Consider the following 144179-nt stretch of genomic DNA (forward strand, 5'->3'; position numbering starts at 1 on the left):
CTGCTGCAGATTGTGTATCTCATGATCCGAGAGGTCATACAGCTTGCCATGTCGCCGCTGCTGTACTTCAGGTCCATCACGAACCTGATGGAGGTGGCTCTCATTGTCTTGTCGATCCTAACCTGCATGGAAGCCAGCTACGACAAGGAGACGCAGCGCATACTGGCCGTCTTCACCATTCTGCTGGTGTCCGTGGAGTTCTGCCTGCTGGTTGGCTCCCTGCCAGTACTCTCAATTTCGACGCACATGCTCATGCTGCGCGCCGTCTCCAGCAGCTTCATCAAGAGCTTTGCTCTCTACTCGATCTTTGTGCTTACGTTTAGTCTGTGCTTCTACATACTGTTTGGCAAGCCCCAGGTGGATTCCTCCTCTCCGAAGGACAGCACGCCAGAGCCAGCAAAGGAGGGAGAAGATGATGGTCACTTCAACACATTCTCCGTGCCCATCGAGGCGCTCATTAAGACGATTGTGATGCTCACGGGAGAATTTGATGCCGGTCACATAAAGTTTGACAGCGTCTACACTTACCTGATCTTCCTGCTCTTTCTGTTCTTCATGACCATTGTGCTGTTCAATCTCCTGAATGGTCTGGCTGTCAGCGATACTCAGGTGGGCTTATATTTCCTTTTCTTCCTCGGCTTTATCCAACTGTTTTCTCCCCTCTCTTTTCCCACAGGCCATCAAGGCCCAGGCGGCACTGAACGGCGTCATTGTCCGCACCAATCTGCTGACCCGCTACGAGCAAGTTCTCACTGGCCGAGATGGACACGCTCAGACCTCATCGTCCCAGTTGAACAAAGGCAGTCGGTTCGCTCGAGGAAGACCATGAGCTAGTCACCGGTTCAATCGTAATTTTCTTCATGCTTTTCTTGAGTTTCACGCCCTCGTGGCTTTTTCCACACTTGGGACCCCACTAGGCAGAAAAGCGAAAAGAGAGAAAATCTTCACTGATGAATCGCCTGATCGGATCGGAGGGCTGTTATATACTCACAACACATTCTCATTGGCCGCATTTGCGAACCGCTGGGCTGTGAACAAGCTTGAATTGAAAGAGTGTCGGCACTTCGGTGTGCCAAAGACACTTATTTTACCCCTTGAATCAGCTCGTGCTGATTTTTCTGCCGTGCATTGCACTTTTGAGCTCAGGTCCTAAACGAGAGTCATTATCATCATCATTATGATAATGACTGTGAGCGAACGAATGCTGATGAAGCCTCATTGTCAATGTCGAAAGTTATGGGATTGGTTAAGGAAACCCAAGGTGGGATATGAAAAGTATTGCGTTCTGCTCTGGCATAGGATCCCAGCTTTAATATTAGGGGGATTCCCCCTCCAAGCAACGATGCGACAATCAACGGACATTGATTAACAACTGTATGTACATATGCATCTACAGTGGGTACACAGCAAGGCAGGCGCGATTAGATACAGGCCAGCGCCGAGCAGCGTAGACACCCAGTACCCTGCCACCCTCCGAGGGAAACAGAGAGCGATGAAGGGGGATCTGTGTGTGCGTATCCAATGAATTAATATTTCATTCTAGAACGCAGTTGTCTGCGTTAGTTGGGCACACACACACATAGTACATATATGCTGGCAGCGCTCCCATTCAATCTACTCGACGGCTGATGCACGCCAGTAGCCCCCGCTGGAAACTTCCGCAGATTCTGGAACGCAGAGGATGCGGGCTATCGGCGACAGGGGAAAGAGAAGCAGAAAGAGAAGGCGCGTTCATATTATTGCCAATTTAATGCAAGAAAAATAAAGAGAGTGGAGTGGGCGATGCCAAAGGCAGAAGAAAGAAAGGCCGTAAACCAAAAGAAGAAGGCCTGTCTCGCTCTCTCTCGTGGGAATTGACTTTGAATTTCCAATATTTCGGTATCTATTTTCATTGCGGCCAAAAACGGAGAGACGATTCCGTGTCTTGCGATGCCAGCATCAACGAAAATAGATGCCCAAATGGAAGTGCAAACATCTCTGAGGGGAGGGGTGGAGTGTCGGGCGTGTGGCCGTGTGAGTTAACACCCTAAGAGTTCAATACTCTTATTTCCAATTAAAACAGAAAAAAGTATAAAAATTCTTGCCCAATAGTTTATTACCCAATTGTAATAACAATGCGCAAGAATTCTGTCACAATTTACACAAAAAGTAAAAACCATTTCCTGCCTAAAACAAGAACCGAAACATTGTATTTCTTTCTGGAAGTGCTTATGCGCTCCACTTCAAGTCAGCACTTCACGAGAAACCATCGCCCCCACCCCGTCTTCGACGTCGCGACTGCGATAATGTCGACAATGCATTTTTGATGACTCCGCTGTTCTTCACCCCCAACATCGACCAGCAACATTGACTTCCTATTGCCGGTCAATAACTGCAACTCCGCTGTCGCCACCGACGCCGCCGCCTACAATAATTCTGAAGACCCCAACAATTCGGCCTCTGCCGAAGTTCCTCTGCCGCGTTCATCGATAGGTTTCTTTAAGAATTATAATTCTAGATTTAAGCAGTCACATTCTGATATTCAATAAAAGCACTTCGCTAAAGTGAACAGAATCAAAATAATCTTTTATTTTGTCCTTCGAATAAGGATAAAATTAACTGGCGCCCGAGCAGGGACATGACTAGGGAACAACACAGCAAAAAGTTTAGTACGTTCGCGAAAACTGCAAAAACTTGCAGCCGTCGGTCTCAATAATAATTACCGGTGTGACTCACAATATTTCGTAATATTGTCCGGTATAACCCATCGGTGACTCCAATTCCTGAAAGTTCCGTACTCAGGAAAATCAACCAAAAAGGAGCGAAGTCCAGGAACCTCAGTAAGGTGATACCATCATAAAAGGGACCAATTCCGGATCGCCCGTTGGAGGAGCCACATCCAACATGTTAAGGTAAGTAAAACAAAAACAAAACGACGAAAACCAAAAAACATTTTTTCCAAGTGAAAATAAAATAAAGTGAAGGAAAAAATTCACAAAAGTGAAACAATTAAAAAAAAATAAATTTTCCGCGCGATACAAAAAATTATAAAACGGGGAAAAAAAACCCCAAAAGGAAAAAGAAAATAAAAACCCAAAACCATATTCATATCTTACAAATACTTAATACTTGCACATAATGGCAAATCCTAATAACCTAATCAGACCTGCCGTTCTGGTTCAAGACCCCAATGCTGGTACAAATATGAGTAGGCAAGAAATTACATCCTTAGTAACCAATTTAGTGAACACTTTATTCGAACGAGCCTCACCTAACCCTAACACCGACTTCCTCAACGCAGTTGATCAAGAAGTAAACCCTGCACTTCCTCACCATGCGAGTGACTACGACAAAATCCCAGACTTAGTGAAAAGTATTCGGGAATTTTCGGGAAGCTTAAACGAATTTAGTTCCTGGAAGAAGGGAGTGGATAGGATTCTAGGGGACTTTGCAGACATAGTAGGAACCCGAAAGTACGTTGGGATCCTTCAAGTCATTCGAAACAAGATTGTCGGAAATGCCGATACGGCATTAGAATCATACAACATTCCTCTTAATTGGAATGTCACTACGGTGACAAGAGAGACCTGAGTACATTAGAGTACCAGATGACCATGCTAGTGCAGGGAAATCAATAGTCAGTGGAAGATTATCATCAAGTCGTTTATCACCAAATGTCACTGATTCTAAATAAAATAGGTTGCATGGAATTAGGAAGGGAAGCAGAACAATTAATGACCAAACTATACCGCGATAAAGCTTTAGATACTTTTGTCAGAGGACTACGAGGAGATCTTCCTCGACTCCTGGGTATGAAAGAACCAGCAGACCTCCCATCAGCTCTACACATTTGTTTAAAATTAGAAAACCAGAACTATCGTTCCAATTATGCTAACGCCAAAGCACCCACTATTGGATTTAGGGGATCAAAACAAAAACCAATTCCAGCACCCCGATCAAATATCAACTATAATAACTTTAGGCAACCTCTTCAGTACCACCAGTATAATCAATATAAACCTTCAGTTCCTCCCAGACAAAACTATAATTACCAAACACCTCAAGTTACACAGAGTTATCCCCGTCAACAATTCCCTCAGAATAACATTCCGAATCGTCCGATCGCACCAAAGCCAATGCCAAAACCAGAACCAATGGAGATAGATCCAAGTCTCCATACTAGAAATGTCAACTATATGAATCGTCCGCATTTTCAAGCAGGAAAACGACCCCCAACAACTCAAAATGTAATAGAAAAAAGACAAAGACAATTCAATATCCAAACTGGCGAAACCGACGAAACTCAAACGAACTCTTCGCCTGATGCAATAAATTACGCAACTTTGGTGGAATACGAACAACTGAAAGATGAGTATGAAAACGAAAATGACTTTGAGCAAACCCTTGAGGAGTATGCTCAAGAACCAGATACAGACAATAACGACTCGAATCTTGAACAACTAAGTGACTTACATTTTTTAGAATAAAAAACTCCTCACTACCCTATATAGAGTGTAGAATGAGGAGTGGACAGACCTTAAAAATCTTAGTAGATACCGGCTCTAATAAAAGCTATATTCAACCCCAACATGTTAATAACCCAATTTTAAACCAAAAACCTTTTAACGCTATCACCGTTAGTGGTAGCATAAAAATAACACACCATAAAATTGCAAACCTTTTCAATATCCCTAATATTAATGTAAAATTCTTTCTGTTACCCACCTTAAAATCATTTGACGCCATACTAGGAAATGACTACCTCAAAGAATTAGGAGCAGTCATTGACATAAAAAAACGAACACTAACAATAAACAATGGTCATGTTATTCCGATAAAGGAAAAATTCTTGGAAGCAGTGAATGTCATATTCAATAGGACAGAACATCTAACAGAAACACAAAAACTAACCCTTGAAAACCTCTTTAAAACACACTCTAATTTGTTCGCAGATCCAAACAGAAAACTTACTTACACCACAAACATTAAAGCAGATATCAGCACCACCTCTGATACTCCAGTTTATTCACGATGTTACCCCCTACCAGTGGGATCCAAAACAGAAGTAGAGAAACAAATAAAAGAACTACTAGATGACGGGATAATTAGACCATCTAGGTCCCCGTACAATTCCCCCGTATGGCTGGTTCCGAAAAAAATGGATGCCTCTCAAAAGAAAAAATTCAGAGTAGTCATCGACTACAGGAAACTAAATTTAGTTACTGTTGCCGATAAATATCCCATTCCAAATATAAATGAAGTTTTAGCACAACTAGGAAACAACAAGTTCTTTTCAGTACTAGATCTTAAAAGTGGTTTCCATCAAATTCTATTAAAAAAATCAGATATCGAAAAAACTGCATTCTCCATCAACAACGGTAAATACGAATTCACACGTCTCCCCTTTGGACTAAAAAATGCACCGGCAATATTCCAACGCACCCTTGACGATATCCTACGACCACATATTGGTGAAATCTGCTATATTTATATTGACGACATAATTATTTTTGGGAAAGATGAAAAAACACATGCTAACAATCGCGACCATATTCGATACCCTTGAACAAGCCAATATTAAATGCCAACTCGACAACTGCGAGTTCTTTAAAAATAAAGTAGAATTTTTAGGATTTATTATTTCCGATAGAGGCATAGAAACCTATCCTGCAAAGGTGGAAGCCATTTCCAAGTATCCTTGTCCGAAAACTTTAAAGGATCTCAGATCCTTCCTAGGATTGTCCGGTTACTATAGAAGATTCATAAAGGACTATGCAATGCTAGCCAAACCACTTACCTCATTATTAAGAGGGGAAGATGGCCGCGTATCTAAAAACAATTCGAGCAAAAAAATCATTCACCTTGACCCAGAGGCAATGGAAGCTTTCAAAAAACTCAAGAACACCCTCATTTCGACAGAAGTCATTTTACAATACCCAGATTTCAATAAAGAGTTTCAACTCACAACAGATGCCTCAAATTTCGCATTAGGAGCAGTTCTTGCTCAAAATGACAAACCAATATCCTTCATTTCCCGAACCCTTTCGAAAGCCGAAGAAAATTATGCAGCAAACGAAAAAGAAATGCTAGCAATAATATGGTCATTGAAGTCTTTGAGAAATTATCTCTATGGGGGAGCAAAGGTAAAAAATTTACACCGACCATCAACCCTTAACCCATTCCATGAGCGATTGGAATGGAAACGCGAGAATAAAACGATGGAGAACATTTTTGAAAGAGTACGACTATCAGCTAATCTACAAACCAGGAAAAGCCAATGTAGTAGCTGACTCTTTGTCCAGAATCAAGGAGATAAACTCCATCACGACACAACATAGTAGCCAAAGTTCCTCCGAAAGGTTAATTCATAGTATGGAAATACCAATAAATGCTTTTAAAAACCAAATCTTTATTATTCCAGGAAACGAAAATAATTACAAATTTAGTATACCATTTCCAACATTTCATCGACATGAAATTACACAAAACACATTCACCGAAGCTGATTTATTACAAATATTAAAAAAATACCTTAACCCCTCCGTTATTAATGGAATTCAAACAACCGAACATATTATGGGACAAATCCAAAAAATATACCCATCAAATTTCTTCCAATACAAAGTTAGATTCACACAAAGTAGAGTAGAAGATCTAAGTAACGAAAGCCAACAAGAAGAAGAGATCTTAAAAGTTCACAACAGGGCCCACAGGAATGCCGTAGAAAATCAAAAACAACTCATCGAAAAATTCTATTTTCCAAAAATGAAACAGAAAGTTTCCACTATAGTGTCAGATTTGTAAGGAAGTAAAATACGACAGACACCCCACTAATCCCGAAATCGTGGAAACACCAATACCACAATACCCAGGTCACACTATTCACATTGATATTTATTCCACAGAAAGAAATTTAGTTTTGACAGCAATAGACAAATTTTACAAATTAGCCTAAGGAAGAATCATCAAATCCAAATCCATCGAAGATATAAAACCATCCCTGCATGATATTCTGTTTTATTTCGGCGTACCAAAAAATGTAGTAATTGACAATGAAAAAACCTTAAATTCAGCTTCCATAACGTTTATGATGAAAGGCCAATTGGGAATTCAGATATTTACAGCTCCACCCTACAAAAGCTCAGTAAATGGACAGGTAGAAAGATTCCATTCAACCCTCTCAGAAATAATGCGGTGTTTAAAAAGTAAAGGAATCTATAGCACATTTCAAGAATTACTGAATCAGGCCATTTACGAGTACAATTTCTCGATACACTCAGTAACCAACAGAAAACCGTTAGAAGTATTCTTTGGTAGAAACGTAACAACAAATCCTGACCAATACGAAATAAGCCGACAAAATAATATTGACAAACTTAAAAACAAACAGGACTCGGATTTGAAAAATCACAACATGAAAAAAAAACCGATAATACTATACTCACCAGGTCAAGAAATATTCGTAAAAATAAACACACGGTTAGGATCAAAATTGTCTCCAAGATTTAAAAAAGAAACAGTAAAGGAAGACAATAACACTACAATTAAAACTGTGTCAGGAAAAATTGTTCACAAAAGTAACATAAAAAGTTAATAACTGTCCGATATTCATACGTCCATGTCCATGTCCGTATTAAAATGACTAAAGGTTATATTATATGAAATTACTACACCCAAAACTAAAAGATTTATCCGATTGCGGGTCCCATCCGATTATAGCACCACGAATCGGAAAATACCCGAAAATACAATTTTTTTACGATATTCTTCATTCTCCTCCAGATTGATAACATCATTACTCCTCCTACAATTAGTAGCTGGATCTATCGAAATAACCAACTATACCGATAGCCATGTTTTAACCATTCATACTAAAACAGGCAAACTAACCTCAGAACATACAAAACTAATTCATGTCATAGATTTAACACTAATAAAACAAACTCTAGACCAAACTCTTTGGTACATAGAAAAAGACCTAAAAAATAATGATTTTTATAATACCTTGGACCATGAAATAAACCAAACTTAACTTATATTAAATACACTTACACCCACTCGACACAGTAGATCTATAGATATGATCGGCACGGCATGGAAATATATAGCCGGAAGTCCCGATCATGATGACCTAAACATGATCCAAAATAATCTTAATGATATAATTTCAAATTATAATAAGCAAATAGTAACAAATACACAATTTGAGAAACGAATAAACAAAATCACAGAAATAAACAATAGACTCTTGAATACAATAAAAAAAGACAATTCATTCAGCAACGAAATAGCCATTAGTCTACAAATTCAAACCCGACTTATAAAAGAAGAACTAATCAATATAAAATATGCAATTCAATGGGCAAAAATAAATATAGTAAACACATTCCTTCTTAACGAAAACGAAATAGAGACAATTAAAGAAAACTTTAAGGAAATACTAACCCCACTCAGTTCAATAGAAAAAATGCTTGAGTTTGCAGACGTCTCAATTTTATATAATAACGAGGGGGAACGTTGTGAGTTGCTGCGGACACCGCAACTCTACGGTTATACCCGATACTAAGTCAGTATGGCTCTCCTCCGGCAGACGCCGCTAATATTAAACGACACGACAAAGAGTGCGTGCGAGAGAGACAGAAAATCAGTCTGAGCGTGACGTCGGGCGCTGCGTAGCCACTGAAAATTGATTTCTTGCTTTTGGCTACAGCAATCTGATAGATATAGTTGTTATCTATGATTCTGCGTTTTTAGTTTTCTCGAATGTGCAATATTGTGGATGCAATAGATTTTCCTCCTTTGTGTGGGCGGAAGGGGGTGGGGCGAAATTTTGAGATATAGTAAGATCTAACAGGAGTGCGGATACCAAATTTGGTTACTCTAGCCTTAATAGTCTCTGAGATTTTTGAATATCCCCAGATTTTCGTCCTTTGCGGGGGCGGAAGGGGGTGTGGCGAAATTTTGAAACAAACTCGTCTCGGTCCGATATATTAGGAGTGTGGATACCAAATTTGGTTGCTTTAGCTTTTGTAGTCTCTGAGATCTAGGCGCTAATGTTTTACTCTAGGCAAAGCCGCCTATGCTACGTGTGTGTTAGAGAGAGACAGGGCGAGAAAAAATGAAATTGTTTTCTTGATGCTTGCTATAATAATAGTACGATCGAATTCAGATTCCGCAGTCTTAAAGATATGGTCATTCTCTACAATTCTACGTTTTTGGTTTTCTTATATCTTTAAAATTGTGGATGCCACAGATTTTCGTCCTTTGTGGGGGCGGAAGTGGGCGGTGCGATGTTTTGAAATATTCTTGTAGCAGTGACATATCACAGAAGTCTGGGTCCAAAACATCGTTGCTCTAGCTCTTATAGTCTTTGAGCACTAGGCGCTGAAGGGGACGGACAGACGGACAGACGGACAGACAGACATGGCTCAATCGACTCGGCTATTGATGCTGATCAAGAAGATATATACTTTATGGGGTCGGAAACGATTCCTTCTGGACGTTACACACATCTACTTTTACCACAAATCTAATATACCCCAATACTCATTTTGAGTTTCGGGTATAAAAAGAAACCTATAAAGATATCATTATTCGACCGGTCGTCCGAAAAAACCTCATTGTTAATTTACCTTTCCAAGAAATATTTATTAATGAATTGAACACTTACGGAATTAATAAACCATGTAAAGACTACAATAACGTAAAAATTTGCAAAACAAATAATGTAATCAACTTAAACCACGATAACTGTATTAGTAGATTATTGATAGGGAAAGATTCCTCGTGTAACTACAGCAATGCAGAACACATCGAACCTATATAAGAAATAGATTCCGACTCACTCCTCCTAAATAACTTCAACGGAACAATAAAATGGCAAAACGGCTATGAAAAACTAAGGGGCACGTACCTACTAAAGTACTGGAACGATACAATAAACATTAACGAAAAGAAATTTACAAACATTCACAAAACTATAACCAAACCACAAACTCCAATGGTACAAGTAGGCCCATTGCAAGGAAAACGCATAAAAATACTTTCTCTCAAAGCACTCGATGAACTTCACATCAACAATACGAAACACTTAAACTTCCTTCAAACTCACTCCTCAATAAATAGTATGACTCTTATTACGCTATTTACAATTGCAATAATACTGATCATAATATCACATGTGTGTCGAAAACCACAAAAAGTGATACTCAACATTCCTCCAGAAATACCAGACATCAAAATCAAAACCGATACAAAGATACCAACAAACACAAAACAAAATGTTGAATTTAATAACATACCATATTTCTAAAAATTCATTTAAGGACAAATGAAATAAGAGGGAAAGAGTTAACACCCAAAGAGTTCAATACTCTTATTTCCAATTAAAACAGAAAAAAGTATAAAAATTCTTGCCCAATAGTTTATTACCCAATTGTAATAACAATGCGCAAGAATTCTGTCACAATTTACACAAAAAGTAAAAACCATTTCCTGCCTAAAACAAGAACCGAAACATTGTATTTCTGGAAGTGCTTATGCGCTCCACTCCAAGTCAGCACTTCACGAGAAACCATCGCCCCCACCCCGTCTTCGACGTCGCGACTGCGATAATGTCGACAATGCATTTCTTCACCCCCAACATCGACCAGCAACATTGACTTCCTATTGCCGGTCAATAACTGCAACTCCGCTGTCGCCACCGACGCCGCCGCCTACAATAATTCTGAAGACCCCAACAATTCGGCCTCTGCCGAAGTTCCTCTGCCGCGTTCATCGATAGGTTTCTTTAAGAATTATAATTCTAGATTTAAGCAGTCACATTCTGATATTCAATAAAAGCACTTCGCTAAAGTGAACAGAATCAAAATAATCTTTTATTTTGTCCTTCGAATAAGGATAAAATTAACTTGTGTATTCTGTCAGTGTGTGATTGGATACTGCTTGCTGCTTTCTGCTCGATGGCTGCCCCTAAAGCACGAGGTGCAGGCGTATCTGGAACACCAGCTGCTCGACGGTCTTCTTCAGGAGCGCCGCCAGGGACAGGATGAATCCCAGGAGGCTGAGGGAGAACAGCCAGGGCGTGTTCATGAGCACGGCAAAGAAGACGAGCGTCTCGTCGCCCCGGGCATTGGCCATGCGCCACAGCAACTGGCGCTGGATGGTGCGCAGCTTGAACTTGCTGTTCCACAATCGGTGGCGCTTTGAGCCGACGGTTTCGTTGAAGCCCACGGTTTCCTCGACCAGCCAGAACACCGCGCAGCACAGCAGTTGCGGCACCAGCAGCACGACCTTGACCACAGCGGTCTCCAAGACGAGGTGGTACAAGGCCACCATGCGCTGACGGTGCTCCGGCTGCATTGTGGAGAGCACGTCTGTGTCGAGGGACTCCAGCGGGGAGACCCTGGGGGAAGGGCCGTCGGAGAGCTCCTCCCACTCCGAGTCCGACTCGGTGCGCTCTATCGAGCTGAACTCGCTCTGGCTCTGACAGGTCTGGCTCTGACAGGTCTGGCTCTGACAGGAGCACGACTCCTCCTCTTGGTCCTCCTCGGTGTGCATCGAGTAGTCGCCCTCGTAGCGGCAGTCGGAGAACTCTTCGTGGGGGTCGTCTTAGTAGTCTCCGCGGCTGTCCGGAGAAGCGCCGCCTGTCCAGAGGGAGCTCAACACGGGCGGTGGTCCCATCGAAGCCATCTGTGGCACAGCATTGAATCTGCAGGGGAGCCGGGGGTAAGTTATGTCCTGGGGGGAAGGGGAGTCTGGGCTGCTGCCGCTCACCCATCTGAATCCCCCATCGGAGGGATGGTGGGGGGTGAGCGTGACCTATTGGACCCATTGGGCGGGACAGCAGAGGACTGGTGTGGATTTGGCCAAGGAAGGGCATCGCATTGAGTCCATTCTTGTCGGCGGAACCTTCGGGGGGGACCTGCAGCCCCGGCTGCTGCTGCTGCTGCTGGTCGGTAAAGACGAAGGATCCCATGGATCCGAAAATACCCCGCGAGCGGGTGAATGGGGAACGTGGATTGTTAATAGTTGGATTCATCTTATTCCAGCACATGTGAGGAAATATTCGTTCATGGGCTTTGTTTTGTATTTGTATTTTTATTTACTTTATGTTCCCTGTGCTTTCGATATTTGCTGCCGTTCTCTGTGTTGTTCCGCTCTCTCCAGATATTCGTACTGAATGATTTCCAGAGCCAGTTCTGAACGGCTCCAAGTGATAGTTCAGGGCCCACTTCGATGTTGTGTTTCGAATCACAGTTCAGGTGACGTACTTTCCCTGGGCAGAGCTACGACTTGCAATAGTTGATCGGCTTTGTTTGTTTGGGATAGGACTTGCGATAAATACCATGCCACCATACTCCTTGGTGTGGCCGAAATGTTGGCCACCATTCTGGGATTAAGGAGTTAAGGGTTAAGGGTTAAAGAGAGTGGTGGAGGGGGGGGGGGTATATTTTTGCTTGGCTTTACATCTTCCTTAAGCTGCTGTTTTGTGTCACAGCCAACCTGTCATTTGTACATTGAATTGCTGCTCGAGAGGTCTCTTTGGAGTCCTCTGTTCCCCGTGTACAAATTTACATAAAATCACAGGAAGCACTTAGGATTAATAGGGGGCACTCATCCCCCTCTACTCCCTCTCCCCCTTTTGGTGGTGTCATGAGTTAAGCATTTGCTGTGTTCGGCATTCAATTTGTGGCTTGATTTCTTACCTTTTATGATGCGCTATACGGCTGTAATCCATGTAGGACATGCACTTTGTTTATCCATTCAAAGGCGCTAAAGAGGGTAGTCCTGTAATCCAAAAGGGCATCCAGTATATCCAGAGCGAAGGTTAATCCATTCGATGGAGCGCTCAAGCAGACCAGCCAGGCGGTTGACCAGAAGCTTAACGAGGCTTAAAATTTCCAAGAGGCCGACAGCCGGCAAGTGTCATTGCAGTCCCTCCAGTCGACTCCACTCCAGTCCAGTTTTTTCCCAAACTGTGCGACGTGAATAACTTTGATGATTTCTTGGCCCAAAGGCGCCCACACAATATAAATACTCCTCCCTTTTTTGTCAATAAGTTTATTTTCAGTCGTTACATTTACGAATAACAGTCGAGTTTTTCTACTCAAATCAAATATTAAAACGAGGGGCAACGTTGTGAGTTGCTGCGGAGACCGCAACTCTACAGTTATTCCCGATACTAAGTCAGTATGGTTTTCAACCGACAGACGCCGCTAATATTAAACGACACGACAAGGAGTGCGTGCGAGAGAGACAGAAAATCAGTCTGAGCGTGACGTCGGGTGCTGCGTAGCCAGTGCAAATTGATTTGTTCCTTTTGGCTATAAAAATTATCTGATCTAAACCAGATTCAGCAATCTGATAGATATGGTTGTTATCTATGATTCTGCGTTTTTAGTTTTCTCGAATGTGCAATATTGTGGATGCAACAGATTTTCGTTCTTTGTGGGGCCGGAAGGGGGTGGGGCGAAATTCTGAGATAAACGTTTTATAGTGAGATCTAACAGAAGTGCGGATACCAAATTTGGTTACTCTAGCCTTAATAGTCTCTGAGATTTGTGGATGCCACAGATTTTCGTCCTTTGCTGGGGCGGAAGGGGGTGTGGCGAAATTTTGACACAAAACGGTCAAGGTCCGATATCACAGGAGTGTGGATACCAAATTTGGTTGCTCTAGCTCTTATGGGTTCTGAGATCCTTGAACTCATATTTTGCAATTGGCAAAACCGACCATGAAACCTGTGTGTTAGAGAGAGACAGAGCGAGAAAGAATGAAATTGTTTTCTTGATTCTGGCTATAATAATTATACGATCTGGTTCAGATTTTTCACTCTAGAACATATAGTCATCCTCTACGATTCTGCGTTTTCTGGTATTTCTGGTTTTCTCGTATCTTTAAAATTGTGGATGCCACAGATTTTCGCTCTTTGTGGGGGCGGAAGTGGGCGGGGCGAAGTTTTGAAATATTCTTGTAGCAGTGTCATATCACAGAAGTCTGGATCCAAAACATCGTTGCTATAGCTCTTATAGTCTTTGAGCACTAGGCGCTGAAGGGGACGGACAGACGGACAGACGGACGGACGGACAGACGGACAGACAGACATGGCTCAATCGACTCGGCTATTGATGCTGATCAAGAATATATATACTTTATGGGGTCGGAAACGATTCCTTTTGGACGTTACACACATCCACTTTTACCACAAATCTAATATACCCCAATACTCATTTTGAGTATCGGGTATAAAAATTAAAAAACGAAACAGTTATTGGTTGATGTCCTTCAGCTTCTCTGGATCAGTCTACTCAAGGTAAATCAAATATTAAAATTAAAGAACGAAACAGTTATTGGTTGATGTCCTTCAGCTTCTCTGCATCCGTCTTGGCGGCCCACAAGCGGCACCCAATTTTTTTATAGTCATCGCTGCACATGACTATCGCCCTCAAATACTCGGCCGGCACCCCAGTTTCCTCTGATAGTCTTAACACGGTCACTTTTTTTTTTCCTTAAAAACGGCAGAAATTTTTTGCATTGTCTTCGAATTCCTTGAAACCATACCTCTTATTGCTGTGTAATGTTGGTTCATTACGTGGTTTCCCAAGGTGCTCAACCTTCCAATCATTTTGCCGCACAGTTTGCACTTGCTGCCATGCACGGGGGGCGAAGCCTTAGGGGAAATCGGTGTTTTCAAATTGTCCTTTCCACTTTCAGTACTAAGAATGTCTTCAGTAAACATGTCTGGAGAATTAAGAAGTTATTATATGTATTTTTTTCAAATTTTACTTATTTACTTACTTAAGTCCGGATCCTCCCGAACCTCCTGCTCCTGCTTCTCCTCCACGTGGTGCACTCAGACGAATCATATATTTCAACAGAAATAGTACACTCCATATCATTGACTGTATAATCAGAAATATTGTGAATTTTGTCAGAAATGTTGTCAATATTCTCCTCAATATCCTGAGTTGTGGCCGACTCCTCCGTATCACCGTGCATATTGTCAATATCCTCAATATCGTGAGTTGTGGCCGACTCCTCCGTATGACCGTTCATATTGTTGTCAATATTGTAGTGGCCAGTTGTGACTCTAAAACTCCAGAGAACAGCTTGGGAAGTACGGCCCTCGCGTTTAACATTAACTCTGCTCTTTACAAAAACAAGATAAGAGATCAATTACAAGAGAGCAGTAGTTAAAGCTTCCATTCCTTGGATTAAGAAAAAATAAAAGGTATTTGGACCTTACAATAGTGACACAGCTTTAACAGTCTCGTATCATAGGGCTGGAAATCTTACTACGTTCGACACTGGGAAAGAAAAACCAATTGACCCCCCCTCCAAGAACGAGGTCGTCAAAGTCCATCGATTTCTTAGTAGATCTGGGAAAGACCTCGGATTTCCCAGGAACCAGCATCTACATAAACCAACGATAACTACAACCAAATAAACCAGAAAGAGCCGTCCGAAGATATACTAGAGTGAAACCCGAAGTTATGTGGAGGCATACTTGAGCTGAAGTACATTTTGGAGTAAGACGAGAAGAATAGTTTTCTTGCGAATTCGGAGAAACTAATATGCCGCACTCGTCACCCTTCTCGCTTATGAATTAAGCGCGCGGCTAAGGCTTTCGCATGTAGTTCTTCGCAATGTGTGGAGTGGCTCTCAAACTGTGAAAATAAAACATTATTCTGCGGCGATCCACACTGCCGTTTAATAGTCGTCGTGTGAAAATGTACCAAAGTATTAGTTTTGAGTCTCGTCATGAGATTTTCCATTTATTAAAGATTAGGCTACGCACTAACTATTTTTTTATTGTCTAGATTTAAAAAGAAAAAAAAAAAACCAATAATGTATATAATTACCCATAATTAGAAATTAGCGCAAATGAAAACCACATTTTTTTAAGATCCGCCGTTGAGTGGCAAATCGTCGTCGTACGGGTATGGAAATGGAAAGAAAATCGGTGTTTCATCCGAATTAGAAGTGAAGACCTGTATATTCATAATTTTTCTCCCTTCCTCAGAATATGTTCCTACGTCGCCCCTTGAGCTCAACGGACACGCCGGATAATTCGTATAAAGTATGAGTGAGTTACGAAACTTCCTTAAACGGAATTCTCGAGTATTTTCGAAATATATATCTGTCTTATAAAACTTCTATTCCGGTATATAAAACAACCATATCCGTGCCATAATTTAAAGCGGATCGGCTACTAATTTTTCTTTCACGTTTGCCTTCTAGTTATATAATTATCATATTTTTCTCTTCTTTCCCATTTAATTTCTCTTACGCCATATTCTCTACACATAAGTCCTATATACATATACACATATAACTAGGTATAACTTGCTACTATTTCCTCCTTCTTTATTTAATTACTTTATGCTAAGTTTATACTTATCTGGAAAACCATGAAGTCCAAACCCTTAAATTTTGAATTATTAAATAATAATTAGTAGATAATAATGGAACATTAAACCTTTCGTGTTTGTCCTGAGTAGAGCCTGAGGAAGTCCGATGATCAAATAGAGATGCGCTCGATTAGGGTTATGCTGTCGATTAAACGGCATACAAAGGTAGGGAGGGTAGAGAAGGGGTCAAAGTCATCTGAGTTCCCCAAGAGCGACGGAATATAGCCTGACTATTTGTCGGTAGTCGGTTAAACAGTTAGTTAAAATTCACATTCTTTTCTTTTTGATTTCTTTTGTAGAGTTCCTTTTGAACATTAAATCAAGTGTACCTAAAACATCTTTGCGAATGTGTTCGTATAGCAGATAGGAGAGTAGGAAAGATCCCACGACATTCCGGCGAGCTAGTTAGAGCATAGCTAGAGGTACACGTTCCGAAATCCTGCTATACTATTGGTGTCTGACCGTCAAAAAAAAAGTATGTACAACCTCCATCCGTACATACAATCTCACACCTCTACGAATATGAATTTCTGGCACATTACATAGATTGGCGCCCAACGTGGGGCCAGAGTACGAGTTACTACTGGTTAAAACCCCCAAAAACTTTGCTCGTTGCAATTTTAAATTCCACATTAAAATTAATACTTCCCGTCCAACTACTGTAACGGAGGATATTGATGGAATTTTGGGTTTAAGATTCTGAGTTGCGGAATACCCAACCAAATAGAATCCGCCAGGTAGCAAGGGATGGAAACTGATTTTTTTTTTTGTTACCAGAATTAATTTGCGAATATACGACAGCTATTCACAAAGGCGGATAGGTCGGCCAAATTATAATAGGATAACCCCAAAAGAGGTTATGGGGGAAGAGTATCGATGGCCTTCGGAAGTCTAATTTTCTAGATATAGATTTGGAAATTAGCCATTGCCAAGGTTACTGACCACATAAACATACCATAGACCAATTTAGATTTCATTGAGGTTATATTCCGGCGGCAAGAGAAAGCGTATATCGGACGGAGTCAAGCTCGAAAAGGACAAATATTGGGTATTTAGGAAAATTTTGTAGAATTTATTGAAGCTTTGGTCCTATAATTAGGGATTTCCACATTTAGTGATCAGAACTCGTATTACTGGGTTACCTTAACATGTCACCAGTACAACGTACCCCAGGGGGCAAGGCGTCGGGTGACGTGGACGCCCAGATCTGTGGTATATGTCAAGAAGCCATAAGAAGAAGTCAACTAATATGTACTGCGTCTTGTGGGCACCGGTATCATGATACTTGCATGAAAGAATTCGTGAAAAATAACAGAAATTGCCCCGTATGTAGGGCGGAGTTGAATCCGGAGGAACTTTCGTTTGATGAGAATACTCTAGCAGCCGAATTACCACCCGACATGGGTTCGGGTATAGTGCCGTTAGAAGGGGGATCCAACCCGGAGTCAAACGCTTCAGAGAGAGGACTTCAAAAGTCAAGAGGGGCTAGCCCTAAACAGGGCCGGGGAGCTACATCGCGCAGAGGGATGCATACTAGGTTGCAGTCTCAACAATTTCGGGATAATTCTTTGGGCAGTATCAGCCATAGGTCGGGCGAAGGAGATATGTCGGAAAGAACCATTGAGGTTATACAAGCCCTGATAAAAGGGGAGCAGAAAGATATGATGGTGGAGCTAAGTTCATTCGTTAAGAATTTGATCGAAGAAAATCTACGCGGACAATTAGGTAGGATGACTATAGCTTCAGATAGCACGCCTGTGCAAGCGACAAGGCAAAATCACGAGCCTAATATAACAGGAAACTCGTTGTCTTCAGAAAATGAAAGGGAAAGGGGATTACCACATCCAAATGTCTCTAACAGGGCAATAGCTCCTGGGAAGGCCGCTAATATCTTAGCCAGTTGGCGACTAAAGTTTGACGGATCCAAAGACGCTATGCACGTCGACGAATTCCTGTACAGGGTTCGTTCACTTACATCCTCCACTTTAAATAACGATTACGAATTACTCTGTGACAATATGCATCTGCTTTTCTCGTCTAAAGCCAGCGATTGGTTTTGGAACTTCCATAGAAAGAACCCACAGTTTTCTTGGCAAACTTTTTCTGCCTCATTTAGACAACGATTCGATGATGCTAAAGATGATTTCGACTTGTGGGAGTTGATTAGAAAACGCCGTCAGAGAGAGGGTGAATCGTTTAACGATTACCAGACGGCCGTCGAAGAATTAGTGTCCAGGCTCTCACACGAGGTTAGCGAAAATAAGTTAGTAGACATTTTAAAACGTAACGCAAAAACGGCCCTCAGATATGAACTCTTGCATCTCAAAACCAGCGATCGAACTGGCCTGAGAGAAGAAGTTCGCAAGCATGAAAACTTCTGTAAAGACAACCATAACCCTTTTCCACGAGGTAAATTCAGCAAACCGAATGTAGCAGAAATACTTACGGACAATGAAGATATTGACGAAGAAGACGTTTCGCAGATTTATCGTAAGAAACTAGTATGCTGGAACTGCGACCAGGAAGGGCATCGTTTTGATGATTGTTTAGGAGAAAGACGAATTTTCTGCTATGGGTGTGGTGCTAAGGATATTTATAAACCTCGATGCGTCAAATGTAACCCAGCGAAAAACTTGAAACGGGATGTACCGACCGGAGCCCAGTCAGTACATCCGACCAAGAGCAGCAACTAAACGAAAGTAAGCCAACTACCTTAAGAGGGCTTTCCGAAGGGGTAGTTGACGTAAAACCGGATATGATACTACACCAAATTTGTACAGGTATAGATGTAGCGACTCAAACGATGGAGAGCAAAGAGTTAGATTCAGAAAATGTGAATACGTGGTTTAAATTGATAGTTAAGCCCAAACGATCGACGGTCCGGAGACGAGCGTTCTGGAAAAAGGTCCAATCTGTTCGAAAACGTTTAGTCTCAGCAGTTATTCTGAGTTCAGATAACCGATTGTACACGGAGGTAATGATCGAAGGGCAAACTTATAAGGCTTTGCTGGATTCAGGAGCAACCATTAGTTGTTTGGGTGGGAGAGCAGCAACCTTTTTAGCACATCACCCACAGTCTCAGAAGTGTTTGGGAACCATACGCACTGCCAGCAACGAAGCTTGTACCGTAGTGTCCAAATTGGTGGTCCCGATTGAATTCCGTAAAATAATTAAGGAAGTAGAGTTCTTTATCATACCAGATTTAAAGCAAGATGTTTATTTAGGAGTTGACTTTTGGAAAGATTTCGGTCTTCTATCCCAATTATTGACCCGAGAAGGAACTGTGAGCTGTTTGGAGAATAGAGACGACACGATTATGAAGGAAACGCCTAAAATGCATTCCCTAAATGAAGAACAAAAGAACCAATTAGAGGCGGTAATAAGAACCTTCCCGTCATATGAATGCGACGGACTAGGTCGTACACACCTAATACAACATTCTATGGTAATCAATGCCGAAGTACCCGTCAAACAACGACATTGGCCCATTTCCCCCGCGAAAGAGAAAGTGATGTTCGAAGAAGTAGAGAAGATGATTAAGCTGGGCGTGATAGAACCTTCAAATAGTCCATGGAGTAGCAATTGCGTCCTAGTAAAGAAAGGGAACAAGAATAGGTTATGCCTTGATTCTCGAGAGATCAACAAATATACCCGAAAAGATGCATACCCCTTCCCCATATAGATGGGATACTCAGTCGATTGCCACCTGCCAAATACATAACGGGACTCGATATGAAGCATGCTTATTGGCAAATTCCTCTAGAGGAGTCTTCACGCCAATACACCGCGTTTACCATACCTAACCGACCGCTGTATCAATACAAAGTTATGCCTTTTGGTCTAACCAATGCCTCACAAACCCTCTGTCGTTTAATGGATAAGGTAATACCTGCTAACTTGCGTACGAGAGTGTTTGTTTACCTCGATGACTTACTAATTTTATCAGACGATTTCGAATCCCATTTAATGTTACTGAGAGAAGTTGCAGTACACCTACGAAAGGCTAATCTTACGATAAACATTGCCAAGTCGCACTTTTGCATGCGTGAGATTAAGTATCTGGGGTTCATCATTGGATACGGACAGGTAAAGACGGATCCGAGTAAAATTGAAGCTATTAAAGAATTCCCCGTTCCCAAGACGGTAAAACAATTGCGACGATTCCTTGGTCTTGCTGGGTGGTACCGTCGTTTCGTTGACAATTATGCAACGGTAAGTTGCGCCCTCACAGAACTATTAAAGAAACCGAAAGCGTATGCGTGGAACCCTTTGGCCAATCAGGCATTTGAAAAACTTAAACAGTGCCTGACGTCAGCTCCCATTTTGTCTACTCCTGATTTCTCAAAACCCTTTTTGCTGTTATGTGATGCTAGTACTGTAGGAATTGGCTGTGTGTTAGCTCAGAAAAACGAAGAAGGAGAAGAATTACCCGTAGCATTCATGTCCGAGAAGCTATCTAAAGCTCAGAAAAACTACTCAGTCACGGAATTAGAATGTTCAGCGGTGATAAAGGGAATTAAAAAGTTTCGTGCTTATGTAGAAGGTCAGGCATTCGAGGTGATAACCGATCATGCCTCATTACAATGGCTTATGCGTCAGAAGGAGTTGTCTGGTAGATTAGCTCGATGGGCCATAAAACTACAGGGATTCTCTTTTGAGATAACGCACCGGAAGGGCTCACTAAACGTGGTAGCGGATGCCCCATCGCGTAAAGAGGAAATTACTGTTTCTGAAATGGAAGAGCAGGGTCCGATAGTTGATCTGTCTGCCGCAGAATTTAAATCACCAGAATATATGACCTTAATTGATAATATTCGCGCTAAGCAAGACAAATTACCAGACTTGAAGATTCTCAATGATTTTGTCTACAAAAGAACCGAACCTGATCAGGGAAATAATGGTGTAGATAATCTATCTTGGAAATTGTGGATTCCTAGGGAACTCACCCAAGGTGTAATCTCACGAGCCCATGACCCGCCCAATGCCGCCCACAGTGGAGTAGGGAAAACCATCGAAAAGATTAAAAGATATTTGTTTTGGCCAAAAATGAACAAGCAAATACGGGAGTATGTAGCTCATTGGCAAAGACTATGAGTTGCTTCGCCACTTAAGACTCTTATCGGAGGATAGCCGCATTAGTTATCCGGAAGCACTACAAATTATTCGCGAATCGGCAAAGAAAAAGGTGAAAGAGTCACATGAACAAAATGCTAGGCGATATAATCTACGCTGTCGGAAAGTAGAGTGTAAGGTTGGAGAGCCAGTACTTGCCCGCAATTTCTGCCAAAGCAATGCTATTAAAAAGTTCAATGCAAAGTTAGCGCCGGTTTTTATTTCAGCCGTGGTATCTAGACGAGTTGGCTCATCCTATTATCAACTGAAGAACGAACAGGGTAAAAACTTAGGAATATTTCACCTCAAAGACATACAAGTGAAACACTAGGCAACTGTCCTTTTTCCGTTTAGGCTTCGCCAGTTAAAACTAGCGCTTCCTCAACTGTGGTGTAGTGGCCAGTTGTGACTCTAAAACTCCAGAGAACAGCTTGGGAAGTACGGCCCTCGCGTTTAACATTAACTCTGCTCTTTACAAGAACAAGATAAGAGATCAATTACAAGAGAGCAGTAGTTAAAGCTTCCATTGAAGAGCTTAATGTCTAATTTAGAGAAGCAGCGTGGATCTGTGGGAGTTATGTTTTAAAGCTTTACTAGAAATCATACGATTACTCCGTTAGTCGTGGAAGCTAGGTGTAAGCTTTGCTTAGCATCGTACGATTACTCCGTTATCTAGGGAAGCAAGGTGTAAGCTTTGTCTAAAATCGTACGATTACCCCGTTGGTTGTGGAAGGTAAAGTTCCGATCGTAAGGGCTAATGCAAGTAATAGAACTTCTGGCTAGATCATTGCTATAGTGAAGCTGTGCGAATTCGGATGTGTCTTTTTATACAAATATATAGATCCAAGTGAATTTGAAAACGTTGTGCAATCAAACACGCGCCAAGTAAATTGAAGTTCTGGTGGACTACATTATTCCTTTTGGATTAAGAAAAAATAAAAGGTATTTGGACCTTACAATAGTGACACAGCTTTAACAGTCTCGTATCATAGGGCTGGAAATCTTACTACGTTCGACACTGGGAAAGAAAAACCAATTGACCCCCCCTCCAAGAACGAGGTCGTCAAAGTCCATCGATTTCTTAGTAGATCTGGGAAAGACCTCGGATTTCCCAGGAACCAGCATCTACATAAACCAACGATAACTACAACCAAATAAACCAGAAAGAGCCGTCCGAAGATATACTAGAGTGAAACCCGAAGTTATGTGGAGGCATACTTGAGCTGAAGTACATTTTGGAGTAAGACGAGAAGAATAGTTTTCTTGCGAATTCGGAGAAACTAATATGCCGCACTCGTCACCCTTCTCGCTTATGAATTAAGCGCGCGGCTAAGGCTTTCGCATGTAGTTCTTCGCAATGTGTGGAGTGGCTCTCAAACTGTGAAAATAAAACATTATTCTGCGGCGATCCACACTGCCGTTTAATAGTCGTCGTGTGAAAATGTACCAAAGTATTAGTTTTGAGTCTCGTCATGAGATTTTCCATTTATTAAAGATTAGGCTACGCACTAACTATTTTTGTATTGTCTAGATTTAAAAAGAAAAAAAAAAACCAATAATGTATATAATTACCCATAATTAGAAATTAGCGCAAATGAAAACCACATTTTTTTAAGATCCGCCGTTGAGTGGCAAATCGTCGTCGTACGGGTATGGAAATGGAAAGAAAATCGGTGTTTCATCCGAATTAGAAGTGAAGACCTGTATATTCATAATTTTTCTCCCTTCCTCAGAATATGTTCCTACGTCGCCCCTTGAGCTCAACGGACACGCCGGATAATTCGTATAAAGTATGAGTGAGTTACGAAACTTCCTTAAACGGAATTCTCGAGTATTTTCGAAATATATATCTGTCTTATAAAACTTCTATTCCGGTATATAAAACAACCATATCCGTGCCATAATTTAAAGCGGATCGGCTACTAATTTTTCTTTCACGTTTGCCTTCTAGTTATATAATTATCATATTTTTCTCTTCTTTCCCATTTAATTTCTCTTACGCCATATTCTCTACACATAAGTCCTATATACATATACACATATAACTAGGTATAACTTGCTACTATTTCCTCCTTCTTTATTTAATTACTTTATGCTAAGTTTATACTTATCTGGAAAACCATGAAGTCCAAACCCTTAAATTTTGAATTATTAAATAATAATTAGTAGATAATAATGGAACATTAAACCTTTCGTGTTTGTCCTGAGTAGAGCCTGAGGAAGTCCGATGATCAAATAGAGATGCGCTCGATTAGGGTTATGCTGTCGATTAAACGGCATACAAAGGTAGGGAGGGTAGAGAAGGGGTCAAAGTCATCTGAGTTCCCCAAGAGCGACGGAATATAGCCTGACTATTTGTCGGTAGTCGGTTAAACAGTTAGTTAAAATTCACATTCTTTTCTTTGGGGTTTCTTTTGTATAGTTCATTTTGAACATTAAATCAAGTGTACCTAAAACATCTTTGCGAATGTGTTCGTATAGCAGATAGGAGAGTAGGAAAGATCCCACGACATTCCGGCGAGCTAGTTAGAGCATAGCTAGAGGTACACGTTCCGAAATCCTGCTATACTATTGGTGTCTGACCGTCAAAAAAAAAGTATGTACAACCTCCATCCGTACATACAATCTCACACCTCTACGAATATGAATTTCTGGCACATTACAATATCCTCAATATCCTGAGTTGTGGCCGACTCCTCCGTATCACCGTGCATATTGTCAATATCCTCAATATCCTGAGTTGGGGCCAACTCCTCCGTATCACCGTTCATATTGTTGTCAATATCCTCAATATCCTGAGATATCATCAGAACAGAAATATTCTGCACCGGAGTAACAGGCTCAGCATACTTCGCGTGCGTCGTCCCCGCTGAATGGAATACATTATTAGAAGAATATAATATAAATGTAACTAATTTACTTACCCTTACGTTGATGGTCCAGAAAAATTAATTAACACAAATTAATCACTCCTGCTGCACTAATGTCGCAAACTTGGGCTCCACCGAACGACAACGTCATGTTGGCAATTTCCTGTGCTTTCGGGCTTTGCACTTTCCGGCCTTGCAGATGGTCCCAGTATATCCCGCATAATACATTAACAAGGGCACTGTCCACCCCGTCAATTCTTACACCTCCCAAATTAATGTACATCTTTGTCTTATTTTGTGTTTTTTATTTATGTTTTAAATAACGGGGCATGTATGGTTTTGGTATTTACTCATCGATAGTATTATAAGAAATACAAATGTACTCGATATGCCAACACACATTTATTCAAATACGACGATCAAGAAGGAAGAACGTTTACAGATATTTTGTTGCTATACGATACGGACCGATAAATATCACATAATTCCGCGTCTAGTTTCCTGATTTCAACATGTATAAAAATAAAAATAAAATAATTGTAAGGCAACATATATTAACCCTAACCGATCGAGATATTATACAGCAATTAGTTTTATGCGATATTATACTGCGATATGATACTGCGATAGGTTTTATGCGATATTATACTGCGATAAGTCTGAGGCGAGTTATTCGACGATCGACAAAAATAGAGAAAAGAGTGAAATAAGTTAATAAGAGTAACCCAAGAACCGCGCCAAGATGAATAAAAAGATAGATTCAGAAATGCATAAATTGTCGTGTTTCGATGAGGACATAAAGGAACTCAATCTGTTCGAGCCGTATCATGACATAGAGGAAGATATGTTCGAGCCGTCGCAATTGTCGTGTTTCGATGAGGACATAAATGAACTCAATCTGTTGGAGCCGTCGCAATTGTCGTGTTTCGATGAGGTCATAAATGAACTCAATCTGTTCGAGCCGTATCAGGACAAAGAGGCAGAGGAACATCTGCCGTGTGGACCGCTGGACCGCTGGACCGGCTGGTTAGTACTGTAAGGAAGCGATCCTGGGCTGGGGTACATATCTCAGTCTACTCCAGGGTCGAAATTGCAGTAATATTTATAATTTGCCGGGACTCCGTATTTCGGACCGACGATGGGGGACGGGGTGTATTCCTCCCCGTTTTGGCGTCGGTGCCGTTAGGTTTCGGTTCTTGGTGTATTCACGCCGTTGCTGCGTCGATGCCGTTGGTTTTCGGTCCTCGGTGTATTCACGCCGTTGCTGCGTCGATGCCGTTGGTTTTCGGTCCTCGGTGTATTCCTCTCTTGTTTTGGCTGCTGCTGCGTCGTTGTTGTTGGGTTTGTGCTCTCTCGGTGTATGCACGCCGTTGCTGCGTCGATGCCGTTGGTTTTCGGTCCTCGGTGTATTCCTCTCTCGTTTTGGCTGCTGCTGCGTCGTTGTTGTTGGGTTTTGGTACTGAAAAGCCAGTGGCGTCCGCCGTGATCGCGACTTGCCCCCCCCCTTTAAAGAAGATAATAAGCTACGTGGGGCTTAGAGACCCCACGGGCCGTATAATATATAAAATTAATGTCATGTAGCCTTCGTGGCCTTCCCCCTCCTTAACCTAAAACTTAAAAGTCAATAAAGAAAAGTCAAAAAACTTAATTCTAATAACGTAATCTCGGGTCCCTCCAATGGGAAAATGACGGCGAACTGATGGGCGGAAAAAATGTGGGTGGAGCGTACGCTCCCTCACACCCCCTCCATACTTCGGGGGTGCCGAAGAGCGACGGTGACGGCCCGGCTGCGGGTAATCTTTATGCGGAAGCAAGTGCCGTCATGGACCTCCAGTCGCCGGACTCCCAGTCGGTAGGCGCGATCGCGTAAGAATACGGTGATGTTGGATATGAGGTCCCGGGGCAACTGTCGACCTGGCGCGTTGGTCCGCCATTCGGGGGGAGCCTCTGCCCATTCCGGGTCGTCCTGCACCACGGCTACCGTAGGGTGGAGTCGGAGGATCTGCAGCAGGTCGGCCATCTCGCCATACTCCAGCGGGAGGCTCTCTTCGGAGTCGAAGTCAACGACTTCCTCATGTAGTGGCCAGTTGTGACTCTAAAACTCCAGAGAACAGCTTGGGAAGTACGGTCCTCGCGTTTAACATTAACTCTGTTCTTTACAAAAACAAGATAAGAGATCAATTACAAGAGAGCAGTAGTTAAAGCTTCCATTGAAGAGCTTAATGTCTAATTTAGAGAAGCAGCGTGGATCTGTGGGAGTACAATTACTCCGTTAGTCGTGTAAGCTATGTGTAACCTTTGCTTAGCATCGTACGATTACTCCGTAATCTAGGGAAGCAAGGTGTAAGCTTTGTCTAAAATCGTACGATTACCCCGTTGGTTGTGGAAGGTAAAGTTCCGATCGTAAGGGCTAATGCAAGTAATAGAACTTCTGGCTAGATCATTGCTATAGTGAAGCTGTGCGAATTCGGAAGTGTCTTTTTATACAAATATATAGATCCAAGTGAATTTGAAAACGTTGTGCAATCAAACACGTGCCAAGTAAATTGAAGTTCTGGTGGACTACATTATTCCTTTTGGATTAAGAAAAATAAAAGGTATTTGGACCTTACAATAGTGACACAGCTTTAACAGTCTCGTATCATAGGGCTGGAAATCTTACTACGTTCGACACTGGGAAAGAAAAACCAATTGACCCCCCCCCCCCCCCCCAAGAACGAGGTCGTCAAAGTCCATCGATTTCTTAGTAGATCTGGGAAAGACCTCGGATTTCCCAGGAACCAGCATCTACATAAACCAACGATAACTACAACCAAATAAACCAGAAAGAGCCGTCCGAAGATATACTAGAGTGAAACCCGAAGTTATGTGGAGGCATACTTGAGCTGAAGTACATTTTGGAGTAAGACGAGAAGAATGGTTTTCTTGCGAATTCGGAGAAACTAATATGCCGCACTCGTCACCCTTCTCGCTTATGAATTAAGCGCGCGGCTAAGGCTTTCGCATGTAGTTCTTCGCAATGTGTGGAGTGGCTCTCAAACTGTGAAAATAAAACATTATTCTGCAGCGATCCACACTGCCGTTTAATAGTCGTCGTGTGAAAATGTACCAAAGTATTAGTTTTGAGTCTCGTCATGAGATTTTCCATTTATTAAAGATTAGGCTACGCACAAACTATTTTTTTATTGTCTAGATTTAAAAAGAAAAAAAAAAAACCAATAATGTATATAATTACCCATAATTAGAAATTAGCGCAAATGAAAACCACATTTTTTTAAGATCCGCCGTTGAGTGGCAAATCGTCGTCGTACGGGTATGGAAATGGAAAGAAAATCGGTGTTTCATCCGAATTAGAAGTGAAGACCTGTATATTCATAATTTTTCTCCCTTCCTCAGAATATGTTCCTACGTCGCCCCTTGAGCTCAACGGACACGCCGGATAATTCGTATAAAGTATGAGTGAGTTACGAAACTTCCTTAAACGGAATTCTCGAGTATTTTCGAAATATATATCTGTCTTATAAAACTTCTATTCCGGTATATAAAACAACCATATCCGTGCCATAATTTAAAGCGGATCGGCTACTAATTTTTCTTTCACGTTTGCCTTCTAGTTATATAATTATCATATTTTTCTCTTCTTTCCAATTTAATTTCTTTTACGCCATATTCTCTACACATAAGTCCTATATACATATATACATATAACTAGGTATAACTGGATACTCTTTCCTCCTTCTTTATTTAATTACTTTATGCTAAGTTTATACTTATCTGGAAAACCATGAAGTCCAAACCCTTAAATTTTGAATTATTAAATAATAATTAGTAGATAATAATGGAACATTAAACCTTTCGTGTTTGTCCTGAGTAGAGCCTGAGGAAGTCCGATGATCAAATAGAGATGCGCTCGATTAGGGTTATGCTGTCGATTAAACGGCATACAAAGGTAGGGAGGGTAGAGAAGGGGTCAAAGTCATCTGAGTTCCCCAAGAGCGACGGAATATAGCCTGACTATTTGTCGGTAGTCGGTTAAACAGTTGGTTAAAATTCACATTATTTTCTTTTTGATTTCTTTGGTAGAGTTCCTTTTGAACATTAAATCAAGTGTACCTAAAACATCTTTGCGAATGTGTTCGTATAGCAGATAGGAGAGGAGGAAAGATCCCACGACATTCCGGCGAGCTAGTTAGAGCATAGCTAGAGGTACACGTTCCGAAATCCTGCTATACTATTGGTGTCTGACCGTCAAAAAAAGTATGTACAACCTCCATCCGTACATACAATCTCACACCTCTACGAATATGAATTTCTGGCACATTACATAGATTGGCGACCAACGTGGAGCCAGAGTACGAGTTACTACTGGTTAAAAACCCCAAAAACTTTGCTCGTTGCAATTTTAAATTCCACATTAAAATTAATACTTCCCGTCCAACTACTGTAACGGAGGATATTGATGGAATTTTGGGTTTAAGATTCTGAGTTTCTGGCTTTCGGAAGCCTAATTTTCTAGATATAGATTTGGAAATTAGCCATTGCCAAGGTTACTGACCACATAAACATACCATAGACCAAATTAGATTTCATTGAGGTTATATTCCGGCGACAAGAGAAAGCGTATATCGGACGGAGTCAAGCCCGAAAAGGACAAATATTGGGTATTTAGGAAAATTTTGTAGAATTTATTGAAGCTTTGGTCCTATAATTAGGCATTTCCACATTTAGTGATCAGAACTCGTATTACTGGGTTACCTTAACATGTCACCAGTACAACGTACCCCAGGGGGCAAGGCGTCGGGTGACGTGGACGCCCAGATCTGTGGTACATGTCAAGAAGCCATAAGAAGAAGTCAACTAATATGTACTGCACCTTGTGGGCACAGGTATCATGATACTTGCATGAAAGAATTCGTGAAAAATAACAGAAATTGCCCCGTATGTAGGGCGGAGTTGAATCCGGAGGAACTTTCGTTTGATGAGAATACTCTAGCAGCCGAATTACCACCCGACATGGGTTCGGGTATAGTGCCGTTAGAAGGGGGATCCAACCCGGAGTCAAACGCTTCAGAGAGAGGACATCAAAAGTCAAGAGGGGCTAGGCCTAAACAGGGACGGGGAACTCCATCCGTACATACAATCTCACACCTCTACGAATATGAATTTCTGGCACATTACATAGATTGGCGACCAACGTGGGGCCAGAGTACGAGTTACTACTGGTTAAAAACCCCAAAAACTTTGCTCGTTGCAATTTTAAATTCCACATTAAAATTAATACTTCCCGTCCAACTACTGTAACGGAGGATATTGATGGAATTTTGGGTTTAAGATTCTGAGTTTCGGAATACGTAACCAAATAGAATCCGCCAGGTAGCAAGGGATGGAAACTGATATTTTTTTTTGTTACCAGAATTAATTTGCGAATATACGACAGCTATTCACAAAGGCGGATAGGTCGGCCAAATTATAATAGGATAACCCCAGAAGAGTTTATGAGGGAAGAGTATCGATGGCTTTCGGAAGTCTAATTTTCTAGATATAGATTTGGAAATTAGCCATTGCCAAGGTTACTGACCACATAAACATACCATAGACCAAATTAGATTTCATTGAGGTTATATTCCGGCGACAAGAGAAAGCGTATATCGGACGGAGTCAAGCCCGAAAAGGACAAATATTGGGTATTTAGGAAAATGTTGTAGAATTTATTGAAGCTTTGGTCCTATAATTAGGCATTTCCACATTTAGTGATCAGAACTCGTATTACTGGGTTACCTTAACATGTCACCAGTACAACGTACCCCCGGGGGCAAGGCGTCGGGTGACGTGGACGCCCAGATCTTTGGTATATGTCAAGAAGCCATAAGAAGAAGTCAACTAATATGTACTGCATCTTGTGGGCACAGGTATCATGATACTTGCATGAAAGAATTCGTGAAAAATAACAGAAATTGCCCCGTATGTAGGGCGGAGTTGAATCCGGAGGAACTTTCGTTTGATGAGAATACTCTAGCAGCCGAATTACCACCCGACATGGGTTCGGGTATAGTGCCGTTAGAAGGGGGATCCAACCCGGAGTCAAACGCTTCAGAGAGAGGACATCAAAAGTCAAGAGGGGCTAGGCCTAAACAGGGACGGGGAACTACATCGCGCAGAGGGATGCATACTAGGTTGCAGTCTCAACAATTTCGGGATAATTCTTTGGGCAGTATCAGCCATAGGTCGGGGGAAGGAGATATGCCGGAAAGAACCATTGAGGTTATACAAGCCCTGATAAAAGGTGAGCAGAAAGATATGATGGTGGAGCTAAGTTCATTCGTTAAGAATTTGATCGAAGAAAACCTACGCGGACAATTAGGTAGGATGACTATAGCTTCAGATAGCACGCCTGTGCAAGCGACAAGGCAAAATCACGAGCCTAATATAACAGGAAACTCATTGTCTACAGAAAATGGAAGGGAAAGGGGATTACCACATCCAAATGTCTCTAACAGGGCAATAGCTCCTGGGAAGGCCGCTAATTTCTTAGCCAGTTGGCGACTAAAGTTTGACGGATCCAAAGACGCTATGCACGTCGACGAATTCCTGTACAGGGTTCGTTCACTTACATCCTCCACTTTAAATAACGATTACGAATTACTCTGTGACAATATGCATCTGCTTTTCTCGTCTAAAGCCAGCGATTGGTTTTGGAACTTCCATAGAAAGAACCCACAGTTTTCTTGGCAAACTTTTTCTGCCTCATTTAGACAACGATTCGATGATGCTAAAGATGATTTCGACTTGTGGGAGTTGATTAGAAAACGCCGTCAGAGAGAGGGTGAATCGTTTGACGATTACCAGACGGCCGTCGAAGAATTAGTGTCCAGTCTCTCACACGAGGTCAGCGAAAATAAGTTAGTAGACATTTTAAAACGTAACGCAAAAACGGCCCTCAGATATGAACTCTTGCATCTCAAAATCAGCGATCGAACTGGCCTGAGAGAAGAAGTTCGCAAGCATGAAAACTTCTGTAAAGACAACCATAACCCTTTTTCACGAGGTAAATTCAGCAAACCGAATGTAGCAGAAATACTTACGGACAATGAAGATATGGAGGAAGAAGACGTTTCGCAGATTTATCGTAAGAAACTGGTATGCTGGAACTGCGACCAGGAAGGGCATCGTTTTGAAGATTGTTTAGGAGAAAGGCGAATTTTCTGCTATGGGTGTGGTGCTAAGGATATTTATAAACCTCGATGCGTCAAATGTAACCCAGCGAAAAACTTGAAACGGGATGTACCGACCGGAGCCCAGTCAGTACATCCGACCAAGAACAGCAACTAAACGAAAGTAAACCAACTACCTTAAGAGGGCTTTCCGAAGGGGTAGTTGACGTAAAACCGGATATGATACTACACCAAATTTGTACAGGTATAGATGTAGCGACTCAAACGATGGAGAGCAAAGAGTTAGATTCAGAAAATGTGAATACGTGGTTTAAATTGATAGTTAAGCCCAAACGATCGACGGTCCGGAGACGAGCGTTCTGGAAAAAGGTCCAATCTGTTCGAAAACGTTTAGTCTCAGCAGTTATTCTGAGTTCAGATAAACGATTGTACACGGAGGTAATGATCGAAGGGCAAACTTATTAGGCTTTGCTGGATTCAGGAGCAACCATTAGTTGTTTGGTTGGGAGAGCAGCAACCTTTTTAGCACATCACCCACAATCTCAGAAGTGTTTGGGAACCATACGCACTGCCAGCAACGAAGCTTGTACCGTAGTGTCCAAATTGGTGGTCCCGATTGAATTCTGTAAAATAGTTAAGGAAGTAGAGTTCTTTATCATACCAGATTTAAAGCAAGATGTTTATTTAGGAGTTGACTTTTGGAAAGATTTCGGTCTTCTATCCCAATTATTGACCCGAGAAGGAACTGTGAGCTGTTTGGAGAATAGAGACGACACGATTATGAAGGAAACGCCTAAAATGCATTCCCTAAATGAAGAACAAAGGAACCAATTAGAGGCGGTAATAAGAACCTTCCCGTCATATGAATGCGACGGACTAGGTCGTACACACCTAATACAACATTCTATGGTAATCAATGCCGAAGTACCCGTCAAACAACGACATTGGCCCATTTCCCCCGCGAAAGAGAAAGTGATGTTCGAAGAACCATCAAATAGTCCATGGAGTAGCAATTGCGTCCTAGTAAAGAAAGGGAACAAGAATAGGTTATGCCTTGATTCTCGAGAGATCAACAAATATACCCGAAAAGATGCATACCCCCTTCCCCATATAGATGGGATACTCAGTCGATTGCCACATGCCAAATACATAACGGGACTCGATATGAAGCATGCTTATTGGCAAATTCCCCTAGAGGAGTCTTCACGCCAATACACCGCGTTTACCATACCTAACCGACCGCTGTATCAATACAAAGTTATGCCTTTTGGTCTAACCAATGCCTCACAAACCCTCTGTCGTTTAATGGATAAGGTAATTCCTGCTAACTTGCGTACGAGAGTGTTTGTTTACCTCGATGACTTACTAATTTTATCAGACGATTTCGAATCCCATTTAATGTTACTGAGAGAAGTTGCAGTACACTTACGAAAGGCTAATCTTACGATAAACATTGCCAAGTCGCACTTTTGCATGCGTGAGATTAAGTATCTGGGCTCCATCATTGGATACGGACAGGTAAAGACGGATCCGAGTAAAATTGAAGCTATTAAAGAATTCCCCGTTCCCAAGACGGTAAAACAATTGCGACGATTCCTTGGTCTTGCTGGGTGGTACCGTCGTTTCGTTGACAATTATGCAACGGTAAGTTTCGCCCTCACAGAACTATTAAAGAAACCGAAAGCGTATGCGTGGAACCCTTTGGCCAATCAGGCATTTGAAAAACTTAAACAGTGCCTGACGTCAGCTCCCATTTTGTCTACTCCTAATTTCTCAAAACCCTTTTTTGCTGTTATGTGATGCTAGTACTGTAGGAATTGGTTGTGTGTTAGCTCAGAAAAACGAAGAAGGAGAAGAATTACCCGTAGCATTCATGTCCGAGAAGCTATCTAAAGCTCAGAAAAACTACTCAGTCGCGGAATTAGAATGTTTAGCGGTGATAAAGGGAATTAAAAAGTTTCGTGCTTATGTAGAAGGTCAGGCATTCGAGGTGATAACCGATCATGCCTCATTACAATGGTCAGAAGGAGTTGTCTGGTAGATAAGCTCGATGGGCCATAAAACTACAGGGATTCTCTTTTGAGATAACGCACCGGAAGGGCTCACTAAACGTGGTAGCGGATGCCCTATCGCGTAAAGAGGAAATTACTGTTTCTGAAATGGAAGAGCAGGGTCCGATAGTTGATCTATCTGCCGCAGAATTTAAATCACCAGAATATATGACCTTAATTGATAATATTCGCGCTAAGCAAGACAAATTACCAGACTTGAAGATTCTCAATGATTTTGTCTACAAAAGAACCGAACCTGATCAGGGAAATAATGGTGTAGATAATCTATCTTGGAAATTGTGGATTCCTAGGGAACTCACCCAAGGTGTAATCTAGCGGGCCCATGATCCGCCCAATGCCGCTCACAGTGGAGTAGGGAAAACCATCGAAAAGACTAAAAGATATTTGTTTTGGCCAAAAATGAACAAGCAAATACGTGAGTATGTAACTCATTGTGAAGTGTGTCGTCACACCAAACACCCAAACACCGTGTTGAAAACCAATGGTGTCTGATCGTCCGTTTCAAAAGCTTTATATGGATTTGCTGGGTCCATATCCCCGATCCAAGAAAGGGCATATTGGTTTACTTATTATCGTAGATAACTTCACAAAATTTCATTTCCTATGCCCCCTTAGGGTGTTTACTTCCAATCGGGTGTGCGATTACCTCGAAAATTATTTGTTCTGTACATTTGGAGTCCCCGAGGTGATATTAACAGATAACGGATCTCAATTCGTTTCTGGAGCCTTTCAGGGTTTTCTAACCCGCTTTGGGATCGTACGGCGATATATTCACCACAGGCGAATGCCAGTGAGAGACTCAATAGATCGGTGTTAGCAGCTATAAGAGCTTACATAAGCCGGGATCATTCCACTTGGGATACCGACATTCACCAAAGCACCGGGTACTCGCCCTATTTCCTAACCTTTGGACAAAATATGATTCTGAATGGCAAAGACTATGAGTTGCTTCGCCGCTTAAGACTCTTATCGGAGGATAGCCGCATTAGTTATCCGGAAGCACTACAAATTATTCGCGAATCGGCAAAGAAAAAGGTGAAAAAGTCGCATGAACAAAATTCTAGGCGATATAATCTACGCTGTCGAAAAGTAGAGTTTAAGGTTGGAGAGCCAGTACTTGCCCGCAATTTCTGCCAAAGCAATGCTATTAAAAAGTTCAATGCAAAGTTAGCGCCGGTTTTTATTTCAGCCGTGGTATCTAGACGAGTTGGCTCATCCTATTATCAACTGAAGAACGAACAGGGTAAAAACTTAGGAATATTTCACCTAAAGACATACAAGTGAAACACTAGGCAACTGTCCTTTTTCCGTTTAGGCGTCACTAGTTAAAACTAGCGCTTCCTCAACTGTGGTGTAGTGGCCAGTTGTGACTCTAAAACTCCAAAGAACAGCTTGGGAAGTACGGCCCTCGCGTTTAACATTAACTCTGCTCTTTACAAAAACAAGATAAGAGATCAATTACAAGAGAGCAGTAGTTAAAGCTTCCATTGAAGAGCTTAATGTCTAATTTAGACAAGCAGCGTGGATCTGTGGGAGTTATGTTTTAAAGCTTTACTAGAAATCATACGATTACTCCGTTAGTCGTGGAAGCTATGTGTAAGCTTTGCTTAGCATCGTACGATTACTCCGTTATCTAGGGAAGCAAGGTGTAAGCTTTGTCTAAAATCGTACGATTACCCCGTTGGTTGTGGAAGGTAAAGTTCCGATCGTAAGGGCTAATGCAAGTAATAGAACTTCTGGCTAGATCATTGCTATAGTGAAGCTGTGCGAATTCGGATGTGTCTTTTTATACAAATATATATATACAAGTGAATTTGAAAACGTTGTGCAATCAAACACGTGCCAAGTAAATTGAAGTTCTGGTGGACTACATTATTCCTTTTTGATTAAGAAAAATAAAAGGTATTTGGACCTTACAATAGTGACACAGCTTTAACAGTCTCGTATAATAGGGCTGGAAATCTTACTACGTTCGACACCTCCAAGAACGAGGTCGTCAAAGTCCATCGATTTCTTAGTAGATCTGGGAAAGACCTCGGATTTCCCAGGAACCAGCATCTACATAAACCAACGATAACTACAACCAAATAAACCAGAAAGAGCCGTCCGAAGATATACTAGAGTGAAACCCGAAGTTATGTGGAGGCATACTTGAGCTGAAGTACATTTTGGAGTAAGACGAGAAGAATGGTTTTCTTGCGAATTCGGAGAAACTAATATGCCGCACTCGTCACCCTTCTCGCTTATGAATTAAGCGCGCGGCTAAGGCTTTCGCATGTAGTTCTTCGCAATAAGTGGAGTGGCTCTCAAACTGTGAAAATAAAACATTATTCTGCGGCGATCCACACTGCCGTTTAATAGTCGTCGTGTGAAAATGTACCAAAGTATTAGTTTTGAGTCTCGTCATGAGATTTTCCATTTATTAAAGATTAGGCTACGCACTAACTATTTTTGGATTGTCTAGATTTAAAAAGAAAAAAAAAAAAAACTAATAATGTATATAATTACCCATAATTAGAAATTAGCGCAAATGAAAACCACATTTTTTTAAGATCCGCCGTTGAGTGGCAAATCGTCGTCGTACGGGTATGGAAATGGAAAGAAAATCGGTGTTTCATCCGAATTAGAAGTGAAGACCTGTATATTCATAATTTTTCTCCCTTCCTCAGAATATGTTCCTACGTCGCCCCTTGAGCTCAACGGACACGCCGGATAATTCGCATAAAGTATGAGTGAGTTACAAAACTTCCTTAAACGGAATTCTCGAGTATTTTCGAAATATATATCTGTCTTATAAAACTTCTATTCCGGTATATAAAACAACCATATCCGTGCCATAATTTAAAGCGGATCGGCTACTAATTTTTCTTTCACGTTTGCCTTCTAGTTATATAATTATCATACTTTTCTCTTCTTTCCAATTTAATTTCTTTTACGCCATATTCTCTACACATAAGTCCTATATACATATACACATATAACTAGGTATAACTGGACACTATTTCCTCCTTCTTTATTTAATTACTTTATGCTAAGTTTATACTTATCTGGAAAACCATGAAGTCCAAACCCTTAAATTTTGAATTATTAAATAATAATTAGTAGATAATAATGGAACATTAAACCTTTCGTGTTTGTCCTGAGTAGAGCCTGAGGAAGTCCGATGATCAAATAGAGATGCGCTCGATTAGGGTTATGCTGTCGATTAAACGGCATACAAAGGTAGGGAGGGTAGAGAAGGGGTCAAAGTCATCTGAGTTCCCCAAGAGCGACGGAATATAGCCTGACTATTTGTCGGTAGTCGGTTGAACAGTTAGTTAAAATTCACATTATTTTCTTTTTGATTTCTTTGGTAGAGTTCCTTTTGAACATTAAATCAAGTGTACCTAAAACATCTTTGCGAATGTGTTCGTATAGCAGATAGGAGAGTAGGAAAGATCCCACGACATTCCGGCGAGCTAGTTAGAGCATAGCTAGAGGTACACGTGTCCTGCTATACTATTGGTGTCTGACCGTCAAAAAAAGTATGTACAACCTCCATCCGTACATACAATCTCACACCTCTACGAATATGAATTTCTGGCACATTACACTCATCGGGACGTTGTGGGGGTAGTCCGGCGTGGGCGGCTACGAGGGGAGGCGGGACGTCATCTGACCCCGACGGGTTGGCTGGTGCCCACTGCTGGTTCGCCTGGGGCGCGAAGCCCAGGCTCATGAGGGACCTGGAATCGGCCCCTCCGTCGTCGCGTTGGGGTCCTACTCCTTCCCCTGCATCGCTTGCGTGGGACACGTCGGAGTAGTGTGGTCCAGCACCGTCCCCGGATTCGTCCTCGTCGTGTACTGCTAGAGGGGTGGCTGCCCGACCTTGACCGGCCAGGTTCCATTCGGCCCAAAGGGGCGAGTCCCATTCGTTCCCGCGAGCCAGTGGGTGTCTGTTCCCTTCGTCCTGCAGCGTGGACGCCAGGCTTTGAGCGGCGCGTATTATCGTCTCGTGCTCGTCGGTGTCCGTGGTCGCGTTGTCTTCGTCGATGGCAGCCCCATAACACCCGAACCAACGGCGATTCAGGGCGGCGACGTCGTGATTGGGCGCCGAGCGGACACCTGCGGTTGCGAAGCGGCCATCGGGCTCTACTTCCTCTTCGGCGTCGGTCCCCGGGCCCTGGGTTTGTTGGTCGATTCACCCCTGGATGGCTGCCGCGCGCTGGCCCCATTTCATCCTGTCCTGTTGTCGAAGTGTCGCCTCTCCGACCCGCCTCAGCTGGGCTTGACGGGAGGCGGATGGCCCATTGGGGTCGACGATCCAGCCGCGAGCCCGGTTTGTCGGCAGATGCCGGGACTTCAGGCAGCTGGTCTCCGCTAGGGTGTCCCGTCGTATCACCATTTGCCCCTAGGGGCCGAGCTTGCCTTCCGTCTCTTAGACTCTTCATGTCTTCAGTCGATTCTAGGGAGAAAATGCCTGTCGGTTAGAACCTGCCTGTCTTAACTAGAAGTAGCCACGCGCTACCGCAAGTGGCCCTTGCGAAGTCGGCAGGTCATTCGGGTCTCTCCAGCGTCGTCGGGTTCTCCTCGGGGTGGTCCAATTCGTGGAACGCCTTTAAGTCGGCTAAACTCGCTGTTTTCCTTCGTTTGCCTTGTTGATTCTGTAGTCGAACTACGTTGGGAGATAAGAATCGGGTTACCTTGTACGGCCCGTCGTACTTGGGGGCCAATTTTGCCGCGAAACCGTCGGCGGCTTTGGATAAGTGATGCTGCCGAAGGAGGACTAGGGTTCCTAGTTCGGGTCGCCACTCGCGCCGTCGGAGGCCGTATGTTCTCTTCTGCTCTTGGGATGCCCGTTGGGTGTTCTCCTGAACGACCTTGACCACTTCCTGCAGTCGTGTCGCCTTCTCGTGGGCAGGCTCTGGTTCATTTCCTAATCCTGGGGTCACTTCGTCGTACAAGGCTCCTGGTAGCCTTGGTTCTCGTCCGAGTAGCAAAAAGGCCGGTCTGAAGCCCGTGGTGTCCGACGTGCTGCTGTTTATGGCCAAGCTTAACTCGGGGAGGAGATCGTCCCAGGTCCGTTGGTCCCCGTCGACGTATTGTGCAATCATTGTCTTGATGGTCCGGTTTGCCCTCTCCGTCGGGTTTTGCTGAGGGGTATACGGCGCGGTTTGCTCGAGTTCCATTCCCGCCACCTCGCAAAATTTCCGGAAGGACCGACTGGTGAATTGTGTTCCGTTGTCGCACACAAACTTCCACGGGACCCCGAATCGGCAGAGTATCCTCTCTCGGAACGCCTTCTCCAAGTGGGCGGTTGTGGCTTTCCGGAGTGGCACAAGTTCTACCCATTTGCAGAATGAGTCGAAGAACACGAGGAGCATCGTGTTGCCGAGCGTTGAGCGGGGTAGGGGCCTACGAAGTCCGCGCAAAGGATGTCGAACGGGCCCTTCGCCTGTCGCGTATACATGTGACCTGCGGGTTTGTTCTGGCCCACCTTAAATTTTTGGCAGCTTTCGACATGTTTCACGTATCGGGCCACGTCTCTGTAGAGTCCTGGCCAGTAATATCGTTGGGTTACCCGAGTGGTAGTCTTCCGTATTCCTAGGTGTCCGGCGGTCGGGTGATCGTGGCATTCTTCTAACACTCGTCTACGATGGCCACTGGTGACGCATAACTTCCACTGGTGAGATTCTTCCTCGATTGGTCGGTGTCTAGGCTGCCGGTAGATCTGTCCGTTCTCGATTATAAATTCTCTGCATTCCTCAGGTCGTGACTGGATACGTTTGAGCAACCTTTGTATCCAGGGGCAGGTGGGCAGGTCTTCTAGGGCTCGCTGTGTGGTGTCGATAGGTTGCCGGGAAAGAGCGTCTGCTACGATGTTTTGGCTTCCGCGTCGGTAAAGCACGTCAAAGCGATACTGTTGGAGGTCCAGCGCCTAACGGGCGATGCGACCGGTTGGATTATTGATCGAGTTTAACCACTTCAAGGCGAGATGGTCGGTGATGACGTCAAAGTGGTAGCCCTCCAGGTAGCATCGTAATTTCCTGATGGCCCAGACGATGGCTAAGCACTCCTTTTCCGTGGCTGAGTAGTTCTCTTCTGCTTTCAAGAGCCTTCGACTGGCGTAGGCTATGACCCTCTCCTCTCCACTGATCTGTTGCGTCAGGACCGCCCCTAGACCGTAGTCGCTTGCGTCAGTTTGTAGAGCGAACCTCTCCGCGAAATCCGGGCAGGCTAAGACGGGTGCTTGGGTTAACTTCTCCTTCAACTCCTCGAAAGCGGCCTGCTGTTCGTCACTCCAGATCCACCTTTTCTCCTTCTTCAGGAGGCTAGTCATTGGTTGTACAATCGTCGCGAAGTTTGGGACAAACCTCCGGTACCACGATGCCATTCCTAGGCAGCGTCGAAGCTCCTTTATTGAACTGGGTGGGGCCAACTTCCGGACGGCGACGATCTTATCTGGGTTGGTGTGTATACCCTGCTCACTAATGACATGTCCCAGGTATACGATGCTTTTCTGGAAGAAGCTGCATTTCTTTTGGTTCAATCTTAGATTTGCTTCCCGTAGTCTCCGGAACACCTCTCGCAGATGGTCGACGTGTTCCTCCAACGCCGCTCCGATGACAATAATGTCATCAAGGTAAGCGAATGCGTTGGGTTCCATCTGTGGTCCGATGACGCTGTCCAAGGCTCGCTGGAACGTGGCCGATGCTGAGTGCAGTCCGAACGGCATCACCTTCCAATGGCCATCGGGATCTGCCAATACCCGTTCTTGAGGTCCAAAGTCGAGATGTAACGTGCGTTACGGAGCCTCTCGATGATGTGGTTGATCCTGGGCAGTGGGTAGGCGTCGGGTATTGATTGCGCGTTGAGTTGTCGGTAGTCTACGCACATCCGCATCTCGCCTGTCTTCTTTCCCACCAGTACGATGGGAGCGCTGTGTGGGCTTTTTAAAGCTTCGATTCGCCCGTCTTGCAGCAACTCGTCGACCTGAGCATTGATGATTTTCTGCATGGCCGGATTTTTGGGGAAGTACCTCTGCTTTATCGGCTTGTCGTCCTTCAGAGTGATGGTATGTATGCTCAGCTATGTAAGACACGCCCTTGTCGGTGGCGAGATTTCTTCGAGCAGGGCACATGTTATGATGGCGAGGTTCACGGTAATAGGGTCAGTCGAGTCTGATCTTCGAAAAGGGTTGCGTTGTCGACCGGCCGCGGCATCGGCTAAAGGGGCGAGTTGATACTCCGTTGGGGGGATAGGTGCGAGTTGGTCTACCTTGACCCGCTACCATCCTTCAGGGTCGTGGTGTGGAACGATGCTGGTTTCCCGTGGGGTCGTTCGCCCTGATCGAGCCGCACTGGGCACTTCTGATTTGGCTCGCGTCGATCGTGTTGTATTCTTAGCGCCGCCGGGTCCGTCTCGGTCGGGGCTTAGATGCGTTGTCCTTGTATTGCTGCTGAGTCTGGCGTGGTCGAAACTTAGAAACGTTGTCCTGATGTTACTGCTGGTTCTGGCGTGGTCGTGGCTTAGCTCCGTTGTCTTGGTAGGGATACTCTGGGTGGTTTTCGAGGCAGACGGACTGGCCCTGGGTGTGTCCAGCGGTGTCGCAGTCGTCTCCGTCGAATCCTCGTTGCTTTGGGTGATCTTCGAGGCGGACGGACTGGCCCTGGGTGTGTCCAGCGGTGTCGCAGTCGTCTCCGTCGAATCTTCGTTGCTTTGGGTGTTCTTCGAGGCGGACGGACTGGCCCTGGGTGTGTCCAGCGGTGTCGCAGTCGTCTCCGTCGAATCTTCGTTGCTTTGGGTGTTCTTCGAGGCGGACGGACTGGCCCTGGGTGTGTCCAGCGGTGTCGCAGTCGTCTCCGTCGAATCTTCGTTGATGGTTCTGGCGCGGTCGTATCGAATCGTGGGCTGGGTTCGGGTGGCGTTGCTGGGTCTGGCGTGTTCGAGATCCTGATGCGTTGTCGTGGGTCCATTGCCGGGTCTGGCGTGGTCGGGATTCTGGTGCGTTGTCACTGGTACGTTGATGGGTCTGGCGTGGTCGGGATTCTGGTGCGTTGTCACTGGTACGTTGATGGGTCTGGCGTGTTCGAGACTCCGGTGCGTTGTCATGGTTACGTTGCTGGGTCTGGCGTGGTCGAGATTCTGGTGCGTAGTCATGGTTACGTTGATGGGTCTGGCGTGGTTGGGATTCTGGTGCGTTGTCACTGGTACATTGCTGGGTCTGGCGTGGTCGGGATTCTGGCGCGTTGTCACTGGTACGTTGATGGGTCTGGCGTGTTCGAGACTCCGGTGCGTTGTCACTGGTACATTGCTGGGTCTGGCGTGGCCGGGATTCTGGTGCGTTGTCACTGGTACGTTGATGGGTCTGGCGTGTTTGGAATTCTGGTACGTTGTCACTGGTACATTGCTGGGTCTGGCGTGGTCGGGATTGTGGTGCGTTGTCACTGGTACGTTGATGGGTCTGGCGTGTTCCAGACTCCGGTGCGTTGTCACTGGTACATTGCTGGGTCTGGCGTGGTTGGGATTTTGGTGCGTCGGCTTCGTCCGGGGGGTCGCTGTTGGATTGGTCGAGCGGGTAGGGGCAGCGGATGCAGTCGCGGGACTTTCGTCACTAAAAGTAACCATGCGGGGCTGATTCGAGGATGATGTGGGGATCGGGTTGGTTTCCCGGATCGCCCGCTGGGTCAACAGCAAGTACGCTCGTCCGCATTGTATTATGGCCTGGACGCCGCAAAGGAAATCGAGCCCCAGTATGATGTCGTCCACTACCATGGGTAGGACTAATAGAATCACCCGCGTTTCCTGTTGATCCAGACGGACCTTGACCGAAACTGCTTGCGTCACCTCCTTTGCTGTACCGTCCGCCAGGCGGACGGTAGTCCTTATATTCCGTGCGTTTCCTCCGGTACTTACTTCATGAGCGATGCGTTGACTGACGAACGACCGCGTTGCTCCTTTGTCGAGGGTAGCTGTGAGCGGTACTCCTTCGATGGTTACTAGCGCGGCGATCCTGCCTCCTTCCAAACTTAAGGATGAGTTACTCCTGGGGGCCCTGGAGGTATGTCTCCGATCGGATCCCTGACAAGCGGAGACTCGGCCCGTTTCCTGACTCGGATAGCCTACAGCAGTCGATCGTCCGGATGCCGCGGTTGCCACACTCCCAACAGAATAGCACTCGCCGATTCCTGCATGAACTTCTGAAATGACCTTCCTCCCCGCAATTACGGCAGGCCCGGCGTGTCTTCACCGGCCGGTCTCCATCCTGGGTCACTACGCGGCTTGCCGTCTCGGCGCTCCGGGAGGGCCCGGTGTTGTCTGGAGGGGTATGCTGTGGGGTGGATAATCCTTGGTATGATGGCGTTCTGGCTTTCGTATTTGGGCGGTCGTTAGCTGGGTGGGTTTGTTCGCGGTCCCGCGTTGTCTCGTACGCTACTATCAATTGGGTCAGTTCTCGCAACGTCTCGAACTCATGTCTACGGGTGAACAGTTGGTATTCCGGCCGAAGGTTCTCGTAGATCCTGTCCAGCTCCCTGTCTGGAGTATACTGAGCTCGTTGCATCATGAGTCGGAGGTCGATCAAGTAGTCCTGAAAGGCTTCTCGGGGTCGTTGGCGACGGGAGCGGATCGTATCTTCCAAGCGCTGAAAGTATCGCGGGGTAGGAAGAACTCCAAGAACTCCTTCCGGAACTCGGTCCATGGCTTGCCTTGCATCTGGAACGTCCTAAACCATCCTTCTGCCTTGCCAGTTAGTAGCCCGGAGATGGCTCGCGGTAGTTGTGCTGGGCTTCCGCCCTTTCTTCCAACCGTTCGATGAAAGCCAGCGCATCCGAGTGTCCGTCGAACTTCAGACCCCAGTTGCGCAGTTTATCGGCCAGGGCGGCGAAGGAAATTTCTTCCCTTCCGGGTCGCGAAGTTCCGGCTTCCTCGGGGAAGCGGTGCTGGTGGTGATTGCCACCATGTCGCCGGTCAGTCGTGGTTTCAGGCCGGCCAGAGTCGCCGTGAGCTGCACGTGGGAACTCGGGAATTATGATAGATAGAGGCTGCTCCGCACAGATCCCTTCCTTCCGCTCTCGCTGACTCGGTCCCGGCGACGGGGACGTGTTCCTCGGGCTTCTCGGGCTGGGCGCGCTGTCGAAGACCATTCCGAGCTCTTTGATCGGTTTTTCGATGGCAGTCGGATGCTCACCGCGCGAAATAAAGGCCGAGATCCGGCTGCGCAGTTCGTCCACTGTCCCGGTTTCACCGAGGCCGAATTCGGCGGCGATGGCCTGCAATTCGTCCTTGCGCCGATACGAAATCCACTGTACCCCATGTCGAAGCACGGTGGTCGAACTGGCACTTCGAGGTCTTTCGCGTTTCCGACGATAGTATCACGTATTGACCCTCCGGTAGAATCTTTTCTTAGGTAACGCACTGAATACCGGAGTCCTTGGGGCTAGTCACGGAAGCGCGGCGTATGCACGGTTAACACGGTTGTCCAGTGGAGGCGTCCTTGGCGTCCTTGCTGCTTGGGGTCCTGGTCGATAGTCCTTGCTATCGTTGTCCTTGGAATTGTCCTGACTGTGGATCCTTGCTAGGCCGGTCGATAGTCCTTGCTATCGTTGTCCTTGGAATTGTCCTTGTGGTCCTGGTCGTGCTGGGTTAGTTGATTTAAGCGTTGGATCTCGTCCCGTGTAGATGGCTGAACGCTGACTGATCACTTTGAAGGCTGGGTGTTTACTCTCCGCTATCGTTTTGTAGGCCGGGCCTTGAATGATCGCGCTGAAGACCGTTTATTGAATGACTGCTCGCGCTGAGGGCCGGGCGTTGACTATCGGCTATTGTTTTGTAGGCCGTGCATTGAATGATCACGCTGAAGACCGGGCGTTGACTGCTCGCGCTAAGGGCCGGGCATTGACTATCCTCTTCTGGGTCTGAGTACGAAATATATAGCCGGGCTGGTTGGTCTTCGGGAGGATTCCGACGCTCGCTCGGCCTCTACCGCTCACGACTCGCTGCTCGCCGCGTACGTGTCGCTCTCTCTCTAGCGATTTCTGCCCAGCTTCGGCTCGGTTCTCTTTCTCTGCCGCCTCGCCGCGGCGCTCTCCTCCTCATGTGGGCGCAGCGGCCACGTGCTGACGCTATTGCTAAGGAGGTTAGGGAAGCCAGCCTCGGCTGTACGTGAATAATGGGCGACCTCACGTGCGGTTTTTTTTTTCAGAGATATACAGCTATTCTTGTCCTAATGATTCCGACTGGCCGTGCTTGCGCATGGTGCAGTCCCGATTCCCCCTGCTACTCTTTCTTCTGATCGACTGTTCCACTTAGCGCCCCAAAACATAACGGAATCCCGGAGTCCCTGCTCGGGCGCCATCTGTAAGGAAGCGATCCTGGGCTGGGGTACATATCTCAGTCTACTCCAGGGTCGAAATTACAGTAATATTTATAATTTGCCGGGACTCCGTATTTCGGACCGTCGATGGGGGGACGGGGCAGCAGTCCCGCGGACGGGAGCGATCGTAGCGTGGGACGGGGCCGTTGGTTTCACCGAGAGCACTCCGGTTATCGCCGAATAGCGCCTTCAGGACCCCACCGAACTCAGAATCAATACGGAGGTCTTTACTATGCGATAATACCGACAGGTGTCGCCGAGAGTACCTAGGCTATCGCCGGACAGTACTTACGGGACCCTGTCGGCCTAAGAATTACTACGACGTGGAAAGGGGACTTTGCTATGCGGAAATACCGGAAAGTATCGCCGAGAGTACCTAGGCTATCGCCGGATGGTACTCACGGGACCATGTCGGCCTAAGAATTACTACGACGCGGAAAGGGGAACTTTGCTATGCGGGAATACCGACAAGTATCGCCGAGAGTACCTAGGCTATCGCCGGACGGTACTTAAGGGACCCTGTCGGCCTAAGAATTACTACGAGGGTCAGGGATATCGACGAGCATCACCGAGAGTGCCTAGGCAATCGCCGGATAGCACTTACGGGACACTGTCGAACTAAGAATTACTACGGGGGTCAGGGATATCGACAGGCATCGCCGAGAGTGCCTAGGCAATCGCCGGATAGCACTTACGGGACACCGCCGAACTAAGAATTACTACGGGGGTCGGGGATATCGACAGGCATCGCCGAGAATGCCTAGGCAATCGCCGGATAGCACTTACGGGACACTGTCGAACTAAGAATTACTACGGGGGTCAGGGATATCGACAGGCATCGCCGAGAGTGCCTAGGCAATCGCCGGATTGCACTTACGGGACACCGCCGAACTAAGAATTACTACGGGGGTCGGGGATATCGACAGGCATCGCCGAGAATGCCTAGGCAATCGCCGGATAGCACTTACGGGACACCGCCGAACTAAGAATTACTACGAGTACGAGAATACCGACGCGTATCGCCGAGAGCGCTTAGGCAATCGCCGGACAGCCCCTTCGGGACCCAGGGAACTACGGGGATCAGGCGAGACACCAACAGGAGTCACCGTGGGGGGCGCTTAGACGATCGTCGGATAGCGGCCTTGGGACCCTGCGGGGTCACAAACTACGGGATGGGATCATGCGGAGGGAACGACGACAGGTATCACCGAGAACGCCTAGGCAATCGCCGGACAGCGGCCTCAGGATCCTGTCGGGCTACGAACTACTGGATGGAATCACACAGACTCGGGCAAGAGGCGGGAGGAAAGGCAGAGAAGATGAAGCCCCGGGCCTCCAGGTTCCCTAGTGTATAGATTGTTGGAGGTCGTGCTATGTTTCTGTTATATTCGTTACATTTCACTTTATTCTTTCTTGGTTCCCTACCTATCGCACCGCTCAGCAGCCCGTATACACGTCTAGAGACTAGCTTACCCCTGAACTCCCACGCTTGTACTCGTCGAAAGCCTCCTCTTCCCCGTGGGTGCAGCGTAGATGCAGGATCTCCTCTCCGTAAGTGTAGTATCGATGCAGGGTCTTCTCCCCGTAAGCGCAGCGTCGATGCCGGATCTTCCCCGTGTCACTGATAGCGTTGGCGTGGATCCGGGCCGCCACGTGTTTTTACTTTTTCCAAGCCACTCGAATTTTTCCGCGAACACGTCCGACTCCTACGACTGCTCCCAATCGACTTTTTTTCTTCCACGTTTTCCCAGCTCCGAGCCGGCGTTCTGCTGGCTCTCCGATCCAGCGTCAGCGTGGGCGGCTAGCGTCGTCATCTTCCGCGGCGGCAGAGGGCTGGCGCCGTCGTTCGGCGTCTACGCTGCGCCGGTGACTTTCGTCTCTCTGTCTCGCTGCTGGCGCGTCGTTACTGGATTTGATTGCTGTTCTCAGCGGTCCTCTTCTGCCGTTGCTGCGTTGATGCTGTTATCTTATCTTTTCAGCGCTTCTCCTCTGCCGTTGCTGCGTCGATGCCGGCGGCTCGCTGTTCTCGGCGTTTCTCTTCTGCCGCTACCGCGTCGATGCCGGCGGTTTATCTTGTCGGCGCTTCTCGTCTTCGGCCGTCGCTGAATTGATGCTGTTGGCTACCGTTTCGGCTCTTGGTGTATTTCTCTCTCTCTTTGGCTTCCGCTGCGTTGTTGTTGTCGGGTTTTGTTTCTTGGTGTATTCCTCCCCGTTTTGGCGTCGGTGGCATTAGGTTTCGGTTCTTGGTGTATTCACGCCGTTGGTTTTCGGTCCTCGGTGTATTCACGCCGTTGCTGCGTCGATGCCGTTGGTTTTCGGTCCTCGGTGTATTCCTCTCTCGTTTTGGCTGCTGCTGCGTCGTTGTTGTTGGGTTTGTGCTCTCTCGGTGTATTCACGCCGTTGCTGCGTCGATGCCGTTGGTTTTCGGTCCTCGGTGTATTCCTCTCTCGTTTTTGCTGCTGCTGCGTCGTTGTTGTTGGGTTTTGGTTCTGAAAAGCCAGTGGCGTCCGCCGTGATCGCGACTTGCCCCCCCCCCAACCCACGGGTTCTCCAATGGGAAAATGACGGCAAACTGATGGGCGGAAAAAATGTGGGTGGAGCGTACGCTCCCTCACAGTACATTGCCTATGGATGTTGACGACGACTACACTGAAGGTGAGTAGATTGTGGCAATTACATTGGAGCAGGTGAATCAGACTTTTCTTCCTCCAGGTATCGTCGGTAACGATGATCTGGTCAACGATATTGGTCGCCTTCAAGCGAGCAATGAATTGCACAAAGGTACAGGCCCCCGAAAATCTGGTAACGGACGCATTGGAAGAACTGAAAATGCAAGGAAACATAATGAATGGACGCATTAACATGACTGTAAATTTACAGAAACTAAGCGACTCAGAATTTTCCATTTACATGGATGAGTATCACATGCCGTGGTACCAATATGCAAAAAAAGGACCGGTACATAAATGGAAAATTCTTGCAGTCGCTGCAATCCCAATTAACGGGAATGAAATTCATTATTTGTATTTCCACATTTGTCCCGTTTCCAAAACATCTGCACTAGGCAGGAATGCGGTCAAGGAAGGACTCCATTTAGTATTGAGGGAGGTTGAGAGTGGGGGCTTGTCAAGTCAACTGTTGGCAGTTGGATCCGACCACTGCTTGGCAAATTTCATGCCGTGCAAAAGTGTAAGGGGAAAATTTCCCATATTGTGGGATCTGCCCCACCTCAAAAAGGTTATCCTAAAAAATGATATACATGAGGATGTGTTGTTGTCAAATATGTATGTCAAGGAAAGAAAATTACAAGAGTATCTTTGAGGCTACGAAGTCGGTAGACAACTTGCCCGACTACCTAATGTCTGATAAAGTTAAAGAAATCATTAAAAATGAAATAATGAACTTATTACGCGCTTTTGAAAAACATTTCGAACTTAGAAACGAACCAATATGTTTTAACAACATGAACAGCAATACCTTCGAGGAACGTGGCAAGCATTTATCAACAATTTTTATAAACATAATGAAAGTATCGTTGAAAGAAGATTTCAACAGAAACCCAGTATATTATGCTACAACTGTAGTGTTCATGGCTCTCCAAATAATGGACCAAAAAATTAAATTATTAAATAAGACGTTAGAAAATATTTTGTAGTGTGTAGTATAATTATATTAATTTTAATAATAATAGCAATAATAATAATAATTTGTTTTTTATTTTATTTATTTTATGTAGTATGTATTATACATGTAATATACATAATTAATGTATTTTCAGCTGTAGAATGTAGAATATTTTCAGCCTGTACAAGATTTTCAGCTGTAGAATGTAGAATATTTCAGCCTGTACAAGATTTTCAGCTGTAGAATGTAGAATATTTTCAGCCTGTACAAGATTTTTCAGCTGTAGAATGTAGAATATTTCAGCCTGTACAAGATTTTCCGCTGTAGAAGCCTGTACAAGATTTTCAGCTGTAGAATGTAGAATATTTTCAGCCTGTACAAGATTTTCAGCTGTAGAATGTAGAATATTTCAGCCTGTACATGATTTCAGCTGTAGAAGCCTGTACAAGATTTTCAGCTGTAGAATGTAGAATATTTTCAGCCTGTACAAGATTTTCAGCTGTAGAATGTAGAATATTTCAGCCTGTACAAGATTTTCAGCTGTAGAAGCCTGTACAAGATTTTTAGCTGTAGTTTTCAATTTTTGTTTGTTGTTTGATTGATTTTTGAATTGATTGTTGTTGTTTGATTGATTTTGTTGTTCTGAAGGCTTAATCCACCGGTGACCAGGGACGCAGGATGGCTCTAAGCTATAGTATTTATTGTACGAGTAATAATCAACTAGCACAGCACTAGCATTTAACCCGTATTCAGAGCAGACTGTAAGTTTAAGTTAGTCTGAAATTGTTTTTATTAACATACGAATAATGAAATTGAAAAAAACCCTTAATAATTTGTTGTCAGTAAGTAAGTAGTATATAATGGTTATATAGACAGTAAATATTGTATAAACGAATATCTTTACTGTATGTACCATTTTTTACCAGAGTAAATATTTTGTAATTGCAAATGTTAGATTTATGCATTCTTGAATTTTCATTTCTTTTTCTTTTCGTTATAATAGTTTTTTATCTTTAATTGGTTTTCTGTTTTCGTTATGTTTTTTTTTGCATTTGATATGATTCGGTTCAAAATGTGTGTGTTGTTTACGCACATATTATGGTTAATGGTTCTTAATCTTGTTCGTTACTCTTTTATTACCCTTTTTGTATATCTTTTGTCTTATAAATTAATCTTTAGCTAAGCTGAGGAGCGTAGCGTATCGGATCAAATCAATCAAAAGTTGATGGGTCTAAGGGGCTAGCTAACGAGGCAGTCAATGGCAATGGCAATGGAAATCCAAATGGAAATTTATGCAAACCATGCGGCAAAACTAAAAAAAAACTAAACTAAAAACGCAGAATCATAGACGAGGGGAACGTTGTGAGTTGCTGGCTATAAAAATTATCTGATCTTAACCAGATTCAGCAATCTGATAGATATGGTCGTTATCTATGATTCTGCGTTTTTAGTTTTCTCGAATGAGCAATATTGTGGATGCAACAGATTTTCGTCCTTTGTGGGGGCGGAAGGGGGTGGGGCGAAATTTTGAGATAAACGTTTTATAGTGAGATCTAACAGAAGTGCGGATACCAAATTTGGTTACTCTAGCCTTAATAGTCTCTGAGATCTGTGGATGCCACAGATTTTCGTCCTTTGCGGGGGCGGAAGGGGGTGTGGCGAAATTTTGACACAAAACGGTCAAGGTCCGATATCACAGGAGTGTGGATACCAAATTTGGTTGCTCTAGCTCTTATGGGTTCTGAGATCCTTGAACTCATATTTTGCAATTGGCAAAACCGACCATGAAACCTGTGTGTTAGAGAGAGCCAGAGCGAGAAAGAATGAAATTGTTTTCTTGATTCTGGCTATAATAATTATACGATCTGGTTCAGATTTTGCTCTCTAGAACATATAGTCATCCTCTATGATTCTGCGTTTTTGTTTTCTCGTATCGTCGAAATTCTGGATGCCACAGATTTTCGCCTTTTGTGGGAGCGGAAGTGGGCGGGGCAAAGTTTTGAAATTTTCTTGTAGCAGTGACATATCACAGAAGTCTGGGTCCAAAACATCGTTGATATAGCTCTTATAGTCTTTGAGCACTAGGCGCTGAAGGGGACGGACAGACGGACGGACGGACAGACGGACGGACGGACAGACGGACAGACGGACAGACAGACATTGCTCAATCGACTCGGCTATTGATGCTGATCAAGAATATATATACCTTATGGGGTCGGAAACGATTCCTTCTGGACGTTAGACACATCCACTTTTACCACAAATCTAATATACCCCAAAACTCATTTTGAGTAGCGGGTATAATAATGCCATAAATTGGATAAACAATCCAAGCACAGTTTGCCAAAAAACAGACTTTATGGACAAGTAATTTAGTTTAGTGTTTACTCTGCTCTCCTCCTCCCACGCATCTCAAATTCTCAAATTCCAGAGTGATACGAGTACTTTTTTTTTTTTACCAGTGTTATAGTATATACATATGTGAGCTCCAAGAGAAGGGGGAATAAAATTCCACTCCAGACTCCGTATACTCTGTGATTTCGACTGGTTTCCGTAGATGAAGCAAATGTTTAAGAGTTTAAGGGCAATTTGTGTTTTCCGAAGCTTTTCGCAATAAGTATAGATTACCTTGACTACATCAATATTTCTGAAAGTAGTGCTCTTAATTGCTAGGGTCAGATGCGACTGAGAGAGGAGCTGCTCACTTTTGAAATCGTTTGCTGTTAAGTTTTCTGTTAATTATTGTGATATTACGCCATTCTGTCAACCGATGTCTTAGTAAGACTTTGGGTCGAGCTTCAGCTTGGACAAACAATGAAGTTGTTTGTCAATTGCTTGGGCAAATACTCGTACTCAGGTGGAAAAACAAATACCAGATTGGGGAAGAGGTTAAGATGGGAGACAAGTAAATATCAAATAAAGGGCCAATTAAGGAAGGTGATTGTGCGATTTTGTTTATCTTATCAACGACAAATTTTGACCCCAGGGGCGTCATTTACAATCCTCAATTTGCATACTAAAGCATGTAGTGTCCAACTATTCGAAAATCAAAAGAAAAAGGAAGAGGTCGAACAAGTTAGGTACACTTTCTAGAAAGATACTTTTCATACCGCCCTCGCTAGCATAGCTCGAAGAAATTGGTGGAATGCAGGAGATCCAGAAGATCATCCGATTGCACAGTTATGTTAAAGCTTAAAGCTCAGCTTAGGAACGCAATAGGTACAGGCGAATAGACTTTCTTCATGTTGAATCATTCCCCTGCATAGTTTCACTTACGGCACACGTATATATAGTTAAATATCCGCAACTCGATTTTAAGTTTTTTAAAAAAGACTTTTATTTTACAACTTAAATATCTTTATGTCACAAGATTAAAATGAATTCCCCGACTTGACTTTGGGTCTGCTTGTCTCAAACGGAACTGATCTCTCTGCTGCTGGCTAGTTTCCATGAGCCCTTCTTTTGGAACTCCCGACTCTGGCTTCGGGCGTTGCTTTCCTTGGCTGCATCTTCGTGTCGGTGGCGTACGTGCCTGGATCGATATTTGGGGATGCGTCGGCTTTGATGAAAGGCATCCACTGCTGGCGATCGGTGTTGCATTACATGACGGAGCTAGGAATGTGATACTCCTTGGTTTTATGTCTAGCTTTGATTGGTCCTCATGAGTGGCGTGATTCTAATGAATCGATTTCTCGAGAGTGGCGTGATTCTAATGTTGATGACACAATGTAGTCCATTGTTTATATTATGGGGGGCACTAGCTAAGAGTATGGGAAGAAACAGTTATTGATTCTTGAGTGGGGTCCTGTTACTTGTGTGGATGGGGTGGATGAATTGTACATAAACATAATGTGTATGGGATGTGGGGAATTATGGATATGTCACTCCCCCCACGTTTGTTGTTAGCCTGTCCCTAGGCAATTACCCTCGGGTATAGTGACGGGGTGTCAAGTGCGGTGGCTGAGGTTGGTTCCTCTTCTGCTTCTATTATAGGGTTAATACATTTAACCGTGACTCTTGTAGAAGTTTTCTTAAATTTAACAGCTACATAACTTAGTAGTACTAATATAATTATGACAAATGAAATTAGTAGACTTATTTGTAATAGGTTACTATATTTGGTGTACTGCATAATTATTTCATTAGTTTGGACATACGACAGTGGTTTTATTTTAGTTATGTTGTTGTTGACATAAACATTCTGGGCAAAATCTAACATTGTGTTTGATATTGTAAATTCATTTAATTGGATTGAACAGTTGTAGATTTTTATAATGGTATTTCCTTCCGCTATGATTTCTTGGTTTACACAATTCTGGTTTAGCGTTGTTTTTGGAAGATTCCATGTGATTAGTATATTGGGTTCAATATAGTTTATTTGAAAGTTTTGAAAAGTTTTGGAATATGGACATTTAGTGGGAATTTGCATTAAAATTCCTTTTATACAATTGTCATTGGTTTTCAATCTAGTTTCTTTAACAAATACTTCTTCATTTTTTATGTAGTACTTGTCGTATGTCATATCTGTTAACATGTTATTTAATTCGTCTGGATACGGAACGATTTTATAGATTGGTACTTTTGTAATGTCTTTGGGAATGTTGGAAATTATTAGAATTTCGTTGGTATCGGATTTTAGCCATGTGGAGGTTTTTATATTTAGTATTTTTTCCGAATTTATTTGTTCCAGGTAAACTTGTTTTAATAATTTTGGATTAAATATACCGAGCCTAGTTAATTGCATACCTAGTTCTATATCTTCGATATATTCTGTGAAATGTTGTAGATTGAATATCAAAATTTCTATTTGTTGATTCCTGTCTTTTTCTTCATTAAGTTTGTTTATAACGTTTATTCCGCTATTAACTGCATCTATTACCAAATTTAGTTCATTCATTTGAATGCTATGGCTGGCTAAATTTTCTATTTTTTGTTCCAAATCGACTTTATCTTCCTGATCTAGTATTGCAAAGAGATATTTGTAGGCTGTTCCTACTATATTGATTAGGCCTCTTTTAATTCTTTTGGTTATTCTTAGCCCGTTCATTTCTCTTTGCAATTTGTCTACTAGATATTTTATTTGGATTATGTCCTGGAATTTAGTGGCTTGTATTAATAAATTTTGGTATAGTTCTTCGGTTTTAGTTACATTAACAGTTATATAATGGTATTCGTAATTGATAGGTATGTTAATCGATCCAGTTTTGAATATCATATATCCGTTTTGGGATTTTATAGGATTTATTTCTATGTTTTGTCCCTGTGCCATTACGATGGTAATTATGAGGAAGATGAGGATTTTAATTGTGTTGAAGTTCGCCGATTCCATTAACTTCCTCGGTTTCTCTGGAATTATTATATTTGCTTCTATTAGATTTCTTCTTTTTCTTGAATTTTGATTTATAATGAGTTATTTTCCTACCCCTATTCTTTTCTTCATAATGTTTTTCGTCTACCTGTCTAATTTCGCCCGTCCTTTTGAAAGGATTTGTTACCTTAGACTTAACTAGAGGTGATAGTTTATAGCGGGGATCTACTTCATACTCTATTCGGTTTTTATTTAATTAAGTGATTTTAATCACTTTATTTAGTTGGGTGTCATAATCAGGTGAGCCTGCATAAATGAATATATCAGCTGGTGTCCTATTTGTGGTATTATATTTGGTTTTATGGTTATAAGTATAAAGAATTAATTCAAACTTCGTGAATCTATCTTCTGGGTTATCCTCGCTAGATATTATTCTTAATTTTTCATTTACTGTTTTATGAAATCTTTCTACGTCAGATATTCCATTTTTCTGGAAGTGATCTCTATTTTGACGTTTTCCGCATTCAGCCATGCTTGCAATGCTGTGCACATAAAAGCTGAATCTTTATCGGCTTTGATTTCAATTGGCTTGCCCATCTCGTTAAAAACTTTCATGATGGCTCTTTTTGCTTCTAACCAGTCACGACTTTTAACTTCTACAAGAGTGGCAAACTTCGAGTATACGTCAATACATGATAGGAACTGTTGGGTACCATCCATATAGAAATCTATGACGTATTTCTCTCTGATGTTCAGTATTTCCGGTGTAGTTTCGAATGCCAACTTCGTATTTCTATGCTCTGTTTTGGCAATATTACAAGTAGGACATTCGTTTATGATGTTTTGGATTAGTTTTTGATAATCCGGGTAATAGTATTTTCCCCTAAACCAATTGACGGTTTTCTCTATCCCTGGATGGAGTAAGCCTTTATGATTCTTTAATATGGTTTCTTTAAATTCAGCGTAATTCTGAATATCTAGGAGTTTCGTGCTTGATTTAATAGCTTTGGTTATATTGTTAGAATAAATTATTTCTAAATAGGCTTTTTGGAATGGAGGAAAATCTATTTCGTTATGGAAATATAATGCGCTCTTTTTGGTGCATAGATATTCCTTTATTATATCCTTCGCTAAGGTGTTAGTCATTTCCTTATACGTGATCTTGATGATTAGCTTGTGAAAATAACGAATTGTTTCTTCCTTATCTTCATTGCCTTTTATTAGCTCAATTGCAATGTGATTTAGATTGTCTTCCTGTGCGCTATGTACAGTTGCACCAACGCTATTGGAAGCTTCTCCAAGGAGATTTTCATTAATCTTTACCCTTGATAAGACATCAGCTACATGATTTTCTTTGCCTGGTAGATATTTCATTTTAAAATCAAACTCATTCAGTTTTATTTTCCACCTTTGTAATTTCATATTTGGCTCCTTGAGGTTGTTCAACCAAATCAAGGGTTTATGATCGCTTTGTATCTCGAATGTTCTACCGAACAGGTATGAACGGAAATACTTGGTTGCCCATACGATCGCTAATAATTCCTTTTCGATGGCTGAATAGTTTATTTCATGTTCATTTAGGGTTCTGCTAGCGTAGCAGATCGGTTTGTGTTCTTGTGACAAAACCGCTCCCAATGCTATGTTACTAGCGTCGGTTGTTACCGTGAACATTTTGTCAAAGTCTGGGAACGCAAGGATAGGGTCTGAGGTGATGAGTACTTTTCGTCTCTCAAATGCCTCGACGTACTTTTCTTCCTTGGGGTCTATGACAGCTCCTTTCTTTAGTTTGAGTGTCATGGGTTTTGCTATGTTTGCAAAATTAGGAATGAATTTCCTGTAGAACCCGCACAGACCTAAGAATGACTTTATTTGTTTAGTCGTTTCTGGTATTGGAAATTTGACAATGGCAGAGATTTTGCCTGGATTTGGTACTATTCCTTCAGTAGTGACTACATGACCTAGGAATTCAGTTTCCTTTTTCATGAATTCACATTTATCCATTTGTAGCTTCAAGTTGGCGTCTCTCAACTTTCCAAATCCTCTCCTTAGTGACAACAAGTGTTCTTCCAATGAAGTGGAAAATATAATGATGTCATCTAAGTATACAAAGCAATCTTTGAAGATTAAATCTTCTAGCAGATTGTTCATACATCTTTGGAAGGTAGCTGGGGCAGTGGTTAGCCCAAAGGGCATACGAGTGAACTCGTAATGTCCATGCTTAGTGGAGAACGCAGTTTTGGGGATTGAGCTAGGTTCCATGGGTATTTGATGGAAACCTTTTGCTAAATCGATAGTCGTAAAATACTGACATTTACCTAGTTTGTCTAGGATTTCATCCATTCGTGGAGTTGGGAATTTGTCCTTAACTGTAATTTCATTTAGACTTCTATAGTCTACTACCATTCGATATTTTAGCTTTCCTGAAGCATCTATCTTCTTCGGAATCATAGATATGGGCGAGCAGTAAGGAGAATTCGACTTTCGAATTATTCCCTGCTTGATCATATTATTGATTTGCTGGTTTACCTCCTGATCATGTATCTGGGCATATTTGTATGGTCGTCTGTAGACCGGGTCTTCATGTTGAGTTTTGATCTCGTGCTTGATTGTACTTGTGAAATTCAAATTGTCACCTTCTCTGTACTGCACATCCTTAAACTCATATAAGACCTTCTTTAACTCTTCCCTCTCTTCGTCGTTTAAGTGTTCCAATCTTAATTGATTACATTCCCTTAACTCACTGTCTAGAGCGGAAGCGAAGTATTGATCTCCCTCTGGAGATGGGTCAGGGCACTTAGGTGCGATCTTCTCTTCTTTTGTAGAGGGATCAGTGCACTTCTGTGCGGTCTTGCCGGCTTCAATAGCTTCTCCACTCTGAATGATTGGGTACGACCTAGCTCCTAGTGTTACAGTGTCATTTCTGTAATCGATGACGGCTTTACTTGCCATCAAGTATTCTCTTCCTAATAAAATATCATAATTTTCGGAATAGTTATGTATGTAGAACTTTTGTTCGGACGGACATGTTTTGTTCGCATTCCTCATTATACTCTTAGTTAAACGGACAGGTCCATTGATGGTATGGAACGTAAGGTTATCGTCTTTTATCTCGGAATCTGTATAATTTTTTTTCATGATGTTGATCGATGATCCCGAGTCAGCGATACACCTTAATATTCTTTTATTAATGATAATGTTATAAACATTATCCTCCTCGGTTTCTTCCGAGGCGGCTTGATGAAAATTTACGTCCATCTTCGTTTGGCCCCTCAGGCTCTCCCTCCCTCTTTTAGTAGGTTGGTTGGGTCCACTCCCACTAGCTTGGTTTTGAGATATTTGCTGATTGAATGGATGCCTTCTTAAGATTAGACAATGTGGTAATATCTTTTCTTGCTAAGGTCATGAACATTCTGTCAGGAAGTTTTCGAGTAATGACATCTTTAATTGTGTTGTTCAAAGCGTTTTTATAAATGACATTATTTTCTGGTATGTTTTCTAAGTTTAGCTTATTGTTTATTAATAATGCTTTTATCTCTAATTCTTCTATAAACTTACGAAGACTGCCGTTGAATCTGGTGGTGTATAGTTGTCGTAAGAGTTCTTCATATGGTGTGTGATTTTTGAAATCGTTGATCAGCGCCGTCTTCAGTTCGAGCCACGTGTTGGGTTGTATCATTTGCGATATGCGTTGTGCATCTCCTGACAGTTGGATCTCGGTCGCTGCAAATAGGATCCTTTGTTGGCGAAGATCTTCAGTTGGATATAATCCGCATACATATTCGATTCGTTTGATAAACGAGCTTAGCTGTCCAGATGAACCGTCATAGGCAGGTATTTGTCTGATCGACAGAAGTGCCTGGTTCAAGTGGATTTCGCTCAATGATAGTGGTGGTAACGCCATGTTGTTGGTGTTGATTGGGTTTTGTTTTGTTTTCAGTAGTTTTTAACTTTATTTTGGTTCACTTGTAAGTTTTTTGATTTTGTATTTAGTGTTTCACTGTTCTTGGTGGATCACTATCTCCGCTTACTTCAGTTCACTTAATTTTAGTTTTGCAAATCGTATGTGCTCGTAACACATAGGTTCTTTGGCGGATTTCACAATTTTATTAACGATTCCGGGATTACGTGATCACAGTAATTAGAAATTACACAAGCTGACCATTACCGAAATATAGGAGTTAATTTAAAACGAAATCCTACCGACTGCGCCAGTTAAATATCCGCAACTCGATTTTAAGTTTTTTAAAAAAGACTTTTATTTTACAACTTAAATATCTTTATGTCACAAGATTTAAATGAACTCCCCGACTTGACTTTGGGTCTGCTTGTCTCAAACGGAACTGATCTCTCTGCTGCTGGCTAGTTTCCATGAGCCCTTCTCTTGGAACTCCCGACTCTGGCTTCGGGCGTTGCTTTCCTTGGCTGCATCTTCGTGTCGGTGGCGTACGTGCCTGGATCGATATTTGGGGATGCGTCGGCTTTGATGAAAGGCATCCACTGCTGGCGATCGGTGTTGCATTACATGACGGAGCTAGGAATGTGATACTCCTTGGTTTTATGTCTAGCTTTGATTGGTCCTCATGAGTGGCGTGATTCTAATGAATCGATTTCTCGAGAGTGGCGTGATTCTAATGTTGATGAAACAATGTGGTCCATTGTTTATTTTATGGGGGGCCCTAGCTTAGAGTATGGGAAGAAAAAGTTATTGATTCTTGAGTGGGGTCCTGTTACTTGTGTGGATGGGGTGGATGAATTGTACATAAACATAATGTGTATGGGATGTGGGGAATTATGGATATGTCACTATATAGATTTTCGTGATAACAATCGCAGAGTGAAGTGGAGTTACATAAATTCCAATTTTTCGCTATTATCCAATCATCCACTGTTTATTTGGAATAAAAAAGCCGAAGAGTGGCGTTAGCTGAACTACCCGAGGGAAAAGTGCAAATAAAGTGAAATTCTTGAAAGAAGCAAAGGTACGTTAGTCCACCATGGAAAGATAAGGTTCTGACACAGTTTTATTTAGGGATAGGAGTACTGGAAAATCTTAATACAGCCAAGCCGGCCAACAAATCTACGGTATCAACTACTAAAACAACAAAGCTGACCGTTTGGGAGTTAGTGCAGTGCACATCCACGGCGGCAAAGTGAAGGCTTGAACCGTTGACGTTGGGCTAGCTCAATATCGGAAATCATTTACGGCTCGTGAAAGACCAACCACCATACACCACTGCTGGATGTCCGAACTTCAGTTTGAACCTGCCGATCTCAAAAAGCCGGAGGACATAATCGTCACCAACCTACGAAAATTTACAAAGGATTGAGTAATTAGGCTAGCCTAAACCACATTGCCTCAGAACCACTCTTGCTGTCAGCAGATTTTTGTTTTATTTTGATTCCCGTGTTTCTCAAGTTAAGTTTCAAGTGCAAGTTACCGTTTGCCTTTATCATTATCACATAAAAATCTATACGCTGCTGCTCTAAGAACCAGCTGTTTAGATCCACATATTCATATCTCGTTTATCATTGTGTTGATTAATGTAGTAACTAAATAGCTTCCTCCAATGAGTAAATTTGTAAAGTAACTGAAGATTTTGAAAACTGAGCAACATGAGTTTGGGATAATGTGTTTCTCTTTATATATATACATACATTTAAACTGACCAACCTCTAAATTACACAGCGTATATAAATGAATCCGTCAAAGTCATCTTGGGCCCAACGATACACCGATGAGTTTCATCAATTACTGTGAGTACCACTAGTGGCTGAAACCACAATGCCTATACACCAATGCAGGCGTAAGTTTGTTAAAGTAGATATATATATACTGATTTGAAAGAATATTTCCCCCCTCAAATGCTCAAATAATTAAGTTTTTTTGCTGATCTAAGAAGAAGGAAGTCTGTATATTTTTGTTTATTTGTAAATGTAAGGAATCGGATTATATCTGTAATTTATGTAAAAAAATATCAATACAATCTCTTATGGTTAGGGACATTTAACATAAAAGTAAAATGAATTGGTAATCATGAATATGTCTGCCTAAACTAAATATTGTCTCCGTCCGTCAAGTACTTATGCTTGTCTCTCTCAAAATGCACTAGAAGATGTTGAATCTTTGAAGTGGGACAACGCCCGAATGTAAACGCGTTTGTCATGGTTGGGTGGGTAAAGACTAGGGACATACATCACCGCTGTTCCCTCCATCAGACAGAAGACGAACTACACCTTATTCTAAGCGGTTTCTAAATGCGTATCGGCGCAGAGTAGAAATGAGTTTTCTTTATTGGTTATTGATATTAACGTCGAGATCCTGTTTAATTTTTTTTGAAGCGCATTATATTGATTTGTGTCAGGAAAACTGTGTAGCTAGGGGAGAAAGAACCCCGACCAATCCGACGAGCTGGACCCGAGCACAGCGAGAATGCGCGCCTTCGAACCTAGCTTCCTATTAACATGAGGTCAGAAAAAAACCATCTATTGGCCAATGTCGGAGTTAGAGCCTAAATAGGCTCTGGCCCTAACTCACTGGCGAAGACTGAACACTACACAAACATGGCGGCCAACGTGGGGCCCGAAAAGTTTTCTTTAAGTCCCATTTAAGCTCTACAAATCCATCCATTTACTATATTTCACATTTGCTGCACAACAAGTTGTTTTGTATTCGGCTGGAATCGATCGGTGGATTTAGCGATTGCAATTCGGATCCCGGATTGATCGACCCTGATAGATCTATGCTGAGCAAAATAAACAATCTTGACAGGAAACAATCTCAAAGTGTTTTGGATTTACGATGCTCTGGAGAATTCCGGACATTGTCCAGCAATTTGAGATGGTTGTAGATGAATAACAATAATAGTTACTTAGTTAAAATAGAGGAATGCGCTGGAGGAGAGTTTTCGTTTTTTTGTCTGTTTTCTTGTATTTTGAGATATTGATGAGCTAAGGAAAGACGGACATTAGGGGATAAGCAATTTGTTTCGAGAAAGTTTTTTTGTGTTAGTGAATTAAAAATAAATGGCTAAAATGCCTGTTACTCATAGTAATGAAAATCTCGATGGCATACGCGAACAAAGCGATCCGTTTTGCTTTATTTGTAATGAAGTAATCTTGGTCTCTGAATTAGTTGCAAGTACTCCGTGTAATCATAGATTTCATAAGTGTTGTATAATAGAAGCAATCACGACCACACCGGCTTGTCCGATATGTGCGGCATGCTGCCTTATTTCGCAACTACGTTATGGTAACAATACCCTTGCAGCGGAACTTGGTGACGCAGCCGAAGAGGCAGAGACAGGAATCAAAGATATTTCAGCTACAGACCCAGGAGCCCATACTCTGAGAAGAATGGGAGGCCTTTATAAGAACCGAGGCAGAGGTAGACCCATCAGTTCGAAAGGAGGCGTGACCACTAGATCAAAATCGCGACATACAAATCCTAGTCGGTCAGAGCAGGAAGAAAATTTATCGGGAAAATCGCCAGACGACATAGTAAGGTACCTACAGAACGCATTAAGCGTTTAACAAGAAAATAAGATAGATGACATGGTTGATATTTTGAATAAAAACATCGAAGAGACAATTCAGAGACAACTGGCTACACTCAGTCTAAACATCGCCACACAAGCAGTGGGAAATGTGGAGACTGGGAATAGGCAGTCCGGCGTACGTGCTTCGTTAGCAGGAAACATCTCAAGTCACAGTAGTAGTAGAAGTAGGTCAAATGCACAGTTAGCACCTGCAAAGGCAGCTAACATAATTCAAAATTGGCGGATAAAGTTTGACGGATCGAAGAATGGTATGAGGATGGAAGATTTTATATATCGAATACGCTCTTTAACTGAACAGAACTTAAGTAATGATTATCAGGTACTTTGTGATCACCTGTATCTTTTGTTCGCTAATAAGGCCAGTGATTGGTTTTGGAAATTCCACCGTAATCATACCAATTTTTCTTGGGAAACTTTTTGTTTTGAATTTCGCAAACGATTTGAGGACGCTGAAACTGACCTTGACATATGGGAAAAGATAAGGAAACGCAGACAAGGCGAAAATGAAGTTTTTGATGATTATCAGTGCGCAATAGAGGATTTAGCAGATAGACTTCAACAAGGAATGTCCGAAAGTCAATTAGTCGAGTTGCTGATTAGGAATGGTAAACCAAGTTTTGCACCATGAGCTACTTCATTTAAGAATATCAAATAGGTCACAATTACGTGTCGAAGTGCGAAAACATGAACAATTCTACAATGACATGAAAGCTTGTAAGCCACGAACTTTGCGTTCCTATATTAACGAGCTAACTGACGCGTACGAGAAACAAACTCAGGTAGAATCGAATGCGCCAGATCCAGAAGTCCTCGCGATTCAACGGAAGCCATCAAACCTAACCTGTTGGAACTGTGAAAAACCTGGTCATCGATTTGATGATTGTCTAGAGCAGCGCTCTATATTTTGTTATGGTTGTGGCGCTAAGGAAACGTTCAAGCCGAAATGTCCCAGATGTAATCCAGCGGGAAACCGACCGGCGGGTGTGTCGATCGACAAAACCTGGACGCACCCGAAACTGTGAAGACTCCTAGTATACCCGTAAAATTGTCAAATGAAACAAAAGCAAAAACTAGTTTAGAAAATAAGTTAGAAGAAGCCAAACCCCATTTCTCTACTATTCCATTACATGTAAGGATAGCTAATTACAATAAGCTTCGCGATAAATTGTTTGGCGAGACTATAAATTCCAAAATCCATCAGACCCAAAGATGGTCGACGAAACGATTATGACAGTATTGGAAATCGATTCGCTCTGACAGAAAAAAACTGGTAGCCGCGATTTTTAGTAAAACTGATAACAGACTGTACACAGAAGTATGCATTGAAGGGAATAAGTAGACTGCGCTCCTAGACTCTGGGGCAACCCTGAGTTGTGTTGGAGGCAAGGCAGCACTGGAGTTCCTAGCGTTAGGAAAAACCAAAAAGTGCTCCGGCAACATACGAACTGCTAATGGAAGGCCAAGTAAGGTTGTTGGCAAATTACAAACTCAAATTACTTATCGAAAGAAAACAGCATGGTTAGATCTTTTTATTATCCCAGGTCTCAAACAAGATATTTATCTCGGGATAGACTTTTGGCATCAGTTTGGATTAACAGACGTGGGTGGAGAGACTCATGACCAAGAACTCCCCAAGTGGCATCTTTTGTCAAATGAACAACAAAGTCGCCTAAAGGCCGTTGTAGAAGTTTTTTTCATATTTGCCAAACAAGGCTTAGGCAGAACAAATTTGATAACGCATAAAATAGAAGTCGGATCCGCAACACCCATCAAGCAAAGACATTGGCCAGTGTCACCAGCAATAGAGAAACTGATGTTTGCCGAAGTCGATCATATGTTAGCCCTAGACGTAATTGAAGAGTCTTCAAGTCCATGGAGCAGTAATTGCGTGTTGGTGCGGAAAGGGGAAAAGAACAGGCTTTGCTTAGATTCGCGTGAGGTAAATAAGGTCACTATAAAGGATGCTTATCCGTTACCTCATATAGACGGTATTTTGAGTCGATTGCCGCCAGCTAGGTTCATAACAGGCCTAGATATGAAGCACGCCTTTTCGCAGATACCACTCGACGAAAAGTCACGGCAATGTACGGCCTTCACAGTGCCAAACAGGCCACTATATCAATATAAAACAATGCCGTTCGGGCTCTGCAATGCTGCGCAAACTCTCTGTCGACTAATGGACCAGGTTAAACCGGCCCATCTAAGAAAATGCGTCTTTGTATATTTAGATGACTTACTTGTGCTGTCAGAGGATTTCGAGTCGCATTTGGTCACGCTTCAGGAAATTTCGGTTTGCCTAAAAAAGGCTAATCTGACTATTAATATTGAGAAGTCCAAGTTTTGTATGCGCGAAATAAAGTATTTGGGATTCATCATTCGAGAATGACAAATTCTGACTGATCCAGGGAAAATAAAGGCCGTCAATGAGTTTCCTGTTCCTACATCTATAAAACAGTTGCGTCGGTTCCTAGGATTGTCTGGTTGGTATCGGCGAAATGTCGAAAATTATGCCACAATAAGCTTTCCACTGACGGAATTGTTAAAGAACAAAAAGTCTATACTTTGGAATGGTGATGCCGAAAAAGCTTTCAATCTTCTAAAATCGCGTTTAACATCAGCTCCGATTTTGATTACCCCAGACTTCACAAGCCAATTTATCTTACTGTGTGATGCAAGTACCTACGGGATAGGTTGTGTCCTGGCGCAAGAGCGTGAGGGTGTGGAACTCCCAATCGCGTATATGTCGGAAAAATTATCGAAAGCCCAACGGAACTACACCGTTAGCGAACTGGAATGCTTAGCCGTTATCAAGGGTATAAAAAAATTTCGTGCATACATATATAGAAGGTCAAGATTTTGTGGTAGTAACGGATCATGCGTCTTTAAAATGGTTGATGAAGCAGAAAGATCTTTCTGGAAGACTAGCGAGGTGGTCGATGAAATTACAATCATTCAATTTTTCTATTACACATAGGCGAGGGTCAGAAAACGTTGTTGCTGACGCCCTGTCTCGACGTAACTAACCTGCTATAGAAGAATTCGTTGCCAGTAGTCCCATGATTGATTTACAGTCAAGTCACTTTAAGTCGCCGGAATATCTTAGAGTGATTCAACGAATACAAGAGAATCAGTCAAAAGTGCTTGACTTAAAAGTTATTGATGGATATGTTTATAAAAGAACCGAGTTCAATAGAGATAATGACGGACACGAGGAATCCTGGAAACTTTGGGTACCCTCCGCGATGATCCCCGAAGTATTGCACCAAGCACATGATGCGCCAGGCTCTGCACATTGTGGTATGGCTAAGACGGTAGAAAAACTCAAAAGGTATTTATTCTGGCCCCGAATGGTAAGCCAAATTCGAGAGTACATCTCAGAATGCCATATTTGTCGATCTACTAAGAGTCCGAACAAAATGTTAAAACCTCCGATGGGCCGACCATTAACATCAGACCGCCCCTTTCAATGCTTGTATATGGATCTACTAGGTCCGTACCCCCGTACTAAAAATGGAAACATTGTGTTGTTTATAGTAGTAGACCATAACACGAAATTACATTTTCTTAGCCCTCTAAAGAAGTTCACGGCGCCAAAAATGTGTGAATACCTGGAAAGCTCCATATTCTACACCTTTGGAGTGCCGGAAGTTGTTCTAACGGATAATGGTTCGCAGTTCAAATCTAGTTTTTTCGAAGCTTTTCTTACAAGTTTTGGCATTACACATCGGTGTACGGCTATATATTCTCCTCAGGCCAATGCTAGTGAACGATTAAACAGATCGGTTCTGGCAGCCATCCGCTCTTATATTGGAAGTGACCATTCCAATTGGGACGCTAATTTGAACGCTATCAATGGTGCACTTAGAGCAGCGGTGCATCGAAGTACTGGTTATTCACCATATTTCCTTGTTTTTGGTCAGAACATGATTCTGAACGGATAAGATTATACCCTATTGCGAAACATGGATCTGCTAAGCAACGACGTCCGATTAGAACACTCCGATCTGTTACAACTGGCAAGACAAGACGCTAAGAAAAACATAAAGAAATCACATGAGCTTAACTCGAAGAAATATAATCTACGGAGTAGGAACGTACAACTTAAAAAGGGTGACGAGGTTTTTGCTCGTAACTTTACCCAGAGCAACGCGAGTAAGAAAGTTTCATTTCTGCAAAGGTTCTCAAAAAAAGAAGCCCCTATTATTATGAGTTGGTGAACCCAGCAGGGAAAAAGATTGGAGTTTTCCATCTCAACGATATTCAGGTGAAGAATAAATAACAGCATTTTTTTCAGATAATGTACCTTCGAGCAGGTCTTGTTTCATTATCTGTGGTTGTAGTGTCCAACTAGTCCGCTAGCATAGCTCGAAGAAATTGGTGGACTGCAGGAGATCCAGAAGATCATCCGATTGCACAGTTATGTTAAAGCTTAAAGCTCAGCTTAGGAACGCAATAGGTACAGGCGTATAGACTTTCTTCATGTGAAATCATTCCCCTGCATAGTTTCACTTACGGCACACGTATATATAGATTTTAGTGATAACAATCGCAGAGTGAATGGTGAAGACACGTGGAGTTACATACATAAATTCCAATTTTTCGCTATTATCCAATCATCCACTGTTTATTTGGATTAATAAATCCGAAGAGTGGCGTTAGCTGAACTACCCGAGGGAAAAGTGCAAATAAAGTGAAATTCTTGAGAGAAGCAAAGGTACGTTAGTCCACCGTGGGAGCCTCGAATCAACTTTCATAGAGATCGGTTGTGTCGCGCTTGTGCAAAGTTGTTTTCTTTATTCTGCTTTAGCGGAGCATTCTCTTGTGTGCTAAAAATAGCATACATCGTAAATTCGGGTGCTGCTTTGTGCGGTGTCGGCAATTGGACAAAAACAAAAAACACATTTGTGAACGTTTTTACAACTGTATTCACTGCCCTTCGGGCAAGACATTCCCCTCAGTCTGCGCACAGCCGCACAAGAGGGGCAATGAAAACTTCGCTTATCAGCTACGGTATAATGAATGCGAATAGTTCATCTGACTCTCGGCTTAGAAATAAGCGGACTGATCATGAGAGAATGCTTCTAATATCAGGCAAATTACCTTCTGAGATTCGTTCTGAGTACCGTTCAGAGGCTGAACGCTCTACATGCACAGAAACCACAACAACAGTAACATTCACTAGTGCCAACAACAACACCACCTACACCATGGCAACTGCTACAATAAGCAGTATCTGCCCTGCACTAAGCTTTGATAGCCAAGAAAACTCCATATCCACATGCCCCGACGACACTGAGGCAAAAACACTTCGCACTGCTGCCGAACGACTTCTGGATGCTCAAAAACGGAGAACGGGCAAAAGAAAAAACGATCAGACTTTGTCATCTAAATCTAAACGAGGGAGCGGCGGCCGGGACCTGGGCTTGCCCCCACTACAAGCCAACAGGCAAACACCAACAACAGATTTTCCATTCTTGACACGAACATCCCAGGTGATAGTAATAATGAGGAAGTTCGGATGAATGTAGATGCAGACGCTGGAAATGACCAACTGGATGAACACCTTTATGAAGCAGTTAATACAGACCAGTGTCTTCAAGGAGAATCAACGAGCTCTGGTAATCAGCTTAAAGGCCCTCCAAAACCACCGCAAATAGTTGTCAATATTAGCAGCTTAAATGACTTATTTGATGTCATAAAGGACGTTGCAAATTTGAATAACGTTGTCGTCAAAGCTAACCAGGGGGAAACGGTCAGAATCCTCCCCAAAGACAGTGATACCTATAGAGCAATTGTGGATTGTTTCGATGCCATTGGAATAGAATTCCACACATACCAATTGCAGACTGAAAAGCCTCATAGAATTGTTGTAAGAGACCTACATCATAGCACCCTAAACAATGATATTACCGCCGATTTTAAAAGGTTGGGCTTCGAGGTCCTTCACATCCATAATCCAAGCTCAAGGACTAACAAGGACGAAAAACTTAATATTTTTTTCATTAATATTAAGCCTTGTGCAAAAATTAACGAAATTTACCAAGTCAAGACCCTTTGCCGCCAAAAAATAAGGATTGAAAGGATGCGAAAATCCACAGAGATTGCTCAATGTCGTCGATGCCAGGATTTCGGCCACACAGCCAAATACTGCCGCCGACATCACAACTGTGCCAGATGCGGTGAAAATCACCAAACCTCACAATGCACACGCCCCCTAGATGCACAGCCAACCTGCATTCACTGCTCTGGGAGGATTACAAAGTTACAAAGGATGCCAATGGTATCAGGAGTTTCTACGCCGATCAATGGGCTCCGCAAAGAAGGCAATTAATACGAACAGGACGGGTCATGTCCCTTAAATAATCAAGTGGCATATGCTTACTCTACCACACTTCCTGGATACCAGCAACAGTTTCCTACCTTGCAGTCTAGTCACAAAAAGGGGGCTAATAGACCAACAATACAGCAGCACCAGCAACTAATATTGTTCAGCACCAACCTTTGGTAGGCACTAGAAGTAATACAGGAGCCTCCTATGCTGCCGTAGCAAATGGTAATTCAAATGCAATACCTGCTACACCTGCTCAGCGTCGTTTTCATAGTCTACAAGCGCATCAGCCACAAGGATTGAATAACCAGCAACAGAATTCATATGAAGTTCATGCACTGCTACAACAACAGCAGACAAAATTTCAACAATGGCAACAACAGCTCCAACAGCATCAGCAGCAGCAGTTTCTTATGTGGCTACAGCAACAGCAGCAAGAACAGCAGCAGCATAATAGTCAAGCCAATCAACGCCTTGAAAAACTTGAAAAAATGGTTTTTGAATTGGCCAACACGATTAAGCAATGGGCTGGATCTAATCTTCAGCTCCAGAACAACGTTTCAGCATCTCAATGAACCCACTAAAGGTTCTCATCTGGAATGCTAACGGCATTTCAGGGAAAGCAAAAGAAGTTGAGCTCTTCGCGCACAAGAATAGCGTTGACATTCTTCTTTTGACGGAGATCAGAATTAAAAGAGGGGCAGCTGTAAAAATACATGGATATGCCTTCTATCCAGCCTTCAAGCCATCGCGGAATAATAATAGCGTTGGTGGAGTTGCGGTTTTAGTTAAGACTTCGCTTCGTCATTTTCCACAAAGGGTCATTGAGACACGCAGCATGCAAATGTGGAGTTCAGCGCCATTTACTGCCCTCCCAGAGTCAGGATTGAGGAAAGACATTACATCGATGCACTCCGTGCTTGCGGGCAAAGGTATTTGGTTGGTGGTGACTGGAATGCCCGACACTGGCTGTGGGGAGACACTTACAATTCCCCTAGGGGGCGAGAGCTAGCGGAAGCCATCTCTGCTACTGGCGCTAAGATCCTTGCAACTGGATCACCAACCAGGTACCCATATGTACTCAATCACACGCCGTCCTGCATAGACTTCGCAGTACATCATGGTATTCCGGATTCTCGAGCAACAATAAGTCAGAGCTGGGATCTGGACTCCGACCATCTGGCCTTAGTCATCAGCATTAAAACAGATGGCATTATAGAAAATCCAAGCCCTCATCTAGTCACCAAGCACACTGATCTGCTCGCATTTAGGCAACATTTGGAGAGGTCGATTCAACTGAACGTCACGCTAAACTCTGAGGAAGATATCGAGATGGCTGTAGATAAAATCACAGAGAGTATACACATGGCTGCTGCTGCCTCAACGCCTCGCATCCTCCGACAAGCGCCGCCTATGGAATAGTTCTTACAAGAGAGGCCAGAGAGCTTTTGTCACAAAAAAGGAGACTTCGCAGACGCGCAATCCGATCTCAAGACCCATGGGACCGAATTCTATGGAACCGGGCTGCCAAGCAACTTCGAAACACCCTGAGAGAACTTCGAAGCAACTTCTTTGAACAAAAGCTTGCTTCCATGGATTACACCGTGGATGCTGGATAGCTAACCTGCTATAGAAGAATTCGTTGCCAGTAGTCCCATGATTGATTTACAGTCAAGTCACTTTAAGTCGCCGGAATATCTTAGAGTGATTCAACGAATACAAGAGAATCAGTCAAAACTGCTTGACTTAAAAGTTATTGATGGATATGTTTATAAAAGAACCGTGTTCAATAGAGATAATGACGGACACGAGGAATCCTGGAAACTTTGGGTACCCTCCGCGATGATCCCCGAAGTATTGCAACAAGCACATGATGCGCCAGGCTCTGCATATTGTGGTATGGCTAAGACGGTAGAAAAACTCAAAAGGTATTTATTCTGGCCCGAATGGTAAGCCAAATTCGAGAGTACATCTCAGAATGCCATATTTGTCGATCTACTAAGAGTCCGAACAAAATGTTAAAACCTCCGATGGGCCGACCATTAACATCAGACCGCCCCTTTCAATGCTTGTATATGGATCTACTAGGTCCGTACCCCCGTACTAAAAATGGAAACATTGTGTTGTTTATAGTAGTAGACCATAACACGAAATTACAAAAATGTGTGAATACCTGGAAAGCTCCATATTCTACACCTTTGGAGTGCCGGAAGTTGTTCTAACGGATAATGGTTCGCAGTTCAAATCTAGTTTTTTCGAAGCTTTTCTTACAAGTTTTGGCATTACACATCGGTGTACGGCTATATATTCTCCTCAGGCCAATGCTAGTGAACGATTAAACAGATCGGTTCTGGCAGCCATCCGCTCTTATATTGGAAGTGACCATTCCAATTGGGACGCTAATTTGAACGCTATCAATGGTGCACTTAGAGCAGCGGTGCATCGAAGTACTGGTTATTCACCATATTTCCTTGTTTTTGGTCAGAACATGATTCTGAACGGATAAGATTATACCCTATTGCGAAACATGGATCTGCTAAGCAACGACGTCCGATTAGAACACTCCGATCTGTTACAACTGGCAAGACAAGACGCTAAGAAAAACATAAAGAAATCACATGAGCTTAACTCGAAGAAATATAATCTACGGAGTAGGAACGTACAACTTAAAAAGGGTGACGAGGTTTTTGCTCGTAACTTTACCCAGAGCAACGCGAGTAAGAAAGTTTCATTTCTGCAAAGGTTCTCAAAAAAAGAAGCCCCTATTATTATGAGTTGGTGAACCCAGCAGGGAAAAAGATTGGAGTTTTCCATCTCAACGATATTCAGGTGAAGAATAAATAACAGCATTTTTTTCAGATAATGCACCTTCGAGCAGGTCTTGTTTCATTATCTGTGGTTGTAGTGTCCAACTATTCGAAAATCAAAAGAAAAAGGAAAAGGTCGAACAAGTTAGGTACACTTTCTAGAAAGATACTTTTTATACCGCCCTCGCTAGCATAGCTCGAAGAAATTGGTGGACTGCAGGAGATCCAGAAGATCATCCGATTGCACAGTTATGTTAAAGCTTAAAGCTCAGCTTAGGAACGCAATAGGTACAGGCGAATAGACTTTCTTCATGTGAAATCATTCCCCTGCATAGTTTCACTTACGGCACACGTATATATAGATTTTAGTGATAACAATTGCAGAGTGAATGGTGAAGACACGTGGAGTTACATACATAAATTCCAATTTTTCGCTATTATCCAATCATCCACTGTTTATTTGGATTAATAAATCCGAAGAGTGGCGTTAGCTGAACTACCCGAGGGAAAAGTGCAAATAAAGTGAAATTCTTGAAAGAAGCCAAGGTACGTTAGTCCACCGTGGGAGTCTCGAATCAACTTTCATAGAGATCGGTTGTGTCGCGCTTGTGCAAAGTTGTTTTCTTTATTCTGCTTTAGCGGAGCATTCTCTTGTGTGCTAAAAATAGCATACATCGTAAATTCGGGTGCTGCTTTGTGCGGTGTCGGCAATTGGACAAAAACAAAAAACACATTTGTGAACGTTTTTACAACTGTATTCACTGCCCTTCGGGCAAGACATTCCCCTCAGTCTGCGCACAGCCGCACAAGAGGGGCAATGAAAACTTCGCTTATCAGCTACGGTATAATGAATGCGAATAGTTCATCTGACTCTCGGCTTAGAAATAAGCGGACTGATCATGAGAGAATGCTTCTAATATCAGGCAAATTACCTTCTGAGATTCGTTCTGAGTACCGTTCAGAGGCTGAACGCTCTACATGCACAGAAACCACAACAACAGTAACATTCACTAGTGCCACCAACAACACCACCTACACCATGGCAACTGCTACAATAAGCAGTATCTGCCCTGCACTAAGCTTTGATAGCCAAGAAAACTCCATATCCACATGCCCCGACGACACTGAGGCAAAAACACTTCGCACTGCTGCCGAACGTCTTCTGGATGCTCAAAAACGGAGAACGGGCAAAAGAAAAAACGATCAGACTTTGTCATCTAAATCTAACCGGGCGCGCGGCGGCCGGGACCTGGGCTTGCCCCCACTACAAGCCAACAGGCAAACACCAACAACAGATTTTCCATTCTTGACACGAACATCCCAAGTGATAGTAATAATGAGGAAGTTCGGATGAATGTAGATGCAGACGCTGGAAATGACCAACTGGATGAACACCTTTATGAAGCAGTTAATACAGACCAGTGTCTTCAAGGAGAATCAACGAGCTCTGGTAATCAGCTTAAAGGCCCTCCAAAACCACCGCAAATAGTTGTCAATATTAGCAACTTAAATGACTTATTTGATGTCATAAAGGACGTTGCAAATTTGAATAACGTTGTCGTCAAAGCTAACCAGGGGGAAACGGTCAGAATCCTCCCCAAAGACAGCGATACCTATAGAGCAATTGTGGATTGTTTCGATGCCATTGGAATAGAATTCCACACATACCAATTGCAGACTGAAAAGCCTCATAGAATTGTTGTAAGAGACCTACATCATAGCACCCTAAACAATGATATTACCGCCGATTTTAAAAGGTTGGGCTTCGAGGTCCTTCACATCCATAATCCAAGCTCAAGGACTAACAAGGACGAAAAACTTAATATTTTTTTCATTAATATTAAGCCTTGTGCAAAAATTAACGAAATTTACCAAGTCAAGACCCTTTGCCGCCAAAAAATAAGGATTGAAAGGATGCGAAAATCCACAGAGATTGCTCAATGTCGTCGATGCCAGGATTTCGGCCACACAGCCAAATACTGCCGCCGACATCACAACTGTGCCAGATGCGGTGAAAATCACCAAACCTCACAATGCACACGCCCCCTAGATGCACAGCCAACCTGCATTCACTGCTCTGGAAGCCATATGGCCAGTTACAAAGGATGCCAATGGTATCAGGAGTTTCTACGCCGATCAATGGGCTCCGCAAAGAAGGCAATTAATACGAACAGGACGGGTCATGTCCCCTTAAATAATCAAGTGGCATATGCTTACTCTACCACACTTCCTGGATACCAGCAACAGTTTCCTACCTTGCAGTCTAGTCACAAAAAGGGGGCTAATAGACCAACAATACAGCAACAATACACCAACAATACAGCAACAGATGGAGGTAGATAAAATCACAGAGAGTATACACATGGCTGCTGCTGCCTCAACGCCTCGCATCCTCCGACAAGCGCCGCCTATGGAATAGTTCTTACAAGAGAGGCCAGAGAGCTTTTGTCACAAAAAAGGAGACTTCGCAGACGCGCAATCCGATCTCAAGACCCATGGGACCGAATTCTATGGAACCGGGCTGCCAAGCAACTTCGAAACACCCTGAGAGAACTTCGAAGCAACTTCTTTGAACAAAAGCTTGCTTCCATGGATTACACCGTGGATGCTGGATAGCTAACCTGCTATAGAAGAATTCGTTGCCAGTAGTCCCATGATTGATTTACAGTCAAGTCACTTTAAGTCGCCGGAATATCTTAGAGTGATTCAACGAATACAAGAGAATCAGTCAAAACTGCTTGACTTAAAAGTTAATGATGGATATGTTTATAAAAGAACCGAGTTCAATAGAGATAATGACGGACACGAGGAATCCTGGAAACTTTGGGTACCCTCCGCGATGATCCCCGAAGTATTGCAACAAGCACATGATGCGCCAGGCTCTGCATATTGTGGTATGGCTAAGACGGTAGAAAAACTCAAAAGGTATTTATTCTGGCCCCGAATGGTAAGCCAAATTCGAGAGTACATCTCAGAATGCCATATTTGTCGATCTACTAAGAGTCCGAACAAAATGTTAAAACCTCCGATGGGCCGACCATTAACATCAGACCGCCCCTTTCAATGCTTGTATATGGATCTACTAGGTCCGTACCCCCGTACTAAAAATGGAAACATTGTGTTGTTTATAGTAGTAGACCATAACACGAAATTACAAAAATGTGTGAATACCTGGAAAGCTCCATATTCTACACCTTTGGAGTGCCGGAAGTTGTTCTAACGGATAATGGTTCGCAGTTCAAATCTAGTTTTTTCGAAGCTTTTCTTACAAGTTTTGGCATTACACATCGGTGTACGGCTATATATTCTCCTCAGGCCAATGCTAGTGAACGATTAAACAGATCGGTTCTGGCAGCCATCCGCTCTTATATTGGAAGTGACCATTCCAATTGGGACGCTAATTTGAACGCTATCAATGGTGCACTTAGAGCAGCGGTGCATCGAAGTACTGGTTATTCACCATATTTCCTTGTTTTTGGTCAGAACATGATTCTGAACGGATAAGATTATACCCTATTGCGAAACATGGATCTGCTAAGCAACGACGTCCGATTAGAACACTCCGATCTGTTACAACTGGCAAGACAAGACGCTAAGAAAAACATAAAGAAATCACATGAGCTTAACTCGAAGAAATATAATCTACGGAGTAGGAACGTACAACTTAAAAAGGGTGACGAGGTTTTTGCTCGTAACTTTACCCAGAGCAACGCGAGTAAGAAAGTTTCATTTCTGCAAAGGTTCTCAAAAAAAGAAGCCCCTATTATTATGAGTTGGTGAACCCAGCAGGGAAAAAGATTGGAGTTTTCCATCTCAACGATATTCAGGTGAAGAATAAATAACAGCATTTTTTTCAGATAATGCACCTTCGAGCAGGTCTTGTTTCATTATCTGTGGTTGTAGTGTCCAACTATTCGAAAATCAAAAGAAAAAGGAAAAGGTCGAACAAGTTAGGTACACTTTCTAGAAAGATACTTTTTATACCGCCCTCGCTAGCATAGCTCGAAGAAATTGGTGGACTGCAGGAGATCCAGAAGATCATCCGATTGCACAGTTATGTTAAAGCTTAAAGCTCAGCTTAGGAACGCAATAGGTACAGGCGAATAGACTTTCTTCATGTGAAATCATTCCCCTGCATAGTTTCACTTACGGCACACGTATATATAGATTTTAGTGATAACAATCGCAGAGTGAATGGTGAAGACACGTGGAGTTACATACATAAATTCCAATTTTTCGCTATTATCCAATCATCCACTGTTTATTTGGATTAATAAATCCGAAGAGTGGCGTTAGCTGAACTACCCGAGGGAAAAGTGCAAATAAAGTGAAATTCTTGAAAGAAGCCAAGGTACGTTAGTCCACCGTGGGAGTCTCGAATCAACTTTCATAGAGATCGGTTGTGTCGCGCTTGTGCAAAGTTGTTTTCTTTATTCTGCTTTAGCGGAGCATTCTCTTGTGTGCTAAAAATAGCATACATCGTAAATTCGGGTGCTGCTTTGTGCGGTGTCGGCAATTGGACAAAAACAAAAAACACATTTGTGAACGTTTTTACAACTGTATTCACTGCCCTTCGGGCAAGACATTCCCCTCAGTCTGCGCACAGCCGCACAAGAGGGGCAATGAAAACTTCGCTTATCAGCTACGGTATAATGAATGCGAATAGTTCATCTGACTCTCGGCTTAGAAATAAGCGGACTGATCATGAGAGAATGCTTCTAATATCAGGCAAATTACCTTCTGAGATTCGTTCTGAGTACCGTTCAGAGGCTGAACGCTCTACATGCACAGAAACCACAACAACAGTAACATTCACTAGTGCCACCAACAACACCACCTACACCATGGCAACTGCTACAATAAGCAGTATCTGCCCTGCACTAAGCTTTGATAGCCAAGAAAACTCCATATCCACATGCCCCGACGACACTGAGGCAAAAACACTTCGCACTGCTGCCGAACGTCTTCTGGATGCTCAAAAACGGAGAACGGGCAAAAGAAAAAACGATCAGACTTTGTCATCTAAATCTAAACGAGGGAGCGGCGGCCGGGACCTGGCTTGCCCCCACTACAAGCCAACAGGCAAACACCAACAACAGATTTTCCATTCTTGACACGAACATCCCAAGTGATAGTAATAATGAGGAAGTTCGGATGAATGTAGATGCAGACGCTGGAAATGACCAACTGGATGAACACCTTTATGAAGCAGTTAATACAGACCAGTGTCTTCAAGGAGAATCAACGAGCTCTGGTAATCAGCTTAAAGGCCCTCCAAAACCACCGCAAATAGTTGTCAATATTAGCAACTTAAATGACTTATTTGATGTCATAAAGGACGTTGCAAATTTGAATAACGTTGTCGTCAAAGCTAACCAGGGGGAAACGGTCAGAATCCTCCCCAAAGACAGCGATACCTATAGAGCAATTGTGGATTGTTTCGATGCCATTGGAATAGAATTCCACACATACCAATTGCAGACTGAAAAGCCTCATAGAATTGTTGTAAGAGACCTACATCATAGCACCCTAAACAATGATATTACCGCCGATTTTAAAAGGTTGGGCTTCGAGGTCCTTCACATCCATAATCCAAGCTCAAGGACTAACAAGGACGAAAAACTTAATATTTTTTTCATTAATATTAAGCCTTGTGCAAAAATTAACGAAATTTACCAAGTCAAGACCCTTTGCCGCCAAAAAATAAGGATTGAAAGGATGCGAAAATCCACAGAGATTGCTCAATGTCGTCGATGCCAGGATTTCGGCCACACAGCCAAATACTGCCGCCGACATCACAACTGTGCCAGATGCGGTGAAAATCACCAAACCTCACAATGCACACGCCCCCTAGATGCACAGCCAACCTGCATTCACTGCTCTGGAAGCCATATGGCCAGTTACAAAGGATGCCAATGGTATCAGGAGTTTCTACGCCGATCAATGGGCTCCGCAAAGAAGGCAATTAATACGAACAGGACGGGTCATGTCCCCTTAAATAATCAAGTGGCATATGCTTACTCTACCACACTTCCTGGATACCAGCAACAGTTTCCTACCTTGCAGTCTAGTCACAAAAAGGGGGCTAATAGACCAACAATACAGCAGCACCAGCAACTAATATTGTTCAGCACCAACCTTTGGTAGGCACTAGAAGTAATACAGGAGCCTCCTATGCTGCCGTAGCAAATGGTAATTCAAATGCAATACCTGCTACACCTGCTCAGCGTCGTTTTCATAGTCTACAAGCGCATCAGCCACAAGGATTGAATAACCAGCAACAGAATTCATATGAAGTTCATGCACTGCTACAAAAACAGCAGACAAAATTTCAACAATGGCAACAACAGCTCCAACAGCAGCAGCAGCAGCAGTTTCTTATGTGGCTACAGCAACAGCAGCAAGAACAGCAGCAGCATAATAGTCAAGCCAATCAACGCCTTGAAAAACTTGAAAAAATGGTTTTTGAATTGGCCAACACGATTAAGCAATGGGCTGGATCTAATCTTCAGCTCCAGAACAACGTTTCAGCATCTCAATGAACCCACTAAAGGTTCTCATCTGAAATGCTAACGGAATTTCAGGGAAAGCAAAAGAAGTTGAGCTCTTCGCGCACAAGAATAGCGTTGACATTCTTCTTTTGACGGAGATCAGAATTAAAAGAGGGGCAGCTGTAAAAATACATGGATATGCCTTCTATCCAGCCTTCAAGCCATTGCGGTTTTAGTTAAGACTTCGCTTCGTCATTTTCCACAAAGGGTCATTGAGACACGCAGCATGCAAATGTCAGCAGTAAAAGTAGCCACAGGACTGGGCGATGTGGAGTTCAGCGCCATTTACTGCCCTCCCAGAGTCAGGATTGAGGAAAGACATTACATCGATGCACTCCGTGCTTGCGGGCAAAGGTATTTGGTTGGTGGTGACTGGAATGCCCGACACTGGCTGTGGGGAGACACTTACAATTCCCCTAGGGGGCGAGAGCTAGCGGAAGCCATCTCTGCTACTGGCGCTAAGATCCTTGCAACTGGATCACCAACCAGGTACCCATATGTACTCAATCACACGCCGTCCTGCATAGACTTCGCAGTACATCATGGTATTCCGGATTCTCGAGCAACAATAAGTCAGAGCTGGGATCTGGACTCCGACCATCTGGCCTTAGTCATCAGCATTAAAACAGATAGCATTATAGAAAATCCAAGCCCTCATCTAGTCACCAAGCACACTGATCTGCTCGCATTTAGGCAACATTTGGAGAGGTCGATTCAACTGAACGTCACGCTAAACTCTGAGGAAGATATCGAGATGGCTGTAGATAACATCACAGAGAGTATACACATGGCTGCTGCTGCCTCAACGCCCTCGCATCCTCCGACAAGCGCCGCATATGGAATAGTTCTTACAAGAGAGGCCAGAGAGCTTTTGTCACAAAAAAGGAGACTTCGCAGACGCGCAATCCGATCTCAAGACCCATGGGACCGAATTCTATGGAACCGGGCTGCCAAGCAACTTCGAAACAACTTCTTTGAACAAAAGCTTGCTTCCATGGATTACACCGTGGATGCTGGATATTCGCTTTGGAAGACCACTAAGTCTCTTAAGAGACAACCGTTCAGACAGATTCCCATCCGGTGTCCCAACGGTGAACTTGCTAGAAACGAAGAAGAGCAGGCCAATTCGTTTGCACATCATTTAGGGGACAGGTTCACCCATTACCAATTCGCCACGGAGGCGCAGTACAAAGAGACAAAAGATAGTCTGCAAACACCTGTACAAATGGCCTTACCCATTAAACCAGCCAGGGCTGAGAAGATTGTTGAAGTCATCAAGTCCCTACCGAGGAAGAAGGCTCCTGGCATTGACAGAGTGTGCAATTCCACACTGAAAGCATTGCCTACTCGGGCGATACTCTACATAGTGCTCATTTTTAACGCCATGTTAAGGATGCAGTTTTTCCCTAAGTAGTGGAAGATAGCAACAATCCTGATGATTCATAAGCCTGGAAAACCGGAGGACGACCCTGAGTCGTATCGGCCAATAAGTCTTTTGTCTTCCTTATCTAAGGTACGGGAGAGGCTTCTTGCCAATCGTCTTGGTAGTATAATCAAGGAATGCCGTATCTTGCCGGATCACCAGTTTGGCTTTCGGGAGGGACACGGCAAAGTGGAGCAAGTCCACAGATTGGCAGGACACATCCTACAGGCCTATGATGATCTAGAATACTGCAATGCAGTCTTCATTGATATGCAGCAAGCCTTCGATAGAATTTGGCATATCGGCCTACTGAGCAAAATTAAACGAGGGGGAACGTTGTGAGTTGCTGCGGAGACCGCAACTCTACAGTTATACCCGATACTAAGTCAGTATGGCTCTCCTCCGGCAGACGCCGCTAATATTAAACGACACGACAAGGAGTGCGTGCGAGAGAGACAGAAAATCAGTCTGAGCGTGACGTCGGGCGCTGCGTAGCCAGTGGAAATTGATTTGTTCCTTTTGGCTATAAAAATGATCTGATCTGATCCAGATTCAGCAATCTGATAGATATGGTCATTATCTATGATTCTGCGTTTTTAGTTTTCTCGAATGTGCAATATTGTGGATGCAACAGATTTTCGTCCTTTGTGGGGGCGGAAAAGGGTGGGGCGAAATTCTGAGATATACGTTTTATAGTGAGATCTAACAGAAGGGCGGATACCAAATTTGGTTACTCTAGCCTTAATAAACTCTGAGATTTGTGGATGCCCCAGATTTTCGTCCTTTGCGGGAGCGGAAGGGGGTGTGGCGAAATTTGGACACGAAACGTTCAAGGTCCGATATCACAGGAGTGTGGATACCAAATTTGGTTGCTCTGGCTCTTATAGGTTCTGAGATCCTTGAACTCATATTTTGCAATTGGCAAAACCGACCATGAAACCTGTGTGTTATAGAGAGACAGAGCGAGAAAGAATGAAATTGTTTTCTTGATTCTGGCTATAATAATTATACGATCTGGTTGAGATTTTACACTCTAGAACGTCTAGTCATCCTCTACGATTCTGCGTTTTTGGTTTTATCGTATCTTTAAAAATGTGGATGCCACAGATTTTCGTCCTTTGTGGGGGCGGAAGTGGGCGGGGCGAAGTTTTGAAATATTTTTGTAGCAGTGAGATATCACAGAAGTCTGGATCCAAAACATCGTTGCTCTAGATTTTATAGTCTTTGAGCACTAGGCGCTGAAGGGGACGGACGGACGGACGGACGGACGGACGGACGGACGGACAGACGGACAGACAGACAGGGCTCAATCGACTCGGCTATTGATGCTGATCAAGAATATATATACTTTATGGGGTCGGAAACGATTCCTTCTGGACGTTACACACATCCACTTTTACCATTTTGAGTATCGGGTATAAAAACTGTTCCCAGCACCATACTACGGTGTCCTACGATCATACTTGGAAGGACGTCAGTTTATGGTCAGGTTCAGGAACACACATTCAACACCTTACCAAATGAGAGCTGGAGTTCCACAGGGCAGCGTCCTTGGCCCGCTGCTTTACTCTATCTATACTGCAGATCTCCCCTCCCCAAGCGAGCAAAATATGGAGGCCCCCCGTAAGGCTCTGCTTGCTACCTACGCGGACGATATAGCACTGCTCTACAGCTACAAGTGCCGCCTTGAGGCAGCAGATGGTCTCCAAGAGTACCTCTACTCTTTGGCAGCTTGGTGCAAAAGATGGAATTTAAAAGTCAACCCACTGAAGACCACCAATCCATGCTTCACCCTGAAAGCGCTCATAGACCGCTCCCCACCCATAAAGTTTGAAGGCGTAACTTTGGACCAACCAGAGCAAGCAAAGTATCTCGGTATCCCCCTTGATAAGCGTCTTACTTTTGGTCCACACTTGAAAGCTACGGCTCGTAAATGTGGGCAAAGAATGCAGCAATTGCGGTGGCTGATTAACAGAAGAAGCACCATGTCACTGAGAGCCAAAAGAGCAGTTTATGTACACTGTGTAGCCCCGATCTGGCTCTACGGTGTGCAGATTTGGGGTATAGCTGCCAAATCGAACTATAAACGGATACAGGTCTTGCAGAATCGCGCCACCCTACATCGGAATTTGAATCTGCATACAGTAGAGGAGCAGATTGGAAGGCACACCAGCAGATACAGTGACAGGCTAATTAGACACCATAGTATGCTCGCCAGACGATTACTACCTGCCAGGCCTTTGAGGCGGTTGAAGAGATTGGGTTTTGCCAAAACTATTGGCCAACTCTAAGTTTCCCTCCCAATATTATAATATTATATTTTTTGTAAGTCCTCTCGCATTTAGCATTAGTTTTGGCTACCCCAATATTATTTACCAGTGATGTTAAGATACGTTATATACAATGTACGGATTCAACGCTTAATAAAAAAAAAAAAAATAAAAAAAAAGAGCCGTGGAAAGATAAGGTTCTGACAGAGTTTTATTTAGGGATAGGAGTACTGGAAAATCTTAATACAGCCAAGCCGGCCAACCAATCTACGGTATCAACTACTAAAACAACAAAGCTGACCGTTTAGGAGTTAGTGCAGTGCACATCCACGGCGGCAAAGTGAAGGCTGAACCGTTGACGTTGGGCTAGCTCAATATCGGAAATCATTTACGGCTCGTGAAAGACTAACCACCATACACCACTGCTGGATGTCCGAACTTCAGTTTGAACCTGCCAAACTCAAAAAGCCGGAAGACATAATCGTCTCCAACCTACGAAAATTTACATAGGATTGAGTAATTAGGCTAGCCTAAACCACATTGCCTCAGAACCACTCTTGCTGTCAGCAGATTTTTGTTTTATTTTGATTCCCGTGTTTCTCAAGTTAAATTTCAAGTGCAAGTTACCGTTTGCCTTTATCATTATCACATAAAAATCTATACGCTGCTGCTCTAAGAACCAGCTGTTTAGATCCACATATTCATATCTCGTTTATCATTGTGTTGATTAATGTAGTAACTAAATAGCTTCCTCCAATGAGTAAATTTGTAAAGTAACTGAAGATTTTGAAAACTGAGCAATATGAGTTTGGGATAATGTGTTTCTCTTTATATATATAGATACATTTAAACTGACCAACCTCTAAATTACACAGCGTATATAAATGAATCCGTCAAAGTCATCTTGGGCCCAACGATACACCGATGAGTTTCATCAATTACTGTGAGTACCACTAGTGGCTGAAACCACAATGCCTATACACCAATGCAGGCGTAAGTTTGTTAAAGTAGATATATATATACTGATTTGAAAGAATATTTCCCCCCTCAAATGCTCAAATAATTAAGTTTTTTGCTGATCCAAGAAGAAGGAAGTCTGTATATTTTTGTTTATTTGTAAATGTAAGGAATCGGATTATATCTGTAATTTATGTAAAAAAATATCAATACAATCTCTTATGGTTAGGGACATTTAACATAAAAGTAAAATGAATTGGTAATCATGAATATGTCTGCCTAAACTAAATATTGTCTCCGTCCGTCAAGTACTTATGCTTGTCTCTCTCAAAATGCACTAGAAGATGTTGAATCTTTGAAATGGGACAACGCCCGAATGTAAACGCGTTTGTCATGGTTGGGTGGGTAAAGACTAGGGACATACATAACCGCTGTTCCCTCCATCAGACAGAAGACGAACTACACCTTATTCTAAGCGGTTTCTAAATGCATATCGGCGCAGAGTAGAAATGAGTTGTCTTTATTGGTTATTGATATTAACGTCGAGATCCTGTTTAATTTTTTTTGAAGCGCATTATATTGATTTGTGTCAGGAAAACTGTGTAGCTAGGGGAGAAAGAACCCCGACCAATCCAACGAGCTGGACCCGAGCACAGCGAGAATGCGCGCCTTCGAACCTAGCTTCCTATTAACATGAGGTCAGAAAAAAACCATCTATTGGCCAATGTCGGAGTTAGAGCCTAATTAGGCTCTGGCCCTAACTCACTGGCGAAAACTGAACACTACAAGCAACATTAGCCGAAGAGCTACCTACAAAAGAGAAGACGATGTTTCCTGATTCCCAATTCGTAGGCTATTGATAAACAATCGGTGGGGGAATATTCAAATTAGCCAGGTCTCATGTGTGATTAGCCGATTTCTCACACATTTCAAGCATCAAAGCAGACAGAAGACAGAACGGAACAGAACAGAACAGAACACAACAGAACGGAGAAGACGTTGAGCTGACGGCTGGAGGGATCAGATCCCACAGAAGAAGCCGCCTTGAAATTTACGAAAAGAGCCGCCTACAAATCGCAAGATTTCAGCGCTGCCCAGGGCTTTATCTAAAGCTCCATTCGGAACAGTATTCAAAGCATAAAGCGTAACCAATTGATTGCTAATTCATATTGATGTGTCGATTATTTTATGATTATTCTTTATCATCGTTAAATTTTGATATACCAAAAGGCGAGCGAGATCGAACACCAAACTTGAATCAAATTTGTAGATCACTTTGAACAATCAAGCCACTCCCTGAGTACTTCTCAGGCCTTGTATTACCTTGTCTTCAGTTGGATTGTTATAATTTAATAACTACACGGGAGGGCAAATTAAGTCTGTAGTTCGGGTACCACAAAAACCACTTAAAGACGCTTTCTTTAATTGCCCCCAAAACGAAGATTTGGTTTTTATTTTTCGAGAAACCTGTGGGGTAGCTTTCGGCTGCGGATGTGGCTGTGACTGTGGCTCTGACTGTGGCTCTGCCTCCAGCTGCTGGCCAGCTCCATGGACAGACAGTCATTTGTGTGAAAACCATCGTAGCATAAAGCGTTGTCAAATACCGTTTGTTGCGGGGGTCGGTCCACTCTCATGCTTTTGTTTCGGCCATTTCAAGGTCTGTACAGAAACCGTCTGTTGGGTCAGAGCTCCTTCCATTGACCAGAGCAGAGCTCTAACAATGCGGGTTCTGGCATCATTTTCATAGAAACGGCATTAGAAGTTACTCATACGAAGCGTGGGTTGGATAAGATTAACGAAGGCCACATAGACATAGCTCATCCTCCCCATTCTCACTTGACTCTTTGCAGACAGCAGAATGAGCTCTAACAACTGCGGGTTCATCGATCCGCAGGGCCAGTTGAGCGCAGCCCTCGCTAATCGGGACATACGGGAATTCCACACTGCCCTGGACAGCGGTGCCCAGGCCAATCGCCAGGACGATCTAATGCCTCTCAGGTGGGCTCCTGCATTCAGCTGCTGCTCGAGTACGGAGCCTCTCCGAATTTGGTGGATCAGGGCGAGTTCACGCCCCTCCACCATGTGCTGAAGAATAGAAAGATTGAGGCAGGCACTAAGCTGGAGCTGATCCGACTTTTCCTGAAACAACCACAGTTGGACATTGACAGCTATCGGAACGGGCAGGTACGCCAGATGCTGAGGGATCAGTATCCGGAACTGCCGTTGCCGGAGCTGCGCGAGGCCGGAGCAGAGATCGACTGCGAGCGACTCCTCCGCACGCTGCGGGACGGAGACGAGAACCAGTTCGAGCAACAGTTCGCGGAGTACCACCAGAACGTCTGCGGAAACGCAGACAACCAATGCAATGCCAACCAGGAGGAGTATCAGTCCCTGCTGGCGGAGAGTATCAAGCGGGGCAAGCAGCGAGCCTTTGAGGCCATCCTCGAGACGGGCATCAACATTAATCCTTCAAAATTGAGCGACATCAGCCCCGTGGAGTTGGCCGTAATCTGGGGCAACCACAGGGCGCTAGAGAAGCTGTTGAAGCATCCGCAGCTGAGGCTGACATCGCATTCCAAGCTGCTGAACGCGGTTATCAGTCGCCTGGGTGAGCAGCCGCTGGACGACTTCTGTGACCACCAGCGCTGCTTCCAGCTGCTGCTCGAGAGCGATCGTGTGGACATCAATGAGGCGGACAAGGCTGGCCTGGTGTCACTCTCCTATGCGGTCAAGTATCGCAACACAAAGGTGGCACAGGGGGGCGAGAAGCGCGTTCGGAGATCTTCCCATACAGGAGATGGACCCGAAAGTGCTGGAGGAGCACTTCGATTCCTGCATCACCACCAACGGGGAGAAGCCCGGTGACCAGAGTTTCGAGATCATCATCAACTACAAGAATCTGATGAGACGCCAGCGAGAGCCCGGGCAGTCGGACAAGCGGAGCATTGGCCATCCTCACCAATTGGAGGACGAGATGACTCCAATCGCATACATCGCCGATTCCAAGGAGCTGCGTTACCTGCTGCAGCACCCGCTAATCTCGAGTTTCCTCTTCCTCAAGTGGCACCACCTCTCGGTGATCTTCTATCTGAACTTTCTACTTTACTCTCTCTTCACTGCCTCCATTATCACGCATACGCTCCTTAAGTTCCACGAAAGCGACCACACGGGCCTGACTGCCCTCTTCGGCCTGTTCTCTTGGATAGGGATTGTGTATCTCATGATCCGAGAGGAATGGAAGCCAGCTACGACAAGGAGACGCAGCGCATACTGGCCGTCTTCACCATTCTGCTGGTGTCCGTGGAGTTCTGCCTGCTGGTTGGCTCCCTGCCAGTACTCTCAATTTCGACGCACATGCTCATGCTGCGCGCCGTCTCCAGCAGCTTCATCAAGAGCTTTGCTCTCTACTCGATCTTTGTGCTTACGTTTAGTCTGTACTTCTACATACTGTTTGGCAAGCCCCAGGTGGATTCCTCCTCTCCGAAGGACAGCACGCCAGAGCCAGCAAAGGAGGGAGAAGATGATGGTCACTTCAACACATTCTCCGTGCCCATCGAGGCGCTCATCAAGACGATTGTGATGCTCACGGGAGAGTTTGATGCCGGTGACATAAAGTTTGACAGCGTCTACACTTACCTGATCTTCCTGCTCTTTGTTTTCTTCATGACCATTGTGCTGTTCAATCTCCTGAATGGTCTGGCTGTCAGCGATACTCAGGTGGGTTTATATTTCCTTTTCTTCCTCGGCTTTATCCAACTGTTTTCTCCCCTCTCTTTTCCCACAGGTCATCAAGGCCCAGATGGAACTGAACGGCGCCATTGTCCGCACCAATCTGCTGACCCGCTACGAGCAAGTTCTCACTGGCCGAGATGGACACGCTCAGACCTCATCGTCCCAGTTGAACAAAGGCAGTCGGTTCGCTCGAGGAAGACCTTTGCCCCTTGAATCAGCTCGTGTTGATTTTTCTGCCGTGCATTGCACTTTTGAGCTCAGGTCATAAACGAGAGTCACACACCACACACATGCACATTATTATCATTATCATCATTATGATAATGACTGTGAGCGAACGAATGCTGATGAAGCCTCATTGTCAATGTCGAAAGTTATGGGATTGGTTAAGGAAACCCAAGGTGGGATATGAAAAGTATTGCGTTCTGCTCTGGCATAGGATCCCAGCTTTAATATTAGGGGGATTCCCCTTCCAAGCAACGATGCGACAATCAACGGACATTGATTAACAACTGTATGTACATATGCATCTACAGTGGGTACACAGCAAGGCAGGCGCGATTAGATACAGGCCAGCGCCGAGCAGCGTAGACACCCAGTACCCTGCCACCCTCCGAGGGAAACAGAGAGCGATGAAGGGGGATCTGTGTGTGCGTATCCAATGAATTAATATTTCATTCTAGAACGCAGTTGTCTGCGTTAGTTGGGCACACACACACATAGTACATATATGCTGGCAGCGTTCCCATTCAATCTACTCGACGGCTGATGCACGCCAGTAGCCCCCGCTGGAAACTTCCGCAGATTCTGGAACGCAGAGGCTGCGGGCTATCGGCGACAGGGGAATACTACTAAGCAGAAAGAGAAGGCGAGTTCATATTATTGCCAATTTAATGGAAGAAAAATAAAGAGTGGAGGGGGCGATGCCAAAGGCATCTGTCTCGCTCTCTCGTGGGAATTGACTTTGAATTTCGAATATTTCGGTATCTATTTTCATTGCGGCCAAAAACGGAGAGACGATTCCGTGTATTGCGATGCCAGCATCAACGAAAATAGATGCCCAAATGGAAGTGCAAACATCTCTGAGGGGAGGGGTGGAGTGTCGGGCGTGTGGCCGTGTGTCTTCTGTCAGTGTGTGATTGGATACTGCTTGCTGCTTTCTGCTCGATGGCTGCCCCTAGATCACGAGGTGCAGGCGTATCTGGAACACCAGCTGCTCGACGGTCTTCTTCAGGAGCGCCGCCAGGGACAGGATGAATCCCAGGAGGCTGAGGGAGAACAGCCAGGGCGTGGTCATGAGCACGGCAAAGAAGACGAGCGTCTCGTCGCCCCGGGCATTGGCCATGCGCCACAGCAACTGGCGCTGGATGGTGCGCAGCTTGAACTTGCTGTTCCACAATCGGTAGCGCTTCGGGCCGACGGTTTCGTTGAAGCCCACGGTCTTCTCGACCAGCCAGAACACCGCGCAGCACAGCAGTTGCAGCACCAGCAGCACGACCTTGACCACATCTGTGGCACAGCATTGAATCTTCTTGGAGCCGGGGTAAGTTATGTCCTGGGGGGAAGGGGAGTCTGGGCTGCTGCCGCTCACCCATCTGAATCCCCATCGGAGGGAAGGTGGGGGGTGAGCGTGACCTATTGGACCCATTGGGCGGGACAGCAGAGGTCTGGTGTGGATTTGGCCTAGGAAGGGCATCGCATTGAGTCCATTCTTGTCGGCGGAACCTTCGGGGGGACCTGCAGCCCCGGCTGCTGCTGCTGGTCGGTAAAGACGAAGGATCCCATGGATCCGCAAATACACCGCGAACGGGTGAATGGGGAACGTGGATTGTTAATAGTTGGATTCATCTTATTCCAGCACCTGTGAGGAAATATTCGTTCATGGGCTTTGTTTTGTATTTGTATTTTTATTTACTTTATGTTCCCTGTGCTTTCGATATTTGCTGCCGTTCTCTGTGTTGGGCCGCTCTCTGCAGATATTCGTACTGAATGATTTCCAGAGCCAGTTCTGAACGGCTCCAAGTGATAGTTCAGGGCCCACTTCGATGTAGTGTTTCGAATCACAGGTCAGGTGACGTACTTTCCCTGGGCAGAGCTGCGACTTGCAATAGTTGATCGGCTTTTTTGGTTTGGGATAGGACTTGCGATAAATACCATGCCACCATACTCCTTGGTGTGGCCGAAATGTTGGCTACCATTCTGGGATTAAGGAGTTAAGGGTTAAGGGTTAAGGAGAGTGTGGGAGGGGGGGGGGGGGGTATATTTTTGCTTGGCTTTACATCTTCCTTAAGCTGCTGTTTTGTGTCACAGCCAACCTGTCATTTGTACATTGAATTGCTGCTCGAGAGGTCTCTTTGGAGTCCTCTGTTCCCCGTGTACAAATTTACATAAAATCACAGGAAGCACTTAGGATTAATAGGGGGCACTCATCCCCCTCTACTCCCTCTCCCCCTTTTGGTGGTGTCATGGGTTAAGCATTTGCTGTGTTCTGCATTCAATTTGTGGCTTGATTTCTTACCTTTTATGATGCGCTATACGGCTGTAATCCATGTAGGACATGCACTTTGTTTATCTATTCAAAGGGGCTAAAGAGGGTAGTCCTGTAATCCAAAAGGGCATCCAGTATATCCAGAGCGAAGGTTAATCCATTCGATGGAGCGCTCAAGCAGACCAGCCAGGCGGTTGACCAGAAGCTTAGCGAGGCTTAAAATTTCCAAGAGGCCGCCAGCTGGCAAGTGTCATTGCACAAGCCCAATTTTTTTATAGTCATCGCTGCACATGACTATCGCCTTCAAATACTCGGCCGGCACCCCAGTTTCCTCTGATAGTCTTAACATGGTCACTTTTTTTTCCTTAAAAACGGCAGCAATTTTTTGCATTGTCTTCGAATTCCTTGAAACCATACCTCTTATTGCTGTGTAATGTTGGTTCATTACGTTGTTTCCCAAGGTGTTCAACCTTCCAATCATTTTGCCGCATAGTTTGCACTTGCAGCCATGCACGGGGGGCGAAGCCTTAGGGGAAATCGGTGTTTTCAAATTGTCCTTTCCACTTTCAGTACTAAGAATGTCTTCAGTAAACATGTCTGGAGAATTTAGAAAATATTATATGTATTTTTTTTTAATTTTACTTTTTTACTTACTTAAGTCCGGATCCTCCCGAACCTCCTGCTCCTGCTTCTCCACGTGGTGCATTGGCTCAGACGAATCATATATTTCATCAGACATAGTACACTCCATAACATTGCCTGTATAATCAGAAATATTGTGAATATTGTCAAAAATGTTGTTAATATTCTCCTCAATATCGTGAGTTGTGGCCGACTCCTCCGTATGACCGTGCATATTGTTGTCAATATTCTCAATATCCTGAGTTGTGGCCGACTCCTCCGTATCACCGTGCATATTGTCAATATCCTCAATATCCTCAATATCCTGAGATCATCAGAACAGAAATATTCTGCACCGGAGTAACAGGCTCAGCATACTTCGCGTGCGTCGTCCCCGCTAAATGGAATACATTATTAGAAGAATATAATATAAATGTAACTAATTTACTTACCCTTACGTTGATGGTCCAGAAAAAAAAAGTACAAATTAATCACTCCTGCTGCACTTATGTCGCAAACTTGGGCCCCACCGAACGACAACGTCATGTTGGCAATTTCCTGTGCTTTCGGGCTTTGCACTTTCCGGCCTTGCAGATGGTCCCAGTATATCCCGCATAATACATTAACAAGGGCACTGTCCACACCGTCAATTCTTACACCTCCCAAATTAATGTACATCTTTGTCTAATTTTGTGTTTTTTTTTATGTTTTAAATAACGGGGCATGTATGGTTTTGGTATTTACTCATCGATAGTATTATAAGAAATACCAATGTACTCGATATGCCAACACACATTTATTCGAATACGACGATCAAGAAGGAAGAACGTTTACAGATATTTTGTTGCTATACGATACGGACCGATAAATATCACATAATTCCGCGTCTAGTTTCCTGATTTTAACATGTATAAAAATAAAAATAAAATAATTGTAAGGAAACATATATTAACCCTAACCGATCGAGATATTATACTGCAATTAGTTTTATGCGATATTATACTGCGATATGATACTGCGATAGGTTTTATGCGATATTATACTGCGATAAGTCTGAGGCGAGTTATTCGACGATCGACAAAAATAGAGAAAAGAGTGAAATAAGTTAATAAGAGTAACCCAAGAACCGCGCCAAGATGGACAAAAAGATAGATTCAGAAATGCATAAATTGTCGTGTTTCGATGAGGACATAAAGATACTCAATCTGTTCGAGCCGTATCAGGACATAGAGGAAGATATGTTCGAGCCGTCGCAATTGTCGTGTTTCGATGAGGACATAAATGAACTTAATCTGTTGGAGCCGTCGCAATTGTCGTGTTTCGATGAGGACATAAATGAACTCAATCTGTTCGAGCCGTATCAGGACAAAGAGGCAGAGGAACATCTGCCGTGTGGACCGCTGGACCGGCTGGTTAGTACATTGCCTATGGATGTTGACGACGACGACACTGAAGGTGAGTAGATTGTGGCAATTACATTGGAGCAGGTGAATCAGACTTTACTTCCTCCAGGTATCGTCGGTTACGATGATCTGGTCAACGATATTGGTCGCCTTCAAGCGAGCAATGAATTGCACAAAGGTACAGGCCCCCGAAAATCTGGTAACGGACGCATTGGAAGAACTGAAAATGCAAGGAAACATAATGAATGGACGCATTAACATGACTGTAAATTTACAGAAACTAAGCGACTCAGAATTTTCCATTTACATGGATGAGTATCACATGCCGTGGTACCAATATGCAAAAAAAGGACCGGTACAAAAATGGAAAATTCTTGCAGTCGCTGCAATCCCAATTAACGGGAATGAAATTCATTATTTGTATTTCCACATTTGTCCCGTTTCCAAAACATCTGCACTAGGCAGGAATGCGGTCAAGGAAGGACTCGATTTAGTATTGAGGGAGGTTGAGAGTGGGGGCTTGTCAAGTCAACTGTTGGCAGTTGGATCCGACCACTGCTTGGCAAATTTCATGCCGTGCAAAAGTGTAAGGGGAAAATTTCACATATTGTGGGGTCTGCCCCACCTCAAAAAGGTTATCCTAAAAAATGATATACATGAGGATGTGTTGTTGTCAAATATGTATATCAAGGAATACAGGAAAGAAAATTACAAGAGTATCCTACGAAGTCGGTAGAAAACTTGCCCGACTACCTAATGTCTGATAAAGTTAAAGAAATCATTAAAAATGAAATAATGAACTTATTACCGCGCTGTTTGAAAAACATTTCGAATTTAGAAACGAACCAATATGTTTTAACAACATGAACAGCAATACCTTCGAGGAACGTGGCAAGCATTTATCAACAATTTTTATAAACATAATGAAAGTATCGTTTAAAGAAGATTTCAACAGAAACCCAGTATATTATGCTACAACTGTAGTGTTCATGGCTCTCCAAATAATGGACCAAAAAATTAAATTATTAAATAAGACGTTAGAAAATATTTTGTAGTATGTAGTATAATTATTTTAATTTTAATAATAATAACAATAATAATAATAATAATAATTTGTTTTTTATTTTATTTATTTTATGTAGTATGTATTATACATGTACTATACATAATTAATGTATTTTCAGCTGTAGAATGTAGAATATTTTCAGCCTGTACAAGATTTTCAGCTGTAGAATGTAGAATATTTCAGCCTGTACAAGATTTTCAGCTGTAGAAGCCTGTACAAGATTTTCAGCTGTAGAATGTAGAATATTTCCAGCCTGTACAAGATTTTCAGCTGTATAATGTGGAATATTTCAGCCTGTACATACTAAAGCAACATTAGCCGAAGAGCTACCTACAAAATAGAAGACGATGTTTCCTGATTCCCAATTCGTAGGCTATTGATAAACAATCAGTGGGGGAATATTCAAATTAGCCAGGTCTCATGTGTGATTAGCCGATTGCTCACACATTTCAAGCATCAAAGCAGACAGCAGACAGAACGGAACAGAACAAAACAGAACACAACAGAGCGGAGAAGACGTTGAGCTGACGGCTGGAGGGATCAGATCCCACAGAAGAAGCCGCCTTGAAATTTACGAAAAGAGCCGCCTATAAATCGCAAGATTTCAGCACTGCCCAGGGCTTTATCTAAAGCTCCATTCGGAACAGTATTCAAAGCATAAAGCGTAACCAATTGATTGCTAATTGATATTGATGTGTGGGGTAGCTTTCGGCTGCGGATGTGGCTGTGACTGTGGCTCTGACTGTGGCTCTGCCTCCAGCTGATGGCCAGCTCCATGGACAGACAGTCATTTGTGTGAAAATCATCGTAGCATGAAGCGTTGTCAAATACCGTTTGTTGCGGGGGTCGTTCCACTCTCATGCTTTTGTTTCGGCCATTTCAAGGTCTGTACAGAAACCGTCTGTTGGGTCAGACCTCCCTCCATTGCAGAGCTCTAACAATGCGGGTTCTGGCATCATTTTCATAGAAACGGCATTAGAAGTTACTCATACGAAGCGTGGGTTGGATAAGATTAACGAAAGCCCACATAGACATAGCTCATCCTCCCCATTCTCACTTGACTCTTTGCAGACAGCAGAATGAGCTCTAACAACTGCGGTTTCATCGATCCGCAGGGCCAGTTGAGCGCAGCCCTCGCTAATCGGGACATACGGGAATTCCACACTGCCCTGGACAGCGGTGCCCAGGCCAATCGCCAGGACGATCGAATGCCTCTCAGGTGGGCTCCTGCATTCAGCTGCTGCTCGAGTACGGAGCCTCTCCGAATTTGGTGGATCAGGGCGAGTTCACACCCCTCTACCATGTGCTGAAGAATAGAAAAATTGAGGCAGGCACTAAGCTGGAGCTGAGCCATCGCATTCCAAGCTGCTGAACGCGGTTATCAGTCGCCTGGGTGAGCAGCCGCTGGACGACTTCAGTGACCACCAGCGCTGCTTCCAGCTGCTGCTCGAGAGCGATCGTGTGGACATCAATGAGGCGGACAAGGCTGGCCTGGTGCCACTCTCCTATGCGGTCAAGTATCGCAACACAAAGGTGGCACAGGAGCTTCTACGGCAGGGAGCGTACATCGGGGCGAGAAGCGCGTTCGGAGATCTTCCCATACAGGAGATGGACCCGAAAGTGCTGGAGGAGCACTTCGATTCCTGCATCACCACGAACGGGGAGAAGCCCGGTGACCAGAGTTTCGAGATCATCATCAACTACAAGAATCTGATGAGACGCCAGCGAGAGCCCGGGCAGTCGGACAAGCGGAGCATTGGCCTCCCAATTGGAGGACGAGATGACTCCAATCGCATACATCCTCTTCCTCTTTTTTCTCTTCCTCTTCCTCAAGTGGCACCGCCTCTCGGTGATCTTCTATCTGAACTTTCTACTTTACTCTATCTTCACTGCCTCCATTATCACGCATACGCTCCTTAAGTTCCACGAAAGCGACCACACGGGCCTGACTGCCCTCTTCGGCCTGTTCTCTTGGATAGGGATTGTGTATCTCATGATCCGAGAGGTCATACAGCTTGCCATGTCGCCGCTGCTGTACTTCAGGTCCATCACGCACCTGATGGAGGTGGCTCTCATTGTCTTGTCGATCCTAACCTGCATGGAAGCCAGCTACGACAAGAAGACGCAGCGCATACTGGCCGTCTTCACCATTCTGCTGGTGTCCGTGGAGTTCTGCCTGCTGGTTGGCTCCCTGCCAGTACTCTCAATTTCGACGCACATGCTCATGCTGCGCGCCGTCTCCAGCAGCTTCATCATGAGCTTTGCTCTCTACTCGATCCTTGTGCTTACGTTTAGTCTGTGCTTCTACATACTGTTTGGCAAGCCCCAGGTGGATTCCTCCTCTCCGAAGGACAGCACGCCAGAGCCAGCAAAGGAGGGAGAAGATGATGGTCACTTCAACACATTCTCCGTGCCCATCGAGGCGCTCATCAAGACGATTGTGATGGTCACGGGAGAATTTGATGCCGGTGACAAAGTTTGACAGCGTCTACACTTACCTGAATTTCCTGCTCTTTGTGTTCTTCATGACAATTGTGCTGTTCAATCTCCTGAACACTCAGGTGGGTTTATATTTCCTTTTCTTCCTCGGCGTTATCCAACTGTTTTCTCCCCTCTCTTTTCCCACAGGCCATCAAGGCCCAGGCGGAACTGAACGGCGCCATTGTCCGCACCAATCTGCTGACCCGCTACGAGCAAGTTCTCACTGGCCGAGATGGACACGCTCAGACCTCATCGTCCCAGTTGAACAAAGGCAGTCGGTTCGCTCGAGGAAGACCATGATCTAGTCACCGGTTCAATCGAAATTTTCTTCATGCTTTTCTTGAGTTTCACGCCCTCGTGGCTTTTCGCACACTTGGGACCCCACTAGGCAGAAAAGCGAAAGGAGAGAAAATCTTCACTGATGAATCGCCTGATCGGATCGGATGGGCTGTTATATACTCACAACACATACTCATTGGCCGCATTTGCGAATCGCTGGGCTGTGAACAAGCTTGAATTGAAAGAGTGTCGGCACTTCGGTGTGCCAAAGATACATATCTTTACCCCTTGAATCAGCTCGTGCGTTCTAGAACGCAGTTGCCTGCGTTAGTTGGGCACACACACACATAGTACATATATGCTGGCAGCGTTCCCATTCAATCTACTCGACGGCTGATGCACGCCAGTAGCCCCCGCTGGAAACTTCCGCAGATTCTGGAACGCAGAGGATGCGGGCTATCGGCGACAGGGGAATACTACTAAGCAGAAAGAGAAGGCGAGTTCATATTATTGCCAATTTAATGCAAGAAAAATAAAGAGAGTGGAGTGGGCGATGCCAAAGGCAGAAGAAAAAAAGGCCGTAAACCAAAAGGCCTGTCTCGCTCTCTCTCGTGGGAATTGACTTTGAATTTCGAATATTTCGGTATCTATTTTCATTGCGGCCAAAAACGGAGAGACGATTCCGTGTATTGCGATGCCAGCATCAACGAAAATAGATGCCCAAATGGAAGTGCAAACATCTCTGAGGGGAGGGGTGGAGTGTCGGGCGTGTGGCCGTGTGTGTTGTGTGATTGTCAGTGTGTCAGTGTGTGATTGGATACTGATTGCTGCTTTCTGCTCGATGGCTGCCCCTAGAGCACGAGGTGCAGGCGTATCTGGAACACCAGCTGCTCGACGGTCTTCTTAAGGAGCGCCGCCAGGGACAGGATGAATCCCATGAGGCTGAGGGAGAACAGCCAGGTCGTGGTCATGAGCACGGCAAAGAAGACGAGCGTCTCGTCACCCCGGGCATTGGCCATGCGCCACAGCAACTGGCGCTGGATGGTGCGCAGCTTGAACTTGCTGTTCCACAATCGGTGGCGCTTCGAGCCGACGGTTTCGTTGAAGCCCACGGTCTTCTCGACCAGCCAGAACACCGCGCAGCACAGCAGTTGCAGCACCAGCAGCACGACATTGACCACAGCGGTCTCCAAGACGAGGTGGTACAAGGCCACCATGCGCTGACGGTGCTCCGGCTGCATTGTGGAGAGCACGACTGCGCCGAGGGACTCCAGCGGGGAGACCTTGGGGAAAGGGCCGTCGGAGAGCTCCTCCCACTCCGAGTCCGACTCGGTGCGCTCTATCGAGCTGAACTCGCTCTGGCTCTGACAGGTCTGGCTCTGTCAGGGGCACGACTCCTCCTCTTGGTCCTCCTCGGTGGGCATCGAGTAGTCGCCCTCGTAGTCGCCCTCGTAGCGGCAGTCGGAGTACTCTTCGTGGGGGTCGTCGTAGTAGTCTCCGCGGCTGTCCGGAGAAGCGCCGCCTGTCCAGAGGGAGCTCAACACGGGCGGTGGTCCCATCGAAGCCATCTGTGGCGCAGCATTGAATCTGCAGGGGAGCCGGGGGTAAGTTATGCCGGGGGTAAGTTACCCATCTGAATCCCCCATCGGAGGGAAGGTGGGGGGGTGAGCGTGACCTATTGGACCCATTGGGCGGGACAGCAGAGGACTGGTGTGGATTTGGCCTAGGAAGGGCATCGCATTGAGTCCATTCTTGTCGGCGGAACCTTCGGGGGGGACCTGCAGCCCCGGCTGCTGCTGCTGCTGGTCGGTAAAGACGAAGGATCCCATGGATCCGAAAATACCCCGCGAGCGGGTGAATGGGGAACGTGGATTGTTAATAGTTGGATTCATCTTATTCCAGCACCTGTGAGGAAATATTCGTTCATGGGCTTTGTTTTGTATTTGTATTTTTATTTACTTTATGTTCCATGTGCTTTCGATATTTGCTGCCGTTCTCTGTGTTGTGCCGCTCTCTCCAGATATTCGTACTGAATGATTTCCAGAGCCAGTTCTGAACGGCTCCAAGTGATAGTTCAGGGCCCACTTCGATGTTGTGTTTCGAATCACAGGTCAGGTGACGTACTTTCCCTGGGCAGAGCTGCGACTTGCAATAGTTGATCGGCTTTGTTGGTTTGGGATAGGACTTGCGATAAATACCATGGCACCATACTCCTTGGTGTAGCCGAAATGTTGGCTACCATTCTGGGATTAAGGAGTTAAGGGTTAAGAGTTAAGGAGAGTGGTGAGGTGGAGGTGGGGGGGGGGGGTATATTTTTGCTTGGCTTTACATCTTCCTTACATGCACTTAGGGGGCACTCATCCCCCTCTACTCCCTCTCCCCCTTTTGGTGGTGTCATGGGTTAAGCATTTGCTGTGTTCGGCATTCAATTTGTGGCTTGATTTCTTACCTTTTATGATGCGCTATACGGCTGTTATCCATGTAGGACATGCACTTTGTTTATCCATTCAAAGGCGCTAAAGAGGGTAGTCCTGTAATCCAAAAGGGCATCCAGTATATCCAGAGCGAAGGTTAATCCATTCGATGGAGCACTCAAGCAGACCAGCCAGGCGGTTGACCAGAAGCTTAACGAGGCTTAAAATTTCCAAGAGGTCGCCAGCCGGCAAGTGTCATTGCAGTCCCTCCAGTCCAGTTTTTTCCCAAACTGTGCGACGTGAATAACTTTGATGATTTTTTGGCCCAAAGGCGCCCACACAATATAAATACTCCTTCCTTTTTTGTCAATAAGTTTATTTTCAGTCGTTACATTTACGAATAACAGGCGAGTTTTTCTACTCAAATCAAATATTAAAATTAAAAAACGAAACAGTTATTGGTTGATGTCCTTCAGTTTCTCTGGATCAGTCTACTCAAGCCAAATCAAATATTAAAATTAAAAATCGAAGCAGTTATTGGTTGATGTCCTTCAGCTTCTCTGCATCCGTCTTGGCGGCCCACAAGCGGGACCCAATTTTTTTATAATCATCGCTGCACATGACTATCGCCCTCAAATACTCGGCCGGCACCCCAGTTTCCTATGATAGTCTTAAAATGGTCACTTTTTTTTCCTTAAAAACGGCAGCAATTTTTTGCATTGTCTTCGAAATCCTTGAAACCATACCTCTTATTGCTGTGTAATGTTGGTTCATTACGTGGTTTCCCAAGGTGCTCAACCTTCCAATCATTTTGCCGCATAGTTTGCACTTGCTGCCATGCACGGGGGGCGAAGCCTTAGGGGAAATCGCTGTTTTCAAATTGTCCTTTCCACTTTCAGTACTAAGAATTTCTTCAGTAAACATGTCTGGAGAATTAAGAAGTTATATGTATTTTTTTTAAATTTTACTTATTTACTGGGCGGGGCGAAGTTTTGAAATATTTTTGTAGCAGTGAGATATCACAGAAGTCTGGATCAAAAACATCGTTGCTCTAGATTTTATAGTCTTTGAGCACTAGGCGCTGAAGGGGACGGACGGACGGACGGACGGACGGACGGACGGACGGACGGACAGACGGACAGACAGACAGGGCTCAATCGACTCGGCTATTGATTCTGATCAAGAATATATATACTTTATGGGGTCGGAAACGATTCCTTCTGGACGTTACACACATCCACTTTTACCATTTTGAGTATCGGGTATAAAAACTGTTCCCAGCCCCATACTACGGTGTCCTACGATCATACTTGGAAGGACGTCAGTTTATGGTCAGGTTCAGGAACACACATTCAACACCTTACCAAATGAGAGCTGGAGTTCCACAGGGCAGCGTCCTTGGCCCGCTGCTTTACTCTATCTATACTGCAGATCTACCCTCCCCAAGCGAGCAAAATATGGAGGCCCCCCGTAAGGCTCTGCTTGCTACCTACGCGGACGATATAGCACTGCTCTACAGCTACAAGTGCCGCCTTGAGGCAGCAGATGGTCTCCAAGAGTACCTCTACTCTTTGGCAGCTTGGTGCAAAAGATGGAATTTAAAAGTCAACCCACTGAAGACCACCAATCCATGCTTCACCCTGAAAGCGCTCATAGACCGCTCCCCACCCATAAAGTTTGAAGGCGTAACTTTGGACCAACCAGAGCAAGCAAAGTATCTCGGTATCACCCTTGATAAGCGTCTTACTTTTGGTCCACACTTGAAAGCTACGGCTCGTAAATGTGGGCAAAGAATGCAGCAATTGCGGTGGCTGATTAACAGAAGAAGCACCATGTCACTGAGAGCCAAAAGAGCAGTTTATGTACACTGTGTAGCCCCGATCTGGCTCTACGGTGTGCAGATTTGGGGTATAGCTGCCAAATCGAACTATAAACGGATACAGGTCTTGCAGAATCGCGCCACCCTACATCGGAATTTGAATCTGCATACAGTAGAGGAGCAGATTGGAAGGCACACCAGCAGATACAGTGACAGGCTAATTAGACACCATAGTATGCTCGCCAGACGATTACTACCTGCCAGGCCTTTGAGGCGGTTGAAGAGATTGGGTTTTGCCAAAACTATTGGCCAACTCTAAGTTTCCCTCCCAATATTATAATATTATATTTTTTGTAAGTCCTCTCGCATTTAGCATTAGTTTTGGCTACCCCAATATTATTTACCAGTGATGTTAAGATACGTTATATGCAATGTACGGATTCAACGCTTAATAAAAAAAAAAAAAAATAAAAAAAAAGTACCGTGGAAAGATAAGGTTCTGACACAGTTTTATTTAGGGATAGGAGTACTGGAAAATCTTAATACAGCCAAGCCGGCCAACCAATCTACGGTATCAACTACTAAAACAACAAAGCTGACCGTTTAGGAGTTAGTGCAGTGCACATCCACGGCGGCAAAGTGAAGGCTGAACCGTTGACGTTGGGCTAGCTCAATATCGGAAATCATTTACGGCTCGTGAAAGACTAACCACCATACACCACTGCTGGATGTCCGAACTTCAGTTTGAACCTGCCAAACTCAAAAAGCCGGAAGACATAATCGTCTCCAACCTACGAAAATTTACATAGGATTGAGTAATTAGGCTAGCCTAAACCACATTGCCTCAGAACCACTCTTGCTGTCAGCAGATTTTTGTTTTATTTTGATTCCCGTGTTTCTCAAGTTAAATTTCAAGTGCAAGTTACCGTTTGCCTTTATCATTATCACATAAAAATCTATACGCTGCTGCTCTAAGAACCAGCTGTTTAGATCCACATATTCATATCTCGTTTATCATTGTGTTGATTAATGTAGTAACTAAATAGCTTCCTCCAATGAGTAAATTTGTAAAGTAACTGAAGATTTTGAAAACTGAGCAATATGAGTTTGGGATAATGTGTTTCTCTTTATATATATACATACATTTAAACTGACCAACCTCTAAATTACACAGCGTATATAAATGAATCCGTCAAAGTCATCTTGGGCCCAACGATACACCGATGAGTTTCATCAATTACTGTGAGTACCACTAGTGGCTGAAACCACAATGCCTATACACCAATGCAGGCGTAAGTTTGTTAAAGTAGATATATATATACTGATTTGAAAGAATATTTCCCCCCTCAAATGCTCAAATAATTAAGTTTTTTGCTGATCCAAGAAGAAGGAAGTCTGTATATTTTTGTTTATTTGTAAATGTAAGGAATCGGATTATATCTGTAATTTATGTAAAAAAATATCAATACAATCTCTTATGGTTAGGGACATTTAACATAAAAGTAAAATGAATTGGTAATCATGAATATGTCTGCCTAAACTAAATATTGTCTCCGTCCGTCAAGTACTTATGCTTGTCTCTCTCAAAATGCACTAGAAGATGTTGAATCTTTGAAATGGGACAACGCCCGAATGTAAACGCGTTTGTCATGGTTGGGTGGGTAAAGACTAGGGACATACATAGCCGCTGTTCCCTCCATCAGACAGAAGACGAACTACACCTTATTCTAAGCGGTTTCTAAATGCATATCGGCGCAGAGTAGAAATGAGTTGTCTTTATTGGTTATTGATATTAACGTCGAGATCCTGTTTAATTTTTTTTGAAGCGCATTATATTGATTTGTGTCAGGAAAACTGTGTAGCTAGGGGAGAAAGAACCCCGACCAATCCAACGAGCTGGACCCGAGCACAGCGAGAATGCGCGCCTTCGAACCTAGCTTCCTATTAACATGAGGTCAGAAAAAAACCATCTATTGGCCAATGTCGGAGTTAGAGCCTAATTAGGCTCTGGCCCTAACTCACTGGCGAAAACTGAACACTACAAGCAACATTAGCCGAAGAGCTACCTACAAAAGAGAAGACGATGTTTCCTGATTCCCAATTCGTAGGCTATTGATAAACAATCGGTGGGGGAATATTCAAATTAGCCAGGTCTCATGTGTGATTAGCCGATTTCTCACACATTTCAAGCATCAAAGCAGACAGAAGACAGAACGGAACAGAACAGAACAGAACACAACAGAACGGAGAAGACGTTGAGCTGACGGCTGGAGGGATCAGATCCCACAGAAGAAGCCGCCTTGAAATTTAACAAAAGAGCCGCCTACAAATCGCAAGATTTCAGCGCTGCCCAGGGCTTTATCTAAAGCTCCATTCGGAACAGTATTCAAAGCATAAAGCGTAACCAATTGATTGCTAATTCATATTGATGTGTCGATTATTTTATGATTATTCTTTATCATCGTTAAATTTTGATATACCAAAAGGCGAGCGAGATCGAACACCAAACTTGAATCAAATTTGTAGATCACTTTGAACAATCAAGCCACTCCCTGAGTACTTCTCAGGCCTTGTATTACCTTGTCTTCAGTTGGATTGTTATAATTTAATAACTACACGGGAGGGCAAATTAAGTCTGTAGTTCGGGTACCACAAAAACCACTTAAAGACGCTTTCTTTAATTGCCCCCAAAACGAAGATTTGGTTTTTATTTTTCGAGAAACCTGTGGGGTAGCTTTCGGCTGCGGATGTGGCTGTGACTGTGGCTCTGACTGTGGCATTGCCTCCAGCTGCTGGCCAGCTCCATGGACAGACAGTCATTTGTGTGAAAACCATCGTAGCATAAAGCGTTGTCAAATACCGTTTGTTGCGGGGGTCGGTCCACTCTCATGCTTTTGTTTCGGCCATTTCAAGGTCTGTACAGAAACCGTCTGTTGGGTCAGAGCTCCTTCCATTGACCAGAGCAGAGCTCTAACAATGCGGGTTCTGGCATCATTTTCATAGAAACGGCATTAGAAGTTACTCATACGAAGCGTGGGTTGGATAAGATTAACGAAGGCCACATAGACATAGCTCATCCTCCCCATTCTCACTTGACTCTTTGCAGACAGCAGAATGAGCTCTAACAACTGCGGGTTCATCGATCCGCAGGGCCAGTTGAGCGCAGCCCTCGCTAATCGGGACATACGGGAATTCCACACTGCCCTGGACAGCGGTGCCCAGGCCAATCGCCAGGACGATCTAATGCCTCTCAGGTGGGCTCCTGCATTCAGCTGCTGCTCGAGTACGGAGCCTCTCCGAATTTGGTGGATCAGGGCGAGTTCACGCCCCTCCACCATGTGCTGAAGAATAGAAAGATTGAGGCAGGCACTAAGCTGGAGCTGATCCGACTTTTCCTGAAACAACCACAGTTGGACATTGACAGCTATCGGAACGGGCAGGTACGCCAGATGCTGAGGGATCAGTATCCGGAACTGCCGTTGCCGGAGCTGCGCGAGGCCGGAGCAGAGATCGACTGCGAGCGACTCCTCCGCACGCTGCGGGACGGAGACGAGAACCAGTTCGAGCAACAGTTCGCGGAGTACCACCAGAACGTCTGCGGAAACGCAGACAACCAATGCAATGCCAACCAGGAGGAGTATCAGTCCCTGCTGGCGGAGAGTATCAAGCGGGGCAAGCAGCGAGCCTTTGAGGCCATCCTCGAGACGGGCATCAACATTAATCCTTCAAAATTGAGCGACATCAGCCCCGTGGAGTTGGCCGTAATCTGGGGCAACCACAGGGCGCTAGAGAAGCTGTTGAAGCATCCGCAGCTGAGGCTGACATCGCATTCCAAGCTGCTGAACGCGGTTATCAGTCGCCTGGGTGAGCAGCCGCTGGACGACTTCTGTGACCACCAGCGCTGCTTCCAGCTGCTGCTCGAGAGCGATCGTGTGGACATCAATGAGGCGGACAAGGCTGGCCTGGTGTCACTCTCCTATGCGGTCAAGTATCGCAACACAAAGGTGGCACAGGAGCTTCTACGGCAGGGAGCGTACATCGGGGCGAGAAGCGCGTTCGGAGATCTTCCCATACAGGAGATGGACCCGAAAGTGCTGGAGGAGCACTTCGATTCCTGCATCACCACCAACGGGGAGAAGCCCGGTGACCAGAGTTTCGAGATCATCATCAACTACAAGAATCTGATGAGACGCCAGCGAGAGCCCGGGCAGTCGGACAAGCGGAGCATTGGCCATCCTCACCAATTGGAGGACGAGATGACTCCAATCGCATACATCGCCGATTCCAAGGAGCTGCGTTACCTGCTGCAGCACCCGCTAATCTCGAGTTTCCTCTTCCTCAAGTGGCACCACCTCTCGGTGATCTTCTATCTGAACTTTCTACTTTACTCTCTCTTCACTGCCTCCATTATCACGCATACGCTCCTTAAGTTCCACGAAAGCGACCACACGGGCCTGACTGCCCTCTTCGGCCTGTTCTCTTGGATAGGGATTGTGTATCTCATGATCCGAGAGGAATGGAAGCCAGCTACGACAAGGAGACGCAGCGCATACTGGCCGTCTTCACCATTCTGCTGGTGTCCGTGGAGTTCTGCCTGCTGGTTGGCTCCCTGCCAGTACTCTCAATTTCGACGCACATGCTCATGCTGCGCGCCGTCTCCAGCAGCTTCATCAAGAGCTTTGCTCTCTACTCGATCTTTGTGCTTACGTTTAGTCTGTACTTCTACATACTGTTTGGCAAGCCCCAGGTGGATTCCTCCTCTCCGAAGGACAGCACGCCAGAGCCAGCAAAGGAGGGAGAAGATGATGGTCACTTCAACACATTCTCCGTGCCCATCGAGGCGCTCATCAAGACGATTGTGATGCTCACGGGAGAGTTTGATGCCGGTGACATAAAGTTTGACAGCGTCTACACTTACCTGATCTTCCTGCTCTTTGTTTTCTTCATGACCATTGTGCTGTTCAATCTCCTGAATGGTCTGGCTGTCAGCGATACTCAGGTGGGTTTATATTTCCTTTTCTTCCTCGGCTTTATCCAACTGTTTTCTCCCCTCTCTTTTCCCACAGGTCATCAAGGCCCAGATGGAACTGAACGGCGCCATTGTCCGCACCAATCTGCTGACCCGCTACGAGCAAGTTCTCACTGGCCGAGATGGACACGCTCAGACCTCATCGTCCCAGTTGAACAAAGGCAGTCGGTTCGCTCGAGGAAGACCTTTGCCCCTTGAATCAGCTCGTGTTGATTTTTCTGCCGTGCATTGCACTTTTGAGCTCAGGTCATAAACGAGAGTCACACACCACACACATGCACATTATTATCATTATCATCATTATGATAATGACTGTGAGCGAACGAATGCTGATGAAGCCTCATTGTCAATGTCGAAAGTTATGGGATTGGTTAAGGAAACCCAAGGTGGGATATGAAAAGTATTGCGTTCTGCTCTGGCATAGGATCCCAGCTTTAATATTAGGGGGATTCCCCTTCCAAGCAACGATGCGACAATCAACGGACATTGATTAACAACTGTATGTACATATGCATCTACAGTGGGTACACAGCAAGGCAGGCGCGATTAGATACAGGCCAGCGCCGAGCAGCGTAGACACCCAGTACCCTGCCACCCTCCGAGGGAAACAGAGAGCGATGAAGGGGGATCTGTGTGTGCGTATCCAATGAATTAATATTTCATTCTAGAACGCAGTTGTCTGCGTTAGTTGGGCACACACACACATAGTACATATATGCTGGCAGCGTTCCCATTCAATCTACTCGACGGCTGATGCACGCCAGTAGCCCCCGCTGGAAACTTCCGCAGATTCTGGAACGCAGAGGCTGCGGGCTATCGGCGACAGGGGAATACTACTAAGCAGAAAGAGAAGGCGAGTTCATATTATTGCCAATTTAATGGAAGAAAAATAAAGAGTGGAGGGGGCGATGCCAAAGGCATCTGTCTCGCTCTCTCGTGGGAATTGACTTTGAATTTCGAATATTTCGGTATCTATTTTCATTGCGGCCAAAAACGGAGAGACGATTCCGTGTATTGCGATGCCAGCATCAACGAAAATAGATGCCCAAATGGAAGTGCAAACATCTCTGAGGGGAGGGGTGGAGTGTCGGGCGTGTGGCCGTGTGTCTTCTGTCAGTGTGTGATTGGATACTGCTTGCTGCTTTCTGCTCGATGGCTGCCCCTAGATCACGAGGTGCAGGCGTATCTGGAACACCAGCTGCTCGACGGTCTTCTTCAGGAGCGCCGCCAGGGACAGGATGAATCCCAGGAGGCTGAGGGAGAACAGCCAGGGCGTGGGCATGAGGACGGCAAAGAAGACGAGCGTCTCGTCGCCCCGGGCATTGGCCATGCGCCACAGCAACTGGCGCTGGATGGTGCGCAGCTTGAACTTGCTGTTCCACAATCGGTAGCGCTTCGGGCCGACGGTTTCGTTGAAGCCCACGGTCTTCTCGACCAGCCAGAACACCGCGCAGCACAGCAGTTGCAGCACCAGCAGCACGACCTTGACCACATCTGTGGCACAGCATTGAATCTTCTTGGAGCCGGGGGTAAGTTATGTCCTGGGGGGAAGGGGAGTCTGGGCTGCTGCCGCTCACCCATCTGAATCCCCCAGCGGAGGGAAGGTGGGGGGTGAGCGTGACCTATTGGACCCATTGGGCGGGACAGCAGAGGTCTGGTGTGGATTTGGCCTAGGAAGGGCATCGCATTGAGTCCATTCTTGTCGGCGGAACCTTCGGGGGGACCTGCAGCCCCGGCTGCTGCTGCTGGTCGGTAAAGACGAAGGATCCCATGGATCCGCAAATACACCGCGAACGGGTGAATGGGGAACGTGGATTGTTAATAGTTGGATTCATCTTATTCCAGCACCTGTGAGGAAATATTCGTTCATGGGCTTTGTTTTGTATTTGTATTTTTATTTACTTTATGTTCCCTGTGCTTTCGATATTTGCTGCCGTTCTCTGTGTTGTGCCGCTCTCTCCAGATATTCGTACTGAATGATTTCCAGAGCCAGTTCTGAACGGCTCCAAGTGATAGTTCAGGGCCCACTTCGATGTAGTGTTTCGAATCACAGGTCAGGTGACGTACTTTCCCTGGGCAGAGCTGCGACTTGCAATAGTTGATCGGCTTTTTTGGTTTGGGATAGGACTTGCGATAAATACCATGCCACCATACTCCTTGGTGTGGCCGAAATGTTGGCTACCATTCTGGGATTAAGGAGTTAAGGGTTAAGGGTTAAGGAGAGTGTGGGAGGGGGGGGGGGGGGGGGGGGGGGTATATTTTTGCTTGGCTTTACATCTTCCTTAAGCTGCTGTTTTGTGTCACAGCCAACCTGTCATTTGTACATTGAATTGCTGCTCGAGAGGTCTCTTTGGAGTCCTCTGTTCCCCGTGTACAAATTTACATAAAATCACAGGAAGCACTTAGGATTAATAGGGGGCACTCATCCCCCTCTACTCCCTCTCCCCCTTTTGGTGGTGTCATGGGTTAAGCATTTGCTGTGTTCTGCATTCAATTTGTGGCTTGATTTCTTACCTTTTATGATGCGCTATACGGCTGTAATCCATGTAGGACATGCACTTTGTTTATCCATTCAAAGGGGCTAAAGAGGGTAGTCCTGTAATCCAAAAGGGCATCCAGTATATCCAGAGCGAAGGTTAATCCATTCGATGGAGCGCTCAAGCAGACCAGCCAGGCGGTTGACCAGAAGCTTAGCGAGGCTTAAAATTTCCAAGAGGCCGCCAGCTGGCAAGTGTCATTGCACAAGCCCAATTTTTTTATAGTCATCGCTGCACATGACTATCGCCTTCAAATACTCGGCCGGCACCCCAGTTTCCTCTGATAGTCTTAACATGGTCACTTTTTTTTCCTTAAAAACGGCAGCAATTTTTTGCATTGTCTTCGAATTCCTTGAAACCATACCTCTTATTGCTGTGTAATGTTGGTTCATTACGTTGTTTCCCAAGGTGTTCAACCTTCCAATCATTTTGCCGCATAGTTTGCACTTGCAGCCATGCACGGGGGGCGAAGCCTTAGGGGAAATCGGTGTTTTCAAATTGTCCTTTCCACTTTCAGTACTAAGAATGTCTTCAGTAAACATGTCTGGAGAATTTAGAAAATATTATATGTATTTTTTTTAAATTTTACTTTTTTACTTACTTAAGTCCGGATCCTCCCGAACCTCCTGCTCCTGCTTCTCCACGTGGTGCATTGGCTCAGACGAATCATATATTTCATCAGACATAGTACACTCCATAACATTGCCTGTATAATCAGAAATATTGTGAATATTGTCAAAAATGTTGTTAATATTCTCCTCAATATCGTGAGTTGTGGCCGACTCCTCCGTATGACCGTGCATATTGTTGTCAATATTCTCAATATCCTGAGTTGTGGCCGACTCCTCCGTATCACCGTGCATATTGTCAATATCCTCAATATCCTCAATATCCTGAGATCATCAGAACAGAAATATTCTGCACCGGAGTAACAGGCTCAGCATACTTCGCGTGCGTCGTCCCCGCTAAATGGAATACATTATTAGAAGAATATAATATAAATGTAACTAATTTACTTACCCTTACGTTGATGGTCCAGAAAAAAAAAGTACAAATTAATCACTCCTGCTGCACTTATGTCGCAAACTTGGGCCCCACCGAACGACAACGTCATGTTGGCAATTTCCTGTGCTTTCGGGCTTTGCACTTTCCGGCCTTGCAGATGGTCCCAGTATATCCCGCATAATACATTAACAAGGGCACTGTCCACACCGTCAATTCTTACACCTCCCAAATTAATGTACATCTTTGTCTAATTTTGTGTTTTTTTTTATGTTTTAAATAACGGGGCATGTATGGTTTTGGTATTTACTCATCGATAGTATTATAAGAAATACCAATGTACTCGATATGCCAACACACATTTATTCGAATACGACGATCAAGAAGGAAGAACGTTTACAGATATTTTGTTGCTAAACGATACGGACCGATAAATATCACATAATTCCGCGTCTAGTTTCCTGATTTTAACATGTATAAAAATAAAAATAAAATAATTGTAAGGCAACATATATTAACCCTAACCGATCGAGATATTATACTGCAATTAGTTTTATGCGATATTATACTGCGATATGATACTGCGATAGGTTTTATGCGATATTATACTGCGATAAGTCTGAGGCGAGTTATTCGACGATCGACAAAAATAGAGAAAAGAGTGAAATAAGTTAATAAGAGTAACCCAAGAACCGCGCCAAGATGGACAAAAAGATAGATTCAGAAATGCATAAATTGTCGTGTTTCGATGAGGACATAAAGATACTCAATCTGTTCGAGCCGTATCAGGACATAGAGGAAGATATGTTCGAGCCGTCGCAATTGTCGTGTTTCGATGAGGACATAAATGAACTTAATCTGTTGGAGCCGTCGCAATTGTCGTGTTTCGATGAGGACATAAATGAACTCAATCTGTTCGAGCCGTATCAGGACAAAGAGGCAGAGGAACATCTGCCGTGTGGACCGCTGGACCGGCTGGTTAGTACATTGCCTATGGATGTTGACGACGACGACACTGAAGGTGAGTAGATTGTGGCAATTACATTGGAGCAGGTGAATCAGACTTTTCTTCCTCCAGGTATCGTCGGTTACGATGATCTGGTCAACGATATTGGTCGCCTTCAAGCGAGCAATGAATTGCACAAAGGTACAGGCCCCCGAAAATCTGGTAACGGACGCATTGGAAGAACTGAAAATGCAAGGAAACATAATGAATGGACGCATTAACATGACTGTAAATTTACAGAAACTAAGCGACTCAGAATTTTCCATTTACATGGATGAGTATCACATGCCGTGGTACCAATATGCAAAAAAAGGACCGGTACAAAAATGGAAAATTCTTGCAGTCGCTGCAATCCCAATTAACGGGAATGAAATTCATTATTTGTATTTCCACATTTGTCCCGTTTCCAAAACATCTGCACTAGGCAGGAATGCGGTCAAGGAAGGACTCGATTTAGTATTGAGGGAGGTTGAGAGTGGGGGCTTGTCAAGTCAACTGTTGGCAGTTGGATCCGACCACTGCTTGGCAAATTTCATGCCGTGCAAAAGTGTAAGGGGAAAATTTCACATATTGTGGGGTCTGCCCCACCTCAAAAAGGTTATCCTAAAAAATGATATACATGAGGATGTGTTGTTGTCAAATATGTATATCAAGGAATACAGGAAAGAAAATTACAAGAGTATCCTACGAAGTCGGTAGAAAACTTGCCCGACTACCTAATGTCTGATAAAGTTAAAGAAATCATTAAAAATGAAATAATGAACTTATTACGCGCTGTTTGAAAAACATTTCGAATTTAGAAACGAACCAATATGTTTTAACAACATGAACAGCAATACCTTCGAGGAACGTGGCAAGCATTTATCAACAATTTTTATAAACATAATGAAAGTATCGTTTAAAGAAGATTTCAACAGAAACCCAGTATATTATGCTACAACTGTAGTGTTCATGGCTCTCCAAATAATGGACCAAAAAATTAAATTATTAAATAAGACGTTAGAAAATATTTTGTAGTATGTAGTATAATTATTTTAATTTTAATAATAATAACAATAATAATAATAATAATAATTTGTTTTTTATTTTATTTATTTTATGTAGTATGTATTATACATGTACTATACATAATTAATGTATTTTCAGCTGTAGAATGTAGAATATTTTCAGCCTGTACAAGATTTTCAGCTGTAGAATGTAGAATATTTCAGCCTGTACAAGATTTTCAGCTGTAGAAGCCTGTACAAGATTTTCAGCTGTAGAATGTAGAATATTTCCAGCCTGTACAAGATTTTCAGCTGTATAATGTGGAATATTTCAGCCTGTACATACTAAAGCAACATTAGCCGAAGAGCTACCTACAAAATAGAAGACGATGTTTCCTGATTCCCAATTCGTAGGCTATTGATAAACAATCAGTGGGGGAATATTCAAATTAGCCAGGTCTCATGTGTGATTAGCCGATTGCTCACACATTTCAAGCATCAAAGCAGACAGCAGACAGAACGGAACAGAACAAAACAGAACACAACAGAGCGGAGAAGACGTTGAGCTGACGGCTGGAGGGATCAGATCCCACAGAAGAAGCCGCCTTGAAATTTACGAAAAGAGCCGCCTATAAATCGCAAGATTTCAGCACTGCCCAGGGCTTTATCTAAAGCTCCATTCGGAACAGTATTCAAAGCATAAAGCGTAACCAATTGATTGCTAATTGATATTGATGTGTGGGGTAGCTTTCGGCTGCGGATGTGGCTGTGACTGTGGCTCTGACTGTGGCTCTGCCTCCAGCTGATGGCCAGCTCCATGGACAGACAGTCATTTGTGTGAAAATCATCGTAGCATGAAGCGTTGTCAAATACCGTTTGTTGCGGGGGTCGTTCCACTCTCATGCTTTTGTTTCGGCCATTTCAAGGTCTGTACAGAAACCGTCTGTTGGGTCAGACCTCCCTCCATTGCAGAGCTCTAACAATGCGGGTTCTGGCATCATTTTCATAGAAACGGCATTAGAAGTTACTCATACGAAGCGTGGGTTGGATAAGATTAACGAAAGCCCACATAGACATAGCTCATCCTCCCCATTCTCACTTGACTCTTTGCAGACAGCAGAATGAGCTCTAACAACTGCGGTTTCATCGATCCGCAGGGCCAGTTGAGCGCAGCCCTCGCTAATCGGGACATACGGGAATTCCACACTGCCCTGGACAGCGGTGCCCAGGCCAATCGCCAGGACGATCGAATGCCTCTCAGGTGGGCTCCTGCATTCAGCTGCTGCTCGAGTACGGAGCCTCTCCGAATTTGGTGGATCAGGGCGAGTTCACACCCCTCTACCATGTGCTGAAGAATAGAAAAATTGAGGCAGGCACTAAGCTGGAGCTGATCCATCGCATTCCAAGCTGCTGAACGCGGTTATCAGTCGCCTGGGTGAGCAGCCGCTGGACGACTTCAGTGACCACCAGCGCTGCTTCCAGCTGCTGCTCGAGAGCGATCGTGTGGACATCAATGAGGCGGACAAGGCTGGCCTGGTGCCACTCTCCTATGCGGTCAAGTATCGCAACACAAAGGTGGCACAGGAGCTTCTACGGCAGGGAGCGTACATCGGGGCGAGAAGCGCGTTCGGAGATCTTCCCATACAGGAGATGGACCCGAAAGTGCTGGAGGAGCACTTCGATTCCTGCATCACCACGAACGGGGAGAAGCCCGGTGACCAGAGTTTCGAGATCATCATCAACTACAAGAATCTGATGAGACGCCAGCGAGAGCCCGGGCAGTCGGACAAGCGGAGCATTGGCCTCCCAATTGGAGGACGAGATGACTCCAATCGCATACATCCTCTTCCTCTTTTTTCTCTTCCTCTTCCTCAAGTGGCACCGCCTCTCGGTGGGCTTCTATCTGAACTTTCTACTTTACTCTATCTTCACTGCCTCCATTATCACGCATACGCTCCTTAAGTTCCACGAAAGCGACCACACGGGCCTGACTGCCCTCTTCGGCCTGTTCTCTTGGATAGGGATTGTGTATCTCATGATCCGAGAGGTCATACAGCTTGCCATGTCGCCGCTGCTGTACTTCAGGTCCATCACGAACCTGATGGAGGTGGCTCTCATTGTCTTGTCGATCCTAACCTGCATGGAAGCCAGCTACGACAAGAAGACGCAGCGCATACTGGCCGTCTTCACCATTCTGCTGGTGTCCGTGGAGTTCTGCCTGCTGGTTGGCTCCCTGCCAGTACTCTCAATTTCGACGCACATGCTCATGCTGCGCGCCGTCTCCAGCAGCTTCATCATGAGCTTTGCTCTCTACTCGATCCATGTGCTTACGTTTAGTCTGTGCTTCTACATACTGTTTGGCAAGCCCCAGGTGGATTCCTCCTCTCCGAAGGACAGCACGCCAGAGCCAGCAAAGGAGGGAGAAGATGATGGTCACTTCAACACATTCTCCGTGCCCATCGAGGCGCTCATCAAGACGATTGTGATGCTCACGGGAGAATTTGATGCCGGTGACAAAGTTTGACAGCGTCTACACTTACCTGATCTTCCTGCTCTTTGTGTTCTTCATGACCATTGTGCTGTTCAATCTCCTGAACACTCAGGTGGGTTTATATTTCCTTTTCTTCCTCGGCGTTATCCAACTGTTTTCTCCCCTCTCTTTTCCCACAGGCCATCAAGGCCCAGGCGGAACTGAACGGCGCCATTGTCCGCACCAATCTGCTGACCCGCTACGAGCAAGTTCTCACTGGCCGAGATGGACACGCTCAGACCTCATCGTCCCAGTTGAACAAAGGCAGTCGGTTCGCTCGAGGAAGACCATGATCTAGTCACCGGTTCAATCGAAATTTTCTTCATGCTTTTCTTGAGTTTCACGCCCTCGTGGCTTTTCGCACACTTGGGACCCCACTAGGCAGAAAAGCGAAAGGAGAGAAAATCTTCACTGATGAATCGCCTGATCGGATCGGATGGGCTGTTATATACTCACAACACATACTCATTGGCCGCATTTGCGAATCGCTGGGCTGTGAACAAGCTTGAATTGAAAGAGTGTCGGCACTTCGGTGTGCCAAAGATACATATCTTTACCCCTTGAATCAGCTCGTGCGTTCTAGAACGCAGTTGCCTGCGTTAGTTGGGCACACACACACATAGTACATATATGCTGGCAGCGTTCCCATTCAATCTACTCGACGGCTGATGCACGCCAGTAGCCCCCGCTGGAAACTTCCGCAGATTCTGGAACGCAGAGGATGCGGGCTATCGGCGACAGGGGAATACTACTAAGCAGAAAGAGAAGGCGAGTTCATATTATTGCCAATTTAATGCAAGAAAAATAAAGAGAGTGGAGTGGGCGATGCCAAAGGCAGAAGAAAAAAAGGCCGTAAACCAAAAGGCCTGTCTCGCTCTCTCTCGTGGGAATTGACTTTGAATTTCGAATATTTCGGTATCTATTTTCATTGCGGCCAAAAACGGAGAGACGATTCCGTGTATTGCGATGCCAGCATCAACGAAAATAGATGCCCAAATGGAAGTGCAAACATCTCTGAGGGGAGGGGTGGAGTGTCGGGCGTGTGGCCGTGTGTGTTGTGTGATTGTCAGTGTGTCAGTGTGTGATTGGATACTGATTGCTGCTTTCTGCTCGATGGCTGCCCCTAGAGCACGAGGTGCAGGCGTATCTGGAACACCAGCTGCTCGACGGTCTTCTTAAGGAGCGCCGCCAGGGACAGGATGAATCCCATGAGGCTGAGGGAGAACAGCCAGGTCGTGGTCATGAGCACGGCAAAGAAGACGAGCGTCTCGTCACCCCGGGCATTGGCCATGCGCCACAGCAACTGGCGCTGGATGATGCGCAGCTTGAACTTGCTGTTCCACAATCGGTGGCGCTTCGAGCCGACGGTTTCGTTGAAGCCCACGGTCTTCTCGACCAGCCAGAACACCGCGCAGCACAGCAGTTGCAGCACCAGCAGCACGACATTGACCACAGCGGTCTCCAAGACGAGGTGGTACAAGGCCACCATGCGCTGACGGTGCTCCGGCTGCATTGTGGAGAGCACGACTGCGCCGAGGGACTCCAGCGGGGAGACCTTGGGGAAAGGGCCGTCGGAGAGCTCCTCCCACTCCGAGTCCGACTCGGTGCGCTCTATCGAGCTGAACTCGCTCTGGCTCTGACAGGTCTGGCTCTGTCAGGGGCACGACTCCTCCTCTTGGTCCTCCTCGGTGGGCATCGAGTAGTCGCCCTCGTAGTCGCCCTCGTAGCGGCAGTCGGAGTACTCTTCGTGGGGGTCGTCGTAGTAGTCTCCGCGGCTGTCCGGAGAAGCGCCGCCTGTCCAGAGGGAGCTCAACACGGGCGGTGGTCCCATCGAAGCCATCTGTGGCGCAGCATTGAATCTGCAGGGGAGCCGGGGGTAAGTTATGCCGGGGGTAAGTTACCCATCTGAATCCCCCATCGGAGGGAAGGTGGGGGGGTGAGCGTGACCTATTGGACCCATTGGGCGGGACAGCAGAGGACTGGTGTGGATTTGGCCTAGGAAGGTCATCGCATTGAGTCCATTCTTGTCGTCGGAACCTTCGGGGGGACCTGCAGCCCCGGCTGCTGCTGCTGCTGGTCGGTAAAGACGAAGGATCCCATGGATCCGAAAATACCCCGCGAGCGGGTGAATGGGGAACGTGGATTGTTAATAGTTGGATTCATCTTATTCCAGCACCTGTGAGGAAATATTCGTTCATGGGCTTTGTTTTGTATTTGTATTTTTATTTACTTTATGTTCCATGTGCTTTCGATATTTGCTGCCGTTCTCTGTGTTGTGCCGCTCTCTCCAGATATTCGTACTGAATGATTTCCAGAGCCAGTTCTGAACGGCTCCAAGTGATAGTTCAGGGCCCACTTCGATGTTGTGTTTCGAATCACAGGTCAGGTGACGTACTTTCCCTGGGCAGAGCTGCGACTTGCAATAGTTGATCGGCTTTGTTGGTTTGGGATAGGACTTGCGATAAATACCATGGCACCATACTCCTTGGTGTAGCCGAAATGTTGGCTACCATTCTGGGATTAAGGAGTTAAGGGTTAAGAGTTAAGGAGAGTGGTGAGGTGGAGGTGGGGGGGGGGGGGGGGGGGTATATTTTTGCTTGGCTTTACATCTTCCTTACATGCACTTAGGGGGCACTCATCCCCCTCTACTCCCTCTCCCCCTTTTGGTGGTGTCATGGGTTAAGCATTTGCTGTGTTCGGCATTCAATTTGTGGCTTGATTTCTTACCTTTTATGATGCGCTATACGGCTGTTATCCATGTAGGACATGCACTTTGTTTATCCATTCAAAGGCGCTAAAGAGGGTAGTCCTGTAATCCAAAAGGGCATCCAGTATATCCAGAGCGAAGGTTAATCCATTCGATGGAGCACTCAAGCAGACCAGCCAGGCGGTTGACCAGAAGCTTAACGAGGCTTAAAATTTCCAAGAGGTCGCCAGCCGGCAAGTGTCATTGCAGTCCCTCCAGTCCAGTTTTTTCCCAAACTGTGCGACGTGAATAACTTTGATGATTTTTTGGCCCAAAGGCGCCCACACAATATAAATACTCCTTCCTTTTTTGTCAATAAGTTTATTTTCAGTCGTTACATTTACGAATAACAGGCGAGTTTTTCTACTCAAATCAAATATTAAAATTAAAAAACGAAACAGTTATTGGTTGATGTCCTTCAGTTTCTCTGGATCAGTCTACTCAAGCCAAATCAAATATTAAAATTAAAAATCGAAGCAGTTATTGGTTGATGTCCTTCAGCTTCTCTGCATCCGTCTTGGCGGCCCACAAGCGGCACCCAATTTTTTTATAATCATCGCTGCACATGACTATCGCCCTCAAATACTCGGCCGGCACCCCAGTTTCCTATGATAGTCTTAAAATGGTCACTTTTTTTTCCTTAAAAACGGCAGCAATTTTTTGCATTGTCTTCGAAATCCTTGAAACCATACCTCTTATTGCTGTGTAATGTTGGTTCATTACGTGGTTTCCCAAGGTGCTCAACCTTCCAATCATTTTGCCGCATAGTTTGCACTTGCTGCCATGCACGGGGGGCGAAGCCTTAGGGGAAATCGCTGTTTTCAAATTGTCCTTTCCACTTTCAGTACTAAGAATTTCTTCAGTAAACATGTCTGGAGAATTAAGAAGTTATATGTATTTTTTTTAAATTTTACTTATTTACTTACTTAAGTCCGGATCCTCCCGAACCTCCTGCCCCTGCTTCTCCTCCACGTGGTGCACTGGCTCAGACGAATCATATATTTCATCAGAAATAGTACACTCCATATCATTGACTGTATAATCAGAAATACTGTGAATATTGTCAGAAATATTGTCAATATTCTCCTCAATATCCGACTCCTCCGTATGACCGTGCATATTGTTGTCAATATCCTCAATATCCTGAGTTGTGGCCGACTCCTCCGTATCACCGTGCATATTGTCAATATCCTCAAAATCGTGAGTTGTGGCCGACTCCTCCGTATGACCGTTCATATTGTTGTCAATATACTCAATATCCTGAGTTGTGGCCGACTCCTCCGTATCACCGTTCATATTGTTGTCAATATCCTCAATATCCTGAGATATCATCAGAACAGAAATATTCTGCACCGGAGTAACAGGCTCAGCATACTTCGCGTGCGTTGTCCCCGCTGAATGGAATTCATTATTAGAAGAATATAATATAAATGTAACTAATTTACTTACCCTTACGTTGATGGTCCAGAAAAAAAATTCCAAATTAATCACTCCTGCTGCACTTATGTCGCAAACTTGAGCTCCACCGAACGACAACGTCATGTTGGCAATTTCCTGTGCTTTGCACTTTCCGGCCTTGCAGATGGTCCCAGTATCCCGCATAATACATTAACAAGGGCACTGTCCACCCCGTCAATTCTTACACCTCCCAAATTAATGTACATCTTTGTCTTATTTTGTGTTCTTTATTTATGTTTTAAATAACGGGGCATGTATGGTTTTGGTATTTACTCATCGATAGTATTATAAGAAATACCAATGTACTCGATATGCCAACACACATTTATTCGAATACGACGATCAAGAAGGAAGAACGTTTACAGATATTTTGTTGCTATACGATACGGACCGATAAATATCACATAATTCCGCGTCTAGTTTCCTGATTTCAACATGTATAAAAATAAAAATAAAATAATTGTAAGGCAACATATATTAACCCTAACCGATCGAGATATTATACTGCAATTAGTTTTATGCGATATTATACTGCGATATGATACTGCGATAGGTTTGATGCGATGTTATACTGCGATAAGTCTGAGGCGAGTTATTCGACGATCGACAAAAATAGAAAAAAGAGTGAAATAAGTTAATAAGAGTAACCCAAGAACCGCGCCAAGATGGATAAAAAGATAGATTCAGAAATGCATAAATTGTCGTGTTTCGATGGGGACATAAAGGAACTCAATCTGTTCGAGCCGTATCAGGACATAGAGGAAGATATGTTCGAGCCTTCGCAATTGTCGTGTTTCGATGAGGACATAAATGAACTCAATATGTTGGAGCCGTCGCAATTGTCGTGTTTCGATGAGGACATAAATGAACTCAATCTGTTCGAGCCGTATCAGGACAAAGAGGCAGAGGAACATCTGCCGTGTGGACCGCTGGACCGGCTGGTTAGTACATTGCCTATGGATGTTGACGACGACGACACTGAAGGTGAGTAGATTGTGGCAATTACATTGGAGCAGGTGAATCAGACTTTTCTTCCTCCAGGTATCGTCGGTAACGATGATCTGGTCAACGATATTGGTCGCCTTCAAGCGAGCAATGAATTGCACAAAGGTACAGGCCCCCGAAATTCTGGTAACGGACGCATTGGAAGAACTGAAAATGCAAGGAAACATAATGAATGGACGCATTAACATGACTGTAAATTAACAGAAACTAAGCGACTCAGAATTTTCCATTTACATGGATGAGTATCACATGCCGTGGTACCAATATGCAAAAAAAGGACCGGTACATAAATGGAAAATTCTTGCAGTCGCTGCAATCCCAATTAACGGGAATGAAATTCATTATTTGTATTTCCACATTTGTCCCGTTTCCAAAACATCTGCACTAGGCAGGAATGCGGTCAAGGAAGGACTCGATTTAGTATTGAGGGAGGTTGAGAGTGGGGGCTTGTCAAGTCAACTGTTGGCAGTTGGATCCGACCCCTGCTTGGCAAATTTCATGCCGTGCAAAAGTGTAAGGGGAAAATTCCCCATATTGTGGGATCTGCCCCACCTCAAAAAGGTTATCCTAAAAAATGATATACATGAGGATGTGTTGTTGTCAAATATGTATGTCAAGGAATACAGGAAAGAAAATTACAAGAGTATCTTTGAGGCTACGAAGTCGGTAGACAACTTGCCCGACTACCTAATGTCTGATAAAGTTAAAGAAATCATTAAAAATGAAATAATGAACTTACTACGCGCTGTTGAAAAACATTTCGAATTTAGAAACGAACCAATATGTTTTAACAACATGAACAGCAATACCTTCGAGGAACGTGGCAAGCATTTATCAACAATTTTTATAAACATAATGAAAGTATCGTTTAAAGAAGATTTCAACAGAAACCCAGTATATTATGCTACAACTGTAGTGTTCATGGCTCTCCAAATAATGGACCAAAAAATTAAATTATTAAATAAGACGTTAGAAAATATTTTGTAGTATGTAGTATAATTATATTAATTTTAATAATAATAACAATAATAATAATAATAATAATTTGTTTTTTATTTTATTTATTTTATGTAGTATGTATTATACATGTACTATACATAATTAATGTATTTTCAGCTGTAGAATGTAGAATATTTTCAGCCTGTACAAGATTTTCAGCTGTAGAATGTAGAATATTTCAGCCTGTACAAGATTTTCAGCTGTAGAAGCCTGTACAAGATTTTCAGCTGTAGAATGTAGAATATTTTCAGCCTGTACAAGATTTTCAGCTGTAGAATGTAGAATATTTCAGCCTGTACAAGATTTTCAGCTGTAGAAGCCTGTACAAGATTTTCAGCTGTAGAATGTAGAATATTTTCAGCCTGAACAAGATTTTCAGCTGTAGAATGTAGAATATTTCAGCCTGTACAAGATTTTCAGCTGTAGAAGCCTGTACAAGATTATTAGCTGTAGTTTTCAATTTTTGTTTGTTGTTTGATTGATTTTTGAATTGATTGTTGTTGTTTGATTGATTTTGTTGTTCTGAAGGCTTAATCCACCGGTGACCAGGGACGCAGGATGGCTCTAAGCTATAGTATTTATTGTACGAGTAATAATCAACTAGCATAGCACTAGCATTTAACCCGTATTCAGAGCAGACTGAAGTTTAAGTTAGTCTGAAATTGTTTTTATTAACATACGAATAATGAAATTGAAAAAAACCCTTAATAATTTGTTGTCAGTAAGTAAGTAGTATATAATGGTTATATAGACAGTAAATATTGTATAAACGAATATCTTTACTGTATGTACCATTTTTTACCAGAGTAAATATTTTGTAATTGCAAATGTTAGATTTATGCATTCTTGAATTTTCATTTCTTTTGCTTTTCGTTATAATAGTTTTTTATCTTTAATTGGTTTTCTGTTTTCGTTATGTTTTTTTTTGCATTTGATATGATTCGGTTCAAAATGTGTGTGTTGTTTACGCACATATTATGGTTAATGGTTCTTAATCTTGTTCGTTACTCTTTTATTACCCTTTTTGTATATCTTTTGTCTTATAAATTAATCTTTAGCTAAGCTGAGGAGCGTAGCGTATCGGATCAAATCAATCAAAAGTTGATGGGTCTAAGGGGCTAGCTAACGAGGCAGTCAATGGCAATGGCAATGGAAATCCAAATGGAAATTTATGCAAACCATGCGGCAAAACTAAAAAAAAAAACTAAACTAAAAACGCAGAATCATAGACGAGGGGGAACGTTGTGAGTTGCTGCGGACACCGCAACTCTACAGTTATACCCGATTTTAGGTCAGTATGGATCTCCTCCGGCAGACGCCTCTACAGAAAATCAGTCTGAGCGTGACGTCGGGCGCTGCGTAGCCACTGCAAATTGATTTGTTCCTTTTGGCTATAAAAATTATCTGATCTAAACCAGATTCAGCAATCTGATAGATATGGTCGTTATCTATGATTCTGCGTTTTTAGTTTTCTCGAATGTGCAATATTGTGGATGGAACAGATTTTCGTCCTTTGTGGGGGCGGAAGGCGGTGGGGCGAAATTCTGAGATATACGTTTTATAGTGAGATCTAACAGAATTGCGGATACCAAATTTGGTTACTCTAGCCTTAATAGTCTCTGAGATTTAAGGATGCCCCAGATTTTTGTCCTTTGCGGGGGCGGAAGGGGGTGTGGCGAAATTTTGACACAAAACGTCAAGGTCCGATATCACAGGAGTTTGGATACCAAATTTGGTTGCTCTAGCTCTTATGGGTTCTGAGATCCTTGAGCTCATATTTTGCAATTGGCAAAACCGACCATGAAACCTGTGTGTTAGAGAGAGACAGAGCGAGAAAGAATGAAATTGTTTTCTTGATTCTGGCTATAATAATTATACGATCTGGTTCATATTTTGCACTCTAGAACATATAGTCATCTTCTACGATTCTGCGTTTTTGGTTTTCTCGTATCTTTAAAATTGTGGATGCCACAGATTTTCGTCCTTTGTGAGGGCGGATGTGGGCGGGGCGAAGTTTTGAAATATTCTTGTAGCAGTGACATATCACAGAAGTCTGGATCCAAACCATCGTTGCTCTAGCTCCTATAGTCTTTGAGCATTAGGCGCTGAGGGGGACGGACAGACGGACGGACGAACAGACAGACAGGGCTCAATCGACTCGGCTATTGATGCTGATCAAGAATATATATACTTTATATTTATACACTCAAACTGTGACATCATCGCCAGAACGAACGAGAGTTTTTGAAAAACGATTTTCGAATGTGGGCCGGCAATGGTCACGATCACTTTTTTGATGCCCTAAAAGGAAACGCCGAAGGTGGCTCGTTTTCTCAAGTGTCTATTGTTTCTTTCAAGAAAAGAAAATAAATAAGAAATAAACGAAATAATCGTGCCTGACCGTCAGTCGATCCCCTCAGATAGTGTGCAACAGCAGTAAACGGAGTCCAGTTCCATGTTTACCCAATCGGGTTCGGGAGTAATCCAAGCCTCGCTTCATTTGCATGGACTTTTGGCGTGGAGTGCTTCCGTCCTCACATACCACATTACACATGTACCGAGAGCTGAATTTGCATTTCTTATTACCAATTACAATTAAATAATCCATCGATTAGGCGATATGTGGAGAGTCGAGCGACCAGGTCTCAGTTTCCCTCCCTCCCCATATACGACTACTACCTAAATCGTTGGCTGGATTCATTCGTTTGCCGATCTGGCTCCGCCCACAAAGCTTTTGTTTATTCGTTTTCTACTTTAAGCGGGACACAAGGGCGTAGTCCCAAAAGGGGTGCTAAATCAAAGTGATCTTTAATTAATTTTTTTTTGAAAATCTTGCCATTTTCAGGGCTTTTGGAAGTTCCGGGGAGAATCGTGAAAGTCCCAGTACTGCCGCCTCGTCTGGGCTTAATTAAATTATTCGAAATTATCGAAACGTGCGGGGCACTGACTGACATCCCCCCCAATTCTCCCACTCCACACACACCCCCCTCAAATCTTTTGTTGTGTGTTGTACGAGTACATGATGTAGGCCAGCCAATTGTTTATGAAGTGCACAGCGAGTACGAGTAGTACATATGTATATACCCAATATAGAGCATGTATGTAAGATTAATAATAATGTATCGTTTATTAATAGTGTTTTTCGAAAAAGAGTACAAAGTGTATGATTTAAGATGTGCAATTAATGAGTCTGTTCTTCCGACTTTTTGTTCAACTTTCTGCTTCTACTTCCAACACCCGACTCCCGTATCGATAACCCCTTATCGGTTAGGTCTTTTAAAAATCGGTTAAGTCTGGTTATATCGGTTAGGTCTTATCGATGGTATCTTAAGTTCAAATGTTAATTTAGCTGGGATAGTGCTAACTGCTTGATACACTGTCCTTTACATTCGGCCCTCCTGCTCATCTTCATCTGTCCCAGATGATAATATATCATCGTTCTCTGAGACAAAACGCCATAGCTTCATATTGTCACTGCTCGTTGCTGTGATATTTGGCTCCTCGACTTGAGCAACCTTTCTGACGTCGTAGCGACCGTTCCGCTTTACCTTGGTGACTTCATATGGGCCTAGATACTCGCTGGCCAACTTGCGTCCTGATCGCGACCATGTCTCCTAGTCTGTAGCCGTGCTCAGGTCGTCGTTTCTTATCATAATAGCGCTTGTACACCTCTTGCGCCTTCTCAATGTTTTGTTTCGCTTGGTCACGCAGTTCTTGGCGCTCGTTGTTAAACTGCGTAACCAACTCCTCGTTGAGCACCTCCAATAGTCGACTTTCAGCATGTCTGTGCATCTTTGTCCCAAACATGACCTCGAATGGCGACGACTTCAACGTAGAATGCACATGCGAATTAATCGCCATCTGGACCTGTGGCACATGCTTGTACCACTTCGTTGACTCCTGAGCTGAGAGCTTTGCGATGATACCCAAAATTGAACGGTTCACCCGCTCAATCTGACCGTTGCCTCTCGCCACACCTGTCGTTGTACACACATGTTCGGCTTTGTTCTCGTTGAGAAACTCGCTGAATGCGTTGGATGTAAACGCTGCTCCTCTGTCGCTGACTATGCGCTTGGGAAAACCAAACACAAATGACCAATCGCTCAGCCTCTTCACAACTTCTTCGTGACCTGTTGACTTAGTTGGGAACAGCCACACAAACTTGGAGAATGCATTTACCACAGCAAAAATGTACTTGTATTGCTTGGCTGTCGCATCCATTGGTCCCAAATGATCAACCTGCAGCGTGTATAGTGGTGTGTCACCCTTGTCAATGCAATGAAGATAGCCTTCTTGTTTGCCCAACTTTTTGCTGAAAATTATACAACTGATACAATTAGTAATCAACTTATTTACTTTCCGTTCAATGTTTACTTGAATGATTTCCCTTTCCATCAGCCTTGGAACCACCAATACGTCATTGTCATTTACAGATTTGAAGAGAAAAAGTCCTTTAAGCTTGTAGTCTTGATATGGGTGCTGCTTCAGGATCTCAACTGTGGCTTTGATGAAATCGTCATCCTGCTGTGCTTTCTTTATCCGAGCTGTTAGCTCCGTCGTCACGAACATGCATGTCTGCGGAAAACGACTGAGACAGTCCACGTGTCTCATTCTGTCCCCTGGGCGGTGTACTGCTTTGAATGTAAAGTCCTCCATATACAGAATCCACTGGGAAACTTCTCTGGGTATATCTGCTTTCGTTGTTGTCTGCTTAAACGCCGCACAGTCAGTGGCAAGATCAAATTTGATCCCCAACAGGTAGTGACGAAACTTCTTGAGTGCGAGGTATGCAGCTTTGACCTCCAAATAGTAACTGTGACGTTTGGACTCAGCTTGTGTAGTCTTTTTACTCTAATAGTAAATCGGGTGGAAATTGCCATCAAACTGCTGCAACAAAACTGCTCCGAAACCTTCTTTGGATGCATCCGTGTGGAGTTCCGTTGGCGCTTCTCGTGAGTATATATGTAATACAGGTGCGGCCGGGCAACTTGTGCATAGCCAGGGATGAACTTTCTGAAAAAGCCTGTGAGTCCCAGAAATGCTTGAACTGCTTTAATGTCTTTGGGCGTAGCAAACCGACTGACAGCTGCTGTCTTATCTTTGCCGGGCCTGATATGGCCCAGAAAGCTAATGCGTGGCTGCATGAAGCTACATTTCTTCCACTTGATCTTTAGGCCAACCTGCGCAGCTGTCTTCAGGACCAACTTCGTCTTCCTCATGCATACCTCGGGCGACGCGGCGTAAACAATTATGTCGTCCATATAAAGCTGCATAATGTCAGAGTTGATTAATTCTTGAAAAATATAGCTTACGAACCGAATGAACGCAGCTGGCGAGTTCTTGAATCCGAAAGGCGCTTTATTAAACTCGAATAACCCCTCCTTTGTGACGAAGGCCGTATACGACTTGCTTTGCTTTTCCATAGGCACATGGAAAAATCCGTTTTCAAGGTCCATTATGGTAAACCACTTAGCCGACTGCAGCTTTTCCAAGACTTCCTCCATGATCGGGACTGGGAAGCAGTCCAGCAATACCATGCTGTTTAACTTCCTGTAGTCTACGCAAACTCTAAGTGTACCATCTTTTTTCATCACGATGACAGCTCTGCTCGCTACATTTGAAGACGACTTGCGCACGATTCCTTGCTCGATCCATTCTTCGACTTGCTTCTTTACGGCACTGGCTTCGTCTGTTGATAAACGACTCGGTGAGTGATTAAACGGCTTGATTACTCCGTCGGGAACTATCTTCAGTTGGATTGGAGACTGCTTTGCAACTTCTGTAGGCATTTGGTAACTGTTTCTTATCATCTGTTCAACGTCTTTTCGATATTGCGGCGGAGCTACAAAGGATGGCTCTTCAGTTACATTATATATAAGAGCATGCTCATCTGTTGGCACAGGATCTGCGTCATGCTTCAAAAACGTGTATCCTTGCATATCAGCGACGAAACGGAACTTTTTAATGAAATCATGCCCCAAAAGTGCGTCGAAATCAATCTGGCTACTGGGGACTACTAAAAACTTCTGTGTGGTCTGCAACTTATCCACGGTAACTTCTGCATTAAAGTATCCAACAGGCTTTGTTGATATCTGACCCAGACCGCGCAACATAGTTGTGCACTTCAAAAGTTTAACGTTTTTCATGGTCTTCAACATACTCTCTTTGATTATGGTTACATCTGACCCTGTATCCACAAGACAGTCAACAACAATGCCGTTTATTTGAATTTTTTTCATGCGACTGCGATCCAAAATGACGCGAACTTTATCAACTTTATCAGCTTCATAAGGAAAGTTACGCGAAATGTGACCATTCTGATTGCACTTAAAACACTTTGTTTCGGCTTTGCAGTCTTTGCGTTCTTGAGTTCCTCATAGGTGCACACGCATTCAGCTTCAAGGAAAAGCTTTGCGTTTGTGTTCTCCTGATCCACAGTTATAGCAATTTTCTTTTTTACCGCTTTGCCCACTTAGCTGCTTGAAACTCGTTTTATGCTGTTCGTTATTGCCCTTCTTCTGCGATATGTTCAAACGATCATAGATATCGAACTCTTCTTTCAAGGCCCTGAAGGTCTTACAGCGATACATGGCATACTTATACTCGTTTCTTATGTCCAGACCGTTCACAATTTGGCTTATAACAGCCGCGTGTTCAACATGAACGACTGCTGCTATTTTTCTCATCTGCAGCAAGTACTCGTGCATCGACTCACTACTCTTCCTCTTTCTTTCTTGCAGCAGCTTATGAATGTCTGCACTGTTATAGCTACATGTGAATTCATCCAATAATACGTTCTTGAGTTCCTCATAGGTGCACACGCATTCAGCTTCAAGGAAAAGCTTAGCTGCACCGGTCATTTTTCCTCTGGCCTGCACATACTTTTGCTTTTCAGTAAGCTCATAAGCGTCGGCATTTTTTTCGAATATCTCAAACCATTTTTCTATGGGAACCGATTTTCCATCACAATCGCTCACAACTTTTGTAAAATTATCTGAAGCGATCTTCATTTCTCGTTGCTCATCGCAAAGCACTTTCAAACTTAGCAACTTTATCATTTGATCAATCTTGTCATCAGTATTTTTTTCTGCATTTTCTAAATCTTCCATCTCGTTTGCACTCGGGCGCGACGTTCCTGGTAAAGCTTCTTCCTTCTCTCTCTCTTTCCAGTACAACGGCGGCGGTGTTTGCATCATTTTGCGGCTCTTTTCGACTTGTGTCTGTGTACCCGACGAGTGCTTGTCTTTTCTGTTTATAAGTGTGTATCACACACAACGTGTCTGTGCGTGTTTTTTCTGCTTGTGTACGTACTGCGCACGGACAAGGCGACGCTGCGGCGCGACAATGAATTTCACAATTTTCCAACCGAATTAAACGACCGATCTTTTATTAAACTCCGTGTCTACTGTTAGGCTCACAGAATTTGGATTGTTCAACTTAATGTTTATAGCCACCAACAACAACTTTACAACTTTATTTTTTTTTTTTTGTTTTATGTGGACGTTGACATGCAATGACTGCATCTTTCAAGAGGCGATGCAGTTACGTGGCCCGTGTGACACCAGCAGAAGGCTGTTACGCGCGGATCCCAGGCAAAACGCAGCCCTCCTCCCGCCCAACCGACCGAGGGGCGCTGCCGCATGACGCGCGGTGCGTAGCCGAACCAAACGCGAACATGCAAGAAATATAGCTATTAGACTAACATTCGAGGAAAATTAGTACTAAACTTACTAAGAAACTAAGCATGCAATCAAAGTACAAATACCACTACAGTTACTAATTAATAGAAAGGTGTGTAAGGATTAATAATTTAATAAGAGGAAGAGAATTAGTGGTGGATATAATATGGTAGAGGGAATTATAATCCGAGCATAAGACCCTAAGCGGTTCATGCAAGGAATAATTCGATCTACAAAGTGGAAGGAACAACGGTATAAAATTTCTAGTCAGTCTAATAGGAATCGTGAAGTTTATGCGGCTCAACAGATCAGGGCTGTCTATGTCACCCCTGATCAAGTTGTGCATAAATATCACACCAAGCATTTTTCTACGGTTAACTAAGGATGGGAGGTTTACTAATAGTAGTCTACTAGAGTAAGATGGGAGTCTTACACCCGCATCCCAGTTAAGGCCCCGCAGAGCAAAGAGTAAAAAGTTTTTCTGTACTGATTCTATACGGTCCTGGTGTACTTTGTACTGAGGGCACCATACACAGGAGCCGTATTCTAAGATCGGACGAACAAGCGAGGTATAGAGAGTCTTTGTTATATAGGGGTCGTCAAATTCCTTTGACCACCTCTTTATAAACCCAAGCACGCTCATGGCCGTATTTACCATGGTAGAAATGTGTTCGGAAAACTTTAACTTGGGGTCTAACATAACACCCAGATCATCCACCAGGGTAATTCTCTCAAGAGAACCACCAAATAGGGTGTAAGGAGCCAACAAAGGGCTAGAACGATGAAATGTCATAACTTTGCATTTCGAGGCATTAAGGTGTAACAAGTTTGCACAACACCATGACTGAAAGTTATTGAGATCGGATTGCAAGCGAGGATGAAATGAAATGTCCTTGTACTGGACACAGAGTTTAACATCATCCGCATACATAAGTACTCGAGAGTATGTTAATACTGAAGGTAAGTCATTAATAAAGAGTGTGAAGAGTAAGGGGCCTAGATGGCTGCCTTGTGGTACTCCCGAAGAAACCTTTACTGGGAAAGAGAGGGAGTTTTTGAAGAGGACTCTTTGAGACCTAGAACAAAGATAGCTAGAAATCCATCTCAGGAGGTTGGGCGGAAACCCTAAAAGGTCAAGTTTATGCGCTAAAAGGGAATGGTTTACAGAGTCGAATGCTTTACTAAAGTCGGTGTAAATAACATCCGTCTGTAAGTTACCTTGAAAGCCTTTAATAATGAAAGAGGTAAACTCTAACAAGTTCGTGGTGGTTGATCGCCGCCTTATAAATCCATGCTGAGTTGGAGATATAAGTGACTTGCAGAGATGTTGCAAGTGCGGAGTTAAAACCTTCTCAAACATTTTAGGAATAGCGGATAACTTTGCTATACCTCTATAATTTTTTGCATCAGACTTGCTACCTTTTTTATGGAGAGGAATTATAAACGATTCCTTCCAGATCGGGGGGAAGCAAGAAGAATCAATGGATAGGGTGAATAGTTTAACCAAAGGTCCACACAGAGCCTCGGCGCAGTACCTGAGTACACAACCTGGAACCCCGTCTGGACCCGGTGAAAACACCGGCTTAACTAGTCGAAGATCATGAAGTAGGGAACATTCATTTAACAAGGGACTGAAAATGCCGTTCGACCTCGGTAAACCGTATGGGTACGGGTGACCAGAGTAGCTTTCCTCAGAATAGGTGGTTTGGAAGAATTGGGCAAAAAGATCGGCAATTGCCTGATCATTATTTGCCGACGTATTACAAAATGATAGCGAGGATGGGTGTGCGGACGTTCTACGCTTACTGTTTACGAAGCTGTAAAACTGTTTAGGGTCCTGAGAAAAACGTATCCTGCATCGAGATAGGTAGTTCTTATAGCATTGAGCATTAAGAACTGAAAAGTTTGACCGAGCTAATACATAGCGAGAGTGAGAACTAGGAGAACCCACTTCTTGAAATTTTTTATATAGTCTTGATTTTAAGTTTTTTAGACTGGATAACTCTTTGGTAAACCAAGGGGGTTTTCCAGATCTAGTCGGACAAGAAAGCGGGACACAAGAATCGAAAAATGTGCCAAGAGCATTGTAAAAAATGTTTGTGCCTTTTATGATATCAGTGCACAAGTACAAAGCGGACCAATCAAAATCCCTAATGAGGTTATTAAGCTTCGCAAACTCGGCTTTACGAAAGCAGCGGACACGTTCGGGCAGCCTACTCGACCGATCCAATACAGTTGGTCCTATATCTAGCGACACCTCGAAAGTAGGGTGGTAGGCGTCTTTAGGTATAGTGAGCGGAAGGGCTCGGGTTAACAACACTATGGTCGGATCCGATACAAAGCACAGATCAAGCAATCGACCCAAGGAATTATTCACATGGTTGACTTGAGACAGGGATAGGTCAAGCAAGCCGTCAACAAAGTCATGTCGTGACATGGGCACTAGGATACTAGACTCGTTTACCGAAGACCAAACAGTTCCTGGCAAGTTGAAGTCACCAAGAACTATCATACGATCTTTATCAGATAGCGAGGAAGAAACAGCGGTTAAAGCGGACAAGTGTTGCTCATAAATTGAAATATCCGAAGAAGGTGGGATATACGAGCAAGTAATGAATATAGCGAAAGCGGGAAGAATCAGTTTTACACACAGGAATTCCAGTTCCTGTTGAACTTGGACTGTGAAGTGTTCCGACGTGAAGTAAGAGTCCACTGCAATTAGAACCCCCCCTGCCCGTCGAGACGAACGGTCCTTTCTAAAAGTTGTGTACCGACCTGCCAAAACCTCGGAACTAAGAATGTCCGGCTTTAACCAGGTTTCAGTAAACACAATAACGTGGGAAGCAAATGCAACACTATCCCGGAAAAGAATGCTGAGCTTACTACGCAAGCCTCTTACATTCTGATAGGTTACTAAAAGAGAAGTTAGTTTTTTGGAAAGGTGGAAGCGAGACGGGAAGTTGAGGAAGAGGAAGTTGAGGTTGAGGTTGAGGGTGGCACACTGGAAAGGTTTGGAAGGGATATGGGGGCCTATTCTTCTTCTTAGCCTTAAACTCCTTCACCACCAAATGCTCCGGCCAAAATTTGGCGGAGCAAATGGTGTCAAATTGAGTTGGGGAGATGCTTATCTTAAACGAGGCTATCTCCCTGGCATAAGAGAAGTTAAATTTCTCCACCTTTAAGCCCACGGCTTTTATTTTGCTTTGAATAAAAGCAATTACATCATTAGATGTGAGGTCAGGGGCCAGCCGTGAAACAAAAACTTGTCGTTTTGGTGGGACTCCCACCAGTGGTTTAGTCACCACAGGCCTAGTACCTGTGGTGGCAATATCCGGAGGTCCGGAACGTCAATTATGTAGCTACAAACAACAACTTTAACAACTTTTCAACAATCCTCTTCTTGCATCAGCTTCTGCTTTCTTCTGTTTTTCTTTTTCACACACTCCGAGCTCTGTGTTCGACGCGGACGAGCCCCCAAATGTAAGATTAATAATAATGTATCGTTTATTAATAGTGTTTTTCGAAAAAGAGTACAAAGTGTATGATTTAAGATGTGCAATTAATGAGTCTGTTCTTCCGACTTTTTGTTCAACTTTCTGCTTCTACTTCCAACAACCGACTCCCGTATCGATAACCCCTTATCGGTTAGGTCTTTTAAACATCGGTTAAGTCTGGTTATATCGGTTAGGTCTTATCGATGGTATCTTAAGTTCAAATGTTAATTTAGATGGGATAGTGCTAACTGCTTGATACACTGTCCTTTACATGTATATGCGATGCATGTGTGTGTATCCACTTTAGTTAAGTTAAGCATGTGTCCATGTGTTTGTGAGCTGTCCGTATTTCGGTGCCAGCTAAACATTTCTTGTATACAACTATATTTTGTTGCTTTTTATCTGCGGACGCCACTCGGAGGCGGTTCAGCATGAAGTCATGCTTGGTCTCAGCTCCAGCCCCATCTCCTCACGCATTCATCTTTGTGGAGATAATGTTTTTTATCCCCAATCGGCCGACTAATTATTTCGAATTAAATAAAACTCGTCGCAGAAATAAAATTACGATATGTTCTTTAATGCGTGACATCCAAATTGCAAGTGTGGCTTGCCTGCCCTTTACATTGCAGCTCCGATCGCTAAGCGCAGCTTCGCTCGGCCGACGTCGGTAGGCAGACGCAAAGCGGAGATAGCGAAGAGCGAGCTGGCAGAGAGCGTTTAGCAGGGCAAGCAAGCGCAAAGCTTTAACAAACAAATGAGTGACATAGACATAAGTAACAAACAAAATATGCGGCTGAGGGCCAAGAATTAGGTGCTATTTGGCAAGCAGCTAATCGGCTGGGTTCTGCTCCGAACAATCTTAATTACGAAGTTTTTATGATGACAATTTCGGGGCTGCGTTTCACTACAAGTCAAGTATATATTTCACTGTAAAAAAACTTCATTTGTAGATCAAGATTGTAGTTTTTTTCTGCCACACCCGAGTACTTTTTTCTTCATAGTAGAATTTTTGGTTATTTCCCTTTGTTTTTCCAGTTTTAATGCCAAGTGTAAGCAAAGCGTCTCGGGCCAGACCATCGCCTGTTGTTCATTAAGTGCAGCAAAACGCTGAGAATGCATAAAAAAAACGAGGGGGAACGTTGTGAGTTGCTGCGGAGACCGCAACTCTACATTTATACCCGATACTGCAAATTGATTTCTTGCTTTTGGCTACAAAAATGATCCGATCTGATCCAGATTCAGCAATCTGATAGATATTGTCATTATCTATGATTTTGCGTTTTTAGTTTTCTCGAATCTGCAATATTGTGGATGCAACAGATTTTCGTCCTTTGTGTGGAAGGGGGTGGGACGAAATTCTGAGATATACGTTTTATAGTGAGATCTAACAGGAGTGCGGATACTAAATTTGGTTACTCTAGCATTAATCGTCTCTGAGATTTGTGGATGCCCCAGATTTTCGTCCTTTGCGTGGCGGAAGGGGGTGTGGCGAAATTTTGACACAAAACGGTCAAGGTCCGATATCACAGGAGTGTGGATACCAAATTTAGTTGCTCTAGCTCTTATGGGTGCTGAGATCCTTGAACTCATATTTTGCAATTGGCAAAACCGACCATGAAACCTGTGTGTTAGAGAGAGACAGAGCGAGAAAGAATGAAATTGTTTTCTTGATTCTGGCTATAATAATTATACGATCTGGTTCAGAATTTGCCCTCTAGAAGATATAGTCATCTTCTACGATTCTGCGTTTTTGGTTTTCTCGTATCGTGGATGCCACAGATTTTCGCCCTTTGTGGGAGCGGAAGTGGGCGGGGCAAAGTTTTGAAATTTTCTTGTAGCAGTGACATATCACAGAAGTCTAGATCCAAAACATCGTTGCTATAGCTCTTATAGTCTTTGAGCACTAGGCGCTGAAGGGGACGGACAGACGGACAGACGGACGGACGGACAGACGGACGGACGGACAGACGGACAGACAGACATGGCTCAATCGACTCGGCTATTGATGCTGATCAAGAATATATATACTTTATGGGGTCGGAAACGATTCCTTCTGGACGTTACACACATCCAATTTTACCACAAATCTAATATACCCCAATACTCATTTTGAGTATCGGGTATAATAATGCCATAAATTGGATAAAGAATCCAAGCACAGCTTGCCAAAAAACAGACTTTATGGATAAGCAATTTAGTTTAGTGTTTACTCTGCTCTCCTCCTCCCACGCAGCTAGAGGGTCTCTCGATCTGATCACATCACGTATTCGGGAAGGGTATGGTAAAATATCATGTGTGAATGTTATAGCAGTGTAAGACAGTACGTATATAGTATAAATTATTGACAGACGATCGGAGAAACGCTGCTGATCCTGTGCAGCTGGACATATACATATTCAGTTTATCGCGTTAAAAACTTTACATTAATCACGTCTGTCCCCCTTCTACTTACTCTTTCCGAATTGTTGTCATTTGCTGATTTCACTTTTGCAGCTGCACCAACTCAAAGAACTTTAGTAGAGGATTCGGTGTGCAGCTCAGAGCCAATTTTGTTGGGCAATTTCCTAGGCTCCAGCTCTCTCAGTCTCCAAATTCCAGATGTTCCCACAGACAGAAAGAAGAACAGGGCTGAAAGGTTTATAAATATAAATTCACTCAAAGAAAAAATTAGAAGTCGAAACAGTTTTCGAATCGCGAATGAAGATAATCTCATTATTATTTTTCTTTTAAAACTAGTAATAATGTCGTTGGACTCCCTTTCCTTTGTGACACACTTTATTCTCAAATTCCAGAGTGATACGAGTACTTTTTTTTACCAGTGTTATAGTATATACATATGTGAGCTCCAAGAGAAGGGGGAATAAAATTCCACTCCAGACTCCGTATACTCTGTGATTTCGACTGGTTTCCGTAGATGAAGCAAATGTTTAAGAGTTTAAGGGCAATTTGTGTTTTCCGAAGCTTTTCGCAATAAGTATAGATTACCTTGACTACATCAATATTTCTGAAAGTAGTGCTCTTAATTGCTAGGGTCAGATGCGACTGAGAGAGGAGTTGCTCACTTTTGAAATCGTTTGCTGTTAAGTTTTCTGTTAATTATTGTGATATTACGCCATTCTGTCAACCGATGTCTTAGTAAGACTTTGGGTCGAGCTTCAGCTTGGACAAACAATGAAGTTGTTTGTCAATTGCTTGGGCAAATACTCGTACTCAGGTGGAAAAACAAATACCAGAATGGGAAGAGGTTAAAATGGGAGACAAGAAAATATCAAATAAAGGGCCAATTAAGGAAGGTGATTGTGCGATTCTGTTTATCTTATCAACGACAAATTTTGACCCCAGGGGCGTCATTTACAATCCTCAATTTGTTTGCATACTAAAGCAACATTAGCCGAAGAGCTACCTACAAAAGAGAAGACGATGTTTCCTGATTCCCAATTCGTAGGCTATTGATAAACAATCAGTGGGGGAATATTCAAATTAGCCAGGTCTCATGTGTGATTAGCCGATTTCTCACACATTTCAAGCATCAAAGCAGACAGCAGACAGAACGGAAAAGAACAGAACAGAAAGTTTCATAGAAACGGCATTAGAAGTTACTCATACGCAGCGTGGGTTGGATAAGATTAACGAAAGCCCACATTGGCATAGCTCATCCACCCCATTCTCACTTGACAGCAGAATGAGCTCTAACAACTGCGGTTTCATCGATCCGCAGGGCCAGTTGAGCGCAGCCCTCGCTAATCGGGACATACGGGAATTCCACACTGCCCTGGACAGCGGTGCCCAGGCCAATCGCCAGGACGATCGAATGCCTCTCAGGTGGGCTCCTGCATTCAGCTGCTGCTCGACTACGGAGCCTCTCCGAATTTGGTGGATCAGGGCGAGTTCACGCCCCTCCACCATGTGCTGAAGAATAGAAATATTGAGGCAGGCACTAAGCTGGAGCTGATCCGACTTTTCCTGAAACAACCACAGTTGGACATTGACAGCTATCGGAACGGGCAGGTACGCCAGATGCTGAGGGAACTGCCGTTGCCGGAGCTGCGCGAGGCCGGAGCAGAGATCGACTGCGAGCGACTCCTCCGCACGCTGCGGGACGGAGACGAGAACCAGTTCGAGCAACAGTTCGCGGAGTACCACCAGAACGTCAGCGGAAACGCAGACAACCAATGCAATGCCAACCAGGAGGAGTATCAGTCCCTGCTGGCGGAGAGTATCAAGCGGGGCAAGCTGCGAGCCTTTGAGGCCATCCTCGAGACGGGCATCAACATTAATCCTTCAAAATTGAGCGACATCAGCCCCGTGGAGTTGGCCGTAATCTGGGGCAACCACAGGGCGCTAGAGAAGCTGTTGAAGCATCCGCAGCTGAGGCTGACATCGCATTCCAAGCTGCTGAACGCGGTTATCAGTCGCCTGGGAGAGCAGCCGCTGGACGACTTCTGTGACCACCAGCGCTGCTTCCAGCTGCTGCTCGAGAGCGATCGTGTGGACATCAATGAGGCGGACAAGGCTGGCCTGGCGCCACTCTCCTATGCGGTCAAGTATCGCAACACAAAGGTGGCACAGGAGCTTCTACGGCAGGGAGCGTACATCGGGGCGAGAAGCGCGTTCGGAGATCTTCCCATACAGGAGATGGACCCGAAAGTGCTGGAGGAGCACTTCGATTCCTGCATCACCACCAACGGGGAGAAGCCCGGTGACCAGAGTTTCGAGATCATCATCAACTACAAGAATCTGATGAGACGCCAGCGAGAGCCCGGGCAGTCGGACAAGCGGAGCATTGGCCATCCTCACCAATTGGAGGACGAGATGACTCCAATCGCATACATCGCCGATTCCAAGGAGCTGCGTTACCTGCTGCAGCACCCGCTAATCTCGAGTTTCCTCTTCCTCAAGTGGCACCGCCTCTCGGTGATCTTCTATCTGAACTTTCTACTTTACTCTCTCTTCACTGCCTCCATTATCACGCATACGCTCCTTAAGTTCCACGAAAGCGACCACACGGGACTGACTGCCCTCTTCGGCCTGTTCTCTTGGATAGGGATTGTGTATCTCATGATCCGAAAGGTCATACAGCTTGCCATGTCGCCGCTGCTGTACTTCAGGTCCATCACGAACCTGATGGAGGTGGCTCTCAGTGTCTTGTCGATCCTAACCTGCATGGAAGCCAGCTACGACAAGGAGACGCAGCGCATACTGGCCGTCTTCACCATTCTGCTGGTGTCCGTGGAGTTCTGCCTGCTGGTTGGCTCCCTGCCAGTACTCTCAATTTCGACGCACATGCTCATGCTGCGCGCCGTCTCCAGCAGCTTCATCAAGAGCTTTGCTCTCTACTCGATCTTTGTGCTTACGTTTAGTCTGTACTTCTACATACTGTTTGGCAAGCCCCAGGAGGATTCCTCCTCTCCGAAGGACAGCACGCCAGAGCCAGCAAAGGAGGGAGAAGATGATGGTCACTTCATCACATTCTCCGTGCCCATCGAGGCGCTCATCAAGACGATTGTGATGCTCACGGGAGAGTTTGATGCCGGTTACATAAAGTTTGACAGCGTCTACACTTACCTGATCTTCCTGCTCTTTGTGTTCTTCATGACCATTGTGCTGTTCAATCTCCTGAATGGTCTGGCTGTCAGCGATACTCAGGTGGGTTTATATTTCCTTTTCTTCCTCGGCTTTATCCAACTGTTTTCTCCCCTCTCTTTTCCCACAGGCCATCAAGGCCCAGGCGGAACTGAACGGCGCCATTGTCCGCACCAATCTGCTGACCCGCTACGAGCAAGTTCTCACTGGCCGAGATGGACACGCTCAGACCTCATCGTCCCAGTTGAACAAAGGCAGTCGGTTCGCTCGAGGAAGACCATGAGCTAGTCACCGGTTCAATCGTAATTTTCTTCATGCTTTTCTTGAGTTTCATGCCCTCGTGGCTTTTCCCACACTTGGGACCCCACTAGGCAGAAAAGCGAAAGGAGAGAAAATCTTCACTGATGAATCGCCTGATCGGATCGGATGGGCTGTTATATACTCACAACACATACTCATTGGCCGCATTTGCGAATCGCTGGGCTGTGAACAAGCTTGAATTGAAAGAGTGTCGGCACTTCGGTGTGCCAAAGATACATATCTTTACCCCTTGAATCAGCTCGTGTTGATTTTTCTGCCGTGCATTGCACTTTTGAGCTCAGGTCCTAAACGAGAGTCACACACCACACACATGCACATTATTATCATTATCATCATCATTATGATAATGACTGTGAGCGAACGAATGCTGATGAAGCCTCATTGTCAATGACAAAAGTTATGGGATTGGTTAAGGAAACCCAAGGTGGGATATGAAAAGTATTGCGGTCTGCTCTGGCATAGGTTCCCAGCTTTAATATTAGGGGGATTCCCCCTCCAAGCAACGATGCGACAATCAACGGACATTGATTAACAACTGTATGTACATATGCATCTACAGTGGGTACACAGCAAGGCAGGCGCGATTAGATACAGGCCAGCGCCGAGCAGCGTAGACACCCAGTACCCTGCCACCCTCCGAGGGAAACAGAGAGCGATGAAGGGGGATCTGTGTGTGCGTATCCAATGAATTAATATTTCATTCTAGAACGCAGTTGTCTGCGTTAGTTGGGCACACACATACATAGTACATATATGCTGGCAGCGTTCCCATTCAATCTACTCGACGGCTGATGCACGCCAGTAGCCCCGCTGGAAACTTCCGCAGATTCTGGAACGCAGAGGATGCTGGCTATCGGCGACAGGGGAATACTACTAAGCAGAAAGAGAAGGCGAGTTCATATTATTGCCAATTTAATGCAAGAAAAATAAAGAGAGTGGAGTGGGCGATGCCAAAGGCAGAAGAAAGAAAGGCCGTAAACCAAAAGAAGAAGGCCTGTCTCGCTCTGTCTCGTGGGAATTGACTTACTCTTTCCGAAGTGTTGTCATTTGCTGATTTCACTTTTGCAGCTGCACCAACAGCTTTTAAAACTAGTAATAATGTCGTTGGACTCCCTTTCCTTTGTGACACACTTTATTCTCAAATTCCAGAGTGATACGAGTACTTTTTTTTTTACCAGTGTTATAGTATATACATATGTGAGATCCAAGAGAAGGGGGAATAAAATTCCACTCCAGACTCCGTATACTCTGTGATTTCGACTGGTTTCCGTAGATGAAGCAAATGTTTAAGAGTTTAAGGGCAATTTGTGTTTTCCGAAGCTTTTCGCAATAAGTATAGATTACCTTGACTACATCAATATTTCTGAAAGTAGTGCTCTTAATTGCTAGGGTCAGATGCGACTGAGAGAGGAGTTGCTCACTTTTGAAATCGTTTGCTGTTAAGTTTTCTGTTAATTATTGTGATATTACGCCATTCTGTCAACCGATGTCTTAGTAAGACTTTGGGTCGAGCTTCAGCTTGGACAAACAATGAAGTTGTTTGTCAATTGCTTGGGCAAATACTCGTACTCAGGTGGAAAAACAAATACCAGAATGGGGAAGAGGTTAAAATGGGAGACAAGAAAATATCAAATAAAGGGCCAATTAAGGAAGGTGATTGTGCGATTCTGTTTATCTTATCAACGACAAATTTTGACCCCAGGGGCGTCATTTACAATCCTCAATTTGTTTGCATACTAAAGCAACATTAGCCGAAGAGCTACCTACAAAAGAGAAGACGATGTTTCCTGATTCCCAATTCGTAGGCTATTGATAAACAATCAGTGGGGAATATTCAAATTAGCCAGGTCTCATGTGTGATTAGCCGATTTCTCACACATTTCAAGCATCAAAGCAGACAGCAGACAGAACGGAAAAGAACAGAACAGAACACAACAGAGCGTTGAAGACGTTGAGCTGACGGCTGGAGGGATCAGATCCCACAGAAGAAGCCGCCTTGAAATTTACGAAAAGAGCCGCCTATAAATCGCAAGATTTCAGCACTGCCCAGGGCTTTATCTAAAGCTCCATTCGGAACAGTATTCAAAGCATAAAGCGTAACCAATTGATTGCTAATTGATATTGATGTGTCGATTATTTTATGATTATTCTTTATGATCGTTAAATTTTGATATACCAAAAGGCGAGCGAGATCGAACACCAAACTTGATTCAAATTTGTAGATCACTTTGAATAATCAAGCCACTCCCTGAGTACTTCTCAGGCCTTGTCTTACCTTGTCTTCAGTTGGATTGTTATAATTTAATAACTACACGGGAGGGCAAATTAAGTCTGTAGTTCGGGTACCACAAAAACCACTTAAAGACGCTTTCTTTAATTGCCCCCAAAACGAAGATTTGGTTTTTATTTTTCGAGAAACCTGTGGGGTATCTTTCGGCTGCGGATGTGGCTGTGACTGTGGCTCTGACTGTGGCTCTGCCTCATTTGTGCGAAAATCATCGTAGCATGAAGCGTTGTCAAATACCGTTTGTTGCGGGGGTCGGTCCACTCTCATGCTTTTGTTTCGGCCATTCCAAGGTCTGTACAGAAACCGTCTGTTGGGTCAGACCTCCCTCCATTGACCAGAGCAGAGCTCTAACAATGCGGGTTCTGGCATCATTTTCATAGAAACGGCATTAGAAGTTACTCATACGCAGCGTGGGTTGGATAAGATTAACGAAAGCCCACATTGACATAGCTCATCCTCCCCATTCTCACTTGACTCTTTGCAGACAGCAGAATGAGCTCTAACAACTGCGGATTCATCGATCCGCAGGGCCAGTTGAGCGCAGCCCTCGCTAATCGGGACATACGGGAATTCCACACTGCCCTGGACAGCGGTGCCCAGGCCAATCGCCAGGACGATCGAATGCCTCTCAGGTGGGCTCCTGCATTCAGCTGCTGCTCGAGTACGGAGCCTCTCCGAATTTGGTGGATCAGGGAGAGTTCACGCCCCTCCACCATGTGCTGAAGAATAGAAAAATTGAGGCAGGCACTAAGCTGGAGCTGATCTGACTTTTCCTGAAACAACCACAGTTGGACATTGACAGCTATCGGAACGGGAAGGTACGCCAGATGCTGAGGGAACTGCCGTTGCCGGAGCTGCGCGAGGCCGGAGCAGAGATCGACTGCGAGCGACTCCTCCGCACGCTGCGGGACGGAGACGAGAACCAGTTCGAGCAACAGTTCGCGGAGTACCACCAGAACGTCAGCGGAAACGCAGACAACCAATGCAATGCCAACCAGGTGGAGTATCAGTCCCTGCTGGCGGAGAGTATCAAGCGGGGCAAGCTGCGAGCCTTTGAGGCCATCCTCGAGACGGGTGAGCAGCCGCTGGACGACTTCTGTGACCACCAGCGCTGCTTCCAGCTGCTGCTCGAGAGCAATCGTGTGGACATCAATGAGGCGGACAAGGCTGGCCTGGCGCCACTCTTCTATGCGGTCAAGTATCGCAACACAAAGGTGGCACAGGAGCTTCTACGGCAGGGAGCGTACATCGGGGCGAGAAGCGCGTTCGGAGATCTTCCCATACAGGAGATGGACCCGAAAGTGCTGGAGGAGCACTTCGATTCTTGCATCACCACCAACGGGGAGAAGCCCGGTGACCAGAGTTTCGAGATCATCATCAACTACAAGAATCTGATGAGACGCCAGCGAGAGCCCGGGCAGTCGGACAAGCGGAGCATTGGCCATCCTCACCAATTGGAGGACGAGATGACTCCAATCGCATACATCGCCGATTCCAAGGTGCTGCGTTACCTGCTGCAGCACCCGCTAATCTCGAGTTTCCTCTTCCTCAAGTGGCACCGCCTCTCGGTGATCTTCTATCTGAACTTTCTACTTTACTCTCTCTTCACTGCCTCCATTATCACGCATACGCTCCTTAAGTTCCACGAAAGCGACCACACGGGCCTGACTGACCTCTTCGGCCTGTTCTCTTGGATAGGGATTGTGTATCTCATGATCCGAGAGGTCATACAGCTTGCCATGTCGCCGCTGCTGTACTTCAGGTCCATCACGAACCTGATGGAGGTGGCTCTCATTGTCTTGTCGATCCTAACCTGCATGGAAGCCGGCTACGACAAGGAGACGCAGCGCATACTGGCCGTCTTCACCATTCTGCTGGTGTCCGTGGAGTTCTGCCTGCTGGTTGGCTCCCTGCCAGTACTCTCAATTTCGACGCACATGCTCATGCTGCGCGCCGTCTCCAGCAGCTTCATCAAGAGCTTTGCTCTCTACTCGATCTTTGTGCTTACGTTTAGTCTGTGCTTCTACATACTGTTTGGCAAGCCCCAGGTGGATTCCTCCTCTCCGAAGGACAGCACGCCAGAGCCAGCAAAGGAGGGAGAAGATGATGGTCACTTCAACACATTCTCCGTCCCCATCGAGGTGGTCATCAAGACGATTGTGATGCTCACGGGAGAATTTAATGCCGGTGACATAAAGTTTGACAGCGTCTACACTTACCTGATCTTCCTGCTCTTTGTGTTCTTCATGACCATTGTGCTGTTCAATCTCCTGAATGGTCTGGCTGTCAGCGATACTCAGGTGGGTTTATATTTCCTTTTCTTCCTCGGCTTTATCCAACTGTTTTCTCCCCTCTCTTTTCCCACAGGCCATCAAGGCCTAGGCGGAACTGAACGGCGCCATTGTCCGCACCAATCTGCTGACCCGCTACGAGCAAGTTCTCACTGGCCGAGATGGACACGCTCAGACCTCATCGTCCCAGTTGAACAAAGGCAGTCGGTTCGCTCGAGGAAGACCATGATCTAGTCACCGGTTCAATCGAAATTTTCTTCATGCTTTTCTTGAGTTTCACGCCCTCGTGGCTTTTCCCACACTTGGGACCCCACTAGGCAGAAAAGCGAAAGGAGAGAAAATCGTCACTGATGAATCGCCTGATCGGATCGGATGGGCTGTTATATACTCACAACACATACTCATTGGCCGCATTTGCGAATCACTGGGCTGTGAACAAGCTTGAATTGAAAGAGTGTCGGCACTTCGGTGTGCCAAAGATACATATCTTTACCCCTTGAATCAGCTCGTGTTGATTTTTATGCCGTGCATTGCACTTTTGAGCTCAGGTCCTAAACGAGAGTCACACACCACACACATGCACATTATTATCATTATCATCATCATTATGATAATGACTGCGAGCGAACGAATGCTGATGAAGCCTCATTGTCAATGTCGAAAGTTATGGGATTGGTTAAGGAAACCCAAGGTGGGATATGAAAAGTATTGCGTTCTGCTCTGGCATAGGTTCCCAGCTTTAATATTAGGGGGATTCCCCCTCCAAGCAACGACGCGACAATCAACGGACATTGATTAACAACTGTATGTACATATGCATCTACAGTGGGTACACAGCAAGGCAGGCGCGATTAGATACAGGCCAGCGCCGAGCAGCGTAGACACCCAGTACCCTGCCACCCTCCGAGGGAAACAGAGAGCGATGAAGGGGGATCTGCCAATGAATTAATATTTCATTCTAGAACGCAGTTGTCTGCGTTAGTTGGGCACACACACACATAGTACATATATGCTGGCAGCGTTCCCATTCAATCTACTCGACGGCTGATGCACGCCAGTAGCCCCCGCTGGAAAACTCCGCAGATTCTGGAACGCAGAGGATGCGGGCTATCGGCGACAGGGGAATTCTACTAAGCAGAAAGAGAAGGCGAGTTCATATTATTGCCAATTTAATGCAAGAAAAATAAAGAGTGGAGTGGGCGATGCCAAAGGCAGAAGAAAGAAAGGCCGTAAACCAAAAGAAGAAGGCCTGTCTCGCTCTGTCTCGTGGAAATTGACTTTGAATTTCGAATATTTCGGTATCTATTTTCATTGCGGCCAAAAACGGAGAGACGATTCCGTGCATTGCGTTGCCAGCATCAACGAAAATAGATGCCCAAATGGAAGTGCAAACATCTCTGTGGGGAGGGGTGGAGTGTCGGGCGTGTGGCCGTGTGTCTTCTGTCAGTGTGTGATTGGATACTGCTTGCTGCTTTCTGCTCGATGGCTGCGCCTAGAGCACGAGGTGCAGGCGTATCTGGAACAGCAGCTGCTCGACGGTCTTCTTCAGGAGCGCCGCTAGGGACAGGATGAATCCCAGGAGGCTGAGGGAGAAAAGCCAGGGCGTGGTCATGAGCACGGCAAAGAAGACGAGCGTCTCGTCGCCCCGGGCATTGGCCATGCGCCACAGCAACTGGCGCTGGATGGTGCGCAGCTTGAACTTGCTGTTCCACAATCGGTGGCGCTTCAAGCCGACGGTTTCGTTGAAGCCCACGGTCTTCTCGACCAGCCAGAACACCGCGCAGCACAGCAGTTGCAGCACCAGCAGCACGACCTTGACCACAGCGGTCTCCAAGACGAGGTGGTACAAGGCCACCATGCGCTGACGGTGCTCCGGCTGCATTGTGGAGAGCACGACTGCGCCGAGGGACTCCAGCGGAGAGACCCTGGAGGAAGGGCCGTCGGAGAGCTCCTCCCACTCCGAGTCCGACTCGGTGCGCTCTATCGAGCTGAACTCGCTCTGGCTCTGACAGGTCTGGCTCTGACAGGAGCACGACTCCTCCTCTTGGTCCTCCTCGGTGGGCATCGAGTAGTCGCCCTCGTAGTCGCCCTCGTAGCGGCAGTCGGAGTACTCTTCGTGGGGGTCGTCGTAGTAGTCTCCGCGGCTGTCCGGAGAAGCGCCGCCTGTCCAGAGGGAGATCAACACGGGCGGTGGTCCCATCGAAGCCATCTGTGGCACAGCATTGAATCTGCAGGGGAGCCGGGGGTAAGTTATGTCCTGGGGGAAGGGGAGTCTGGGCTGCTGCCGCTCACCCATCTGAATCCCCTATCGGAGGGAAGGTGGGGGGGTGAGCGTGACCTATTGGACCCATTGGGCGGGACAGCAGAGGACTGGTGTGGATTTGGCCTAGGAAGGGCATCGCATTGAGTCCATTCTTGTCGGCGGAACCTTCGGGGGGACCTGCAGCCCCGGCTGCTGCTGCTGCTGCTGGTCGGTAAAGACGAAGGATCCCATGGATCCAAAAATACCCCGCGAGCGGGTGAATGGGGAACGTGGATTGTTAATAGTTGGATTCATCTTATTCCAGCACCTGTGAGGAAGTATTCGTTCATGGGCTTTGTTTTGTATTTGTATTTTTATTTACTTTATGTTCCATGTGCTTTCGATATTTGCTGCCGTTCTCTGTGTTGTGCCGCTCTCTCCAGATATTCGTACTGAATGATTTCCAGAGCCAGTTCTGAACGGCTCCAAGTGATAGTTCAGGGCCCACTTCGATGTTGTGTTTCGAATCACAGTTCAGGTGACGTACTTTCCCTGTGCAGAGCTACGACTTGCAATAGTTGATCGGCTTTGTTTGTTTGGGATAGGACTTGCGATAAATACAATGCCACCATACTCCTTGGTGTGGCCGAAATGTTGGCTACCATTCTGGGATTAAGGAGTTAAGGGTTAAGGGTTAAGGAGAGAGGGGGAGGGGTGGAGGGGGGGGGGGGGTATATTTTTGCTTGGCTTTACATCTTCCTTAAGCTGCTGTTTTGTGTCACAGCCAACCTGTCATTTGTACATTGAATTGCTGCTCGAGAGGTCTCTTTGGGGTCCTCTGTTCCCCGTGTACAAATTTACATAAAATCACAGGAAGCACTTAGGATTAATAGGGGGCACTCATCCCCCTCTACTCCCTCTCCCCCTTTTGGTGGTGTCATGGTGTTGCGTGACCACAGACTTCATAATTCAGATCCATGGCCACAATTATTAGTTATTGATCTGAATTATGAAGTCTAGTGTAAGTTAGGCTAGTGCAAAGCGGGAGCGCAATAAAAGCTCGCTCTCTCGCTCTTGGCGAATTCGTCCGTAGGTTAGCTAGAGTAAGCGATTTGAATTGTGAAGAAAATATAGTTGTTCGCCAACCTTGAATTAGATCGAGCGTATCAAGTTTTTCGCCCCGCCAAATAAATAATTTAAATTACAGCCACCCAAAGTTTTCGGTAATTGATTAAAAAAACTATAATTATGAATGAATGAATTATGAATTATGAATTATATGAATTATAGGCAACAACAATAAGTGACAGTGACACAAGAAAATGCAGTATACATATGCAAACATATTCGTTGCCCGCGTCGTGTGTGTGTGTGCAATCGGCAATCAATTTGTAAAATATCATCGCGTCGGTCGCGCCAACAATAATTTTTGTGCAAATTCTGCTACCGGCGAGGGATGCCCTGCGATAAAGACAGGAAAGTAGCAGTTGAATTCAAAGATCCAAAAGAGGAATTAGAGGTATTTGTGCAGAAAATTGAAGGCTGAGCAAAAGACATTGCATAAATATAACTAAAAACACATAAATACATACATATCGACACATACAGACATATGTGAACCGCTATTTGGACGCAACCGTTATATGTACAAACATACATCTTTCGTTTACTGCAATCACTGTCGCCCCCCCCCCCCCCCCACCCCTTTTTATTTTGATCTACCTTTCTTGTCGTTATAACCTCACAAAGTTTGTTCGTTCGTTCACCCAAGCCACGGCGTATAGAAAATACCCACACATACATACAAGCAGCAGCACCGGTGCATTATTTCGTTTTCTCTTTCTCTTCTCCACTGCTGCTTGCGTTGTATTTGATGGGAGAATTTTCGTTGCCGCTCTTGAGCTTAACGGTGCGCCAAGTGCCGCGCTACCCTGTATCTAACGGGTATATTGTTTTCGGCCGTCACTTGCAACGACTCTTTCCCTTGATACCTCGTGCCTCGACATTCAATTCAAATTCGTTTTCAATTATCGTTCTCGTTCAAACATATAAAAAAAAAAATAACGAGGGGGAACGTTGTGAGTTGCTGCGGACACCGCAACTCTACAGTTATACCCGGTACTAAGTCAGTATGGCTCTCCTCCGGCAGACGCCTCTACAGAAAATCAGTCTGAGCGTGACGTCGGGCGCTGCGTAGCCACTGCAAATTGATTTGTTCCTTTTGGCTATACAAATTATCTGATCTAAACCAGATTCAGCAGTCTGATAGATATGGTCGTTATCTATGATTCTGCGTTTTTAGTTTTCTCGAATGTGCAATATTGTGGATGCAACAGATTTTCGTCCTTTGTGGGGGCGGAAGGGGGTGGGGCGAAATTCTGAGATATACGTTTTATAGTGAGATCTAACAGAAGTGCGGATATCAAATTTGGTTACTCTAGCCTTAATAGTCTCTGAGATTTGTGGATGCCACAGATTTTCGTCCTTTGCGGGGGCGGAAGGGGGTGTGGCGAAATTTTGACACAAAACGGTCAAGGTCCGATATCACAGGAGTGTGGATACCAAATTTGGTTGCTCTAGCTCTTATGGGTTCTGAGATCCTTGAACTCATATTTTGCAATTGGCAAAACCGACCATGAAACCTGTGTGTTAGAGAGAGACAGAGCGAGAAAGAATGAAATTGTTTTCTTGATTCTGGCTATAATAATTATACGATCTGGTTCAGATTTTGCACTCTAGAACATATAGTCATCCTCTACGATTCTGCGTTTTCTCGTATCGTCGAAATTGTGGATGCCACAGATTTTCGTTCTTTGTGAGAGCGAAAGTGGGCGGGGCAAAGTTTTGAAATTTTCTTGTAGCAGTGACATATCACAGAAGTCTGGAT

At 44.4% G+C, this 144179-nt stretch overlaps 3 protein-coding genes and 1 long non-coding RNA gene across 6 annotated transcripts; 1 reads left to right on the plus strand and 3 right to left on the minus strand.

Annotated features, from left to right (window-relative positions):
• Positions 1-10829: 10829 nt before the first annotated feature.
• On the minus strand, positions 10830-95639 carry LOC117192052. Of its 3 annotated transcripts, none has more exons than XM_033396769.1 (2): positions 95494-95639; positions 10830-11689 (listed from the first exon to the last, which is right to left on the minus strand). In XM_033396769.1, the coding sequence occupies exon 2, from the start codon at positions 11536-11538 to the stop codon at positions 10951-10953; it is 588 nt and encodes a 195-aa protein (XP_033252660.1). In that variant the 5' UTR covers positions 11539-11689; positions 95494-95639; the 3' UTR covers positions 10830-10950. The 3 variants fall into 3 exon arrangements, 2 of the variants coding, with proteins under 2 accessions (XP_033252660.1, XP_033252659.1); XM_033396768.1 differs by lacking the exon at positions 95494-95639 and adding an exon at positions 11755-11858; XR_004474177.1 differs by lacking the exon at positions 10830-11689 and adding an exon at positions 86810-87054.
• An 8750-nt stretch (positions 95640-104389) lies between these two features.
• LOC117192053 lies at positions 104390-113216 on the minus strand. The gene is made up of 3 exons (XM_033396770.1): positions 113089-113216; positions 112632-113046; positions 104390-104609 (listed from the first exon to the last, which is right to left on the minus strand). Exons 1-2 carry the CDS (start codon positions 113193-113195, stop codon positions 112842-112844), a joined length of 312 nt encoding a protein of 103 aa, XP_033252661.1. The 5' UTR covers positions 113196-113216; the 3' UTR covers positions 104390-104609; positions 112632-112841.
• Positions 113217-132402: 19186 nt separating this feature from the next.
• LOC117192051 (transient receptor potential cation channel protein painless-like) lies at positions 132403-134356 on the plus strand (the record flags this gene model as incomplete). Its single annotated transcript, XM_033396767.1, has 2 exons — positions 132403-134214; positions 134282-134356. Coding segments are annotated over 2 exons (1887 nt in total), but the record flags the coding sequence as incomplete, so codon positions are not given.
• A 6873-nt stretch (positions 134357-141229) lies between these two features.
• LOC117192054 lies at positions 141230-141831 on the minus strand. The gene is made up of 3 exons (XR_004474178.1): positions 141675-141831; positions 141343-141620; positions 141230-141278 (listed from the first exon to the last, which is right to left on the minus strand). It is a non-coding gene; the product is annotated as an uncharacterized LOC117192054 (long non-coding RNA).
• Positions 141832-144179: the final 2348 nt, after the last annotated feature.

Source organism: Drosophila miranda, assembly GCF_003369915.1.
Source record: "Drosophila miranda strain MSH22 chromosome Y unlocalized genomic scaffold, D.miranda_PacBio2.1 Contig_Y1_pilon, whole genome shotgun sequence".
In the NCBI taxonomy this organism is placed as follows: domain Eukaryota; kingdom Metazoa; phylum Arthropoda; class Insecta; order Diptera; family Drosophilidae; genus Drosophila; species Drosophila miranda.

What these genes read in the sequence shown, in the direction of transcription:
- LOC117192053 (XM_033396770.1), bottom strand. Translation starts at nt 113,195, where the DNA reads ATGACCTTCCTAGGCCAAATCCACACCAGTCCTCTGCTGTCCCGCCCA. An exon ending in CCGATGGGGGATTCAGATGG is followed by an intron (nt 113,047 to 113,088) that starts GTAACTTACCCC and finishes GCTCCCCTGCAG; the next exon opens with ATTCAATGCTGCGCCACAGA.
- LOC117192052 (XM_033396769.1), bottom strand. Translation starts at nt 11,538, where the DNA reads ATGCACACCGAGGAGGACCAAGAGGAGGAGTCGTGCTCCTGTCAGAGC.